The sequence below is a fragment of the Ipomoea nil genome, unplaced genomic scaffold (assembly GCF_001879475.1).
Source record: "Ipomoea nil cultivar Tokyo-kokei standard unplaced genomic scaffold, Asagao_1.1 scaffold1043, whole genome shotgun sequence".
In the NCBI taxonomy this organism is placed as follows: domain Eukaryota; kingdom Viridiplantae; phylum Streptophyta; class Magnoliopsida; order Solanales; family Convolvulaceae; genus Ipomoea; species Ipomoea nil.
The window spans coordinates 4,932,606-5,076,784 of NW_017617471.1; the positions used below are offsets into that span (position 1 = coordinate 4,932,606).

Consider the following 144,179-nt stretch of genomic DNA (forward strand, 5'->3'; position numbering starts at 1 on the left):
AAAGAGTATGAATTATGTCACTGTGATACAAATTAATAGTTGTGTCTTAGGTTATGAATTTATGTGTCTTTGTGTTGTGAAAATTAATGTGCCTATGAACACAAGTTTTGTACCTAAATAAGATTTGAAAAATAAGTAAATGTATAGCATGCAGTGGCGGACCCAAAAAAAATTTCAATGGGGCAAAACACATTAAAACAAAAGAGATAGTTTGATTAAAAAAAAACACTTAAAAGTATAGTGATAAATATTGTTGGATGTGAGCGAAAAATAAAACACATCAAAATTTTATAAAAAATATGAAACATAATTAATTTGATAAAATAATTCGAATAAAAAATACATTATAAACACATCTCATCTCAAAAAAGTTATATATATGTAAATCTCACAATTAATTAATACGATGTTTAAAAGTCATAGAAAAAAGAAAAAAAAAAAGATTAAATGGTTTGCTGCCAAAGTAATAAGGAATAAACCTGCACAGCAGCTAAAGCACTCGAACCCTGGCATCTCGCAAAGAAAACGCAGCCTTACCACCTGATCTAACCATCTTCTGTTATTTTTTATCTATTTTATTATATTTATACTAAAACCTGTATTGTGTATGTAATGTGTCTTGTGTTGTGATTATTGGGTCCTGATTATTGTGTCTTTGTGTTAGTAAAATTCGTACCTTACGATTATTGTTTCTTCCAGCAGGTTTACATTTCCCTTGCAAGCATCTTCAAAAAAAAAAAAAAAACCTCATTTCCCTTGCAAACATAATGTCAATATAATCTTGTTATCCAAAATTAGAAACGGTACATTGCCTAAAGACTCATCTGACAAGAGAGCATCCAGCTCTTTATTTTCTTTGACTCCGATCCGCATGCAAATCTTTCTTTATTGTAGGCATCCACATCCAGGGGCGGACCCAGCATGGGGGCAGTGGGGTCAGATGCCACCCCCCCCCCCAACCCCCCCACCCTCACTACATATATAACCCTTGTATGTATATGAGTATATATAGTACAGATTTTAGTATAAGTATAATAAAATAGATTAAAATTAGCAAAAGAGGATTAGATCAGGTAGTAAGGCATGCATTTTCTTCGCGAGATGCCAGGGTTCGAATCCTTCAGTTGCTTTGTAGATTTTATTTTTTATCAAACTATCTCTTTTGTTTTAATGTGTTTCGCCCCTCCACTGAAAAAAATTCCTGGGTCCAACACTGTCCACAACTCCACATCCACCTTAGCATGTGAAACTGTAATGGTGCAAGTACTTTAAATTAATTGTGAAACTGTAATGGTGGCACATACTTTACGTTAATTAAAATGGTTATAATGCATTCCCTTTACTTTGATGGAGAAGACAACCATCCACCTGTTGAATCGCAGCCAAATACACACGCAATGCACATAACACAAATACACAATCAACAATGAGCTGAGGCTTGCAATTCTGTTGCCATGGCGGCAATGATGATCAGCACGTTAAGTTAAAGATATTTTTTTGAGATAATAAACAATGCAATTCTCAGAAATTTGAATTTGTTTATGAGAAGTGTCGAGAGTGTGAGCGGGAAGAGATTGTAGAGTAGTACTTAAGTTGGGGTCAAATCCCCACTCATGAACTAACTTTAGAATTGGAGTCAAGATCTTGGCCAAAATATAGTATTACAATGTAACATGGACTAATTTTGAAAAGGTTAGACAAATCTGAGATCAATTTCATCCCTATTCTAGATACATTGTAAAAGCTTTAAACAAATGTACTATAAACATAAGCAAACAATATAAGAAATAATAAACAAATGTACTATTACCACATAAATACATACAAGTGTTACACAAATAATAATATAAGAAATATTAACTATACTAACACTATAAACATAAGCAAATGTTCTGTAAAAATTTAGGCGTTTATTGTAATTTGATTTTCTAAATGCCTAATTTTTTTTCAAATGATGTCTCGTGGGTCTGTGCTGTGTAACTTAGAGAGTCGTGTTGGATCGAGTATATTAGGAGATACAAGGCAGGTGGCTCTTTGTCGCAAGACGAGGATGAGGCCAAGTTAACAAAGCTATGGGCACCTAACTATGTCATCTTGGACAATAATAAGCTGTACAAGTGTTCCTACAATGGTACACTGTTGAAATGTGTGTATCCGGATGAAGCTGAGCTGATGATGAAAGAAGTTCATGAGTGGGTGTGCTCCGCGCAATAGGGGGCGTACACTATCGCATGACACATGCATCATGTTGCAGGGGTTCTTTTGGCCCAAAATGTAGAAGGATTGCACAGAATATGCGAGGTGGTGCCCTAAGTGCCAAGAATTCCAAACGTTACTGGGTCGGCCTGCAACCAACTACACCTGAGTACTGCAATTCTTTTTTCAAAGCGTTAGGGATTAACAAGACCTTAGATATACTCCAAATCTTGAAAATCTAATTGAGGCCATATGGATGAGATAAGAGAACGGTCAAAAGGGGAGTGTGAGGCCCCGCGCCTCTTCCTTTTTGGACGAGTTCTAGGCACTGAAGAATTAGAAGATGAGGGATCGAGAGTATAAGGTATTTGAGGAAATTATCATAGAAGGAAGAATGATCGTCATCAAGAACGTATTCCTCATCATCGGAAGAGAGGTCATTGTCATCAATTGAGTACATGACATCCATTAAAAATAAAAAAACTAACATAGTCAACAAGAAAGCCAAAATACTCAAATACAGACTGTCTTGTCAAAAAAAATTATTATTATTACAAAAAAAAAAATTGTCATACTGGTCATGGTCGAGGCCCCGACTTGGCTAAACTGGCCAAGACCTGCCTCAGCCGAGCAGGCCAAACTGGCCTCTTTAGCCACTGGACGAGGCGACCAAATTTGCCAGGACCTGCCTCGGCCGATGACGCATCCATGTCTAAAAAAATTAATTAAATAAATAATTAAAAAATGAAGAAGACAAAAAACTTACTAGACACAGGTGACAGAGAAAACTGGTAGAGGATTGGTAGAATTACTGTGTGCGTGTGTTGAAGGTTTGTATTGAGGGAAGGCATAAACAACAAAAGAAAGGAAATATTTGGAAATAAAAAGAAGGATGTGATTTTTTATTTTATTTTTTTAAAAGAAGGATGTGAGATATTTGGAAAATAATAATATATATTTTAGATTCCAAAAGTATTAAATTCCAAAGTTACTTAGCAATCTTTCATAAGGATTTTTTGATACAGTTTTACTCCCAAATCAGTTCAAACACATTTGCAAACTCGAGAGTAGGGGTTGGTGACAAAGTAATGGGACAAGCACCCGACCCGGGACTGGTTTAGGACTTTACTAACAATCGGTTAACAAAAAAGTTATTAAAAATCAGATGTTACCTAAAGTTCTAAACCAATATAACCAGTTGAAATCGGAAAAATAACAAAAGAAAAAATATAAAAAGACAAAAATACCCTTACTAAAAATAGAAAAAGTCATGAAAATGACTAAAAGTGTCCAAAATACAATAGTTTGGGATGTTAAAAACGATAGTCTGGGACTAAATTTAAAATTGCCACCAAAGACAAGGGACCTCTAGTGGAATTAACTCCTTTATAAAACTAGGCATTAGTCCCTAAAGATACTGAGTCATAGTCTTGTTTTCTTAATTAGAGATGGAGCAAGTTGAGCACGGTTCATCACTTCATTGCATTGTCTTGCTAGTTTAATAACGGTGCCGTTAGTGTCATCGTTTTCTCAACTAATTATATATCTTTTTGTGAATATAATATAGCTAGATTCAAAAATTGTGTTATATGGTTGAATATAGAATTCTGTAATTATGAATACAGAGTTCTTTAATTGTGAATATTAGTTATGAAATTGTGAATATAGAGTTCTGTAATTGTGAATATAGAGTTCAAAAATTGTGAATATATAGTTTGCAATTGTGAATATTGAGTTATGCAATTTTGTGTATTGAGATCTAAAATTGTGAATATAGAGTTCAAAAATTATGAATATAGAGGAACAAATTCTGAAAACAAATAACAAGTTAATTAATGGTATGGAAAGAAGCAACTTTTTTTTTTTTAATTTTTAGACAGCGTTGTTATGATGATGCAAAACGGTGCCGTTTTGGATCTTGATCCACCTTGCAAGGTAGACTTCAAAACGATGTCGTTTTAGACCTGGATCCAGCTTGCAAAGTGGACCCGGGTCCATGGTGTACCAATTGGTTAAATTACTAATAGGGCTTTAGAATTATAAGTTGAAAAAAATCTCTCCCGCCTTCAAAAAAAAATAATAATAATCTCTCCAATTAGCTCAGCAATTTGATATTTTGTTAATAAAGATAATTTAGTAATGTAATTAATTATTTTGTATGATAAGGAAAATAATTTCTATTATTAATAATTGTATTTACGGAGTATTTGCCTTTTCCCTCCTCTCTCTCTATCCTATAAGAATGGAAAAAAATCCAAATGAATCTTTATTTGCTTTGTTCTCATGCTTGCCTAATAAAGTAATAATATATATATATATATATATATATATATATATATATATATATATATATACCTAATGCTGATACTTTTTTGAAATTATAATTCCAACATAAATACCTAATAATTGCCTTAAAGGAATTGAATAAGATTAGATAAAGTAATATATTTTTGAACATTTTTAATATGATGTAATTCAAAAATATTACGAGGTGGTTTTCATTTCAATTTGTTAAATTATTTAAATATTAGAAAATCCTCCAAGTAATTAATATAATTAACTTCAAATTATTTTTTATTTTTATTTTTTCATGATATTTATAAAATATTGGGTAAATAAATATATAACATTATTTGTATTATAATTTTGATATAATGGACAATGTATTGAATGACAAAAGACATAGCAACTCCATTCACTCTCTTTGCCAAGAATGGAAAAAAAAATCCAAAAGAATCCTAGCCTGATAGACTTGTTCTCATGGTGGCCTATAATAAATATTTACTTCATTGAGTCTTGACCACTTCCTCAAAGGCCGCCATGTACGCTCTCCATTTAGCCTCTTCCCCCAATCTCGGTTGCAAGGCCCCGTCGCTGGGCGCTGGCAATAATCACACCACCATGAAGGCCGGCGGCGATGTACATGTAAGAAGAGTGAGTAGCGGAACTTTAGTTCGCGCTGCGCTCTCTAAGCCGGAGAAGCAGTTGCCGGTAGTGTCTCCGGGGTCGTTGACTAGTGAGGCTGGACGCCTTATTCCCAATCTGGCTTGCCGCCATGGAAATGAGTCCTATAACTACAGAGCCATGGAGTATTTAACCGCCATATTGTCGTCCAATAAAGTGTACGATGTAGCAATTGAGACGCCGTTGCAGCTCTCCTCCATGCTCACCGCCAGGCTGGGGAACAATATCTGGCTCAAGAGGGAAGATCTTCAACCTGTATGCCCCTTAGCTTCATTTTCCTTTCCCTTGCCTTTAGTTTATTATTAATGGGTTTTAATTTGCTGACTTGGTTGATTGGGTGCGGGCAGGTCTTCGCGTTCAAACTTCGAGGAGCTTATAATATGATGTCTAAACTCCCAAGGGAGGCATTGGATAAAGGAGTTATTTGTTCCTCTTCCGGTAACCATGCGATTGGCGTTGCATTATCAGCACAAAAACTTGGGTGTAATGCAGTAGTAGTAATGCCTGTTACTACACCTGATATCAAGGTTAGTCCATCTCATCTGTATGGTTACTATACATTGGATCAATATAATATAATTGTGTAATTGATTTGCAGTGGAGATCAGTTGAGAGGTTTGGGGCAACTGTTGCTCTTGTGGGGGATTTATACGATGAAGCCCAAGCATATGCAAAAAGGAGGGGTGAAGAAGAAGGGCGCACGTTTATCCCTGGTTTTGATCACCCTGATGTGATTGCTGGGCAGGGTACCATAGGAAAAGAAATTTTTAACCAATCTAACTTTCCAATCCATGCCATATTTGTTCCTATTGGCGGAGGTGGACTTATTGCAGGTGTTGCTGCCTATATTAAAATGGTTAACCCCCAAGTAAAGATAATCGGGGTTGAGCCCAGTGATGCAAATGCTTTAGCATTGTCGTTGCATCATGGGAAGAGAGTAATGCTGGAGCAAGTAGGAGGTTTTGCAGAAGGTGTGGCTGTTAAAGCGGTAGGCGAAGAAACCTTCCGTATATGTAAAGAATATGTAGATGGAGTGGTTTTTGTTGGGCGTAATGCTATGTGTGCATCAATACAGGTTAGTCATCCCATCCCTATCCCTTTTAAATTGGCTTCCAAATTCATAAAGCTACCTAATTGATTAGATTCAATTGGTTTGTCTCATGTGGATTATAGTTGATCTTGATCTAATCTTATTGAATAGTACGTTTTTATAAGTACTCAAATTTAAAAGTTACACTGCTCACTTGTATGTAGGATATGTTTGAAGAGAAAAGGAGCATTTTAGAGCCGGCAGGTGCTCTTTCCCTTGCGGGAGCTGAAGCATACTCCAAGTATTACAACCTCAAGGACCAAAACATAGTAGCAATAACCTCAGGAGCAAACATAAATTTTGATAAACTGAGATTGGTAGCAGATGTTGGTAGAGAACTTGAAGTGTAAGAGACATGGAATTTGGTGGCTACTTCTATTATGAAAAAGTTGAATTAGCTTTAAATGTCTTTTTTTTTTTTTAAACACAAAATGTTATTAGTGTTTCCCACAGCAAATTATGCCGTGCAACCATGTGCACCATACATGGCACACACGGTTGCAAAAACGACGTCGTTTTACTTTTAAAAAAAATAATAATTTTCGATTGCCGTTAGTTACATAAACATATGTTCATAATTTTATAATTTCACATTCTGAATGTATAGTTATAAAGTTATGGATGTGTAGCTATGCAATTCTGAATGTATAGTTATGAAGTTATGGATGTGTAGTTATGCAATTCTGAATTTATAGTTATGAAGTTACAGATGTATAGTTCAAATTATGCACAACATAACACCGTTAATGACAATCGAAACTATTTTTTTTTTTTTTTAAGTTGGATGTCAAAACGACTGTTCCCTGTTCCCTAAATATTATGAAGACTGCCACAGTGCCAGTGGTAGAAAACTGAAAAAAGTTGGTGTTTCACACTTACACTATCAGAATACTTTAGGTTGTGGACTACCATCAGCAAGCTATACTCGCTCTAGTAATAGTGCTTGAGGTTTAGCTTTTTAGTTCAGCATCAATAGCTAGGATTAGGTTTAGTGGCAAGGATGCTAGCATTTTTTTTTTTTTAATTATTCATAGTTTCTTGCTATAACTTATTATGTCTTGTAATTCCACATAAGATTTGCTGCATACCCCAACTTGCTCATGTATTTTTACTACAAAGTCTGTCAATAATGTGCTCATCTATTATCTTACTCTTAAAAGAATGGCAATTTATGCAGCTGCTAACATGAAGTAGTTATACTATCTCTCACATTATATATCCACATGCCAATGGTTCTTGTTTATTTGGTATTTAATTACATATTTATTCAAGTAGCTAGTAATCATACGATATCATAAAATTGAAATGAGTACAAACCAACAGCACATAATCCGTGGAATGTCAGAGTGACATTCAGGATAGTCAAAAGTAAATGTTACATTAATAAGATCACTATATTTATTTGAGTAAATGCTCAAAATAGTCCCTCGACTATAGCTAAATTCACAAATTGGTCATCGACTTTCAATTTCAACCAATTAAGTCCTTAACTTTGTAATTTTAACACAATTTGGTCCTCTGTCTATTTGACCGTTTGTTGACTGTAATTTTTGAAGATATATATGTAATTTCATGGTCCATCGTTGGTTTTTTAAGGTTCTGGTTGCATTTCCAGACCGCACTATTACATTTGAAAACACTTCCGAAAGCAATCTACCAAATCCGGTCGCATTTCTTCATCCTCCCTTTGGATTCAATGTAGTTGAGTTCGTACCAGAGCGAAGAAGACGACGTGTTTCCGAACCAATGCAACGTCATCCTGGAGGCCTCCACGTGCTCCGACGAGAGCTGAAGGTTCTTCTGGAGATCGTCGATCACGGTCAACAAACGGTCAAATAGATGGAGGACAAAATCATGTCAAAATTACAAAGTTAAGGACTTAATTGGTTGAAATTGAAAGTTGAGGACCAATTTGTGAATTTAACTATAGTCGAGGGACCATTTTGGGTATTTACTCTATTTATTTATTTATTTCTAATGAGAAAAATGCGAAATTATTATCAGACTTTATTTAATTGGTAATATAATTGCTGGCATTTTGATGGGGCCTCAATTGATTTTCCTGCAATTCTTTCTAATTTGACCATTTGAGCCCGTGAGAGGGCTGAGAGTACTCATTTTTACCATAGCATTTGCAAAATCTGAAGCAAAGGTCGAAGGGTTTGAACTATAAGTGTTGACTAAAAAATCTGTAAAACCTCCATTGAAGAGCTCCTGGTCTGAATGCAAAAGTCCTTTTTGACTCATCAAATTATTAAAGTAAACATTGTCAAACGAGGTTGAACTACTATCAAGTGGAGCAAGATTGTTGTCGCCCCCACTTGGAGGACAAATTGCTTGCAATGATCTAGCAAATGGCGCATTTATATTGATGTCATTATAAATTCGATTTCGGAAGTATGTACACCTAGCTTTTCCAATTGTATGAGCTCCTGCATGCACAAAATTAAGTGAGAAACATTTAACAATTAGGAATTAAATGACAAAAATAATATTTAGGATTAATAACCAATAAATATGAAATACAGTAGTGTTTAAAGCCTTTGTTTGAGAGGACCATCTACCTGCGAGAGCAACCATTTCCTTAACACTAAAGCCTTTGTTTGAGAAAGCAGAAATGAGTTGACTGAGATTGGAAGCTGGCCCAGGAATATCCCTGTTAGCATCACTCGAACTTGCAGTTGTTGAGTCCCTTCTGCCTAACAAAACTTTCCAACTAGGACCATCTAACTGTAATTTTGTGACACATCCTTTAATGAGTTAGTAATTTTGTGACAGGTTCAACTGATCGAAAAAGTGTTGGTAAGAATAAACGAGTGATCATCTAGGTATGAAAATCATGCTCTACTAACTCAGTCATTACTTTTGGTTCATCCGGATTCCGGAACTAATTTGAGTAGTTCTGGATTAATTAGTTGTGACTCCTAACATGACTTATACTTACAGTGTGTTATGTGTTAGACTTTAATTTGGTAAGAATTCTCCACTATGTTATGGACTACTTTGATTTATAAAATGTAATTCAAAATTAGTATGATTTGCAAAAATGGAAAGGAGATGTAAATAAATTAAATGGAATATGAGAATCTTCATTACCATAACAACCGAGTCTCGAGCAACAACACTTAGAATATCTGCACAAGATACAACATCAGGACAAGAATTCTCAAGTTGAGCTTTAATGTTATCAATCACGTCGAACCCTCTAGCTGATCCTCTAATCGGCTCCGCAGACTTCTCCCCTGTAAAGTTTACAGTGTCATCCAGCAAAATTGATCCATCACAACCCTATTTCAATTTTATTTATTTTTTTTGGAAGAAACAAAAACAAAAACAAAAAATATTGTCAATATTAGATACATCACTTCAATAAATTACTTTATTTTACTAAAGGGTATTTTTACTAAAGCTAGCAGTCTTTCAAGAAGTATGGATGGAGGACTTGCATTGATGAAGCAATCAAAGAAATGGAGACGAAGCAAGGATGCACCCATACGAAGCTCTGCCTGCACGGCGGAATGAACACCTAATTTGATTATGGAAAGGGCTTCAGGACATGACGTTTCGTTAAATTTTCAGACAATTGAGCGGAACTTATCCCCAATATAAAGAAGAGTAGAAACGAGAGTATTAATGCATCAATATGCATTGAAGAAAGAATTGGATTCGCCATGAAGAAAGAGAGAGTCAGAGTGTCTCAAATTTCAATAGCAGAAAGAATGAGATGGCCTGGCTTGTGGTCTAGTTCTACCTCTCTTCATCTATTTATAGCTGAGATAGGAAAGTGAGATTAAGAAACGTGATGAAAACTAGTAATCTAACCATCCTTATATCACGGACCATGGTAAAAAATAATGTCGTTTCATAACCTACATATATGGTACTTTTTTTTTTTTTTTGTGCAATAAAAAACAACGTTGATACTACTGGTAATAATTTGTTAACTACATATATGTCAATTGTAGGTACATAATATATTAATTACATATTTATAAAATTAATATTAAGTCCATAATAAAAACTTGTTAATTTTCAAGTAAATATCCCTTAAAACTATATCATAATCATAACATATCAAATACTCAATTTATGAACCTTTAGTTTTTTGTTTATTTACCTACAGTTTTGTAACTTACATATATAAACAGTGTATTTAGTAACGTCATTTTTACCAGACAATAAAAAACAACATTAGTACTACAGGTACATAATCTTATAACTGTAAGTACATAATATGTTAACTTCATGCCATTTGCATAACATGTTAACTACATATTTATAAAATCAATACTTTATGTCCATAATAAAAAACTTGTTAATTTTCAACCAAATATCTTTTAGAACTATATCATAATTATGATTGAATGTCAAACACTCAATTTATAAATATTTAGCATTAAGTTTATTTACCTACGGTTCACATATTATGAACTTAAAACAATATTAGAATTACTTAACATGATACATTTATAGTCTACAAATTATGTGTGTGTGTGTATGCGCGTGCGCGTGTGTAGTTAACAAATTATGTACCTATAGTTAACATATTATGTATCTACTACAAAGGTGAATGTTGACCAAACGAAAAATAAATAAATAAATAAAAGGGGATGGTGCTAATTTAAACAAAATGATGTTATTTTGAACTAAGATTTATAATGTATAGTGAATTCTGATTCACGATATAATTTGTCGTACTTTAAGAGGGACTAGTATGGCGGGCCTAGAAAATGCTAGTCCATCGCTAATTCGTCGCGCCAAGAGCGGTGGATCATGTCAAGTCGACTCATTGATTTTTTTTTTTTTTAATTTTTAATTTAATTAAAATTTACTCAAAAAGTTAGGTATCTTTCCTAGTTCTCAACTCTGATCTTCTAGTGTTTCACAGCAAAAATCATGGTTGCCTTTGGTCTCGGGCTCTCAGCTAGCTTTTCGATCTAGTTTTTAATTAGCTCTCGATATTGTCCTTTATAACTTTATTGGTATCACATAACTCAATTAATTTTCTCATAACTTAACTGGACCAATTGACTTTAAAGACAAATAAATTTTCTCGATCAATTGATTTAAAACAACTTATTCACTTGTCTAACCAATAATTTTAATCTAAACTTAGCGAAAATTTAAAATGATATTTACAAATCCTAAATGCCATAAATAATACTATTCAAGTTTTTTGTAGCATGCCAAAAACTTCAAGCATACTTTTTATTACATAAATTTCTAACACTGTCTCAACAATAAAAATCAGGTGCGCGCTGCATTATAACTAATTAACTGTTAGGTCACATAACTTTTAATTAAACTGGTTAATTAAACGACCAATCATATTACACAAAATTTTTACCCTTAAAATACTTGTAATATTACTCTACTTCTCAACAAATAATAAACTATTTCACAAATTTTGAAACGTCGCGCTAGAACTTTTTATAAATACATGACATAGCTTAGCCTTCACGTCGAGGTTTTGTTGGGTTGGCAAAACCTTGATGCTAGTGTCAATGAAAAATAAAATTGTAACGGGATTGGACGGGGTGTCCGTCGCGTCAATTCATTGTGCGCCCTGATGCACGATATAATTTACCCTTAAAGGTGTCTCCTATAGTTAAGGCATGCTTAGGACACCTCATAGTATAATTTTTTTTTTTAAAAAAAAAAAAAGACTAAGCTAACAGTTTTGCTTTTTATATTCTAATTCCTCAAATTTGTATAAACCAAATAATGGATTAATATTTTTACTTTATTCATTTTATATTCCATTTTCTATATTTTTCTTATAAAAGATTATGTATTTTAATGTCTTATGCAAATATTTTCTAAAATATAATATTTATTCTTTAAATAAAAAAAATTAATTACATATAAAGGTCTGTGTTCAAAAACATATTTTATTCCACAAATGATCACATCTATGTACGTATTAAAATTAATTAAATAAAGAAGATAAATAAGTGGAGAAGCATCTACTAATTAGGATTGTGCCTAACCTAATAATAACCTCCTATAGTTAGCGGCTTAGCGCTATAAGATAACACATGCAACCTAATTACCTAGTGACTAGTGTTAAGACTTAGGAGGTGTATTAGTAGAATCTACTGACTAATCCTATTTAGATTAGGGCCGGGGAATCAATAGCAAAATAAATATATTTAATTTCCATTAGTCTTACTTTCCGGCCATGTTTTTCTTGCTCTTCTAATTGTGGCAAATTAATTATGTTGTGTGTCATGGTCTATTAAAAGATTCATTTTTAATTTACTGATTTTTTTTTTTAGATATTATACTAAAAATGAACATTCAAAAAAGTAAATATATAATAATACATTAAAAATGAACATTTAATAAACTAAAACTAAACATATATTTTAAGATAAATTTAACTGTGGAGTATGTATCATTTTAATTACACTTTAGTTTCATTTGACAATATTGCTATGTTTTTTAGTTTCATTTTCTCTCCACACAAATTTCATTATATTATAGCAATACTAAAATATCATTTAATTCCACTAGAGTTTCAATATTTGATAATATACATTATGAGTTAATTACATTTTTAGTCCTAGATTTATATGTGACAATCCTATTTTAAGTTTTTTTTTTTTTATATTAGAACATCCTTATTTGGTCCTAGTATTATTGTGGCATGATCATCATTTTTAGTCTTTCATCAACAAAATCGTTGAAATGTCGTTAAATAGAAAGACATTTCAGTTTTTTTTTTTTAATACAAAATATGTTGAACTGTTATATTTTTTATGTTTATTTTTTTGAAAAAAAAAATCCATAATTGAAGACCAAAATACTATTGTATTTAACAATATTTAAACTATTTTATTGATAAATAAAATTTATGAAATTACTTTTTTGTCTTTAAATTTAACAGCTTATGGATGGAATTTTAACAGAGGACCAAAATGGTTAATATTTTCAAAGTCAGATGACTTAATTAGGTAAAAGAAATTGTCGAGGACCAAATTGGTAATTTCACAATAGTCGGGGGACCATTTCAGTAATTAACTCTTCCAATATTATCTTGTCAGACCGGGGTGATAGATAAAGAAATTTCGTTTTTTGTTGACAAAAATAGCAGCCGTATTTAACGTGGATAGTTAAACTAGAGAGGTTAAAAAAGTAAAAACAATTAAATTGTCCATTTAATTAATAGGTAAAAAAAAAATGAAGAATAAGGTTGTACTCCTAATTCCTATCGTTTACACGAATTAATTGAACCTGACACTCATCTGTCCATAGCTGATGCCTAGGAAGTTTTGGTGGAAAGTTTGTATCCCCAACTCTATTTAATAATATTCTAACTTATAAATATCAAACTATCAGTCATATCGAAAATAACTCATTATTTATTTAAATTTTTTAAATAAAATATTTTATTGCTAACTGCCATGACACTTCACCCAAAGCTCCATCAAATTGATGGGGAAGCCATGGCGATCACTAGAGAAGCTTGGCCTAACGTATTGTAGGTAGATTTGCGAGTTGTGTGAAGCTTTGAAGTGTGTACGCGGTGGATAAGATCCGGTCCACGTAAGCAGCAGATTCATTAATTATTTATGTACTCTCTAAATTTTACTTCTGATGTAACAAATTGTAATAAGTTCTTTTTTTCATGTGGGTCCCAATACAAGTGTCTACATCAAGGTTTAATGTGTGGGAGTACAAGTTGAAAGACCATGGGTGATTAAATTTTGAAAGTTTAAAGACTATGGGTGGTTAACTCGGACTACGAATGGTAACAATTTGAAAGTCGAAGTACCATGACCGATAATTTGAAAATTTGCTGACTTGGTTCATTTGGTGCGGGCAGGTCTTCGCGTTCAAACTTCGCGTTCAATCCATGCCATATTTGTTCCTATTGGCGGAGGTGGACTTATTGCAGTTGTTGCTGCCTATATTAAAATGGTTAACCCCCAAGTAAAGATAATCGGGGTTGAGCCCAGTGATGCAAATGCTTTAGCATTGTCGTTGCATCATGGGAAGAGAGTAATGCTGGAGCAAGTAGGAGGTTTTGCAGAAGGCGTGACTGTTAAAGCGGTAGGCGAAGAAACCTTCCGTATATGTAAAGAATATGTAGATGGAGTGGTTTTTGTTGGGCGTAATGCTATGTGTGCATCAATACAGGTTAGTCATCCCATCCCTTATCCCTTTTAAATTCATAAATATGCCTGCCAGCCTGCCTTTAGTTCCATATAATTGTATGGATTAAGTGTGTCAAACAGTCTCATATTGAAGAAAAAAAAATAGAATATATGAATTTATAAAGCTTGCTAATTGATTAGATTCAATTGGTTTGTCTCATGTGTATTATAGTTGATCTTATAGTTGATAGATCTTGATCTAATCTTATTGAATATATAGTACTCAAATTTAAAAGTTGCACTGCTCACTTGTATGTAGGATATGTTTGAAGAGAAAAGGAGCATTTTAGAGCCGGCAGGTGCTCTTTCCCTTGCGGGAGCTGAAGCATACTCCAACTATTACAATCTCAAGGACCAAAACATAGTAGCAATAACCACCGGAGCAAACATAAATTTTGATAAACTGAGATTGGTAGCAGATGTTGGTAGAGAACTTAAGTCTAAGAGAAATGGAATTTGGTGGCTACTTATTTTATTGTTGATGATATATTGCATTATACGAACTAAAGATTTTTACCTATCTCTCTCTCTCTTTCTCTCTCACTATCTCTCTCTCTCTCCCACCCCCACGCTCGAATTTTGGGCTGTACAAGCTGGGCTACCGCACTGGGCCCCAAATTTTAGAAGCTCAATATTTTATTTTTACCTAGTTAATTTAGAAATAAAAATTAAAAGTTTTTAATTAAACATAAAAGGCTTTATAAAGAAATGGTAGGAACATGTATTTATTGTATTTTATGTCGCCTATGTTTTTTTATGTAATTCTTGCTTGAATTCGAGCAAATAATTGCCCAATTATTCGTGCGATGTGCGTGCAGTGTGCGTGCGATGCACTGATAATTTTTTTTTTGTTATATATTTAGATAATAAAATTACGGTATTAGTTTTATAGATTTTAATTTTGGTATGGCCTTATTTATTTATCCGAACAGGGCCACAAAAATCTAAAAAACGGTCCTGGTTGCCGTACCTTATCCTTTGCCTGGACGCTCTTGTGGGAGTCCTCACTTTGGCAATCTTCATGATTTTGTGCAGTGACAGATGTTTCTACAGGAGTGCTAGGGCCGTGCGGGACTTTGATGACGGAGACGGTGGCCATGGAAACGACGAGCCGGCGGCGCCACCGGTGCTTTAGGAGGTACAACTTTTTGGTCATTCTCGCTGGCCAAGAAAATTCGACTTAATATGTAATTAATATGTTACTAATATTAGTGTTGTTATGTTTTTAGGATCTGTTTGGAATAAACTCTGCGGGTGATGGATATTTTTAAAGCAGTCTAGGGGCACTATTAGAGAACCTGTGAAAGAGGTGGAGGAGTTTGCAGAGGTTGGAGTGGCTAAAAGATGGTCATCTAAATTAAGGTAAACGTGCAGCTGACTGCATTATATTGTAGGAACATTTATTTATTGTATTTTAACTTTGAGGTCTAAGGTTCAAAACTCGTGCACACTATTATTATTCTATAATATGTCTATTTTTACATGTGCGTTGCACGGAAAAGATTTGTTATAATCTTAAAATATTATATAGTGCAATTGATGAAATGAGTTGTATCGATTATGTTTTTTTATGTTATTCTTGCTTGAATTCGAGCAAATAATTGCCCAATTATCTGTGCGATGTGCGTGCAGAGTGCGTGCGATGCACTGATAATTTTTTTTTTTTTTGGTTATATATTTAGATAATAAAATTACGGTATTAGTTTTATAGATTTTAATTTTGATAGGGCCTTATTTATTTATCCGAACAGGGCCACAAAAATCTAAAAATCGACCCTGGTTGCCGTACCTTTTCCTTTGCTGGGCGCTCTTGTGGGAGTCCTCACTTTGTGCATCCTGGCCTGATAGACTTGCTCTCATGGTGGCCTATAATAAATATTTACTTCGTTCAATCTGTTTCATTGAGTCTTGAGTCTTGACCACTTCCTCACAGGCCGCCATGTACGCTCTCCATTTAGCCTCTCCCCCCAATCTCCATTTGGTCATCTAAATTAAGGTAAACTTGCAGCTGACTGCATTATATTGGTAGTAGAAAATTATGTTGGTTAATAATAATTAAAAAAAAATAGAGTTAATACCACAAATGGTCCTATGACTATTATGTAATAAAGGTATTTGCCATAACATAGATGAACTACAAAATATTATCACTTCAAATATGTAATTAAATACTTGGTTTTCAAAAAAAAAATGTAATTAAATACTCAATATGTGAAGTCCCAACTCCCAAGCTACCAATAGAAAGAAGTAAAAAGAATATTAAAAAAAAAAACTGAAATATAATGAATACTATATATGATTTCTCAATAATACACATTTTTGAAAACCAATTTTACACTTAGCTTGCATCCTTTGAAAAAAAAAAAAAAAAACTTCACACAAACATTATCCTGCTAAGCTGCTTTTGTGCCATGCATTGAGGATTTCTCAACCTTTCACACTCATTTGCAAATGTAACTTAATTCATTCCTACAATTCACCCGAATCTGACCATTATTACCCTCCAATGGCTTAATATTACCAATCTTAATCATAGACCCAGCAAAATCATTAGCAAAAACACGAATGTTTCCGCTGTAAGTGATGACAAGATTATCAGTTTGACCACCATTGAACAATACTTGATCCGAGTGCAAAAGTCCTTTGTTCATCACCAAGTTACTGAACTATCTTGTGTCAAAAAAGGCAGGAGAAGGGTCGAGTGGAGCAAGGGTAGAGTTGCCTCCAACGCGTGGACATGAAGCTTGGCGTTGTGCTGCAAAACCTTGTGCTGCGAAGCTAGTGGACACACTCTTTGATAATAGAATGGGGAAAGAGAGTCGGAAAATGCCATATAAATATTTCAATATTTATTATTATAAAAAACAATCCGTTGGTTACAACTCGACCCCACCAATCCTCACACAAGTTTTTGCCTTTATCCTTTTTTTTTTTGTTGGAAAAACAAAATGTATTAAAGCATAATCAAATGATTATACAATTACGTAGAGTAACATCCCAAAATGTTTGACTAGACCAAGGGCCAATTAATGATACAACCAACGTAGGATAGCTCTGAGAGATTCTTGGTGAAGGAATTGACGACATTGAAGCAATCCAAGTATGATACAAGCAGACCGTTGGTGGCAGCCAGATAGACCAAAAGATGATATACAAACAATGCTCATAGTATATATCCACAGTATTAGAAGAAAAAAAAAAAAAACTACTCAAACCAGTCCCCGAAACCCGTGGCACCCATCACCAAACCCGCATGAGATGGGTATGGCAACAACTTGTTTGAGACAAGTCGGATCAAGATGAAAATGTAATACGTATACACACAAATGTAATACTAATTAAGAATAAAGTGTTTATTATTACTTGTATGAAAATTGTAATTGTAATACTTTTAAGGAAAAAAATGTAATACTTTTATATTTTGATTTAAAAGTATTACATTTTTTTCCTCCAAAGTATTATATTTTCTTTCTAAGTAACAAATACTTGTCAATATTACTTATTAGGGAAAATGTAATACTTTTGATGGAAAATTTAATACTTTTACATCAAAATATACAAATATTAAATTCTTCTTCAAAAATATTACATTTTACATTATAAGTAATTAATTAACAAACATTTTATTGTTGATTAGTATTACATTTGCGCATATAATAAGTATGACATTTGAGAGCATGCATATAAGTATGACATTTGCATGTTGATTTGATCTGACTTGACTCGACCTATCTCAAAAATAAGAATTCGTGAGAACATCTCATACAAGTGTGTCCCCGTGAGTATATATATTGGCAAACTCGACGTGAAAAGTGAGTATTACGGACTTTAGGAGGGGTGTTGAATCTGACCATGATACCAATAAAAAGAAGTAAAAAGAAGAACAAAAAACATTGAAATATAACGTACAGATACTATATATGATTTCTCAATAATACACATTGTTGAATAACAATTTTACACTTGAATAATTAATCCATTGGAAACAAAAGAAAAAACTGAACACAAAGAATTTCACACAAACATTACCCCCAAGCCTGCTTTGGTTCCATTGAGGAACTGCAAATGTAAATCAATTCACATTCCTACAATTCACCCGAATCTGACCATTATTACCGGTCAAAGGCTTAATATTACCCATCTTGATCATAGACTGAGCAAAATCATTAGCAAAAACACGAATGTTTTGGCTGTACGTATTGACAAGATTATCAGTCTGACCACCATTGAACAATACTTGATCGGAGTGCAAAAGACCTTTGTTCATCACCAAATTACCGAAATATCTAGTGTCAAAGTAGGCAGGAGAAGGGTCGAGTGGAGCAAGGGTAGAGTTGCCTCCAACTTGTGGACATGTAGCTTGGCGTTGTGCTGCGAAACCTTGATCGATGTTGGTTTCCTTATAGATGCGATCTCTGAAGGTTCGGCATTGGGCAAGCCCCAATGTGTGGCCGCCGGAAAGTGCAACGAGGTCTTTAACATCAAGGCCTTGCTTTGAGAAATTGTCAATCAGAGCTCTCAAGTCCATGAATGGTGATGGAAGGTTGTTGTCGGCGTCAGTTCTGCTGGCGGTTGTGGAGTCCCTTCTTCCAAGTTGCACTGTCCATGATGGACCTCCTAACTGTGAAACATATATATAAAGCCAAAGTATAAATTGAAAATATTCACATATATAATTAAGTAGTTTGGAGTGTTGGTTTTATTTTTGCTTAGCTTGAGGAGTCATGAATTTAAACTGCTTACCGCGAATACCGAGTCACGAGCAGCAACAGCCAAAATGTCAGCACAAGAGACTACAGGACCATTACAGACATTATCAACTGCAGACTTGATTCTGTCAATAACTTCAAAACCACGGGCAGAATTATCATTAGCTAGAGAGTTCTTTTCACTGTCAATGGTGGAAGTAGAATCCAGTAGAATTGATGCATCACAACCCTGTATTATTTCAAATCACGCCAAAGAATAAGATTCCACTCAAAATCATATGTGATAAAAAGTATGGGTGAAGATAAGAATTAGACTATTACGTTAACGAAACAGTCATGAAAATGCAGACGCAATAAAGAGGCACCCATGCGACACTCTTGTCTAACGGCATTGAAAACAATGCGTCGAATGGTTGGCAAAGCTTGAGGACACACTCTTTGATAGTAGAATGGGGAAAGAGAGTCAGAAAATGCCATTGTGACAAAAGAGAACAACAGTATTGTACTGAAGAAGTAGCTACCGGAAGCCATTTGAGCTAGCTAGGTTAGTATAATGGGTTATTGCAGCTTCAATTACTACAACGTAACGTAGTGTAAAACAAATATGCAATTGAGTTTTGTGTTGTGTTGTGTTGTTTGGTGATCTTTGATACTATGAAGCATAAACCTTTTATAGGATAACCCAGAGCACAAGTTAGCACACTTTAAGACTTGGCCTTGTTGCAGCCCTAATTAATAATTGACAGTTTCAACGCGGCAACGAATACCTATTCTCAAATTAATTAATTTGAAAAGGTCCTAATCAAGACAAGGCCAGTTTGCCCTACACAAGCAGATTATAGTTGACATCTTTGTAGAATTGCAGTGTAATTATTCAATTATTGTTTTTATATTGCTATTGTTTAATTGGCTGTGCATTTAATCCAAATTAGTAGTTGTCGACTTTCGTAACAACTTGCTTGCGATGCAAACTAACTTAGAGTCCGTTTGGAAAGCAGGAAAATGACTTCTGGAAAATAACTTCAGAAAAATGAGTTATTTTCTGAAAAATATTTTCCTTTCTTGTGTTTGGCAGCACGGCAGAAAACAGTCTTTGTGTGTTTGGTTCATTTTCGGAAAATGAGATAGAATTGTATAATTAACCATTTTATATAATTAATTATTTTATTTAAAATAAAAAAATTATAATAAAATTTATTTTTTAAAATCAAATAATATTATTTATTAAAAAGTTAATAAAAAAAAAAGAATACGGAAGAAACCAGAGAGAACTTCTCTCTGGTTTCTTCCGGCGAGGGAAACCAGAGAGAAGTTCTCTCTGATTTCCATCTTCACGTTTTTTTTTTTTTTTCTAAATAATGTTTGCGGCAGAGGTTTCCGCCAGAAACATTGTTGGTGGAGACATGGAGTTGTTTCTGCGTTGAAGGAGGAGGCGGAATTGAAGGTAAGCAAATGTGTGGAGAAGATGGAAAATGACTTCCTCCCAAAAAAAAGGGAAGTCAATTTCCAGAAATTTGGGCTCATTTTCCATTGACTTCTCTTTATTTTCCTTTGACCATTCATTTTTCAGCCTAGTCAAACACCCAAAACCCGGAAGAAATCATTTTCCGAGTTTTCAAACAGACCCTTACTAATTTCGCTCATTTTAGGTCCTTAACCTTTAGTTGGGTTTCACTCAAATAAACATTAATTATCAACCTTAAAAAAGTTACAATTCGTTGTATCTTCGATCCTAAAAAGTAATATTCTTCTTGTCATTTTTATTTCTCAAATTCTTTCTCAATCCAGACAAACAAATATTTAGCAAGGGTTTTGTGATGAGAGTAGCATATATATGAAGCAATATGTCCTTTAATAATTTGAAAATTCAAAATAAATTGTTAATGTTAATAAAATATAAGAAATTTAATAATTTATGCCCCTCCATAATATGCTAATTATCAATGTTACTTTTGAATTATTAGTGTTGTAAATGTTGACTTCAATTTTCAAAATGGTACATATATTGTCCTCACGTACCATAGGGAAGAAAATTGAGGGGCAATATTTACACTACGGTATAATTTATGGACTAAATCTATAATTTAAGTATAATTAATGGACCAAAACTTTCGTTTTCAATAATTGAAAAAATCAATCAATACCCAAAAAAAATGAGTGAATTCCATTTTTGGTCCTACTCTTATTGGGGTCTTTCCAGATTTAGTCCACTATAATTTTTTTTGCCAAATTACACCCACAGTTATTAACATCGTTCCAGTTTTAGTCCACGTTAGACTTTCCGTTCATTTGGCCGTGATTTGGAGGGGCATTTCCGTCATTTTTTTTTTGTTTCTCTTCTACAGTATCCACTTCTGCGTCCAGCATTTTTTTCAAATCAACTTGTTCGAGAGTTAAATTAGTAATTATCACTTTACTTTTGCTTGATTCATCTGAGGCAATTTCAAGCTGTTTCTGAAGCTGTTGGAGTTTCTGTTGCTGTTCGTTCAAGAGCGTAGCATCTGAAGCTGCCTTCTTTCAACAATCAGAGAATTCAACTGCACTTCCAGACCATCTATAGTGATATTTGTTGAATTCAGTCTGTTAAGTAGCGCTTGTCGCTCTTCATTGGCCTCCTTTTCCTACTTATTCTGCTTTTCCTTTTCTTTCAGCAGCTCAGATTCGAATTTCTTCCTCATTGAAACAATGGTGGTTTCTTTTTCCTCCAGTTTAGCACTCATCTATTATGCAAATAATAGCAGATACGAGTACACACTTAACATATAAAGCAATGCTAAGAAACTTATAAACTTCACTTTTCGAGATTTAATTGATCCAACCTCTGATATTGCTTACTCCAGAGGGAAGAAAGAAAAGAATTCAAGAATTCATGATGAATATATATATATATATATATATATATATATATATATATATATATATATATATATATATATATATATATATATATAAAGCTTACAGATTCTAGAGCTTCATCAGAAATGGCTTTTTCCTTCCTGGCCAGTGCATAGAGTGCGCCTAGCACCCCTGTGCCATAAAAGCCAAATCCATTTAGAAGAGAGAGGAAGGGGTTCTGAGATTGCGACTCTCCGCCTTGAATTTTTCGCTGGCTACAAGAAAACATTCGCTTCAGAGCAGATCAAACTTGAAGACTATATACAAAGCAACAAGCGCAGAATCCATCTCTCCTAAATTCTGCAGACTATATTTGACAAAGAGTCAGACCTCAACTTCTTGTTTCTGGTCGGTGGCCTTCAATTCAGAAATGTCTGTAATAGAATCCTCTCAATGTCGACCATTGATTTGAAAAGTATATAAAGAAATAGAAAAACAATCTTAAAACATGTTCATATTACTTGGAAACAAACTATTTAATGAGGTCTATTACATACCATCGTCTGATTTGGAAAGAAATAGTAAAGTAGAATACAAACACAAGAAAATGACGGAAATGCCCCTTCAAGTCACGGCCAATTGACGGAAAGTCTAACGTGGACTAAAACTGGAACGATGTTAATAACTGTGGGTGTAATTTTGCAAAAAAAATTATAGTCTGGAAAGACCCCAATAACAGTAGGACCAAAAATGGAATTCACCCCAAAAAAAATTGTCAAAATGTACACACTGCTATTCTATTCGAAAGTGTTCACATTCATTTTGAACAAATCCCTATCTACTACTCCGTAATTTATTACATTCAAACAAAACCTCTAATCAATTCATGTAGTCAGTTTAATGCTCTAAGCTTATCCATTTATAAATTGCATTTTAACTTGATATGGATTGTATCAGCGTAAGGATGGAGTGGCGAGTGTCCTATAGTTTTTTTTTTTAATATATTTATAATTATTTACAAAATAGCATCTATTTTATATTTTTTTAAACATTTTTAGTCCAAAGAATTTGATACTTCACTAACGATGTTCGAACCTAAGACCATCCCATTTAAAATGAATGAGATGTTATTACAATATATGGTAGTACCGGTGGCATATAGTTAGTGTCCTTTTCGTGTTGTTAATCTTAATTATTGATTTTGTCAAGTTTTCGACATTTGTTAATGATTTGACCTAGCAATGTCGTCTACGAAAGGTTAAACATTTTCACGGGTTTTCCGTTTAGTCGTTTACTAATTTCTATCCTTCTTCCAAAGAGGTCTCAGTCTACGCCAATAATGGAAAGTCAAATATTACATGATGATATCTAATTTTTAAATGGATTCGAATTTAAAGTGGTTATTGGATCATGAATATAAATAAATAAATAAATAAATAAATAAATAAATAAATAAATATATATATATATATATATATATATATATATATATATATATATATATATATATATATATGGACGGAGCCAGAAATTTAGTTGATGGGGACGAAGAAGTAGGGACGAATTCAAAAAAAAATTCTAGTAAAGGCGAAACATTAAAACAAAAGAAATAATTTAAAAAATAAATAAATAAATTACCTAAGAAATATGGTTGTAAATATTGTTGGATATGGGCGAATAATCAAACACGAAACTTTATAAAAATATTCATAGCAAAATATAAAACATAATTAATTTGATAAAATAATTTGAATAGAAAACACATTATTAATATAAAAGAATGTTATGTGTGTGTGTGTGTGCGTGCGTGTGTGTGTGTTAAATATTAAAAAAACTGTGATTCTGTTGAAGCCATAGGGAAGGAGTAAAAGAAACTGTAAAACTATTTTGGTGCCAAGGATTCATACTTATAACCTTTACTATTACCAAACATATGTTCTGCTAACTAATTCAACTCATTTCTTGTTAATATTAATAGTTTTGTATACTAATACTAAATCCTATGTTATATTTATACATATACACATACAAAGATTATATATGGGGTGAGGATGGGGGTAGGGTGGGGTGAGAGGGGCAGTTGCCCCCTGCCCCTCATTTGGCTCCCTTGTATATATAAAAATATAAATATAAATAAATAAATAAATATATATATATATATATATATATATATATATATATATATATATATATATATATATATATATATATATATATATATATATATATATATAGGAAAGGGATCAGGTGCGGGTGGGGCTTCCCGTGCAGTTGTGCGGGTGGACCACATTAAGCATTAATTTTTAATAAATTTTACCCCTGCCACGTAAGCAGGTAATCTGCTGCTCAGGTAGTTGTGCGGGTGGACCACATTAAGCATTAATTTTTAATAAATTTTACCCCTGCCACGTAAGCAGGTAATCTGCTGCTCAGGTTGAATTCCCAACCCTAAGTCACGGTGCGCACAAGGAATCTGCCCACTTTGGACATAATTCCCACACTGCCACCGCCGAAATTCGAACATTGGTCTCTTCTCCCAAATACTGCCCACTAAATCATTGAGCTAAGCCCATGCGGGTAATAGCTAATCCACGATATAAGTAATGATAGAGCTCCCCATAAAAATCTACAAGTTTTTGTTTAACCCAATAAGGATATTTGCCATAACATTAACATAGATGAACTAAAAAAATATTATCACTTCAAATATGTAATTAAATACTTGGTTTAAAAAAAATGTAATTAAATACTCAATATGTGAAGTCCCAATTCCCAAGGTACCAATAGAAAGAAGTAAAAAGAATATTTAGAAAAAAAAAAAAAAAAAAAAAAACTGAAATATAACGAATACTATATATGATTTCTCAATAATACACATTTTTGAATACCAATTTTACACTTAGCTTGCATCCTTTGAAAACAAAAGAAAAAAAAAAAAAAAAAATACCCCAACACAAAGAACTTCACACAAACATAATCCTCCCAATCTGCTTTGTGCCATGCATTGAGGATTTCTCAACCTTTCACACTCAACTGCAAATGTAACTCAATTCACATTCCTACAATTCACCCGAATCTGACCATTATTACCGGTCAAAGGCTTAATATTACCCATCTTAATCATAGACTGAGCAAAATCATTAGCAAAGATGCGAATATTTTGACGGTACGTATTGACAAGATTATCAGTCTGACCACCATTGAACAATACTTGATCGGAGTGCAAAAGTCCTTTGTTCATCACCAAATTACCGAAATATCTAGTGTCAAAGTAGGCAGGAGAAGGGTCGAGTGGAGCAAGTGTAGAGTTGCCTCCAACTTGTGGACATGTAGCTTGGCGTTGTGCTGCGAAACCTTGATCGATGTTGGTTTCCTTATAGATGCGATCTCTGAAGGTCCGGCATTGGGCAAGCCCCAATGTGTGGCCGCCGGAAAGTGCAACGAGGTCTTTAACATCAAGGCCTTGCTTTGAGAAATTGTCAATCAGAGCTCTCAAGTCCATGAATGGCGATGGAAGGTTGTTGTCGGCGTCAGTTCTGCTGGCGGTTGTGGAGTCCCTTCTTCCAAGTTGCACTGTCCAGGATGGACCTCCTAACTGTGAAACATATATAAAGCCAAAGTATAAATTAAAACTATTCACATATATAATTTATAAGTAGTTTAATTGGAGTGTTGGTTTTATTTTTGTGTGAGAGTCATGAATTTAAACTGCTTACCGCGAATACAGAATCACGAGCAGCAACAGCCAAAATGTCAGCACAAGAGACTACAGGACCATTGCAGACATTATCAACTGCAGACTTGATTTTGTCAATAACTTCAAAACCACGGGCAGAATTATCATTAGCTAGAGAGTTCTTTTCACTGTCAATGGAGGAAGTAGAATCCAGTAGAATTGATGCATCGCAACCCTGTATTATTTCAAATCACACCAAAGAATAAGATTCCACTCAAAATCATATATGATAAAAAAAAAAAAAAAATGGGTGTATAGATCAGAGTATTACGTTAACGAAACAGTCATGAAAATGCAGACGCAATAAAGAGGCACCCATGCGGCGCTCTTGTCTAACGGCATTGAAAACGATGCGTCGAATGGTTGGCAGAGCTTGAGGACACACTCTTTGATAGTAGAATGGGGAAAGAGAGTCGGAAAATGCCATTGTGACAAAAGAGAACAACAGTATTGTGCTGAGGAAGTAGCTACCGGAAGCCATTTGAGCTAACTAGGTTAGTATATGGGTTATTGCAGCTTTAATTACTACAACGTAACGTAGTACGAAACAAATATGCAATTGAGTTTTGTGTTGTGTTGTGTTGTTTGGTGATCTATGATACTATGAAGCATAAACCTTTTATAGGATAACCAAGAGCACAAGTTAGCACACTTTATGACTTGGCCTGGTTGCAGCCCTAATTAATAATTGACAGTTTCAACGCGGCAACGAATACCTATTCTCAAATTAATTTGAAAAGGTCCTAATCAAGACAAGTCCAGTTTGCCTTACACAAGCAGATTATAGTTGACATCTTTTGTAGAATTGCAGTGTAATTATTCAATTATTGTTTTTATATTTTTATTGTTTAATTGGCTGTGCATTTAATCCAAATTAGTAGTTGTCGACTTTCGTAACAACTTGCTTGCGGTGCAAACTAACTTACTGATTTCGCTCATTTTAGGTCCTTAACCTTTAGTTGGGGTTTCATCACTAAAATAAACATTAATTATCAACCTTTAAAAAGTTACAATTCGATTGTATCTTCGATCCTAAAAAGTAATCTCTCATTTTTGTTTCTCAAATTCTTCCTCAATCCATAAAAACAAGTATTTAGCAAAGATTTTGCGATAAGAGTAGTGTATATATGAAGATTTATAGAGGGAGTTTGGAAAAAATTTACAAAATGTTCACTATGTCCTTTAATAATTTGAAAATTCAAAATAAACGGTTAATGTTAATAAAATATGAAAAAAAAATTGTAATTTATGTCCCTTCATAATATGTAAATTATCAATGTCAATCTTGAATTATTAGTGTTGTAAATGTTGTCCTTCAATTTTCAAAACGGTACGTATATTGCCCCTTAAATACCGTACGAGATGAAAATTGAGAGACAAGATTTAAACTACTAATAATTCAAAAGTGACATTGATGGAAGGGTATAAATTATAATTTTCTTTAGAATATATAAGTAATGGATTTAAAACGACACTTTTAACATAATTAAAAGGGAAATATTTGTATACGATAATAATTTATGGTCTAAATTTACAATTTAAATATAATTAATGTACTAAAACTTTCGTTTTCAATAATTGATAAATTGATAAATCAATCAATACCCAAAAAAGCTGTCAAAATGTACCCACTGCTATTCTATTCGAAAGTGTTCACATTCATTTTGAAAAAATCCCTAACTACTACACCGTAATTTATTACATTCAAACAAAACCTCTAACGAATTCATGGGAGAAGAATTAATGCTCGATCTAAGCTTATCCATTTAACTTGATATGGATTGTGTCAGCGTAACTGCGTAAGGATGGAGTGGCGGCGCGCGGTGGCATATAGTCTTTTTTTTTTTTTTTTTAAATACTTATAATTATTTACAAGATAGTATTTGTTTTATATTTTCTTAAATATTTTCATCCCAAGAAATCTGAGCTCTCCCTACCCGTGTTCGAACATATGACTATTTATTTAAAATGATAAACAAGATGTCATTACACTAGTTGACCGGTGGCATATAGTTAGTGTCCTTTTTCGTGTTGTTAATCTTAATTATTGATTTTGTCAAGTTTTCGGCATTTGTTAATGATTTGACCTAGCAATGTCGTCTATGAAAGGTTAAACCTTTTCACGGGTTTTCCGTTAAGGCGTTTACTAATTTCTATCATTCATGCATTAAGAGGTCTCAGTCTACGCCAATAATGGAAAGTCAAATATTACATGATGATATCTCATTTTTAAAATGTTTCGAATTTAAAGTGGTTATTGAATCATAAATATATATATATATATATATATATATATATATATATATATATAGAGAGAGAGAGAGAGAGTAAATATTTTGGTTCTTCATATTCCGCTAATATGAACTCAATGTATTACGTTTATGAATCAAATTTGTCCATTTCAACAACAAACCAATTTTTATATTATTACACTTAAATTTAATGTTTACTAAATAGATATTTATAACCGACCAAATTTGGAACAAAAATAATAGTCAATGGACTATTTTATGGTCAAATTGAAAGTCGAGGAAGAAAATTGATAAATGTAAAAAGTTAAGAGACCATTTATGATTCAATTGAAAGTCGATTATGAAAATTGATTAATGTCAATATTCAAAGGACTATTCCTGAAATTAACTCTTTAATTTTATATTCACATTTAATTAACATGTTCATTTTTAGTGGGTTCAATTAATTATATTTTTCTACAATTTCATTTTTCGTGTAGTACAAGTCAAAAAGAACATATAATACACTAAAAATAAAATTATAGTAATATACTAAAAATGAACATTCATCAGTCTATCATATTTAATAAAGTAAAAGTGGACCTATAGATCGAATGAGGCCGGCTGTCGAAGCTCACCCCACACTTAATTGCAAGATGAGGTGGATTAACCTAATGGATTTATTTTCAAAAAAAAAAAAAAAAAAAAAAAAAAAAAAAAAAAAAACCTAATGGATTTAAACTGTTTTGACTGCTCTAATCTTATTATAGCTAATCTACGATATAAGTATTGATAGAGCTCCCCATAAAAATCTACAAGTTTTTGTTTAACCCAATAAGGGTATTTGCCATAACATAGATGAACTAAAAAAATATTATCACTTCAAATACGTAATTAAATACTTGGTTAAAAAATAAAAAAAAAACACATGTAATTAAATACTCAATATGTGAAGTCCCAACTCCCAAGGTACCAATAGAAAGAAGTAAAAAGAATATTAAAAAAAAAAACTGAAATATAACGAATACTATATATGATTTCTCAATAATACACATTTTTGAATACCAATTTTACACTTAGCTTGCATCCTTTGAAAAAAAAAAAAAAAAAAAAAAAAAAAAAAAAAAAAAAAAACCAATACAAAGAACTTCACACAAACATTATCCTCCGATCCCAAGCTGCTTTAATTTTGTGCCATTGAGTATTTCTCAACCGTTCACACTCAACTGCAAATGTAAATCAATTCACATTCTTACAATTCACCCGAATCTGACCATTATTACCGGTCAAAGGCTTAATATTACCCATCTTAATCATAGACTGAGCAAAATCATTAGCAAAAACACGAATGTTTCCGCTATAAGTGTTGACAAGATTATCAGTCTGACCACCATTGAACAATACTTGATCGGAGTGCAAAAGCCCTTTCTTCATCACCAAGTTACTGAAATATCTAGTGTCAAAGAAGGCAGGAGAAGGGTCGAGTGGAGCAAGTGTAGAGTTGCCTCCAACGCGTGGACATGAAGCTTGGCGTTGTACTGCGAAGCCTTGATCAATGTTGGTTTCATTATAGATGCGATCTCTGAAGGTTCGGCACTGGGCAAGCCCCAATGTGTGGCCGCCGGAAAGTGCAACCAGATCTTTAACATCAAGGCCTTGCTTTGAGAAATTATCAATTAGAGCAGTCAAGTCCATGAAAGGTGATGGAAGGTTGTTGTCGGCGTCAGTTCTGCTGGCGGTTGTGGAGTCCCTTCTCCCAAGTTGCACTGTCCATGATGGACCTCCTAACTGTAAAACATATATAAACCCAAACAATAAATTGAAAATATTCGATCACATATATAATTATTAAGTAATGAATTTAAATAGTATAGGTAATGAGGTAGTTACCGCAAATACAGAGTCACGAGCAGCAACAGCTAAAATGTCAGCACAAGAGACTACCGGACCATTACAGACTTTATCAACAGCAGACTTGATTCGATCAATAACTTCAAAACCTCGCGCAGAATTAGCATTTGCTAGAGAGTTCTTTTCACTGTCAATGGTGGAAGTAGAATCCAGTAGAAGTGATGCATCACAACCCTGTATTATTTCAAATCACGCCAAATAATAAGATTTCACTCAAAAGTAATGTATATATAATAATTCATAAAAGAAAAAGGGTGAAGAGTATTACATTAACAAAACAATCATGAAAATGGAGACGTAATAAAGAGGCACCCATGCGACGCTCTTGTCTAACGGCGTCGAAGACAATGCGCCGAATGGTTGGCAAAGCTAGAGGGCACACTTTTTGATAGTAGAATGGGGAAAGAGAGTCGGAAAATGCCATTGTGGCAAAAGAGAACAACAGTATTGTGCCGAGGAAGTAGCTACCAGAAGCCATTTTGAGCTAGCTAGTAATTAAGTACTACTACAACGTAGTGCAAAACAAATATGCTTGAGTTTTGTGTTGTGTTGTTTGGTGATTTTTGATACTATGAAGCATAAACCTTTTATAGGATAAGCAAGAGTACAAGTTAGCACACTTTAAGACTTGGCCTGGTAGCAGCAGCCTTAATTAATAATCCACAGTTTCAACGCGGCAACGAATACCTATTCTCAAATTAATTTCAAAAAGGTCCTAATCAAGACAAGGCCAGTTTGCCCTACATAAGCAGATTATCGTTGACATCTTTGTAGAATTGCAGTGTAATGCAATTATTGATATTATATATTTTTTTCATTTAATCCAAATTAGCACTTGTCCACTTTCGTAACAACTTGCTTTGCTGTGCTAACTTATTGATTTCAATCCATTTAAAGTCCTTAACCTTTAGTTGGGATTTCACTAAAATAGACATTAAGCATCTGCCCATGACCTTGTGGTCTAGTGGCATAAAGTGACTCTGACTCTTTGCAGGGCCGGTTTTTAGATTTTTGTGACCCTGTTCGGATAAATAAATAAGACCCTACTAAAATTAAAATCTTTAAAACTAATACCGTAATTTTATTATCTAAATATATAACAAAAAAAAAAATTATTCGTGCATCGCACGATACAACCCATTTCATCAATTGCACTATATAATATTCGTTGTTATAATTTAAAGATTATAACAAATCTTTTCCGTGCAACGCACATGTAAAAATAGACATATTATGGAATAATAATAATAGGTAAAATTAGTAATCATTGGAAATTAGTATAAGACTCAGCTCGAAAATATCAACGCTGGAATGGGCACCTAATCCTCAAGCTGAAATGGTCTTCCTCTATTAAGAAACAAAATTAAAGAACTTCATGGACATATGTATAGTCAAATGCCAATTATTATTTATATTATTTTAAAATTGGAATAGAATTAGCCGTGATTTTCGAAACAACTTGCATCCAACGTAGCCAACTAATCAATTTCACTTTCCCTAAGTTTATGTTACACCAAATATACTTGAAAATTAAACTGTGTTTCTCTGTCAAACAGTCTCAAGATGGAATTCCTTATAAGAAAGGGTTTTGAATGTATCATTATATTGCTCGCTAGCTGGAAAAATATATATCTTTGATGAATTTGAAAATTAAATTAACCTTAAACAATAATTACTAAGATGCTCTATACCGTATCTATAAGGCAGTGCCGCAGTCACTACTGGAAATTCTGAAATTTCCGACCACCTGAAAGTGATCATAAATCAAGTTGAAAGTCTTGTTCCGACCACTTTTGGTATCCGGAAAAACCTTTGTTGCTATTTCCGACCACTTTTTGGACTTTTTGGTATCAACTTAATTTAAGATCATTTTCAGGTGGTCGGAAATTTTAAAATTTCCAGTAGTGAGTGTTTACACATAAATGTCAATGATTATAACGCCTTACCTTTAAATTTAAATTAAAAGTTTAAATTTAAATGGATGAGTTAATTTTATAAATATTGTAAACTTAAAAATATACAATAATTATAACATTGATTCCATAATTTTTTTTACAATAATTATAACATGACGGTTTCAATCCACATGTTTAATTACAATCAATTTTCATTATGCATGATTATTATTTTTGTGTCAAAATTGATCATGTCGGATCACAAGTCATCCCTCCAACTAAAACATGCCGGATTGTATAATTTATAAGGGTATTTTCGTCCATTCATGTTTAATATGCCAATTCCATTAATGTATGAACTTCCATCCAAATATTGAAATTGCTACAATAATAGAGCATATTTTGGATGGGAGTTCATATATTAATGAAATTGGCATATTAAATATGAATGGACAAAAAACACTTACAAATTACACATCTTGCATGTTTTAGTCGGAGGGATTATCGGCGTGATTAATTTTGACACAAAAACAATATTAAAATTGGTAATAATTAAACATGTGAACCAAAACTATCATTTTGTTAATACTCGTGGAATCAAAATTGGTATTTGCTCTTTTAACATTATATTATGTTCTTAACTATTCTTATTACATGAAAAAAAAAAAAAAAAAAAAAAAAAGATAAATAATTTTCCTTACTTGCCTATGTATATTCGACCTTTGAAACATTCTACACTTTTTATTCCTATGCCAAGCACTTGTTTTCAGATGACATGTAGTGACTTTCCCATATGGGAGGTCATGGATCGAGCCTTAGTGGAGGCGGTGTTGACTCTTTGCCTTTCAACAGATTGAAAATCTATAGATGAATAGATACTACAATGTTAAGCTTTCAAAAAAAAAAAAAAACTTTTTATTCCAATGATCAGCCATAGAGATTTGTATGTGTGTGTGTGTGTATATATATATATATATATATATGTATATATATATATATATATATATATATATATATATATATATATATATATATATATATATATATATATATATATATATATATATATATATATATATATATATATATATATATAGAGGAGTGATCACATGTGGCCATGTTGTTAGGTGTGGTCATATGGTTAATTATAGACCATTAGATTAGATAGATCTAATGGATCATATTAATCAAGATTTTTTCAGTATTTTCGCGCACATTCTTCTACCCAGCGAACTGTAAGGGTAAACTTGTCATAAAACACCGGAATAAGGAAAATCACATTGTTGTGTGTTTTATTACACTATTGGTGCATGTTGTCAACACTGTTGGTGTATTCTGGAACTCGACGGCTATAAATGGCCACTGTAATTACCATAACACGGGAATACACCATTGGTGTGTTTCACTGTGGTGTGTTTTATTACACTATTGGTGCATGTTGTCAACATTGTTGGTGTATTCTGGAACCCGCCCGCTATAAATGGTCACTGTAATTACCATAACACCCCCACTTACTAAAACGCGCGAAAATCCTCAGAATTACCACAGCCTTTAGATTAAACTGATTCAACGACACAGATACAACCACACGACCACACCTAATGACATGACCACATATGAGCGTTTTTCTATATATATATATATATATATATATATATATATATATATATATATATATATATATATATATATATATATATATATATATATATATATATCAGATAAATTAAAACAGTTCAAGTGTTCATCAATATAACGTAGACAAATAATCTAGTAGACTTGTTTAAGTAGTAATAAGGTTCATATTTATTCAAGTAGCTAGTATAATCATACGATATCTTAGTTAAAATTGAAATGAGCACAAACCAACGGCACATAATCCGTAGAATGTTGAGTGACATTCAGGATATTCAAAAGTAAAAGTTACATTAATAAGACTCTATTTAATTTCTTTTTTTTTTTTTTCTGATGAGGAAAATGCGAAACCATTGCGAAGCTTTATTTAATTGGTAATATAATTGTTGGGTGGCATTTTGATTGGGTCTCGATCAATTGATTTTCCTGCAGTTCTTTCTAATTTGACCATTTGAGCCCGTGAGAGGGCTGAGAGTACTCATTTTTACTATAGCTTTTGTAAAATCTGAAGCAAAGGTCGAAGGGTTTGCACTATAAGTGTTGACTATAGAATCTGTAAAACTTCCATTGAAGAGCGCTTGATCTGAATGCAAAAGTCCTTTTTGGCTAAGCAAGTTCTTAAAGTAACCATTGTCAAATGTCTTTGGGGTGCTATCAAGTGGAGCAAGGTTATTGTCATCCTTGCTTCGAGGACAGATTGCTTGCAATGATCTTGCGAATGAGGCATTTATATTCGTGTCATTATAAATTCGATCTCGAAAACTCACACACCTAGCTAGCCCTATTGTGTGAGCTCCTGCACAAAATTAAAATAAGTGAAACATAGTTAACAATTAGAAATTGAATGGCATAACAATTAGGATCAATAACCAATATATATAATATATATATATATATATATATATATATATATATATATATATATATATATTATTAGAACAAACCTGAGAGAGCAACCATTTCCCTGACACTAAAGCCTTTGTTTGAGAAAGAAGAAATGAGTTGACTGAGATTGAAAGCTGGTGCAGGAAGGTCCCTGTTAGCATCACTGAAACTTGCAGTAGTTGAGTCTCTTCTGCCTAGTAAAACCTTCCAACTCGGACCACCTAGCTGCAATATAATTTTGTCACACCTTAGCTTGTTTAATGAATTATAATTCAAATTTTGATATAATTTTAGTAGTTTGTTAATAATTAGTGTTGTTATTCCTAACATGACTTATACTTGCAGTGTGCTATGACTCCAATGAGTATGACTTTGGCAAGAATTATCCATTGTGTTATATATGGACTACTTTGATCCATAATATGTAATCTAAAACTAGTATAATTCAAAAAAAAAACAAAAAAAAAAAACAAAAAAACAAAAAACAAAAAAAACAAAGGCTTAAGAGATGTAAATAAATGGAATATGATGAGAATATTTAATTTATTACCAAAATAACCGAGTCTCGACTTGCAATGGTTAAAATATCTGCACAAGATACGACACCAGGACAAGATTTCTCAACTTGAGTTTTAATTTTATCAATCACGTCAAATCCTCTAATTGATCCCTTATTTGGGGCAGCAGACTTCTCCCCGATAAAGTTTACCGTGTCATCCAGCAATATTGATGCATCACAACCCTATTTCAATTATTTTGTTAGAAACAAAACAAAACAAAAACATTTAAAATTGAAATTGTTAATAATATCATCTCAACATACTTGGTTTAACTGATTTTTTTTTTTTTTTTTGTGTATATTTGACAAAGATTATAAAATATGAATTGCACTGCACATTATATTTAAATAAAATATAATTAATCCATGAATAATTCATAATTATAAGCAAAGAGGGACATAGATAATGTAGGGTTGTACGTAAAACTTGCATTAACGAAGCAGTCATGGAAAAGGAGACGAAGCAATGATGCTCCCATCCGAGGCTCGGCCAACACAGCATAGCGAACGCCAGATTTGATTATGGAAAGCACTTTAGGACATGACTTTTTGTAAAAATTTTCGGACAACTTAGCAGAGCTCATCCCCAAGAGGAAGGAGAAGAGTAGTATTAATGCAACATTATACATTGAAGAAGGAATGGGATTCATCATGACAAAGGGAGGAGAGAATAAAGAGAGATTGTCTCAACTTTCAATAGAAGATGGCTTGGCTTGTGGTTTATTGCTTCCTCTCTTCATTTATTTATAGCAGATCAGAGATCAAGAGAACATTATTTGCATGTGTACGTTACATGGCATTGCACATTTGATTTTCACAAAAATGAAAAGTTAATTACTCTATTAACGAGTAATAGAGTAATGTGATCAAAAGTCAAAAGCCATTTTAATTTCAAGCATGTACAAAGTACTTTCTTATTAATTAGTGTTTAATTAACCTAACTTAAGCTATCAGAGAAATCCAGGTTAACACGTATGATATACAAGAAGATGTACAGAATACATCATATATATTGATTGTTTTCAACATGTTTCATTTAAGGATGTAATTTAGGACCTTAGGGGGTGTATCCAATCAAGATTCATATATATTAACTTTGAGTTAATTCCAGCAATGGTCCTTCGACTATATTGATTTTCCAAAATTAATCCTCGACTTTTAATTTGGACACTTTACGTCTCTTGACTTTCAATTTCTTTTCAATTGAGGTCCTTTCGTTAAATTACGGTAAATTGAACTCTAAATGAAAGGGTAAAATAGTCATTTCATCTGCCTAATGTATAATTCTTCGTATATCTCCCTTGTATGCGCGACGTCGGACATCAGATTCACTTAATTGCTTAATCTTTGAATCCACTCGAAGAACAAAATTCCATAGGGATTAAGCAATTAAGTGAATCTGATGCCCGAAGTCGCGTATACAAGGAAGAAATATGAAGAATTATACATTAGGCAGAAGAATTATACATTAGGCAGATGAAGAATTATACTTTACTCTTTCATTTAAAGTCCATTTTATCGTAATCTGATGAAAGGACCTCAATTGAAAAGAAATTGAAATTCAAGGGATGTAAAGTGTTCAAATTAAAAATTGGGGACTAATTTTGGAAAATCAATATAGTCGGAGGACGATTGCTGGAATTAACTCTATTAACTTTTGTGGATGGACTTTTGAAATGGTAGACTTTTATTTATAGATTTTATAATAAATTTTAAATGACTCTTAGAATCTCTTTAGATTTTGGTAGACATGGTCCACTGTTACAAATTTTAATTTATTTCTATTAATATTTATTATTTATATTATCATTTTCTTTCAAAACTTTTATGAAATGCTGTATATTTTTATAGATCGTATATAAATTTATGTTGTGTAATTAAAAAAAAAAATCAAATTTGATTGTTACAAAAATAGTGCATTATAAATTTAAAGACAATTTCATTTTTCTTTAAATGATGTAATATTAATTACACAACACTAAAAAAAAAAAGAATATATATTCAAATTTGTTTTTAGTGGTTAACTCAAAGGAAAGGGATTTCCGTATTCGTATCTTTTGGCGGAAAGATTAAAACTATAATGAAGAAAAAAAAAATCGGTAAAATTTAGGGGAAAAGTTTAGTGAAGGCAAAGAGAAAAAGTTTGATATTTTGAGATTCTACAAAATTCTGAATCAAATATTATATTACCTAAATTTAATTTTAAGAACTCCTTAAAATTTTGAACTAAATACTTTCAATTTTAAAATTTTATAAAATTTTTCCAGCAACTTATCTGGTCAAGACCAGTTTACTCTTAAGACCAATACACTTTCTTAACTAGCTAGTTTAAAGAGTAATAATACACATATTTTCAATTTTTACTCTATTTTTTTACTTCTTGTTAGGCGGAGACTTGAAATGTCAAGTCTATCATCTTGTCATCGAAACGTGACGCGAACATAAGGAAATAAAGTTATATATTCGCTACAAATTATAATTTTTTGCGTAATACGTGATAAACCGCATTTAAGTCTAGTATGCATGTTAACCAATTCAATCCCGGCCCATTGATGAGGCTAGCAGGTACTAGGAGCGGAGGGTCGTTCAAACCCAATTGAATGAATGTTGTGTAGTTGAGGGCCTGAGGCTGACAAGTGCTAAGGAGGGAGAATGCATATTACTATGCAAGTATAAGGAAATTAAATTAAAATAAAGTGTGTCTTAGCTATAAGTTATATCTTTTGACGTAGTGGTAAGCACTTGATCCTAACACTCCTTACTTACCTAGTGTGTTTTGATTACTTTTTTTTTTTTTTTTTTGTCAATAAAATTACGACACGTACTTGGTGGAACTTTTACACTATAAGTCCACATATATGGAGAGACCCTTTATTATGGGATGCTAGATAATAAATGTGACATATATTTAGACTTTAAATTGCAATATATATCACATTGTTCAAACTTGTCATATCAAAACTTATGTGGAGAGACCTTTTTTAATGACAAGAGAAACACGTTGCCACTATTCTAGCTGATAGAATTTTGTGACTCTAGCTGATAAAAAATTTATGTAAACCAACCTAAGTAATTATGAATTTAGAATTAACTGACTCAAACAAAAAATATACATTATTAACGGCTCCCAAATATGGTGTAACTCAAATTCGTTGGTACCTTTCACCCTACATTAATATGTATGTGCTCGTCAACTATCCCTACATAGTACATAACTACATATCAACGACTTTTGCATTTTCTCCACGTGATAACCGTACGTCGTACCATTGTGAGTATTAATTAAACTCTATCTGGTAAACCAATTCTTTTTTTTTTTTTTTTGTATTATAGTTAATTCTCACCATCCGATTTTTATATGAGCAAGTTCTTTTCTTTTGTGTTAATTCTAGAAGGTAAAACAATGAGAGAAGAACACCAGGGATCGAGTCTCACCAGCGGCAGTGTGAGAGCAACCTCTCAAAGTGAGGGGGGCTTCTTGTGAGCAGTGAGCACCGGTCTAACCTCTATGGTTCATGTTCAGTTGAGTCACCATGATTTACATCCTCCCAAAGACCCTGTCGGGCCGGGGTGTGGGGGCCCTTAGGGTTGGGCTTCAGCCTTTGGAATAATGAGAGAAGAACAAAATGAAGATAAAGCAAAACTGGTTTTTTTTTTCTTGATTTTTGAAGACAGCATCTTCCACCAGTTTTTTTTCGTTTAGGTATATGATATCTCCACTATTGTAAGATAAATTCAAATTAGGTACGAATCATATTTTCACAAAATTTAAATTTTATCCAAAAAAAATAGTCTAAAATCTTTGACAAGTTGATTATCTTATTTTTCTCTGGATTATTGGAAATCCATCTATTCCAGGGAATAGATATTAGGTTCTATCTAGCGGGGAACATGTGCTTGTAAAGGGAACACCCAAGAATTAATTAACATAATGCGTCCGTGATGGCACTCAATGTTGGAAAGTTGACATTAATTAATTAACATGTGAGTTGTACGTACGTTATTTTAATTGTGTTCAATACTTCAATAGTAAACTGAATTATGAATTGGTTCTCAAATGAGGAGATAATATTTTTTTTTGTACTGACACTGTTAGAATGCAGTATCGGTTCATAACTACTTTTTTAAAATACTAAAGCACAAAGAGTCAATACTGACTCCACTGAAACTTGAACTCGCAACTTCATATATGAGAAAGCAACTTGGTGCTACTAGACCACAAGACCCTTGGCATGAGGAGATAAATTTAATATATTTATATATTCAAAATGATTAATGATAAATTAATTTTTATGGTGTATCCATGAAGTTAGAGAAAAGACGTTTGGAAAAGTTTATCCTACATTGAAAGAAAATAGAATGACAATCTTAAGTCTTGAGCTTGTGTTTTCAAAAAAAAAAAAAAAAAAGAAATTAAAATAAAAAAATAAAAAAATCGTGAGCTTGTAATTAACGAACACGGATGTGTAATATTGACGAATTAAACCTTCCTCCATCCCTATCATTATTATATATGTAAATTATTCAAACATTTCCATGCAGCTCCTTCAATTCATTTGGTCCAAAAAAACTGTTTTAGATTGCCTAATTAAGCAAAGCATGTAAAGTCAAATAAGAAAAGCTTTTTTTTTTTTTTGCTAATATGTTTGGTCGTCCTTGCTCCATAGCTGCGGGATAGAGCCAAGAAAAATTTATTATGTAAGGATCATATTATAAGGACTAAATTTTTTCATCAAACTCTTTCATTATCTAATGTAACAATATTAGCATATTCTTTTTCAAACGTAAGGCTGGATTATTCAATTCATGGTAATTTATTTTATTATTATGTCAAATGGTGAGTTGCATGTATTTCTCAATTAACTTTCTACCAAACTAAAATAATATTCATAATTTCACAATTTCAAATATTATTTAGGCTTTCATGGTAGTATATCTGAAACATTAATCGTCATTGCTATATAAACTTTCAACAGATTGATTACTAACTTTAAAGTGTGCTTCTGTTGACAATCTTGACATACCATTATATTAATGTTTTATTTTGTTAAATAAAATTGAGAAACCCACTCTTTCTAATTATGCAATAAAATATAGTTTTAAATTTAATTATTTTCCAAAACAATGTACTTTTTACCTAGTGTCATCACCACATTATAAACTAATAAGTATTCAAAAATATTAGTAACAAGAAGTCAAGAATTGAACCTGATACTGTACAGAAATTGGGCACACTACTCAATCCTAAAGAACAATAATTTCACCCATACTACTCATCTCTATATATATAATTTGAGTATTTGAATCTTTATATTAATTATTCTCAATAATTTCTCTCTTGCCATTAAAATTTAAAATCTGCAGCCTTTATTCTATTGCATGAAATTTAAATTCTATTCCTAACAGTTTTTTGCATAACCTAATATAATAATCAAAATATTCAATTAAGCACAAATACATAGCAACCATTGCTAAATAGCCCAATACTTTTGTTTCCATTATTTTGTTGCTCAAATAATGGAAGAATTGAAGTTTTATATTGCACTGGAAAGCATAATTAACGTTGCTTAAGTAACACATGTATTCATACAATTAACTGCCAATGGATAAAAGAAAAACATTATCTTCTAACATCAATCCGACTTGTTTGCTCCACCCCCATACAAAACACTGAAATACGATTACATTACTATTGCAAAACTTTATTTGACAATTGTAATATTTGATTATTAAAACTAAAAATATACGCATTGGCATTTTGAATGCAACTCAATTGGTTTTCCTGCAATTCTTCCTAATTTGGCCATTTGAACCCGTCAGAGGGCTGAGATTACCCATTTTCACCATAGCGTTTGCAAAATCTGAAGCAAAGGTAGAAGGATTTGAGCTATAAGTGTTGACTATAGAATCTGCAGAACCTCCATTGAAGAGCTCCTGGTCGGAGTGCAGAAGTCCTTTTTGACTCTGCAAGTTCTTAAAGTAATTATTGTCAAATGATGTTGGAGTAGTGAAATCAAGTGGAGCAAGATTGCTGTCACCACCACTTTGGGGACAGTTTCCTTTCAATGATGTGGCAAATGTGCTATTTATATTGGCGTCGTTATAGATTCGGTTTCTGAAAGTCGTGCATCTAGCCTGCCCAATTGTGTGACTACCTGCACAACAATACGTGTAACATGTTTTAGTATTAGAAAGGACAACTTAAATTGTTATCTTAATAATTAGGGTTAAATATACTAAAACAAACCTGAGAGGGCAACCATTTCCCTAGTGCTAAAGCCTTTGTTTGAGAAAGAAGAGATGAGTTGACTGAGACTGGAACTTGGTCCAGGAATATTGCTGTTAGCACCACTCAAACTTGCTGTGGTTGAGTCTCTTCTGCCTACTACAACACTCCAACTAGGTCCACCTAGCTGTAATAATAAAATATTGTAACACTTTTAATGAACTAATAATTTCAAAATTTTCACATAATTTAGTTTGTCCTCATTCGTGGTTTATGATTGGTATTTTTTATTCCTAACTTTGACTTGGTCATGCATGCTGTGAGTCTTTGACTTAGACAATAATTATCCATTATAGTTTAAATATAGTTTAATTTGCAAACTATAGACACAAGAGGAGTAAATAATTTGTATATGATGAGAATATTTTTTTTTACCGCAACAACTGAATCACGAGCAGCAACAGAAACAATATCAGCACAAGATACAACACCAGCACAAGAACTCTCAAGTTGAGTTTTAATATTGTCAATCACGTTAAATCCTCTCAACGAATTGTTGTTTGGACCAGCAGTCTTCTCCCCCGTGAAGTTTGCTGTGTCATCCAACAGAACCGATGCATCACAACCCTGTTTCAAATTAAACAAAAACAGAAAAACTATGTTAACATTATTATATATGTCATAAGAAAGCCATCATATATATATATGTATGTATGTAGGGAATTGAAGGAAGACTTGCATTGACGAAGCAGTCATGGAAATGGAGACGAAGCAAGGAAGCTCCCATCCGAGCCTCGGACTTCACGGCAGAGGTTACGGCCGATTTGATAATGGAGAGGGCATTAGGGCAAGAGGTTGAGTAAAAATTTGCAGACAACTGAGCAGAGCTGATGGTGAAGAGAAGGGAGAAGAGTATGAGGCCTGCAACATTATGCAGTGAAGAAGGCATTATTGTAGTCTTCATGACAAAGCTAGCTAGGGAGAAGAGAAGAAGAAAGAGAGAGTGTTTAGCAAGTTAAGCTTCAGCTTCTCTCTGGGCTTGTGGCGTAGTATTGCCTCCCTTAATGGATTTTTATAGTGGCGATAGAGATGGTGTGGCACTGTGGCTGGGTCAAATCAGTGTAGACAAGTATACGCCAGCCGTGTACCATTGTAATGTTCTACAAACTCCTTTAAATTTTGTATACTCAAATATTCGTTTTTGGTATGCTTAACAAGATCATCAATATAATTCTTATACTATGGACCAGGTCCACCTTTAATATTCAAATTATGTACCTAGAATTAACATGTATTTTCAGTTAATAAATTATATATTTCTTACCATTAACATATTATGTACCTATATTTAATAAATTATGTATATGTAACAATTAACATATTATGTAAATGTCGTTAATATTATTATGTATATTCACTTAATAAATTATGTAAATATATATAATAATTAATATATTATGTCTATTCAGTTTATTTACAAGTACATAATGGATTAAGTAAAAATACATAATAAGTTAACTATCGTCGTCACATTATGGATGTTATCTTCAAATAGGGTCCACAACAAGCGAACTTTCTATTGATTAACGTAAACCCTCGTATTGTTATTTTTATCCATTTCTGAAGAAAAAAAATATGAACTCAATATCTTATTTTCAACTTCGATTAGACACACAACATGTCATAACATCTGCTAGTTGGTTAATTGTCTCAAGGATAACTTAACTAAATGACAAATTTGTAAGCAATTAAGACACATTTCACAATTTACTTTAATTATTCACTAAAATAACTTATTTTTTACATTTTAAAAAGAGTCATTGCAATAGAAGATATTTGAAAAAAATTCTTAACTATATTATAATATTCGTTTATTATTTAATTTTACACTTATATTCATCCATTCAATAAAAACAAAGCTATAAATAAATATGCCTAAGCAACATGATTACATGAGTAAGTATTTTCTTTTATATACATTATTCATTTTCGAATTGGTGTTTGATCAAATCAAGAGATGAGCTTTTCTAACACTTTTGTGTGTGAAAAGAAAACACCGCGGAATCTGCATTTGTCAATCATCGGAACGCTGCCGCCGGGAAGGTCATTAATTATTTTTGTTTTTTTTTTAAAGAGATAATACCATCTGTGGTCCTCTGATTATAATGATTTTGTTACGTTTAGTTTTAAATTTTTAAAATGACCACATGTGGTCCTTCAACTTTTAAATTGTTACCATCTGTGATTCAAGTTAACCATCAATAGTCCTTCAAATATCAAATTTTAACCAACCGTGGTCCTTCTAAGAAGACCACGACTAGTCACATTTTGAAAGTTGAGAGATCATGAATGGTTAACTTGGATTATGGATGATAACAATTTGAAAGATGATGAACCATGACTGATCAATTTTAAAGTTTAGAACTAAACATTACAAAATCATATACTCGAATGACCCAGATTAGCTTTTTTTTTTTTTTTTTTTTTTTAATGATACTCCGTTGCATGCTGAAACGCGTAATCTGTCTTTGCATGGATATCATGTGATTTCGACATCAATTGACTTTTTTTTTTCCCCGAAATAAATAAATAAATAAAAACTCCCATTGACAAATCACCATTACTGCCAAATGCCAATCATAGAAAACTCTAAACTTAGACCTTGACGAGTCAAAAAAGATGTTTACCCCGGTCCCACTTAACATATTTGGTTTATTATTCAATATTTACCTATTTAAAAAAATAAAAATAAAAATAAAACTAGTTATACTTGATACTATGTAGAAAAGTGTCCTCACAATATTTGATTGGTGTAACTTTAGAAGTTTAAGGAGCTTTTGTCCCACATTGAAAAAGTGATGTGAGTTTGCACGTACTAGTAAAAATATAATTCCTTTTTTATGAGAGTTTGAATTGTAGCATAGAGACTCTTTCTTACGCGCGCCTAAAAACTCTCACCTTTCATTTGCCCTTTTCGTATAAAATATCCAACAACCCCTCCGGGTAGGGTTGAACCCTAAAATGAACCACGTTCTTAAAAATGTTCAATAATTATAAAATTTACTCCATATTTTTTTACTAAAACTAGCAACCATTAATCAACCCTTTTGGACGGCTGAGATTAATCGTCACTTTTTACCAAATAATCATGTTCTCATTTGATCATGCCCCTCTCTATATATAGACACACAGACGCCGCCAACAACAACCACTACCAATAAAAATTTAGCAATAGCTTAAAGAAGGAGCATGATGAGTCAATAAAAGAGTTGAGTATTTGGAGTGGAGCAACCAATAAGAATCAAGTATCTTGCATGAAAGAATCATATCGAGCAATAAAATTTAAGAGTTAAAATTAATAGTCGCCCGGCCATGCGCCGGATATAGCCAAGATGATTTTATTTAGAACAAAATTATAGTCAAAGAATACAACGTAACATTCATCATTAATTTTATATTCATCTTTACATACATATTTCTTCGGAGTAGTTGTTGACAAACTATATCCATCGATCTATTGGGGTTTATTATCTTAAGAGACCAACATAATCACCAGAGATTTTTAGATGAGCGTTTATAATTAACATAATGAAAATAAATTCAAGACATAGTAAAAACTCAACAGGAGAAAATTTGTCATCTTTTTAAATAAAGCCAAACTAAAGATTCCACTATATTTTATGTAAACAGTGTTAAGCACAATATAATAAATATGCATCCCATTATGAATTTATAATTTAACGCATAGCTCAATTTTGCATGTTTGCCAATAGACTAATTTGGTTGCTAAAGTTCTGGTTATAAATTTTGGATTATCTATTGACTTACCCCATTACTTTAGATACAACACAACACTGGTGCAATGTTGTATTATATCATACTTAATACAACTGTGTATGTGTGTGTATATTCAATATATACATACAGACACTCAAATTTTACTTTTAGTGATATGATGCTCTGTTTGATTAGGGGCAGATCCAGAAATCATCGCTAGTGGGGGCGAAGGATTAAAAACCAATAAGATATTAAAAAAACAAACAAAATATTTAGAGCCGAGCCATCAATATTGTTGAGTAGGGATAAAAGATTAAAATATATCAAAATGGGGTAAAAAGAAATATTCAAAACAAAATATGAAATATAATTAATTAGATAAAATAGTTCGAATAGACAACATATTATAAATCATTGATATCATTATTAATATTAATTAAGAAACAAGGAAAAAAAACAATGTTATAAATTGGATTAAAGAAATGCCAAGAACAAAATTTTATGCTATAGGATTCAAACTCCTAATATTTAGAAAGAAGTCATATACCTTACCATCTAAGTTAACTCATCCTTTTGTTACTACTTCGTACAAATTAAAAAATTGTCTTAGACAGCCCATGAAGACCGGCCACTTCCTCCTTATTATTCCTAATTAAGACTTCATGATTCCTTGATTAGTTCTATTTCAATCTTGCTAGTGACGGTCAATTTGTTTTATAAATCCCTTCTCATGAATTATATATCTCAAAGTTTGAATTTTCTCATATATTGAATAAAGTGTTGTTTGCAAGGACCTTGTGGTCCAATGGTACCAAGTTGTTTCTTCATATGGGAGGTTGGGCCTTAGTGAAGGCGATATTGATTCTTCGTGTTTGAATAGGTTGAGAAAGTAGTTTATAAACAGATACTACATTGTAATACAGTCACTAGTTTGTTAGTTGACAGTTCACTTTTAGTCTATTTTTTATCAGAACATCTCATTTGGTCCTAGTATTATTGTGACATGACCATTTTTTGTCCTACATTAACAAAATTGTTGAAATGTCATTAAATACAAAGATTTTTTTTATCTTTTTCATAAAAGTATATTGACCCATTATATTTTTTATGTTTATTTTTTTGAAAAAATTCATAATCGAAAACCAAAATGTTCTTACATTTAACGGCACTTAAACTGTTTTGAAAATGGTCGTGCCAGAATAATAGTAACACCAAAGGATGATGTTTTGAAAAAAATAAAAAAAATAAAAATAATAAAAAAGAGACTAAAAGTATACTGTCTCACCTATTCAGATTAAACCTCACACCCGCACCTGAGGCGCCCACTCGCACCAAAACTGACTTCATAACATGTAGTCTAATTATTAATTTAAATTTTTAATTGGTATAATGGTATTAGAGTTAGACAAGAATATACATTTAGGTAGTGAATCATTGATCTTGCTTAGATCAAGGTCCAAGATTACCAAAATTTTATAATAAAAAAAATACGGTGCAATTTAGTAATTTTTGCATCTAAGTCAAATTTAAGGTGCGTAAGTTTTGTACTTAAGGTGCGTGAGTTTTGTGCTTAATCTGAGTAGTTGTTAAAACTTAAAGTGCGTGAGCTTTGTGCTTAAAGTGCGTGAGATTTGTGCTTAAGGTGCGTGAGTTTTGTGCTTAATGTGCGAAAGAGTTTGTGCTTAATGTGAGTATAGTTGGTAAAACTTAAAGTGTGTGGATTTTGTGCTTAAGGTGTGTGAAAATTGTGTTTAATGTGCGTGGGTTTTATGCTTAATGTGCATGAATTTGTGCTTAATGTGAGCCATTTTAAAATCTTAAGTGCGTAGGTTTTGCGCCTAATGTGCTTTATTCTGTACTTAAGGTGCGTGGTTTATGTACTTAATGTGAGTGATTCGTGTTCTTAAGGTGCGTGATAATTTGTATACTTAAGGTGCGGCATGTTAATGTTTAAAGTGCGTCCAACCGCACAACCGCACGAGAAGCATCACCTGCACCTGAACCCTTCCCATATGTCTATTATTTATATATTACATGTTCAACAACTAGGTTATGTAATGGATATTAAAATGTAAATTTAGTATGCAAAAATAAAACCATTTAAAAAGAATGAATCTTTTACCGTCACCTCTGTCATCATATATTTTTTGTTTTGTTTCGGGTAAACAACTAAACATTCTTTTTTTTCTGGGTATTTTGTAATGAATACAATAAAACCTTTGCTTTTATTTTCAAACAAGGAAAATAGAAAATATATGGATTTAAAAAATAAAAATATAAATAATGAAGTTATTTTTTTGTTAGATCACAAAGTGTCTAGATTAAGCCTTGATTATAAGGAGTTACTCATATCAATCAAGCTGATTATAATAAATCTATTTTTTTTAATGCTACTGACTCTATTACAATGTAATATCTGTTCATGAGCCAATAACGCCTCTATTGCAATGTAGTATCTGTTCATAACTACTTTCTCAACATACTGAAGCATAATCTCTTCATGATCGAGCTAATAACACCTCTATTGCAATGTAGTATCATTTCATAACTACTTTTTCAACATACTAAAACATAAGGAGCCAATAACGTCTCGACCGAGGCTCGAATTCACAACCAATCATATGGGAGTCCAATCCGAATATCCTTAGACCGCAAAGTCTTGACACAATAAACCTATTTGATTAGTCTCAAGTGGAAGAATAGATAAAATCAACGTCAAAAAGCAAGTGGAAAATGATGATAGATTCAACATCGCGCCACGCGACTAAGAAGATTAGTTTTATTTAACTGTCGTTTTCGAGTCGGTCGGTTATCCTTATGATTGATTTTGTCAAAATTTGGGCAATCTTTTGACATTTATCCTAAGGCTGCCTAGAGCCTAGAGGAACTATAAAAGTCAACTTTCACACTGTTTTTCCATTTTCCGACCCCACTTGTTTTCTATAGTGCTTGGAGAAATCAAGAATTATGAAATTTCCTTCCTTCGGACGCGTTTATTTATTAATAATAACTTAATTATAATCAATTCAATCACAATCATCATGTCACGTCAATATAATTTACTGTATAATATATAGAAGCAAACCAATCCGTTATTTGATAAAGATTTTCAAAACTAATACTTTCCCTATTCAATTTTACTTATCATATTTATTATTTATAGGTCAAATCAATTAAATCTTCTTTACAAATTTTTTAGTATTTTAATTATTTTTAAATTTATTTTTGAGTTAATACCCAAAATAGTCCTTCGACTATGTCGTAATTACCAATTTGGTCCTCGACTATCATTTTTACCCAATTAAGTCCCCAATTATACAATTTTTACCCAATTTAGTCCTTTGTCAATTTGACTGTTTGTTGACTGTCAAAAGTGGAAATAAAGTTGTAATTTTACAAGTTTTCTCCTTCCTCCGCATTTAGCAGCGCTAAACCATGTAGCAATAAGCGCCGGTTGGGTTCTAAACCTGTCAGTATCGAAGTAGTGGTTGTGCATCGGATAGCCCATGAATTTGATTTTCAACGATTTTTTGACGATCGAAATCTGATCGGAGTGTATTGCTGCATGGTTTGGCGCTGCTAAATGGAGAGGAAGGAGAAATCTTGTAAAATTATAATTTTATCTCGACTTTTGACAGTCAACAAATAGTCAAATTAATACAAAGGACTAAATTGGGTAAGAATTGTATAGTTGAGGACTAAATTGGGTAAGAATTGTATAGTTGAGGACTTAATTGAGTAAAAGTTAAATAGTTGAGGACTTAATTGGGTAAGAATGGTAGTTGAGGACCAAATTGGTAATTATGGCATAGTCGAGGGACCATTTTAGGTATTAACTCTTTATTTTTCTATTTAATAATACTTTTAATATAAATTTTAAATGTATAAATTGTATGTACTAATATTAAACCTAACATTATGAAAATTTAAATTAAAAATGATCTAAGTGAAATCCCGTTAATGAAACTAGATATATAAAATGGTACGAAAGGAGTACAAAATTTGTTTCTCTATATAAATATATGAGATAACATCGTCGGATCATGTTTAAAAGTTGTATAATGGCATTTTATATTTTTGAGTACTTAGTAATAGTATAGTCAAATATTATGAATCATGCTAGAGAACTCTACAATTATCTTCCTATTAACCATTATTTGACATGTTATTTTTTATTGGATCGTAGATTTTTTTTTATTTCAGAGACGATGTCTGAAACTTACAATCACTATTTGAGGGTGTACTCTAGGTAAATATGCCCAGTGTAATAGTTTGCAAATCCAAAAAAAAAAAAAAAAAAATGATAAATCGCACTAGGAATACCTTGCATGATGGGCTCTATTAAGAGGGTATTGACAAGAATTAAACTTTTGACTTTTTGGTACAAGAATTATACTCTACAAACTCGCCCACCTATTTTTGGGCACTTATGTTCTTTTTATTAACTCAGAGTGTGATTGGCTAATTCACCCGCAACCTAAAATAAATAGTTTTTCTTTTTTAATTTAGAAGTATCTAATAGGGAATAGTAATGCTAAGATTAGTCGAGTAGTGGGAAGCATTTTTCAAATCTTAAAGAGTCGTCTTTCTAAAAATTAATATTTTATGATCTAGTCTAGCTTGTATATATGACAATAATGATTGAAAGTTAACGTAAATTACGTAGTTAAACCTCTTACAAATCAGCAATCAGGACCAAATTTTCTAATACCTAAATCATTAAAATGTGATAATCATGTTGCATAATTGCAGACATTATCCATTGAATTAGCAAAGCAGCGGCTGTTTAGAAATAAAGTTGACTAAATCAAATTGTATACCAAGTTACCTGCTTTGATCAAACTTTTTACTTAATAGTCTATATTTGCACCACAAAAAGACAATTAATATATATTGCACGAAAGTATGTTATTGAATTATTAATATAATTTTCTACTTAAAATTTTATTTACATTTTTAATTTCTCAAATGTAATAATATTTTTTTTTATTATACCACAATTTTCAAAAGATCGAAATTAAAGTAAAATTCCATTTCTCATATTAAGTCGGGTAGATTGCAAAGTAAATGCAAGTTAAGAATGGCATGGATTATCATGGTAAGCATGAGTTGTGTACGTGTTGACATTTCTAATATTGTCCCTATCATCTTTAATCATATACATATTACGTAGAGAGAGTCAAAAAGGTTACTTTAGCCACAGCGATTTTTCTTGGGAACTATTTTTATTTTTATTTTATTTTATTGAAAGAAGGAACTATAAATTATTAAACATGATAAAATCATAAAATCACAAAATCTTCTATAAGACCATCTTATAGAATATAGATTATTGTTTGTCTTTGTGAGATTGGTCAAATTTTTTATAAGTATTGTATTTTTTCATATAAATTTTATATTTTTCTGATAAATAACTCTTCAACATTTATATATTTTTATTTAAAAGTATTACATTTTTAATCAAAATGTATTCTATTTTTTCTCATTGATATAATAATCAATCAACTTATCCTTTAATTAGTATTATATTTTTCTCCTAAATAATTATTCCATCCCAAAATATTATATTTTGATTTAGAAATATTACGTTGACCCGTATCACAGGAAACACACCCATTAAACATATATTCCTCCAAAGACAACAATGTACGTACGCTACGTGACAAACGTTGTTGCCTCCTTATTTATTAACACTGACCTTCATGCATGTCCTCCACATACTAAAAGTCGCAGATTCCGTCTACATCTTTTTTTTCTTTTCTTTCAGACGACTTCGTGATGTTTTACAACTCAAAAGCATCTCGTTTGTGTTAATATTTGAAAAAACGAAACTCGAAACGAAAAGTACACGTCAAATTATAATTGGGTGCAATAAGGATAATGTGGCGACAATCTTTTTATTTTTTAAACATGATTTGTTGCAATATAGTATCTGTTTTATACTCTTTCAATTTTTTTCAGCTCAAAGAATCAAAGTCTTCACATCATCGATGTTCAATCCTGTAAACACCCCCCCCCCCCCCCCCCCCATTTAGAAGGGTATAGTAATAGATGTGTTATCACATCACATAGTAGTTGACTCTTTTAAAATCATTAAAAAAAAAACAAACAAACAAACAAACAAATGTTTGTTTCTAGCAGGAGAGGAAGAGTTCTTTTTTAATTTATTTTAAATTATTAAAATATATTAAATAATTAATTTTTTAATGGTTACCACCAGATTAATGTTGAGAGGGCTCAATTACAATTTCATGTATAGTTCGATGACCTATTCAACTCTTATTTTAAAATAAAAAAAATAAAAAAAAAATTGTGCCAAATTCTCTTCTACTTTTCACTATATTTTCTTTACCAGCAACTTATAAAATATCAAACCACGCTTTCTAGCAAGAAAAATGTGTCGCTTATTTAACCTTTTTCATTTAGTGAACCATTTAACTTAGCAACATCATAGAGGAATGTTGACAGTGAAAATGCAGGGAAAGAAGTATTTTTCAAAAAGGAATGGAATAATAGAAAAATGCATTGTGGTAATTGGTGGATTGGACAGAAATATAATATACGTGAATCTAGAAGTGGATGGGTTGCCATGCATGCAAGATTGAAAATTGGTAGACAGAGGTTTTGGAAGCATGCGACAATTCCGATAATCAGTACCTAACAACCGACAATCGGGACTGGCGGGCGGCGGCGACTCTCCTTTTACTCTTAGTAGAATTTAGATTGTATATTCATCGTTACTGAATTTGTTAAGAGTATCGTTGCAAATATTTCTATACATACATTGTACGAATCACGGATAACTCTTTTTTATAAATAAACTTTTTTTTGAAAGCACTCTTTTTATAAATATGAAATCTCATATATACTCTCATTTATTCAATTAGAATGTTGAGATTAGGGATATGATGTCAATTGTATCATACCTGACGAAAACTCGACTTCCCGTCCCAACGGGAAGAATGGGAACAAAAATAAAAGATCGGAGATGGAGATGGAGTAATTTTTAATTCCCCACCCCGTCCTCGAATATATATATATATATATATATATATATATATATATATATATATATATATATATATATATATATATATATATATATATATATATTTATTTATTTATTTATTTATTTATTTTTTGTAATTAATGCATATATGGATTAATTAGTTGATAATTATAAATACATCATTATAATTAATGGATATATTTACCATCTTTATTTGATAAAGTGTCTCATTATACATTTGTACCATAAAATTTTGAATTGAAACAAATTTTGGTAAAAGTTGTGTATCTATTTCGTATAAAAATTGGAGTCCAAGTGAATAATAATATTTAAATTTTAGTCACAATTTCCAACTCCGGTCATTCAACTTGCACCTCCAATCCTCCACCTACTTCAACTTTGATTAGGTGATTACTTGAGATATTTATAATATAGATTTGCAACACTCTCTTTAGTATTATTCAATGATGATGCAAATAATTATCCCAAAAGAGATAACCGAGCAAGTAAAGTATATATGATTCTTGTATTTATATGTTACGAATTCAATGCATACTATACTATTATATAGGAGCGAGATTTAATTTATTTAGTACACAATTTCTATCATCACCCCAGAAAAATTGGATAAAGAGTATTTTTCCTTTAACTTGTTTAATTAAACTAAAATTGCACACTTAAATAAGACTAAGGATGTGTTTGGTTGATGGGCTTTGCCCATAGGAATGGGTATGAAAGTGATTGTTATTGTTTGGTTGATAGGTTTTTAGAACACTACTACGGGTTTCGAATACCCCATGAATTGAAAAACCTATACCCAAATGAATAAGGGTTTCATTCCCTTATTCATTCTCAAGCACTACTATTAATAATCATTCTCATTTCATCCTACTACCAAACATGTTAAATACTTTCACCAAAACTCATTACCATTACCAAGTATTTGATACCCATTCCGATTCTGATTTTCATGTGCGAACCAAACACACTCTAAGTGTGTGTTTGGTTTGAACATGGGAATCGGAATTGGAATGAGAATCAAATACTTGGTAATTGAAATGAGTTTTGGTAAAATTATTTTGTATATTTGGTACTAAGGTGGAATTAGAATTATTATCAATATTAATGTTTTATTATGTATAACTTTATAATCGGGATAAAGGTTTTAAAAATACATAAAAATGATGATGAAGTAAATAAGGCAATGGAGTGTGATGGACTTGGTCCATTAAAAACCATCATTAGTCAATTGATAATATTCTGGTGGACCTTTAGTATCGTTTTAATAAATCTACACTGATCTATCTAAATTCGTAACGAACATGTAATATTATTTTGATAAACTTGGGTCCATATTATAACATGGTCGAAGTCCAAGCTATGCAATCTTTATACTATAGACCAGGGTTCACATTGTAATATGAATACTCATTCATGTGTATGTATTTTGTGTTATGATATGTTGTATTTTACATTATGAAATTTTGTACATTAAAGGTATAAATTCTATATCTGGAACGAATTAGTAATTGTGTCTTATGTTATGAATTTATGTATTTTGTGTTGTGAAATTTTGTATCTATGAACACAAATTATATACCTAAATTATATTTGAAAAATAAGTAAATATACAACATGTGTATGTGTCTTGTATTATGATTTTTTGTGTTGTGTTATGAAATTCTGTACCTTACGAGTATGTGTTTTGTACTTCATCGTTTCAATCCAAGGTCCATAATGTTATGTGTCTTGTGTTGTAATTTTTTCTGTTTTATGTTATGAAATTTTATACCTTACGAGTTTAAATTTTGTACTTCGTCGTTTCAATCTAGGGTCCATAATGTTATATGAACTCTGGTCCATTATATAAATTGCCCAAGCTATGGTATATCAAGTTGGGTCAAGAGGATAGCAATCCTTTTACCATGGAGCAAGGTTCACGGTGCACTGTTGACTTTGGTGCATGTATATGCGTTTTATGTTGTGAGTTTTTGTGTCTTGTGTTATGAAATTTTGTACCTGAGGCAAATTAATAATTGTGTCTTATGTTATGAATTTATGTGTCTTGTGTTGTGAAACTCTGTGCCTATTAATACAAATTATACACTTAAATTAGATTTAAAAAATAAGTAAATATATAACATGTGTATATGTCTTGTGTTGTGATTTTTTGTATCTTATGTTATGAAATTATGTACCTTACGAATATGAATTCTGTACAACGTTGTTTCAATCCATGGTCTATAATACTATGTGAACCCTAGTCCATGATATAAATTGTTGGAGAATAGTTATCCGGGCCAAAGGTTTTACCAGTAGTTTCTGGGCCAAAACACGATTCAAATATGGGCCAAACATAGGCTAGCAGTTGAGCTGAACAGAGAATCGGATCGTCCTTCTAAGTTCTTACCGGAAAATTTCCCGGATGTCGGAAAGGTGAAATTGTTCAATGGGAGGTAATCAAGGTATTGATGTAATGGGCAACGGAATATCATAGGTACTGGCGGATAATTCTCGGAAGCCCTAGCTGGAGCATAAGCACATCGATAATTGAAAGGTAAAAGTTTAAAACGTTAAAGTATAAACATAGGCAAAATCGTTTTTCTGTTTTAATTTTAACTATATTATATGTCAAATTTGGTTTAATTCCATAATCAGTGGCCTTGGATGGTGTTGAACTGCGTAGTTCGGAATTAAGCGAGGCTGATATGCTAGTTTTCATAGTTTGGAGGCATTTAATGGTAGTTAGAATGGCAATGGCCATCCATCTTTGTGTATACGAAGGCGATGAATCTGAAAGTTGGAAAATTCAGTCATTCAACAGAAGAGGATGAATGAGCTGGGTCTTTTTGAAGATACAAAAGCTACAACTTAAGAATCTATTGTGAAAATTAAATAAATGAATAAATAGACATATAAATTCTGCTTCAGCTGTGTACTTGTGTCTGTGGAACAAATCAATATGTAAAAAAGAATTGAAACTAAAAAGATGGCGATAAACAAATTGGGTAAGAGACCAAAATCATTACTTAAGTTAAAAGAAAGAATGAAGAACTAATTGCTGTCAGGGGTAGCTTTTACTCCTTTTATAGTGTCTGATTTGAATCTGTGAGGAGAAATGCTTCCCTCCAGCCATCTCAGGTGAACTTTGAGGAAACAGTCAGGTGGTCCTTCAGTTTGGCATCAGCTCATCAGGTATATCTTCTCTTCTTTTCAATGCTTTAAGGCTTGAAATTTTGCACTTGTAAGTGTAACCCTGTTGCGTTCTTGTTGAGGTCCTCTGTGTGTCTATTTTGTTATTGTGTGCAAAAAGTTAGTCAGAATAGAACTTTAAAGGGTAATCCCACTAATCACACACACAAAAGGGGGGGAAGCACCTTCATACCTGGTTCATCTTGATTTTGTCTTTACATCTATGCCTTTTGTTGTATATCATTCAGTTGCAAATGTGGCTTCCACTTTTTCTAGATGAGCTTTTGTATGATTGAGGTGATTTTCTGCCAAATGCTTGGCTATCTGCACAAGTGTCATAAGGTTTTGCTTGAAATAGAAACATGAATTCACACCATTTTCTAGCGACTGTCCAAGACCCAGATGTCTGGTGGGCTATGCACCTATTCTACCACTTCACCCTGATTTTGAGTTAATTCCCACATTGTAAAGTAAGCCTTCAAGCATTGAACAGTTTATTTGTATTGTTAAGTTGGATCTTGAAACTCTTGAAGAAAAATTCCAAGTGAATGAGGTTAGTTTGTGTCTTCTGTACTCTGTGTGCTCGTTTTCCTCTTTTGAACTACATAGTACCCAATCCCTCCCAAAACAACTAAAATAACAAATCCATCGACTACTCCTACCACAACGGAGACCCATTTCTTTAGACCTGAATGTTTACCATGGCCCTGATCAACTTCCTTTGGCACCTTAACCATATAGCTCCATTTGCTTCCTCTTTCAATTTGTTTAACTCCTCTTACTAACCCATAAAGATAACATTCTCCCAGGCTTGCATCATCACCAATTGGTGAATATAATGCTGCAACACATGTACAGTTATCTAAACACAAATTTGCACACACTTCTTTCTTAACATTGACCTTTTTAGAATTGCTACTGAGCACACTCGTAACTCCTCGTAACTCGAGCATTTCTACCCTACTTGTATTACAGATCCCACCAGTTATTTCTTCACTGCAATCAGAAAGTAATCCATCTCCTCTTTTTATTAGCCTTATACATGAGCAGTCACTGGAGAAGGTGCAAATACCATATGGTTTACACACCAAAGGAAGATCACAAGTACTGTTGATTGCCTTGTATGAAGCTTCAAACACTCCCTTGTCAGCTGAGTAGTAATAAAGTCCCAAGTTACCTGAATTGTTCCCTAGTGCTAAAAATTTTGGAGGTTCCCGTATTTTTGACCTTAATTGAGCAATTCTCCATTGCATACCATTATATATCTCTAATCCTTCTGAAGTCAATTCAACATATGTAATAGTTCGGTTATTAGAGGGCCTAAATTCCCAGTAAGAATACTTCCACTTACCAGAGTTCAGATACAATGCAAGCTTGTCATCGTGGATCTCCAGTGAATAAAATAAACTAGAGTTACTTGGGAAAGCAGTCAGCTGAGTTTTTGAACTTAGTCTCTGGCCCCAGAGCATTATATTTGTTGGGAAATTGAAACTTTGCCATTTTATCATGTTCAGGGAATCAACCAAAACTAGATTGCCTGTCCGTAGCAAGTGTAATCTCTGCATCAATACATCATATCAGATATTAGCCTTTAGTTGTCAATACAAGTGTGACATTGAACAAGTAGTTATAATTCTATCTTACCTTAACGCCTTGTCCAGAAGTTCCTGTTCGCCATCCAACACTTCCTCTCTGGCCCTTCAATCTTAGGTCTCCATTTTGTGTTAACTCAAGAATGCACTTCTCCGTTGTGTAAAACTGTGACAAATGACCAGAGCTCCATACCTTGACATCTCCAAGAAACACATCAAGCGAACACGTATACTTCTCATCAACTGCTTCAACGCTAATTGCAGCCTTAAAGTTGAGCACTGTTTGGTTCGTCTCCATCAGAAAAGCCCTCCCCACAAACCCTCTGCTGTATTCTATCGGTATAGCAACAGTTACTTGGTAACCAACATGAACATCAGAAGTGCAGCAACCACATGCCAGCCACTGAACGAGAAAAACAAGTATGTAGATATTCATGTGTGAATATTTCTCTGTCTTTTCTTCTCACATATGGTACTCTCTTTATGTTTTGTTGCAAGTGGGCAGTGGCTTCCGCGGTGATGAGCTGAACTGGTGGGAACAATATACACTACAGAAAGTATAAAGTTGGTACAGGTATAATATGGTAGCATTAGTAGTGTCACCCCACTCCCTAAAAGTATCATAACTCTGGTTTTGAATATGTTTAATGCAGTGGGTTTGTGGTTAACAATGTGCCAGCTGATAATAATGCTATTAGTATATAGTGCTAAGTTGGTATATTGGAGCTGTCTGATTAAAAGATTGTTACAGGAGGACTTCTAGAGAGAAATCAATTGATTGAGGTTGTCAAAAAGGTAATCCAATTTTATAATTGATTTAACAGTGATTTATGTCCCTAGTAACCAGGGCCATTAGATCTTCTGGGCAGGTAGTGATGGATGATGATAAGGACTTATTGTCCAGATTTTCGTGGAGGGGTCAATGTGGCTTGCCTTTTGGGTTGTGGCATGCTGACCCCTTTTGAGTGGATTTCTGAATAAGTTATGTTTTTGGATGCCACATGGGAGCCATTAAAGCAATTTTCTCCATTGCTGACTCCCATCTGGCATGCGAATGACGTTCACTATCTTGAAGCTACACAAATTATTACATAGAGATTCCTTTAGTAACGTTATAAGGTGGTCAATTTTATCATGATTATATGTTTCATTTGATTTATTTTATTCATCTGAACTTAACATAGTTTTTGGAGTAATTCTCAAGCTCACAGGTAGCTTTGTTTTTCACTTGTTTCTCCCTGACGTGAGTTGAACGTTTGCGAAATGAGGCAAATTTTCTTTTTGGTACATCAAAATGCCAAACTAAAAGAGCAAACTAGAAACGGAACTAAACAAAAGGGATGGCTAAAACTTAGCTTTGTGTTGGTTTGGCTCGGTCTATATTACAACTCCTTCAAAACTCAAAAGGCTGTCTGTGAGTTTTATTCTTACAATATAAGTTTCGTCACCCAAATTACCTTCGAGAATTATGAACCACTCCTCCTTGGGCAAAATTAGAAAAGCAAAATGATTGCTAATTGATGCTTGGCCAACTACTGACAATGAAATTGTCCTTAGCTTCTTTTCTAAGTATGCTGTCGTCAAAAAAAAAAAAAAAAAAAAAAAAAAAAAAAAAAAAAAATCCATAAACCAAAATATGCCACTTGGCTTCATAATTTTTTATATATATTCATTATCCATTAATTGATTTACTAAATTTATCAAATAAATCTAAAATTATCCATTCATATATATAAGAGGATTTCAAGTTTCAACAAATAATATCATAGGTTCTGAAAGTCATCATGCAAGGTGAGAACCCTGATACATAGGGTCGGATGAGCGGATCTAGAGATGACAAGGCGGGCAGTTGCCCCCACTTCACCTAAGGAATGATCATGGTTCGTTTCCTGTTCTGGAAAATGGGGAACCGGAACCTTTCAAGATGTTTCCAGTTTGAATTGAATTTTTTTTAATTATGTTTTTTATTTTTAAAATAGTTCAAATTTAACAATTAAATTTTTTTGGAAATATTTTTTGTACCCCACAAGCAATTATTCTATACTACATATATGTCGTATTATTTTTCATTTGTATTCTCAGCATGTAATAAGGTAAAAAAAAAAAAAAGGATAAGTAAAAACAAATAAAACAATAATAAATATTGTATTGTATTAAAGCTACTTCAATTTAGTTAAATTATTTGGTCAAGCTAAGTCTTTGATAATATTATCTTCCTAACCCATGTTGCAAACAATTTAGTATAGCCGTCGGATTAAATATACCGAGTTGTCATTCTGAACAGAAATAAAGAAAATATTTTATTCATGAATGAATGAAATTGATTGATGAAAAGATTGCAAGATGCCAAAACATGTTAAAATATATTTTTCCAGTTTAGAACCAGAAACGTCTAGTTCCGAATTGGAACCAATGACTCCGGTTCCATAAGTTCGAACCAAACCGGGGGATTTCGGGCTGGACCATGATCCATGGGCTATACATAACTGAGAAAACCATGGAAGATAAAAAGCAAAAGAACCGTTTGGGCTTGCTAGTGACAAGATTGGGAAAATGGGCTTTTGGCTTTGCTGAGAGCTCAATCGTCTTCATCAATGGAGCACGTGCACTTTTCCGAGATAGTTTAGCGCGAGCTACTCAGTACTCACTACAGTACTTAACATGATGGTAGTGGCCGGGCGACTCTTCGCGGGCAGATACTCACGAGCGTTTTCCGGTTATCGGAAAATTAAAAAGAAAATGAAACCGAGCACCGACGATAGTTCTGAAACCTCCCGTGCCGCTGTGAGTTCTTTTCTTCCTTTCTTGGTTTCACATTTTTCTCTTTCGCTAGATGTCAAATTAATCAATGTCTCTTTTATTTGTAAGGCCTCAGAGTGATTGAATCTTTAATTTAAATTTTATTATCTTTCGTAATTCATACTGTTAGGAAAGGTTGAATTATTATGTGCAGGGACTTTTGTGGGATTGATATGAGTATTGATCTAAAGCTTCATTGTTGGCTTGTTAGGATCAGAGGCCCCAAAGAAAGATATCAGATGATTTAGGGAAAAGAAGTCGGTTACATATTGATAAAAATTCTGGAGATGAACAAGAACGTGATTCACATTTAGGTAGTGTTATTAGTTCTAGTCATAAGAGTAAAAGGAGAACTAGAATTGACTTGGGAGCTCGGTTTCAGCTACCATTAAACCAGACAGTAGAGGGCATTGGTTCGCAGGAAATTCAAGGTTCGAGGATATTGAATTCTGTAGACCATAAGAGAGACTCTTTGCTGCCTATTAGTTTTGGGAAGAGGAGTGTGAGTTTCGGTGATAATAAGTTGAGGCTTCAGAACGCATATTCTCCTTCAAGATTTGGTGGTACGAAGCGTAGTTTAGTTGAAGCTTTCAATATGAATGAGCCATTCGATATTTGCCTGTCTGAGAGTAGAGAAGCTGTCACTCTTGAAGCTCCTTTACAAAGAAACGAGATAGAGAAACAAAGTGATGTGGATCAGTGGATTGAAGAGGGGAATGGAACGGTATTGAGACCCGGAATGGTTCTGCTTAAGAATTACATCCCTCTCAGCAAACAGGTAATGCTTTGGGGCTCCACTTCTCTTTGCATATGTATGAGTTTCTTGGAATTATATACCCATCAGTAAGTAACTATGTGCATTGGATATGGTTTAGATTTATATCGTAAAGACATGTCAAGAACTAGGTCTCGGGCAAGGTGGATTTTACCGACCTGGTTACAAAGATGGAGCAAAGCTACGTCTGTATATGATGTGTCTTGGTCTTGATTGGGATCCGCAAACAAGAAGATATAGTAAGACAAGGCAACATGACAATGCTGAACCACCTTGTATTCCGCATGAATTCACTAGTTTAGTTTCCAGCGCCCTTCGTGATTCTCACGCTTTGATCCAAAGAGACTTCAAATCGAGCAGTCCAGTTGAAATACTTCCTTTGATCACTCCAGACGTCTGCATTGTTAACTTCTATACAGTCGAGGGGCGACTTGGTCTCCATCAGGTTCCTTATGCTTCCATATTATAGTCAAACATGTCTTTTAACTGCATCTAGTTAATGTATTAATGTAATCCTCCAAAAATAGATCATATTGTTTTTTAAACACAAGATCATGATATCAATAATTCAATACATATGATGAAAGATTTCATTTTTTTGAAAACTGATGAAATTCGTGGTTAGAGGACTCATTTCATTATTTTTATCCACAGGATCGTGATGAAAGCCCAGAGAGTCTTCACAGTGGATTGCCTGTTGTCTCTTTTTCCATTGGCGACTCTGCTGAGTTTTTGTATGGAGATGAGAGGGATGTCCAGAAGGCTGAGAAAGTTTCACTGGAATCAGGAGATGTGCTGATATTTGGCGGCAAATCAAGACATATTTTTCACGGGGTGACATCAATCATCCCAAACACAGCTCCTCCTGCCTTGTCTGAAATCACAAAGCTCCGTCCTGGGCGTCTAAACCTCACCTTCAGACAATACTAATGAAACTACATTCACGTAAGCATTCATACTTTGGTTTTAACTTGCGTTTCCAGTATTTCCCAGAAAGGAAGCAAGCAAAAAGGTAAGATTTTAGATTCTAGTGGAAAGCCTGAAGTCTGCAGTTGTAAACAAGATTTAATAACTTCTAGCTCCTGAAACTCTTCAATGTTGTTTCCCTAAGAAGTAGGTTATATCACTTGTATGGTTAGCACATATGTAATATGTTGGGGCAAAATTCTGTAGAAAGTAACTGTCTACTGCAGATTTTTCATTTTTGTCTCCCTTTGAAAGCTGATCATCAAATCCCTATTCCCTAATGGATGGAATTTTTCATCTCTTTCAGCTTCATTTGGAATTTTATGTGTCATCATCATCCAAAAAAATCATCCACATTCTCTGAACACTTTAGTATCTTATTAATTACGGAGTAACTCATTAAAGGGTTGATCTAATCTCGAGACTTTCGATATGGTAACAACATATTATGTCTTCAGTTAGCATATTGCAATTAACAGGTTATGTGTTTGTAGTTACCATTTTATGTGTTGTAGTTAACATACAGAATATGTCAATTGCAAACACGTATTTTGGATCAGGGTACAATGCAAAGTAGACCATGATTCGTGGTATAATTTGTCATAAATTTTCTCCTTGTCTTTTTGACCCATTTTCAAATGCAAGATTGACATTGTGTCCCAAAATTCAAAGAGAGCAATATAATAAGAAAAAGGGTAACATGAAAAAGGTGTCTGGTTATTTTAATTGTAGCAACATTTTTTTACACATACCTTGATTTTTGAGGTAATCATTGTGTCACACCAGTACCTTCTTTTTTTTTTTTTGACAAAATTAAATGTGTTAACTATTTGGACAAGTCTTTTTGCAACGGTAAAAGACAGTTTGATGACATAAAAGTGAAGCAAATATAAACTGGGAAACAGGCATTTTAGAGGGCATAATTTGGTTTTGAGCTTTGCGGCTGCCTAAGCATCAGAGATTCAGAGTCCATTCACTGCTTCAAATACATTCATACCATTTTTACTGCTAACATTTTTAAAAATTGAAAATGAATTTCACAAATTTGAGAGAAAAGATACAATATAAATTTCTATATCGCTCTTATATATCTTTATTATGTAAGGTATTTGAGTCTTTATACATATAATTTCCAACAATTTATTTCTTTTAGACAAATATTAACATTTCAAGTAATATCTTTTCTATGAAATTTAAATTTAAATTCTTCTCAATTCTTTTCTACGAACCAAACAGCAAATATTAAATAAATTTTGAAGGGTGTCTTGTGAAGAACATGGGCAACCAGTAGTAGTAGTGAAGCTAAGGGACTATCATACAATAACACAACAACCTTGTGGACAGCTTTTTCTAGGCATGCGCTACACTGCAAAAATGTACCAACATTTACTTAAGGTTGCATGTGGAAAAAATCATATTACAGAAGTCACCTAATATAAGAAATTAAAAATTTATTTAAAAAAAAAAATTTAACAGCGTTTAGATTACTCTTCTTTTTTAATACATCAACGATAATGAATGTTGGGATGTCAATTAGGCCAACCCGACTAGTTCAATCGAGCAAACCCAATTAGGTTGATTTTTTATCGGGTTATTTTTTCAACCCTAATTGATCTTATCGGGTCAACACATCAGTTTTGGACTACAATTGACATCCGTAAACACGTGCAACCTAATTCTTAATAAAAACTCTACACTTGTAATATTTGGTTTTAAATAGGTATGAAATGAAATAACATTTTCAAGTATAATAGTTAGTTCCTATCTAACTTGTCTTTTGGGGGTGTTTGGTAAATGGTTGTTAGCTGATTTGGTTAGTGGGCTTAACTATTTGATTGTATAAAAGTGTTTGGTAAATTAGATGTTAGCTGATTACATACAAAATGACTTCCTCAAAAAACTAATTGAAAAAGCTATTTTGAGTAGCTTTTTAAATTTTAGCATTTTGGAACAATAAATTGTTAGAAAAAGTTAATTAATCAAACACTCATATTAATTGTTTAACCAAATCAAACAGCTAATAGTGATCAAATAAGTCAAAATTGGCTGATAAGCTAACTATTTTACCAAACAGGGCCTTTATTTATTTTGTTATGTATTATAAATATATTTCATAATAATAAATATTATTACTAGTATTGTGTATGTATATTAGTGTGAATGATATTTTTGTCTTTTGAATGTGTATTCCATTCTTAGTCCTTCAAACAATAGAATACAATTTCTAAAGTTAATTTCTTTTCTAACCAAACAATATAATGGAAGTGTTATTTTATTTTGTATTTATTCCATTCCCTATGAATAGCAATTTAGCATTCCCCAAAAGCCATCTCGCGAACCAAACATGTTATAAGAACTTTTTGATTTTAAAAACTCATGACTTTATAAATTTATGTTCAAGTTAACATATAGTATTATTAAAATTATAATAAACTATTTGAACCAAATTGTATATCTATCTTGTGATAGATATTATTTTTAGGGAAAACAATACTTTTAGCTTCTTGATTATTTCACTTTTGAAAATTTAGTCACTGTTAATTGATTTAAGTAGATTTAGTTTTTTAATTGTCTATTATATTACACTTTTAGTCCTTTGTAGTATATAATTACCAAGCTTTATTAGCAAATTCTTTTTTATGAGATTATTTTTGTAATTTAGAATCAACATTCATAGTTAAAGTCTCATGTTCTCCATGTGAATGCCATATTTAACCATGAAAATTGATTATAAATGGCAAAATTAAACTCATATCTTAATTGAGTTTAACAATTATATAACAATATGGACTAAAAGTGTAGCATTATAAACAGTTAAGGGGGCTAAATTTGTTCAAATTAACCTACATGGATCAAATTTTCAAAAGTGAAATAATTTAGGGTCCAAAAGTGTCGTTTTCCCTTATTTATTTGTTTTTAAAACTATAATTTTTTTTATGAAAGCACTGATGCAGTTATTGAATATTTTGCATTTAGGAAAACATAGAGTTGTTTTCACTATTATTATTGTGTATGCACAATTGTTAAAAACTTGTAAATCTTATTTCAAATTAGTTGACATTAGTATTTTTTTATTTATTTAATTTAAATTTTAGTTATGAAAGTATATATTAATTTCATGTATGGACTATTTTTGTTGCATGCCCCGAGTGTATAGAATGATTGGACTAGGGCCTGACAGTTTGTATAAAGATGTTTGCAAAATTAGCTTATTAATATTAGTTGGTAATAAGTAAAATGACTTGTAAAAATTATATTTATTCTTAATTACAAAAATTTTCAATAGGTTAAGAAAGTAATTATGAACATATATTTCATTCTAGTAGAGTCATACTCAAAAAAATTAGAAAGTTTTTCTTGTCATCAATAGTAAATGAGAAAGTCAACCGTCAAAATATGAGTGCCACTTCACCTGGCGCATAGATCGGAGTTTTGAAATCTTGCGTTCCTGAATGAATGGTTGTGACTTGTGACGTGTTAACTGTTAAGTGGAATTTTGCCTTTTTTAACCTTTAAGCACGTGCATACGTAACATATTACAGCTACCAATTTGTAGTGCACTGCAGGGTTATTGCGCGTGTCCTTTTTAATACTTAAATTAATTAAATTTAGTACAATAATTTTTTAAAATATTCTGTTCATAATTATTTTTATAAAAGACCATTTTTCTCATGTTAAAAAACTTTAGGTGTTATTAACTCAACAAAGTTTTAGATATTATATTATAAAAATGCAAATAGGCCATGAAAAGACCGATGCTATTCTAACCAATCACAAAGTTGTTTAGGTGTAATTTTTATATTTGAAAAAAGTCATTAATAAATATATTTTATGGGAAGAGTTCAGGTGTGGGTATAGCTTCCCGTGCGATTGTGTGGTTAAATCTGAGCAGTTGATCAAATTTAGATCAACGACTCAAATCAATGGAAAAAAAAAAAAAAAAAAACGCTTGCCAAAGTCCAGTGTGCGAATACCAGGAAGGCGAGGAGGAGACTCATTCAACTCATCAACTCTATACTTTGAATTTGGATTTCTCCTTTTATCTTGCTTAGGAGTAGCGCAGCTTTGCTGGAGGGTTTTGCCAAAGCCCATGGCAAGTCGGAGGCTTTGTGCACCTTAAGTGTTAGATCTTAATCACAAACTCACGCACTTTAAGTACAAAACCTACACACATTAAGCACAACCTCACGCACATTAAGTACAAAACCCACGCACTTTAAATATTAACTCACGGACTTTAAGTTTCAACAACCAAGTACAAAACTCACGCACATTAAGTACAAAACCCACGCACATTAAGCACAAACATCACGCACATTAAGCACAAAACTCACGCACTTTAAGTATTCACTCACAGACTTTAACTTTTAACAACTATTCACGTTAAGCACATCCCCACGCACATTAAGCACAAACCTCACGAACATTAAGCACAAAACACACGCACATTAAGCACAAAACTCACGCACATTAATCACAGATCCGCTCACCTTAATTTTGACCTAGATGCAAAAATTACAAAATTGCCACCGCGTTTTTTTTTTAAAACTTTGATAATCCTGGACGTTGATTAAAGCGAGATGGATGGCTCAGATTAAACCGCACAACTGCACCTAAAGCTAGGGGTGTTCATTCGGTTAACCGTTCGGTTAACCGAACCGTTTTAACCGAACCGAATTAACCGAATTTTTTTTTGCTTTAACCGTTAACCGAACCGAAATTTACTTTACCGAATTGACCGAACCGAACTTTTTTTCGGTTAATCGGTCGGTTAACCGATTAACCGAAATTTTTAACCCTAAACTTTAAAATCCATAAAATAATTCCTAAAATAATAATTCCAATTAAAATAAAATACATATCATAATAAATTCATATAATTATTTATTCTATTTGACATTTTGACTATTTATGATTTTAGTAATTATATATTTAATATTTAATATTTAATATATTATATATTATATATATATTCTAAAATTCGGTTAACCAATCGGTTAATTCGGTTAACCGACACTTTCGAACCGAATTAACCGTTAACCGAATTTTGGGAAAACCTTTAACCATTAACCGAACCGAAATATTTCGGTTCGAAAACGGTTAACCGAATTTCGTCGGTTCGGTCGGTTAACCGAAATTTCTCCAAAATTTGCACACCCCTACCTAAAGCCCTCACCCGCACGAGAACCTAAATCTATATTTTATTATATATCATATGCAATATAATTGGAGCATTCATTCAATTAAAATAGTAATAAATAACTAAAGTATTATCAATATTTAACACACTAATTTCAAATGCATACTTGTACCACTTAGGATGATATATTTATTGATATTTATAATTTGGTAGTTGCTAACATTAATATATAGGGTTGTTCCCTCATACGTAATGGTGGAACCACAATTTGAAGATAGAATATTCTATTTTACAATATATCTAAATTGTTTTTGTTCTTATAATTGTTAGAATGGTTGAATATTTAATAATTTATGAGTAAAAGATAAATATTAAAAATAAGGGAAAACAATACTTTTAGATCCTAAATTATTTTACATTTGAAAATTTGATCCTGTAGGTTAATTTGAACAAATTTAGTACTTTAATTGTCTATAATGCTGCACTTTTAGTCCATATTGTTATACTAGTATTTTTTATGCGCGATGCGCAAAAAATAGGTGCCCAATATTAATATATTATATTAAAATTATAAATTTATTTAGATTTTAGATATTTAAATTATTCTAAATAATAATAATAATAATAATGTAAATCATTTTTATAAATTTGATATTTATATTATGTAATAATTAACATATAACTCAAATACTTAAAGTGTATATATTATTATTAATGAAGAAGATAAGAAAATATATGGTGAATGCATATGCATGGTAACAATAGTGGAAAGGATAACGGAAGTTATAACGGTAGGGGTATGTTTGTCCAAAATATTTTAATGTACAACCTTTATAGCATAATGTACAAAAAAACTTAACGAAAAAAAAGGACATAAATTAGGGGTATAACTTTCATTCACACTTATTATGTTTTTAGATAATTGTCAGACTCAATTAACATATGAGTTTAATTTTATCATTTAGAATCACTTTTCATGGTTAAAAATGGCATTCGCATGGAGAACATTAGACTTTAACTATGAATGTATTAGATGAACTTTTTTGGCCTTCTAGTTGATTATCCCACATTTTGATTGCATGATTTATGAGAGTAAAAACTTAATTTGAAGAAATATGTCCGCAGACTGCTGAAAAGAATCACATATTGCTTTAAATTGGAGTACAAAATCTAAAATTCCAGTTTTACCCTTCGTTTTAACACCAAATTAACGTCAAAGTTAACGGAGGACCATTTTGACTTAAAATTCAAAAGTTGGAGGACCACTTTGAAAAAATTAAAAGTCAATTAACCAATTTGAAAAAATGTCATAGTCGGAGGACCATTTTGGGAATTAACTCTTTTATCTAGTATCTCATGATGGACAATACTTTATTGGATGTCCATCCAAAAGAGGTGCCTACAGTGGGTACAACAACAACAAAAGATTTTATTGGATGTATTGATGATATTTATATAATTACATGCATTCACGAGGTTGATCATATACGTTATACATGAAGAAAAATGAATCTCTACCTTTAATGCCATAGCAACATGTGATTTTGATATGTGTTTAACGTTTTTATCAGTTGTGTGGGAATGGTCAACACACGATACACACATTTTATTCCGTGCAATTAATATACCATTAATGAACTTCCCCGAACCACTACAAGGTATCATATTCCCAGTGGCGGGCCACCTTATGGTAAGAGGAGGCCTTGCCCCCCCCCCCCCCCCCCCCCTCCCCCAAATAAAAGTTTTTTTGTGTTAGTATAGAGCATCACAGGCTGCACATCATGGCCATTGGGGCTTGCCCCCCCTCCAAAAAAATAAAATAAAATTATTAATATTTTAATAGGCTAATAGGCGGCTTAATGGCTATTGTGTCATTGTTTGGCCCCATCACCATCACCAAATATTTCTCCCCCTAAAAGAAAGTTTCCAGAGTAAGTACAATACACAAACCATCCAAATTCCTAATTGCGGTGAATGGAGATGGATTCATCTTTTATGAATTATTGTTTATTGGAGATGGATTCATCATCTTCACAAGTCACAACAATCGCGGTGAACTCGGACTAAATCTTCTCTTTCGTTTTCTCAATTGACGACTCACGACAGCAACCGCAATGAACTCGGACTACTGGCTACGAGCAGTGGCGGTTGGATTTTATCGGGAGTGGCGCCCTCCGCACCAACAAATCCTGGCTCCGCCCCTGCATATTCCTAATCCGTTTAAGTAAAATAAAACCATATCACATTTAATTTTAAAAAATTATTGTTTTTATTTTTTAATAGGAAGATATTAGTTGGTGGATAATAAGTATATCTAGATAGATCAAGATATTTGGTGTCTTGCTCAAAAATAAAGTATCATTAATATCAAATTAAACAAGAACCACCAACTAATGCTCAACATGCATTCAATCATGCACATTCCACTCTTTGTAGTAGTAATGAAAGATCATTGAAGTATTAAAGAAGAGATGATAGATACTTAGTAAAATGCCACAATTGAGTGTAGACAACCAAATTGAAGTTATTATGGCAACGTTGCATTGCATAATTACATTCGAAATAACTCACAAGATAACATGAAATTTAATATGTTATAGTAACATCCAGATTGCATATGCTTGATGAACTTCAAGATTGTAGGGGTATTATCACCAACAATGAAAATTTAAGTAAGACAACTAATGAGATGAATAAGATTTGCAACAATATATATATATATATATATATATATATATATATATATATATATATATATATAGTTGTGGTTTTCTTTTTCATTTTTATTTACATATGGTTGATTTGGTAATTTTCATTTGTGTTATGAAGGTTGGAATGATTATACGTTGATGTTATGTTTGATTTTAGGAGTTGAATTTATGGTAAATTGTGATTTTCTTAGCTTGTTGTTTCCTTGTGTGGGGTTCTTTTTCCATATTGCTTTGAGTTTTTCTTCTTATGTGTTTTTTTTTTTTTTTTTTTTTTTTTCAGCGTTGGACTCAAGTTGATTTTTGTATTTCTAATTATATTTTGTTTGAGTATAATATTGTTTATATTTGTGATTAATAGTTTTCGCGAGCAATATACTGTTGTGCATTGTGGTCTTTGTAGGTTTACATTTGCACTGTCGGTTCCTCGCGGCTGGGTTTTCGTCGTATGTGTGCACCTCGTTGTGACCTAGTGTGCACTTTGTCTTCATGTGATGTGTGTATGCATTGTAAACTTAACGTGTGTGCACTGTAGTACATATGCGTATGCATTCACTTGTAGTATGGTTTGTATTTAACTAATGATGTGAGGGTGCACTTGTAAACTAGTAAAGTATGTAGATCAATTGGGGTTTTTTTTTTTATTTTTGTTTTCAATGTGAATGTGTGCACATTGTACTTTTAGAGTGTGCACAATGCAATGTATAAGTGTGGCGTGTGTGCACTATTGTACATATGTTTGTTGTGTGATTTGCATTTAATGATGTGTGTGTACACTAGTCATGTATGTGAATCAATTGGATTTGTAACTACTTATTTTGCTTGGTGGTGTATGATGTGTATGTGTGCATTCCAATCTAAACGTGAGGGCAATGCAATATTAGAGTGTGCACAATGCAATGTATAAGTGTGCATTATGTAATATAGAAGTGTGCACACGATTTCGACGATATTCAACGGTGCACACAATGTTGTGCATGAGTAAATACAGTCGCTTAGACCATATCACAGTCCACGTATTTAACTTGCAAAATTAAAGAAACGGACATTAACAAAAATGAAAACATTCACAACATAGTAAACAAAACGGATGACAAAAATAAAAGACCATGAGTTAATATACAACCACCAAAGATGGCAAGTGCATGAAAAATGGAGTAAAGAGTACACGGCCAACTAGTGTTGTAGTGCAAAATACGTGACAAAACAATAACGAAATATATCATCAATATAGTAAATAAAATGGATGAAAAAAACTAAACATCGTGAGTTAATATACAAATATCAAATATGACAAGTAGTACAAAAAACAGATCAATGAGTACAAGGCCAATGCAAAATAACATGGCAATTTAATAAGGAAACATGATCAACATAGTGAATTGAGTAAACGAAAAAAGGCTAAACACCGTGTGTTAATATACAAACAACAAAGGTGACAAGTAGTCTGATAGAGCAATGATTAGGGTAGTGCAAAAGAACGTGACAAAACAGTAAAGAAAATATTGACAACATATTGAACAAAACCAATGAAAAAAGCCAAACACCGTGAGTTAATATACAAACACCAAAGATGACAAGTAACGTGATTGAGCAATGAGTACAAGACTAATGCAAAATAACGTGTACAATAAGGAACACGTTAACAACATAGTGAATAGAACATATGAAAAAAAAAAAAAAAAAGCTAAACATCGTGAGTAAAATGCAAACATTAAAGATGACAAGTTGCGTGATGGAGCAATGATTATGCCAGTGCAAAAGAACTAACATGACAAAACAATAAAGAAAACATTAACGACATATTGAACAAAACTGATGGAAAAGCTAAATACCCGTGAATCAATATACAAACAACAACGTACACCTGCATAATAACATGAAATTAAGATCACTATGTGAAAAATGGTCACGGACTCCCTTCCACACTTAATAATACATATACGAATAAAAAGAGAAAAATACAACTTTATTAAGAACATAATACACTCACAACATCAATTAGGTACAAATTTTAAAATGTTCTTTCATATCATATAAGTAGAGAGTTTGTACACCGTTTATTATAATTTTCGTTTTTATTAAAATAGAAAAGATTAAATACCCAAAATGGTCTCTCGACTATAGCTAAATTCACAAATTGGTCATCGACTTTCAATTTTAACCAATTAAGTTCTTAACTTTGCAATTTTAACACAATTTGGTCCTCTGTCTATTTGACCGTTTGTTGATTGTGATTTTTGAGGATATATATGTAATTTTATGGTCCATCGTCGGGTTTTTAAGGTTCCGGTTGCATTTCCAGACCGCACTGTTACATTTTAATCCACTGCCGAAAGCAATCTACCAAATTCGGTCGCCTTTCTTCATCCTCCCTTTGGATTCAATGTAGTTGAGTTCGTACTATAGCGAAGAAGACGACGTGTTTCCGAACCGGTGCAACGTCATCCTGGAGGCCTCCGCGTGCTCCGACGAGAGCTGAAGGTTATTCTGGAGATCATCGATCACTGTTAACTAATGGTCAAATAGATGGAGGACCAAATCGTGTTAAAATTGCAAAGTTAAAGACTTAATTGGTTGAAATTGAAAGTCGATGACCAATTTGTGAATTTAGCTATAATCGAGGGACATTTTAAATATTTACTCAATAGAAAATAAGAGGGATATTCATTGATTATGGTATTGGCAATTCAAATTTACAAAAAGAAAGTGTTAAATATTGGATATGCATTTTTCAATATTAATTTAAAATATAGTAACGAATATTGTCGAGGGCAAAGTAAGTGAAAGTAATTAATGGAAGGGATTGTTTGGTTTGAATTAACCCGAAAATGTACAGCTAGAGTGTGTAATACAGAAAACCAAGTTTTGTGTGGTCAAACTACAGCCTCCTCTGCATCAGCTGACTTCAGCCCTTAAAAGGCGTGCAAATACGAAAAATTATTACTTAATACTTTCAAATTTTACTCTTAATTTTTTACTTCCTCTCACAAATATAGAATATAAATAACTTTTTTAGAAATTTCATATCTATATTTATCACACCAGCGAATATAATTAATAGAACTCAAAATTTATACGGTGCGGAAATTCGGGGTAGAAGCCGTTACAGTGTAAACGGAACAACGGAGTAGGGAAAAAAAAAAAGAAAAAAGAAAAAAGAAAAAAAAAACCGTGCGAATTTGTTTCTCTCTCTTTGATTTCGCTATATTTCACAAAATCCTCCATTTCTCTCTCTCTTTGGCTTCAGCAGCCGCACTGCGCTTCAACTCTCTCTCTCTTCTCTTCTCCTTCATCTTTCACTACCACCACCACCACCGTCTTCTAGGGATTCTTCTTCTCGGCTTCTCCAGAAGCTTCCCTGGTGGTTCTCGAACTGGATTCCTCTCTCGTCTTCCTCTCCGTCTCCCAGCGCCGCTGGTTCTCCGGCTTCGTTGATTAATCCCAAAACCTCCCCGCACACATCTCACTCTCTGTATAACTTCGCGCCCCGACCGGGGAATCAATCGCCGATCTTTTCCGTATTCATTTCCGCCGGGCCAACAGGGGTTGGGGGTTAGGGTTATGAGTTGCAGACCAAAATTTGTGAGATTAGGGCAAGGTTAATTGCTGCCTGGAGTTGTTGGATTTCGCTGGTTTGTTTTTGGATGGCATTGGGGGATTTGATGGCTTCCAGGTTCTCGCAGTCGTCGGCCACCGTTGTTTCCAGCCACTTGGAGGACTATGCCAATCACGAGGAGGATGGGGAGACGGAGAGTAGCAATCCCAATAGGATTAGGGACTCTTTGGAGACTGCTCGCAGTAGCTATGCCGGCAGTGGCAGTGGTAGTGCTAGTGGTGACAATGCCACCACTTCGATGACGACGACAACAACAAGTATGGCCTATCTGCCGCAGACTATAGTCTTTTGTGAGCTTCGGCATGATGGCTTTGAAGAATGTGTGCCGTCTGGACCCTTGGAAAGTGGGCTGGTTTCCAAATGGCGTCCGAGGGACCGAGTAAGATGTGCCCCTATTGCCCTATATTCCTTTGCTTCACCTTTGTGCTGCTGCATTTATTTCACTTATTACTATTGCACATTCTGTTTTCATTTGCTGCTTTCTTAGATTCTATGTTCAACTCGAATATAATTTCTTCTGACTTGTGTTATGTGTGTAGATTAGGCAAACATGTATATGTTTATTCTTATTGATTGCATTTTGTGAATGAATTTTTGTCTGGGGCATTAAAGTGTTAACAAAGCAGTAAAACTAAGTAAAAGAGATAATAGGCTGAAGTGCTCATGTGGCTGAGTGGCTGACTACTTGAACTATGGATTAAGCATATTAAATCTCAATTAAGCATTATCATTGTAGGTGCCAAAAGTAAATGACACACTTCTCCCTTTTCCTCCAGTGATTTACAGCAAAATGTCTCAAATCGGATTCTGTCTTTGTGTTATAAGCTCTGATTATCTGCTTTATTGAGAGTGCCTTGTGAGCTGGGAGGAAATTAATATTGTTTTGCATTTGTCTGTAATATAGTTGATAAAACTACTGAGGAGATAAAATTTGTTGGAAAAATTGGGATAGTGATCATTCCCATGTATCACTGTTTGGAGGCTAGGATGTACTTTTGTGGGTTGAATTTTCAAATATTGATCTTTTCAAAACTTATGATCCCTTTTTAATTTTATGCACCTTTTCTCCACGAAGGCCCTAATTGGAAATAGATAGAGATAGAGAGAGAGAAAGAGTGAGTGGTGGCTGCCATTAAGGGTGCCTTCCACCCTTTTGAGAGGTATTTTTTTTGATGTGGATATGGTATATTTTACAAGGAATTTTCAGTGTTCCATCTGCACTCTATAAGTAACACTAGAATATCTCAATGAAGTGATAGTTCAAGTTATGGAAAATACTTTAAATAGCAAGACACTCACTGGCTACCATTAAGTATGTCTGAATTATAAAAAAAAGTTTTAGATTGGTTGAAAATAATCCTTGGTAGTTATTCTTCCTTTCATTTGACACTTAGGCTTATAATTTTAGATTAAATTAATATTATATTATTATGCTTAATAAATTTGACTTGATTTGAATTCTCATAACCAAAATTTAATTTGTGGCCAATCTTTTACCAAACACCACCTCCCCCCTTTCCCCTGACACACTTTCTGGCCTACCTACAGCATCTGCTATAGTTAGTATTAGATATCGTGAGCATGGTGCTTGATTGGGTGGCAAAGAGCCACCACTCTCCAATAAGGTGTATGTGATAATATAATAAGATAATAAATTAAGATTAAAAGACAGATAATATACTTTATGTCTTTCAGTATGTTTTAATGTATACTAAACTGTTGGACAGGTGATGAGGAATTAGGAATCTTACCATCCCTAGGATTCCTAAACTACAAGGAACCCAATACTTGAATGATTCCTAAACTTAATTTAGGAGTATTCTAACTATTTAACAGACAGAATGTGGATTTATGTACTAGAAATGGTCTTTGTCTTGTAATTTGTGCCCAATTGTTTGCTCTATGATTTTTCATGCCTAACACTTCGAATAACATATTTGGTACTAAGTTTCATGCTTTCTCACCCTGTTTCTATGAATATTAGTTGAAAATGGAAGATCTTTAGCTTGCAACCTGTGATGGTAAGTATTGAAGTATAAGTTTTGGAACGAACTAGATATAATTATTGCATCTGGTTGGGTGGATATTTTCTAGACTTCTATCTAACCTAAATGATTTTTGTTTTTGTTTTTGTTTTTGTTTTGTTTGCTTGTTTGTTTTTTTGGCTTGATGCTTGATTCTGGAAGAGGAAAGTTTAAAGATGATGAGTATATCAATTAAAATAAAGATATTCTATTGGGTCAAAGACTCAAAGATAGTCTTTGCTTGTGAATGCACATAGTGTATACTGCATTGTATTGATAGGTGGACAACATTGTTAGCTTGCTCGTAAAGCAATTCTTTAATTTCTAATATGATATTTTTAGCTTGTATTTTGTATGATAGCTTTTACTCTCTGTATTCTTCTTCTTCTTCCGGTCCATTTTAGATGCAAAAAGATGTCAATTTTTTCTATGTCGTCTTGTCTTAACTCAGTTTTTATTGTAGATGAAAACGGGATGTGTTGCTCTTGTTTTATGCTTAAACATTAGCGTTGATCCTCCTGATGTAATCAAGATATCTCCTTGTGCCCGGATGGAGTGCTGGATTGGTAAAATGATCTCTCTAGTTTCTATTGCTCATTTTACTTGGTTCTGTCTGCTTGCTGACAGTTCCCAGCTTTGACCAATATCTATGATTTTCCAATTTTTGTACGTAGCTAATTCTTGATCCTGAACTTTCTGGGAATGAACTTTTTTATTTTTTTGATAAGAAAGAATATTAGTAATAATAATAATAATAATGTTGTTAACTATCTGAGACAGTCATGTCTCTTCATTTTTTCCTTTCCTTTGCAAAATGTTTTTTGTTTTTGTTTTTTTTTTTATTATTATTTTTTATTTGTTTATTTTTAAAATTTTCCTTTTACTAGAAGAATTGCAACTCATGACCCCTCAAATTCAAAGTCAGAAATTGGATTTTTCTATCAATGTTGTTTTGTTTTAGTGGGAACAATTTGAGATGTCTTCTATAGTTCTATATCATGAAAAAAGGGTTATATTGTTAAAGAGGAAGAGTGAAATTTTGATGCTTATTATCTATTACGTTTGTTCTTCAAAGCTGGCATGACTAATTTTCTGCCAAATGTGGTCTATTTTTCTGACTTTTGGCAGATCCATTTTCAATGGCCCCACAAAAAGCACTTGAAACAATTGGGAGGACTTTGAACCAGCAATACGAGAGATGGCAACCTAGGGTAAGAATTATGCAATTTGCATCATAAGTACTGCTTGAGATGTCTTAGTTCTGTTTTATGGTTGTTATGTAACTTGTGAATTAATAAAAAATGTCTATTTGCAGGCCCGCTATAAGATTTCCTTAGACCCCACTGTTGATGAAGTAAAAAAACTGTGCACAACATGTCGTAAATATGCTAAGTCAGAAAGAGTGCTTTTTCACTATAATGGACATGGTGTACCAAAGCCAACGCCAAATGGTGAAATATGGCTATTCAATAAGGTTTGTTTCTTTGCATGAACTTTCCAGGCTCTGTTAAATGTTCTTTTAATTCTTATTGGTATGGATTGTTTAGAGTTATACACAGTATATCCCTTTGCCGATCAATGACTTGGATTCTTGGTTGAGGACCCCATCCATATATGTCTTTGACTGCTCTGCTGCTGGAATGATTGTTAATGCGTTCATAGAGGCAAGTGACTAATTTTTGTTCATGAAGTGCAAACTAGTGGTTTCCTGATCTTGAATTGACAACCAGCATTTCTATGTTTATAAAACAGCTTCAGGACTGGAATGCTTCTAATTCTTCTGGGCCTTCTACGAGGGATTGCATTTTGCTTGCTGCATGTGAAGCACATGAAACCCTTCCTCAAAGTGCTGAATTTCCTGCTGATGTTTTTACTTCCTGCCTCACTACGCCCATTAAAATGGCATTGAGATGGTGACTAATTCTCAACTACATTTGTCTTTTTCTTCTTCTTCTTCTTCTTCTTCTACTTGTCTTTTATTATCCTTTGTGTATCACATATCTGTATTCAGAGAGGCCTGACAATAGGTGCTGTTTTGATTTTGATTCTTAATACCTATCTCAATTACAGAATTGTTACCTTTGATTTTCATGCCGCATAAAGTTTTCACTTTTCACTGCCCTTCTGTTTGGGCTGCTATCATATAGAAGGAACCTATTGAAGCTTTTTCCCTCATCGTTGAAGTGGTCCCTTTTACACCTACTTCTTGTGTCACATGCAGAGCCATATATAGTATGGTTGGTTCCACACCCCTTCCTTGTGTATGGCTGCCTGGATGCATATCTATTAGGACTAACAAAAGAGCTGGCATCCAAGTAGTTTCTGTTAATCAACAATTTTGTCAATAACTGAATCTATTGGCAGATGCATAAATGACTAAAATTTGTTTGTTTGATTTTTTTTTTTTTTTTTAAATTTTTATTTTCAATTGAAACTGGTCTGTGTTGAACCTTTGGCTGATTCAGCGAGTGGTCTCACAGCTTCAAAATAAAGGAGTAAACTGATTAATGTAACCTTGAGTTCTCTATTAGGAGTTGGATTTGGATAAACAAGTCCAACACTTGGATTGCAAATATTGGACTTTGATCTCAACAAACACAGAATGAACAGATTGTTCCTCCCTTAATGATATTAAACAAATAATATTTCCTTTAAACCTAGAAGCAGTGTTGAATACTTGAATTGGCAAAAAGGCATAAGGCCTTTGAGTATGTGTTGTCTTAAATTTATGATACTACTGCGCTGGTTGTTATTGAAGATTCTTCTGGATGATGAGCTTAGTTGTTTTTTATTTTTTCTTGTTTCCTCCAGTTCATTTCTGTCCTGTTTTCTCAATTTCTCGCTTGAATTCTATATTTGTCTCTCCATTTATTAAATTGAACTGCTTATTTAAAAAATCAAATGTAACTTGTTTGGGAATGCTTCTGTTTATTTATTTAATTTAATATTTTATTTTCATTCTTTGTTATGGAGTATCTTGTAGTCTCACAATTGTCATTGTTTGGTTATTAGGTTCTGCACTCGATCTTTGTTGCGGGAGTCACTTGATTATTCTCTCATAGATAGAATTCCTGGCCGGCAAACTGATCGGAAAACACTTCTTGGGGAATTGAACTGGATATTTACAGCAGTTACAGACACAATTGCTTGGAATGTTCTTCCGCATGGTAAAGGGAAAGATTAATAACAGGGTCAGCATGGCCTTCATCTAGTTTTATTGCATGTTGATCTTTGTCTTAACCTTAAATGATTGTTGAATGTGTAGATCTGTTTCAAAGATTGTTCAGGCAAGATCTACTAGTTGCCAGTTTGTTTCGAAATTTCTTACTTGCTGAAAGAATTATGCGCTCAGCAAATTGTTCACCAGTTTCGTACCCGATGTTGCCACCTACTCATCAGCATCATATGTGGTAACTACATGTAGTTTTTTATATCGTATGTTCTTCTTCAACTTTGCATCCTGCTCATTCAGTCATTTGTGTTAAACACATGCTCTATAGGGATGCATGGGACATGGCTGCTGAAATATGCCTCTCTCAGCTTCCAACTTTAGTTGAGGATCCAAATGCTGAGTTTCAAGTGAGAATTATCAGTTTGTTCTTCTGTTGTAAACTTGCATCCAATTTTTTCCACATTTATTAAATTTATTCAATTCATTAAGTTTTAAATGTTTTGGAAGTAATGACTAGCAACACTTCTCTCCCAACATTGACTTTATACCTTTTTCAATTTTCAGCCTAGTTCCTTTTTCACTGAGCAGTTGACAGCTTTTGAGGTATGGCTTGATCATGGATCAGAGCACAAGAAACCTCCAGAACAGTTGCCTATTGTGCTTCAGGTAGAGTTTTTCTTGGTAATAATCAATGAGGCCCATAATTTGGTTGTCTTGAGTAATTATGAATTTTGGTAAATTTTTTGGTATTTAAATTTGATGCTTCTGCCTCTCCTGTCCACTCCAGTTTCTTTAATGTTATTTTGATGACAAGTTTAATATTTTCATTATTTTATAACTAGTGCATATTTTGCTTATGTGTGTGGTCATTTTAATCACACTTAATTGTTTTTCAGGGGGCTTGTATGTGTAGTTTCTATTTCTTGGGGCAGTTAGTTTTTTATGCTGTTATGATCTTATTTTGGGAAAATTGCTTTTTTGATCCCCAAGTTATTGGCCACTAGTCAAATCAATCTATGGTTGACAGGTAAATGCAAATATGATCCACCCTTGTTCCCAATCATTGCAGTTTGAGTCCTCAAATGACACCCTTTGAATCTATTGCATATCAAAATCTAAATTTAGAGGGGTAGTTTGGTAAAAGTGATCCTCATTTATCAACTATCCCTTCATGAGCTATCTTTCCCAATTCATCATTGTTAAACTATGCCATGACTGGAAAACTCGTCGCAATGTATCAGCCATGCAGCTTTCACCCTCTATTGCAACTTGTAACACCATGGCCCTACAGCAAAACATTGGTTGAAGGGCTGCTGGACAACCATGAACGGAGGGACGGATAATGCTCAAAGTCTTCACTAGGAACTTTATTAGTGGTTACTGTTAAGGCTATTGTCCAAGTAAACAGACCTGCTGGCCCAAAACTGCCTCTATCAATGACAGACCTGTACTTCTTGATTTTCCCTCACTGAACACCAGATGTGAACAGCCACAAGTCACAGCACCTGGCAGCTCATAACCATAAACTTGGCTGCAAGCCCAAGTTTATGTTTTCTTCTTTTCTTGAGAAGAAGATGAAGAATATATGCATTTACACAAAGGATGGCTGAAATGTGATATTTAATGACGCAAATGCCCCCATCAGATTAAGTTTTGCAAACTTGTGGTTAACCCATATATCCATTTGTCGGTAGAGATACATCACAATGATTGGGAATGATGGAGGATGACATTTATGTTGGTCTGTGAACCAGAGATTGATTTGACTAGATGGCAGTAACTAACCAAGATGCAAATTTTCCTTAAATATATCAGAAAAAGAAGAAACTGAATGATTTGAATTTGATTGAAGTTTAAAATGGTACATGCTTCACCGCTGTTCCATCACTGAATTGAATATTGCAACTGTTAGCTTTCTTTATAATTCTATGTTGTATAGTCATTCTTAAAAACTCAATTTGTGGCTGTGTGCTATATGTGCAATTGTGATAAATTTCTGAGTATTAAGGGGCAAATAGCCAGAATAGAGAAAGCTCTAGTACTGAATAACGTAATGCTGGTGACTGGAGTGTCACTGTAATACGGTGTAGTAGTTAAGCATGTATCTCTTGGCTTTTTGTTCAAATATAACAGTATTTATTCCTTATTGAGTTTGGCTATTATCGTTTTCCTTTTTCCTTCTAAAGATTGAATGTCAAAACATGATCCTTAATGTCATTTTTGATTATTCTATTTCTTAATATGGGTTCTGTGTTACCTTTAGCTTGGTAATGTATTGATTGATTTGCAATGTATGTATCTGGTTCTACTTTTTCATTTATAGGTGTTACTTAGTCAGTGCCATCGGTTTCGTGCTCTGGTACTTCTTGGAAGATTTTTGGACATGGGCCCTTGGGCTGTTGATCTGGTACATCATTATGGTTTATGGTTTTAGTTTTCTCTAGCTTCTTATTTCAATACTTTGACTAACTGTCTGCTCTTCTAGGCATTATCTGTGGGTATATTTCCATATGTTTTAAAGCTCTTGCAAACCACCACTCCAGAACTTAGGCAAATTCTTGTCTTCATATGGACAAAGATCCTTGCACTTGATAAGGTAGACATTGAAATTTCCTCTGTTGTCTATAGTCACTGTCAAATTTGTTCTTATTTTCCACATACTTAACTATATCACTCTTATACCCATATTTTTTAATGGTGCTTTATGTCCAACATTTCTTTTTTGTTTTCCATGATGAGTGGGGTAAAAGAGAAAAATGAGAATATTATTTACATACTGAAATATCATTATATTTGTGTTATCAGTCTTGTCAGGTTGATCTTGTGAAGGATGGTGGGCATACATATTTTACTAGATTTCTTGATAGTATTGAAGCCTATCCAGAGCAGCGTGCAATGGCTGCATTCGTTTTGGCAGTCATTGTGGATGGTCACAGACGGGGTCAGGAAGCCTGTATTGAAGCTGGTCTTATACATGTCTGCTTAAAACATCTTCAGGGGTCAGCTCCGAATGATGCACAAACAGAACCTCTATTCCTTCAGTGGTTGTGTCTATGTCTAGGCAAACTCTGGGAGGATTTCACTGAGGCACAAATGATAGGTCTACAGTCTGATGCACCTGCGATATTTGCACCTCTACTTGCTGCACCCCAACCCGAGGTTTGTACCAAATCATATTATTTCCCACTTTGATTTTTTGCTTCCGTGTTAGGAGTCTAATCAACAAGTCTTTTGGTATCAGGTCCGAGCTGCTGCTGTGTTTGCACTAGGCACTTTGCTAGACATTGGGTTTGACACCTCTAAGGATGGAGTTGGTGGCGATGAAGATTGTGATGATGATGAAAAGGTCAGGGCTGAAGTTAATATTGTTAAGAGCCTTTTGAGTGCTGTGCCTGATGGAAGCCCATTGGTTAGGGCTGAGGTTGCAGTAGGTATGCAGTATATTGACTTTTGACCCTGTTTTCATATGGTAGAATTGTTTACTTTGTTCAAAGGCCCTGTAGCTTTGTGTTTAAAGATTTCTAGTGTTTAGTTAGTATTCTTTGATTGTGTTTTGTTAGATTTTTGGCATAAAAAAACAAAGTGTTAAATGTTTAATGTGTTTTGATCCTTGAAAGGTTCACTTTTACTGTTGCCTAAAGTAGAAATTCTCTAGGGAATTGCAAAGTTTAGGCTGACATTTGCTTGGAAGAGTCCATGTACACTGGATCTGGTCCCCACATACATGCAATTAACTTTTGTTATTGTTTTATCTCATCATTGCAGCTCTGGCACGCTTTGCATTTGGGCATAATAAGCACCTGAAGTCTGTTGCAGCCACTTATTTGAAGCCTCAAAATAGCTCTGTGCTTACTTCCTTGCCTTCTTTTGCTGTCAAGAGTTCAGGCAGTGGCTATACTACTCCAACCCATTATGTCCCTCATGGAAGTATCATTCCGTCTCCAATTGCTCCTTTATTGAGAATTGGAGGTGAAAACCAGTCTACAGCTCGGGATGGAAGAGTGTCCACTAGCAGCCCCCTTGCTGCACCAAGTATTATGCATGGATCACCCTTGTCTGATGATTCATCACAACATTCTGATTCTGGTTTATTAAATGATCCCATTAGCAATGGAGTTTTGAACCATACTAGGCCATTAGATAATGCATTGTATTCACAGTGTGTATTAGCAATGTGTACCCTGGCGAAGGATCCATCACCACGCATTTCGGGCCTTGGTCGTCGTGTTCTGTCCATTATTGGTATTGAACAAGTGGTTGCCAAATCTGTTAAGTCTAGTGAATTTGCAGCAGGTCCAAGCACTAGTGTAGCTGGATTGGCTCGATCGTCCTCTTGGTTTGACATGAATGGAGGTATCAAACTTGGTCATTATTGCTAATTTAGCCATTTCTAATAGTTTCAGATTAATGCGCCTTCTTTTGGTCAATGTTTTGACACTTTGCCTGCCACTACATTCTTTTTGAGATTTTTTCAATTGCTGCAGCAGGACATCTGTCTTTGACATTCAGAACTCCTCCTGTTAGTCCCCCTCGGGCCAGTTATATGACAGGCCTCAGGAGAGTTTGTTCGCTTGAGTTCCGACCACACTTAATGAATTCTCCAGACTCTGGGTTGGCTGACCCGCTTTTGGGCGCAGCTGGATCTTCCGGAACTTCTGAGCGTAGTTTTCTTCCACAATCTACCATATACAATTGGAGTTGTGGTCACTTCTCCAAGCCACTTCTTACTGCAGCTGATGATAGTGAAGAGATAATCAGTAGAAGAGAAGAGAGGGAAAAGGTGGCCCTCGACTTGATTGCAAAATGCCAACATTCTAGTAGGTCTTCTTAATAGTTGTGTTTTCCCATCTCCCATTTCCTTCTTCTGTTCGCTGTAAAAGCATGTTATCCTAGACTCCTAGTGCACATTAGTGTTTCTAAAGCTTATCTTCCTTTGTCAGCTGTGAGCAAGCTACATAATCAAATTGCAAGTTGGGATACAAAATTTGAAAATGGTACCAAAACTGCCTTGTTGCAGCCATTCTCACCTTTTGTGATTGCTTCAGACGACAGTGAAAGGATCAGGTAGGAACCTCATTGACCTCTCTTTTCTTGAGGCTGTAACTGTTACTATTACAATTGGACTTCTGAAACATAACGTTTTCTACTATGTAGGAACCTCTATGATTATTAATTAGTTAATATCGTATGAATTGGATTGGCAGTAGCAGTTTACAATTTTATGGGACTTGAACTAAATCAGTCCAATGGCCTCAAGTCTTTAACCGTGTTTTACTGTTAGCAATAGGTTCCATTGCCTAGAATGTGTATTGTCTTGAACCCTGTTTTGGTTATGCCAAGTTAATTTGATTTGTGAAATGATGCAAGTTATGAGTAGTTATGGATAAGGGTTTTTATTTTTTATTTTTTATTATTATTATTATTTTTTTTCCTGTGAATTTTTTCATATATTTACAAGCTCTAGCTCTATAAATATAATTTTTTGTATGGTTTGTCAGGGTATGGAATTATGAGGAGGCAACCCTGCTTAACAGCTTTGATAATCACAGTTACCCTGATAAAGGAATCTCAAAGCTGTGCCTTGTGAATGAGCTTGATGATAGTTTGCTTCTTGTTGCTTCAAGTATTAACTTTTATTGCTTCATTTTACATTCAAGACTCTTTGTTGATGCAGTAATGATTAATGGTGCTGCCTCTTGCAGGTGATGGCAACATCCGCATTTGGAAGGATTATGCTTCAAGAGGTCAGCAAAAGTTGGTTACTGCATTCTCTTCAATCCATGGTCACAGAGTGGGTATGCGAAGTGTGAATGCTGTGGTGGATTGGCAGCAGCAATCTGGTTGCCTGGTACATCCTGGCTCTCGAATAATAGAAAATATAGAAGTTTATGTTGTTTGTGTATATAAAGCCTAGTAAATATATATGCATTTTTTTTTTTGCTTATTTTATAACATTTACTGGAATGTCACTAGTAGATCAATGCATCCGTGTATGCATATACATTCTGATCTCACTTAAGTACACCTGTCATTTCTATTTCTATGTAATCTATTATTTCTTCCATCAGTTTGCATCGGGTGAAAATTCTTCAATCATGGCCTGGGACCTGGACAAAGAGCAGCTTGTAAATACTATTCCATCATCTTCAGACTGCAGCATTTCAGCATTGGTAGGTATTTCATAGGTCCCCCTGAATTAATTTTAAACATTTATATCGTTAGTTGTATAATTAATCTTTTTTTTTTTTAATGTATAATTAATCTTTTAATTTATATGTTTTTTGTGCCTTGTGTAGTCTGCTTCTCAGGTTCATGGAAGTCAATTCGCAGCTGGTTTTGTGGATGGATCTGTTAAGCTTTTTGATGTTCGAATGCCTGAAATGTAAGGCCAATTTTATTTTTTTTTTGCTCCTATATAAGTTCATCCAACTTATATATAATTCCATATTAAGATATTAAGATTAAGATGTGAAATCTACTTTTGACTATTTCAATGTCTTGGCTGGAAAGTGCTCCTTTCTAGTAAATACCTATATTTTGCCTCCTATCTTAAGAGCTTGTATATGGACTACTGTTGTATGAATTTCATTGTTCTAATCTACTTATCTAGAGCTGCTATCTGCTCTATATAGATATATAATATGCAATGTAAAGTGTAAACATATACATACAATTGTTTGTGTATGTAAGAATAATTGCACAGTTGACTTGTTTGTAACTGGATCTGCTTTTATGTAGGATTGTTGGTTCAACAAGACCACACACCCAAAGAGTAGAAAAAGTTGTGGGGATTGGATTTCAACCTGGACTCAGTCCAGCTAAGGTGAAAAAGTTTCATTGGTATTTTGCTATAAATGGCTTTCCACTGAGCCTGTTGTGTCTGTTGTTGTCTTATGGCAAATTTTATAAACATATCTACTGTTTCATTTCAGATTGTCAGTGCATCTCAGGCGGGTGATATTCAATTCCTTGATGTGAGAAATCTGCGGGATGCATACCTCACAATCGATGCGCATAGGGGATCACTTACAGCTCTAGCTGTTCATCGGCATGCACCGCTTATAGCTAGTGGGTCAGCAAAGCAACTTATCAAGGTGTTTAACCTGGAGGGCGAGCAATTAGGCACCATACGATATTTATCAACATTCATGGCACAGAAGATTGGATCCGTTAGGTGTCTCACATTCCATCCATATCAAGTGCTGCTTGCAGCTGGTGCTGCAGATTCCTGTGTGTCTCTTTATGCTGATGAGATATCTCCACCAAGATGAAAGCTTTGAGTCTGGAAATTAAATTGAAACACCATTGTGGGGGATGGATGGGAGTAGCAGCAAAATTAAATTGGGTTGTTGATGAATCTGCCACTCAGCATTGAATCTCTGAAGATCAGGTCGGCCATTGTATGTTATCATATTCATTGGGCCTCCAGGACAGAGTATAACGTGAAGTTGGATGAATCTCACACTGATTGGAGGCTTATCTAATAATTTGATACATAGGTAAAGAAAGATGTAAATATGTTTTTGTCTATTTTTCCCCCTCTTTTTTTTTTTTTGTTTGTTCTTATTAATTCCTTTCGGCGTAGTGTGCTTTTTTTTTTTTTTTTCTTTTCTTTTCCTTTTTTTTTTTTTTGGTCAGCCCCTTCAATCTGTATAGATCACCTGCACTTATTAACATAATTTAATTTTATTTTGCAAAGCAGCTTCAGTTAAAAAAATCTCATTTGCGTTAATTTCAGGTGCAATTTGCGGACTAGATGATGTCTGCTATTTTGCGTTAGTCATAAACAACTGTCCTGTGTAATCTATCTGTATTCAAAGCATTTGATCGAAAATTATTTGTGATTAACAATGTCAACGAAATTGGTTTACAAACATGACCTGAGAAACATATGCAATAGGAAGCCAAATCCCTAAGCCCCGAGATATCTAGTACCATTAACGGTAGCCATAAAAAGCCTATAAACCCCTGGCACAAAATAAGCACTAAATATGGAATGGCCACAACTCAATCAATCTTATGTTATTCCCCCTGCATACAAACCAAAAGAAAAAAAAAAAAGAGATTCCACCCCCATTTACATAAATTTATGGCTAGTATGTGATATATGAATGTATGTATATCACTTGTGCCCTGAAAGCCAACTTTGGTTGTTTTCCCCAGACATGCCAGCAGATGAGTTGCTTGTTGCCTTGAATCTTTGGTCCTCATTACCAAAAACATTAAGATCTTCAAACAGCCTATAAGATGGTATAAACGTTTTTTGTGAAGCAGCGGCTGGGGGATTTGTTGCATTGTTGACACCAATCCTTGCAGCTCCATTAATTGCTGTAGTATTGCTTCCTCCGACTGGGAATGAGTTGAGTTGTTTTACAGGTGTGGGCATGCTTGTAGTGGCTGGTAGAGTTGAGTGCATGTAAGGTGTTCTAGATGACGGGTTTGGGTTGCTGAAATAACCAGGAGTTGCAGCCCAAGGCGGAGGAGGGTAAGCAGAGTACTGAGGGAAATGAGGTTGAGGTTGAGGTTGCGGGCGTAACTGATATTGGAATTGACCATTATGTTGAGGTTGTCCTTGGTATTGAAGATGACCATTAGGTCGAGGTTGTCTTGGTTCACTAACAGATTGAGGCATCTGCGGCTGTTGGAATTGGGGTTGAGAATGAGTTTGCATTTGGGGTTGAGGCTGAGGCTGGGGCTGGGGCTGGGACCGAGCCCAGGGCGCTACATAACTGTTGAATGTCTGGCCCTGATATCCAGGGAAAGACTCGGAGGAGGTACGCATGTTCTCTTGATTGGTAGGAGAAACTGACCCCTGATTTACGTTTTGTGCAGGTGCCTGTGGAGACACAGTCGACGACAAGGTTATGCTCAAGAGCTCGATTATATCTTGCTCGTTTGTGGTCTTGGCAGGTGCAGGCGGGTCACGAAGAATCAACGCACTACTCATGGCTGGATCCGAAGATGCTCCTTGGGATATTACAGTGCTGGTACTACTAACACCTTCATTTGTTCGAGGAGTTTTTGAATGCCTGCATTTGCATGCTACCATCTTAGAACGAAAAGAAAATAAAAGATAAAATACAGCTCAGCAGAATCTCCATACTGTGCAGATCAAGAATTACCTTCGAGCCAACTGAGCAAAGTCGTCTTCTTCATCTTCCTCTTCATCTAAACAATTTGGTATTGCAACAACAGGAGCAGCAGCGGGTTTAGTATCTGGTGGTGGTGTACTAGATCCTTCAGCTATTTTTAGGTCAGGCTTGTGCATCTCGACTGATGGCTGATTGACAGGAGAGACGGGATTTGGCAATACGGTGCCAGAAGCTATAGCATCATGTTTTGCAAGCAAGCTTTGTAGACTATCGTTTAATTCAAGACCCTGTGCTAGAAGATTTTCATCCCTGAAACAATAGAAATAAATTTAGATACACTATAGATCCTAGTTACTAAACCAGAACCCAACTGCAAAATGGCATTTTTTTGATAAAAATAAACACGGGAAAGAGAATTTACCCAGTTGTGGCTAACATCTGCATTAGTTTCTTTTGATTGGACCGACAACGGTCAACAAGATCAACTATAACTTCATCTTTTACAGCCTAGAAAATAAAAACGGAAAAGAAACTAAGGACCTTTAAGTGGAATTAAACATCAGATTAGAGAGAAAAGGTCAGTGCACTTACTGCAGAATCCCCAGGATTCACGGCTTGCAGCATGTCAGCTAAAAGATCCAGAACATCCCGCATTGAACTTATAGTTGATAAACTGTATTCATGAGAAAATTAGAGTAAATACACGACAATATTGGATCACAATATGCACATAGAATTCAAATTAGTTTTTACCTTAAATTTTCCACGTCAGCTGCCATGGCTTCATCGAGTCTAGTTGAGGAGTTGCTTGGCATTCCATAACCCGGTTGAGGCAGCCTAGGTCCCGCGTGTGTTGCAGGTGGAGTAAAAATCGGAGGTGTATCACGAGAACGCTGGGGAAATTGCACACCAGAACGCTGCAACAAGTTTCAAACAGTCCTTAGCCACAGATTTAAACACATTATTACCTGTAAAGCTTTGCAATCTTGATTATTGAATGGCTTTATCATTCATAAAAGAAAACAAATCGTTTTAATAATTCACTGGACCCTGTCTCCCAAATGTTTCTGAATGATCTCTTTCACATACACACATAATGTCTTGTTTTGAATAGTCAATCACCTAAAATCACAAATTTCTAACCCGAGAAATCAAGAATCGAAAACTCACCCTCAGTTCTTCGTAAGCCCAATAATACTGCGAATATTTTCCTCCAGGACCACCAAATGCCTCTTGCCAAGAGTCGAGCAGTACTAGGATTTTATCCCTCACATTCATATCAGTCTGCAAATCCATCAAATTTTTAAGAATGATCTCAAAGCAAATGGTAAAATGCAGAACTAAAGCAACAGAGTACAACCCATAAAAAAAGCACAAAAACCCAAAATTTGCTGTTTGATTCTAACATAAAAAAACACACAAGATATTCTTAAACCAGACCTCAAAGCTAAGAATATAAAAGCGAAACATAAATTATGGAAAAAGAGTCACATGTATACTCAAACTATGATCCCACAGAATATCAAAAGTTGAAACTTGCCTTCTTCTTCACAATTTTCACCATATCTTGCAGGATATTTCTCTCTGCAATTTGAAAGTGCACATTATCCCCGCAGTTCTTCACCATTGTCTCCAGCAGCTAAAGAGAAGCCATAGAGAACAGTTAACAAGGTATGAACAGTGGAAGCAACTGCTTTATACTTGAAGTTCATCAATAGATTTCAATGGTACACAGCACAATAATACCCAAATATTTGTTTGACAAGAAATATTTTTACCGTCAAAGAAAGTAACTGCACTTTAGGATTCTTGTGCTGCAACCTTTTCTTCAAGGTTTTTACCACATCTTTGCCCAACCTGAAAATTGGAGCAACAGATTTTGTCAAAGAAATTTGCTAAGAGAAACATAAAACAAGGATAAATAGAAAACATATTTTGGTCAACAAGGGCAACAGAAACTCCAAACTAATAGAAACTATGGCAATCATAATTATATAAATAAATAGATACCCTTTTTTCTCCATCAACTTCAGAAAACAAAAGTCCATGCAAAATCAGCTATGAAATTCAAGATTTAGTGATTATATATGCACACATGCACAAACAATTTCCAGTTAATTACCCTTACTAGAGCCCCAAGGGAAAAAGAAAGGGAAACAAAAAAGTCAACTTTTTTTTCCAGAAGAAGAAAAGGGGGGAAATTTTAGAGCTTGGGGACATGAAAAGAAAAGAGGAAACAGAAAATACCAATGGTTGGAATTGATGGTATCGCAAATTTCAATATTGAGAGTCCAATCCGGGCCGATCAGGAACTCGCTTGTGGCCTTCTCCACTCGAACCACAACTGAAGACGACGCCGAAGACGAAGACGAAGACGACGGTGACGCAAAGGATGATATCATCTTTTTCTTTCTTTCTCCCACAAGCACACAAAAAAAAAATTAAAAAAAATTAAAAATTATCTGCACAAAAGCTCTGTTCTATCTCTGGGCCTTCTGATTCTTCTTGTTCTTGTTCTGGGTTGTTGTTATTTTCTCGGGAAAATTTGCAGAATCATTTTCTTTCCCCGAGAAAGGTTTCTCCTATTCTTGTTTGGCTATGGGAGCTGGAGCTTTCTTTGTACCTTCTTTTCTTCCCTTCTCTATAGGCCAACTTTGCCTTTTCCACTTTTATTTTTCTTATTTCTTCTTTTTCCGGAATTTTCGTAATCTTTTCTCTCTCTTTTTTTTTTTTTTTTTTTTTTTTTTTTATTAAAAAAAATTAATAATTCCACCCAAATTCCTTTCTCTGTCTTGTTTTCTATTTATTTAATCTGCCTAAATTAAATTAAACTATTTTTATCAATAAAATTACAATAATATAAATTTGGATAACACTTGTGTGAGATCGTAGATCTCAATCCTTGAGACGAGTCAGATATGAGTCAAGTCTTTTTTTTTTTTTTTTTTTTGGTAAGGAAAGAGAGGCGAACCTCAAAATTAACCAATTCTACGAGTGACTGTGCCCCCTCTATCCCGTGCAAGAAGAGTCGTTAAGCCTTCCAGTGGATCAAGTCTTTGATTAATGGATTGAATTTTTAACTTCATTAATCAAATACCCAACCTGTCTCACGAACAAGTTTTTACATACTTGATACAAATAATAACCCAACAACCTTAGCAGCGGCAGTGTGAATAATAACCCAACAACTTTAGCAGCAGCAATGTGGGGATTATGCCCAAAGTAGGCAAATCCCTTACTGATATTTGGTTCTTTCTACTATGTCACGAGTCACCGTTATATTTACATCATTCTAAATGCTTTGTTGGACTGGAGTGTGGGGGCCTTTGCGATTGAGAATTCAACTTTTAAGAGAAGAAATAATAACCCAACAATTTAGAGCGATTGATAAACAAGATATTAATACAATAGTAAAGTTATACTCCTTTTTTTTTTTTGAAATATATATAAATGATTACCAGTCGGACTACTTCAATACCCATCGACCCAACTTGTACCTGATTTATTAATACATTTTCATCTCCTAATCTTTATTATCATAGTGTAACTTTATAGCTTTAGTCCGTCTAATCTACGATTTATATTTGAAATTGAAGCATGAGAATAGAAAAGATGGGTGAAAAGGCAAATGATGGGAAGGAAAAAGAAAAGTATGCTAAAAATGTCTTTTTCTTACCGGCCAATGCCATTGATTTGTCAAATGTGGATCCTCCTTCCTCCCTACAAAATTACAAAACTTTTTCTTTCTCTTTCTCCGTAATAAATAAGCTCAGAGTGCCACGCCTATGGAGGTGATAACCAAGGACATCGCAATAACTGCCCCAACAAAGACAAGGTGCAAAATTTTACCACACACCAACACTAAAAATGTCGAATTTTATTTTTGAATAAAAATATTATATATTTTGTATTAATTAATAATTATATTATTATTATTATTACCAGGACTATGTGGTCCAATGGTACCCGGGTTGGACTTCCACTTGGAAGATTGTGAGTTCGAGCCTCCGTGGAGGCGTTATTAGCTCTTTGTGTTTCAGTAGGTTAAGAAAGTATATGAACAGATACTACAATGTAATAGAGCTAGTAGCATTCAAAAAAAAAAAATATTATTATTATTATTATTATTATTATTATTATTATTATTGAGTGAATTATATGTGAAGAATATGGTTAATTTAAAACAAGTGGATTAGTAAAGCGAGGGTATAGCTTCCCAGTCAACTCACGGGAATTGAAAAGTCGTAAATACCAACTTAAAAGGTAATGGTCTATTCAGTATTCACTCTATTGGTCTACAAAGGAATACTCAACATTGACTGGTCTGCTTAGTTTTGTTTCTTTGCCTAATTTTGCAGCATCTCACCATAGCCCATAGGGTGCAAATTTTTATGAAAATTACTTCATTCATCCCACTCACAAAATACAATTATTAATTGTTTCTTATAACATTCACCTGGTTTTTTCTCTTTCTTCCCCGTCCCCTCCAACTCATCTCTTCCTTCTTCTATATATACAAAATATCTCTCCAAAAACTATTGATGAGAATGCTCTTAGTTAAAGTATTTTAGTTTGATTAATGGTGTGATGAGTTATAAGATAGACCAGTTAGCCCTATAACTCGATCGACTAGTTAGAGCATTTTGCATCACTAGACTATCAAGTAGTTGTGGACTATGATGGGTAGCTAGATGCTATGACTGATTGACGATGGATGAGCCATTTTAAAAGACAACCGAGTAAACCCACTTGTTCTAGGTCACTATACCTCTAACCACCTTATTTTAAGAGCATCTATAATAGTGGGTTTTTTTTTGTGTGTGTGTTCTTTGAGGAGTTTTTGTAAGTGTAATTAAGAAAGAGAATATGGGGGAGGGAAAAAAGAAAAAAAAAAAAGGTAAAACTGAATTTTAAAAAAATAATAATAAAATAAACACTATCAAGCGCGCCCGCTGGCCGTCCTTGTGACACTCACACGGTGATGGTGAGTTTGGAGGCTGTCTTTCGTGTGTCACATACTTCTGCAAATATCTCCAACCTTGTAGATGGATCCCATTCTTCTCTCTCTTATACTCTCTCTCCGCCACATCCTTCAACACTGTTCCAAGAACCTCATATAATGCACTGATAATGGTGCTCTAATATAAATAGGTTAAACATTCTCGTTCATCGGATCATCTAGTACTCACTTAGTCACCTACTTATATTAGTATACCTCTTTATACAAAGCGTCATTTAAACTGCTCTAACTCTGGTTTGGCCAACTAAACTGAGCTCTTCAAAAATCATCAATATATTCATCTCTGATCAATCATATGATTTATCTCAAATACAGTTTAATATAATTCACACAACTATACTTCTTAAGAATTCTAATTATCGACCATTTTAAATTAGAATTGGTTGAAGTAAAGGTTGAGGAAATAAATAGAAAGAAGACACGTAAATAAATAGTGTAAGGACAGGGAAGGGATTGTGTGGTTTAGGAAGCAAGATGGGGTTATCTTTAATGACAAAGTTGGACCAACCGGGTTGGATTACTTTACCATATGATGATATGAAAATGACACAATAATTTCTTCCCACCATGGCTTTCCTCTTCTGTTTAAAATAAAGCTAATCTGTGGGGGAACCTGCTTTTATCATTAATAATCATCATTATACTTAATTAATGAACTGGAATCGTATTAGAGGTTGGGACTCAAATTATTATTATTATTATATGCACCCCAATCAATCACAAACCTTTGACCTTGTTTTTTAGACAAGATAAACATACGGAGTATAATTTATTATATTACTTATGGAATATATATTAAGGACTTGTAATAATTAAATAAATATACATACGGAGTATTATCAATGAAGATTTTATCAAATACACAAGATTATATGGCATTATGTAAGAACATCCATAATAGTGGGGATCTTTTGTGAGTTTTGAGGAGTTTTTGTAAGTGTGATTAGGAAAGATAATATGAGAGGGGGAGAAAAAAAATAAAAAAAATATTGATTAGGAGTTTTTGTAAGTGTGATTATGAGTTCTTGTTTCTCTCTCTCATAACATGGACCTCACAAATATGCACTTCTTGCAGGGAGAAGAAAAGTGAAAAAACCAGCCCTCCATATCTGTTTAGAACCCAACATCAATTATTTCTTCTGCAAAAGTCGCCCAAATAACCACAGATATTGATGCTCTAAGGTCAAATGATACTTAGTGTCGGTTTAATTCAATAAGAATGTTTAATTTATTTAATTTGATTAGGTAGTTAAAGTTTGTTGGGTCAAAATAACAGGTTGGAGGGCATGGTCTTTTATAGTAAGAGATGAATAATGAGTAGTAACTTTTGATTTTCTAATATCGACCAGAGTCTACATTGATATTGCACTGTAAACTATTAACATAAATGTTCATTTTTAATATATATATATATATATATATATATATATATTTTGAATATTTATTTTTTGAAAGTTCATTTAATCATTTTTAACAGATTGTAGACTTATTTTTTGTATACTATTTAAGAATGAATATTTTTAATATATATATAAAAAATGAACATTTAGTATATTAAAAATAAACATTTATCAATGGTTCACTTTCCAATGTAGACCATGGTCCATAGTCTAATTTGTCTAGATTTCCTGAAAGTATATTTTATATCATAAAATGAAAAATATTGAATTAAATATTCTCTAAAAATTCACTTCCTTATTAAACATATTTCATTTTAAAACCGTAGTGGAATTAGCTAATTTATGAGTAGAAAATAAATATAAAGAGTATTATTATATTTGGTTAAGAGGTAAAGATTACGAGCTATATCTAGAAGCTAGGAAAGAATTATTATTTTCTTTTAAACAAAAGAGTATAAGACATACATACAAAAAACAAGGACGGAGTAAAGAATGTTTAAAGTTAAAAATTAGTAAGCTAGTTATATACTTATATAATGATGCTTGAAATGGTGTGTGTATATTGACAATTCAAACCCCTATTTTTAATTGATTTTGTACACATAAACCACAATGTTACATAACAAAATATTATAACTATAATTTATTAGCCTTCTTAGTTTAAACTAGTCAGTTATAATATATGAAAAGATTGATTTATTTCTTTATGAATTCTTTGTCGCCTAAAAAAAAATAAAATTCACTCAGTATACACCTTTGAATAATGATAATTATACTTGATATTATACTTTGAATAATGATAATTATACTTGATATTATTGGAATTGGTACATATGATAGAAAATGATATGGGAGTATGGGTTGATATAGGGCTAATTCCGCAGTCCAATAAAACAAGAATGTACAACTGTATAGTGTAGATGGTTATCGAAGTGTGATACAACAAGCACTAGCTTATAAAGGTTGACAACCAAGATTGTCAGTGGGCATATCATAGCCCTCCATTCTCTACATAAATGCTCAAAACATGCTGCCAATTTAAACATCTTGTGACTACCCCCAGAAAAACATACAAATCTAAGACCTACCTAATTAGCTAGCTTCTTGTGAGTTGTGACGACCACTCCCAGGTTTTTCTTCGGTGTTGAATGTGATGTTTGAGAATATATAATTTATTTTTTTCTGACATTCAATTTAATCTGTTGTTGTTCTTTGCAGGACTGAGCCATAACGGTTATAATGATAACGACAATTATCGCCGAACAAGACACAAGTTGAAGCTTTGTGTGGTTTGGGATAACGAAAATCTGAAAAATATCATTAGATTCAAATTGGGCCATACCGTTAGAATTGGAGTCGTGGATAGTTTTATGGAGTTTCGGTTCAAGTTCCACTTGAGAATGTGATCAAGGTGTAATCGGAACTATTCAACTATTTCAATTATGTGTTACTCTTATCGGATACTTATTTTTCTTGTTAATATTGTTACAATTGCTCCAATAACAATTCATCCAAATGAGGCAATTTATATCCTACACCATGGTGCGCATTGCACTGTGCGCCCAGATGCAAAACGACGTCGTTTTAATTTTTTTTTTTTTTTTTGAAATTTCCTGCACTAGTGAATGACAGTTATTTTTTCTTTAAAAAAACCCCTGTTCAAAAATGTACATAATGTTATACTAAAATACACATACTTATATACATGAATGTACATAATTATATAACAAAATATACATACTCTTTTTAAAAGATAATACACATAATCTAACATAATACATAATAAACATAAACTTTTAATATAATACACATCAACTCTTAACATAATACACACAAATTTTCTGATTCGGATGTACATAATTGTATAAAAAAATATACATAATTGTATAAAAAATGCACATAACTGTATGAACAAATATACATAATTGTATGAACAAATATACATAATTGTGTGAACAAATACACATAATCACAGTAACTTTCTACAGCGCCTCCCAAAACGACCCCAAAACGACGTCGTTTTGGGAGGCGCGCAGCGCACAGTGCTACGTGCGCCGTGATGTAGGGTATAACAATTGTCCAAATCACTTTCAATGAAAAGTGGTTGTAGTAGTGGACCGCCCCACAAAAAAAAAGTAAACAAGTAAAGATATATAATAATTTAACCCTCAAAATTATAAGCATATCATGGACTAGGCAAACCAAAAAAAAAAAAAAAAAAAAAAAATATATATATATATATATATATATATATATATATCTGATTACCCCGAAAGTGGTGATCGAATGTATGAATCATGATTCTCATATCAGAATGTCACAAGTTTAATTATTGTCAACACCTTTTGGACTTTTGGCTGAACTCGTCGTACATAGTCTTTATACTGCAGTTTATGTCTCCTATATAATTTGTAAATTATTACATATGAGTAAGATTTACTCATTACACACCATCAGATCTAAAAAAAAAAAAATCTCAACTGTAAAATCTTCAATTTGGATTCCAAATAAGGATTCGTGGCCAACACCATTAAAAGGCGCAAATTATGCCATGGAATCGTGTTCACCGAGAATGGTGAACACATGGCAAAACGACGTCGTTTTTAGGCAAAAAAAAAAAAAAAAAAATCGCGAATGTGGAGTTAACGGCGCGCGTTTGATCAAATTATGAATTTTCTGTTATGAGATTATGAATTTTATGAAAATTCATAATCTCATAACAGAAAATTCATAATCGCATAACAGAAAATTCATAATCTCCCAACTGAAAATTCATAATCTCATAACAGAAAATTCATAATCTTATAACAGAAAATTCATAATCTCATGGTTCCAAAGTGAATGTGTAGGCATGGTTCCAAAGTGAATGTGCAGGCATGGATTCATAATTTATGAATGTCCGTGATTTCGGACGGGAATATGTAGGCATGGTTCCAAAGTGAATGTGCAGGCATGAATTCATAATTTATGAATGTCCGAAATTATGAATGTAATGAAAATTCATAATCTCATAACAGAAAATTCATAATCGCATAACAGAAAATTCATAATCTCATAACTGAAAATTCATAATCTCATAACAGAAAATTCATAATCTTATAACAGAAAATTCATAATCTCATGGTTCCAAAGTGAATGTGTAGGCATGGTTCCAAAGTGAATGTGCAGGCATGGATTCATAATTTATGAATGTCCGTGATTTCGGACGGGAATGTGTAGGCATGGTTCCAAAGTGAATGTGCAGGCATGAATTCATAATTTATGAATGTCCGAAATCTTTGTTCACCTCAAATTAAAGTGAAACCGCAAAATGTGAAAATAAAGAAAAAAAGTCACGCAATTAATTAAGAAAAAAAAAAAAAAGATAACGGTGTACTAACACCGTTGGAACCGTGTTCACCATGAACCGTGTTCACCATGAATGGTGAACACGGTTCCATGGCATAACGTCCCATTAAAAGGCTTCAAGTTATATTGTTTAAGTCCTCAAAAGTGGGCCTCCGAATATCTTCTATATCCATTAGGAAGTAGATTGAAGCTCTTAAATATCCATAATGGGCAAGCAACAACTAGCTTCTAATCCGCAAATTATATCATAAACCAGAGTATATGTTATTATATTATTATTAAAAAAAATAATAGTACAATATTTGTAAAATAATGTATAATTATATCATTATAGAAATACATAAAAAAAAATATTAATACCGTAATGACCTAAATCATTCCCAATAATGCAAAAGCATACTTAAAATATTGAGACTTGTTTTAAATAATCAAAAGAAAATTAATTAAACTAAAAAAAAAAAGAATAAAAACTTAATCTAGATTTGTTTTTAAAAAAATTCAAGAAAATAATTTTCAAGGTTCCTTGTTTGTAACATTTGATTCTCAACTTTAAATGCTATGTATATATTCTGGTTAATTAATTGACCAAAGTTCATGTTAAACTTTATATTCTATTTTTTTTAATACACTCTAACATATTCATTCATAGTATATGTTCAACAATTATGTCAACTCTGATTGGGATGGGGTTCGAGCTTAAGACCTTCCTTATAGAAATCAATGAGTAAGTTAAAAATAATAAATAGTTAACGGAATATTTCGTTACTAAAGTTTACACTGATTGACTGACGGAATGTGTGTGGATATTTAGAAAAAGTAAATGATATAATAGAGGACAAAGTATGAAAAATAATTAAAAAAATACTAAAAACAAAATAATATGAACCATCCATTCCAATTCAAACAATTGGACCAACATTTTTTAGTTCCTGGCCTAACTTTATCGGCTTTTATTAGATTATTATTATTATTAGCTATTCGCTCTTATTAGATTTGTATGTAGATTTCAATATATCATTTTAATAATTTGCGAGATGCGTTTGAGGTATTTCAGAAAAAAAAAAAAAAAAAAAAAAAAAGAGAACACTACAAAAACATTTGGATGATGCGTTTGAAGTCTAGTCAAAGGCATAAACGCATCAGTCTCCCAAACACATTTTTTCTAAGTTTTAAAAGTTGTTTATTTTTTTCTACTCGTTTATAAAATTACTGACACATTTTTTCTAAGTTTTAGAAGTTGTTTATTTTTTTCTACTCATTTATAAAATTACTCATTTCAGTAAAAAAATCCTAACTAGTTATGAGTGCGTCATGAACTCATGACCATTTTAGACTCTAATATAAGATTCTCAAGTTTGGGTTAGTCGGTAAAAATTGACTAAAAACTAGCGGTAAACGCTATTTAAAATGAAGTTTTAAAGTCGTGAAAGTTAAACGCATTGTTGGAAAAGGTATAGATTACTTAATTAATATAGTATTGGATAGTGGCCGGTTAAGAGGTTTACTTTAATCTTCCATTTGAGATTATGAAGAGAAAGTATACATACATTAATATAGTATTGGATAGTGGCCGGTTAAGAGGTTTACTTTAATCTTCCATTTGAGATTATGAAGAGAAAGTATACATACATGGCAATTGAAGTCGGATATGGCAAGTAGATGTTTTGTGCTCTCTCCTTTGTAAGCTGTACACTAAAAAAAAAAGAAGTGAAAATAACGAATTACGAAAGATTTTAATCGTTAAAAAGAAAAAAATCTATAATAAATAGTAACGGATTAGCGAGGGATACCCCTTAAAATTTTATACAATGATCTTTATTTCCATCCACTTAGAGAAAGTTAGTATTGAAACTTACGTGATTGTTTAGAGAAACTGATTATATGTTTCTATATCTCATCTTTATATAGACGAAGGGGAAAACCAATGCATACAATAATCAATGCAATCTAGCAGAATGAGATTTGGGGATGCATGCATGCATGCAAATGTGGGGGAAATTATATTGCAGGAAATGATGATCAGATCAATTAAAATTAGGGAAATAATAGTATGAATATGGGGAGATGAAGAAAGACCAAAACACGGCGATCTTGCATGAATGCTCTGCAATATTTTGCCTCTAACCTTGAACCATTGGTCGCCATTGATATGATGTCCTTCAAGCTCAACATCTCTCTCCTCATGTTCAGCTCTATCACTGGTTCCAGTGAACCCTTTTCTTGAGTGACAAGAAAAAACCCCGGCCACTACCCAAGGTTGTTCACAAACCTTTGGCAAAAGACTCATGACCACAAGTAACTATAGTTGACGGGTTCAAACTAAGAAGACCAATAGGTCATTTCCGCTGGGAGTCAAACTTGTAAGCAAGTTAATAGCCTGATCAATTTAACTGGAATTATCCGGTCCAAACACAAACATTCATCAAACCCTTTTAACCATTAAAATAAAGGATTATTGAATATAAGAAAAAAAAAAAAATCAAACACAAACACACACATGCATGTTGCAACCTATGCAGTTTAGCCCAAGGGTCATACAAATGGCTGGGATCTATAAAGAATTGAAACTCAACATTCAAAATCATTGAAGTGGACATATTACAAGTGATAACCATAAACCATAGTTCAAAGTTTCTGTGAGAAAGCAAAACATTCATCTCCACAGGGCAAAAGTAAATCGCAAAAAAGATGCAGAGATGGAGAAGATTGCAACTTACTAATAGATGAGAAGTAGCTAGCTAGCTAGCTTCCAACCAAACATCAACCTTGGATTCTGAAACATTCAATTCGGCTTCCGAGTGCTCTCTGTAATGGTGGATAACATGAAAATTGTTACAACTACATAACACAACTGTGTACTGATGATTGTGGCCACTCACTCAATCAACAGTGGCAGAAAACGAAGCTACTAAGATTAGATCCGGGGAAAAAAGTGCCCCATTTCCTCCCTTCTTGCTTGTAGACATATCAATACTTCTACATGATATGTTTATCCTTTTTAATTTAGGCATTTTATCCACTGCAACTGGCTGGGAATTTTCTACATCGTTCTCTTCACAATCATCCAAATTATTGAATTGTAATTCTCAGCAGATGAACAATCAAAAAGAAGTGTAAACTCAACTGTTTAAAGTTTCTTGAATTTATATATTCCCAGTTTCGACAAGAATTACCTGCAAGGCTGCGACAGAGATCTGCTGAGACTAGTGTTGTAGAGGGTTTCGGGCAGCAATCCATCCTGTGAATCCATTAGTATAAGGTCGAGTGATCACGATGGGGAAGGCAGGCACATGAAGTACTAACTCATTGAGCCAGTTGAAGCTAAGCACACAATGCACCATATCTATGGATTACATGTGGCAACCATATGATGCCTAGCTAACATTAAGCTAGCTTCGGGTTAAAGTGCATGAGTTAGTAATGCACGTGCCCTGCTTCTCCATCTTGCTCAACTAGCCTTCGTCGTTCCACAACCCAAACCACCTTCTCCAAGTCTCCAAGACCTGTATACAAGGCTAAAATGTTCGGTTATTAGGGAAGGATAAATTGAGAGAGATGTGGGAAAGAGGAATATTTGGAATTCGGAAACCACATGTGGTACACTCTCACCTAGCTCACATTTATAACCATATGGTCCAACACAAACAGAGGTCTTATGTTCAAAGGCATGGCTGTGTGGGCTTTTTAGGCGTAAAAGAAGAACTAAAATATTCCATTGTATGTGGGACCCTCAACAAATTGCAAACTTAGAAAGTTATGTGAATGAAGAGACCACCCCACCATACCTTACCATACCCCAGTGTGGGGGATTTGACTCTTTCTGTTTCAATAGGTTGATAAAGTATGTATGAACAGATACTACACTGTAATAGAGTCAGTAGCCTCAAAAAAATGTTATACAAATGCCTTCCATTTTTCTCCAAAGCATGTACTTTTATGGCACTGCAACGTTGCTAAATGGTCTGTGTTGCTAGCACCTGAACTGTACAATAGATGCAATAACAGATAGCCATGTTACTTAAAATACTTTTAAGTAATGCATTATTTTGGGTTAGTTCAGAAAGGATATAGCGAGAAAATTTAAGTCCTTAATTACCAGTTACAAGAAGATGGGGATCAATAAACAAGATTTAACCCTTCATGACAATCCCACTTTCTCATTGGACCCATGGTGAAAAAGATGTGAAAAACAAAAGTGAAACTAAGGATCAAGACGAGTCCTAATCAATTATGATAAATGAACTTCTGCTGCTCACCACTGAACATGCTCACTAATAGTCGTATAGTTGCTGTCCTACATTAAGCAACCGGATCTGGAAATAATCACCACGAAACGTAATTTCCATATAAGCTGGAAAATGTGCTTTTTCAGTAAATAAATTTCAATGAAAAACACAGATGAAATTACCTATATACACAACACCTCTGGATTGGTGTACAGAAATAGATGTTTCGAAATGAAAAATCCATATATTATGAAAAGCAGACATCATAATCTTGAAAATAATAACTGCCTCAGCGGGGACCTGTTTGAAAGTGAAAAGACCCTTTCTAGGATACATTGCCACTACTTGCAAGTTGCAAAGTAGTACTCAAGATTGTGATAAGTGATTCTATACGCAATATCTTATGACAATCGCGTTAGTGGTGAAAATATGCTTTCAGTAAAGACTAAAAAGATCTGATCTGAATTTACTCCTGATCTAATTAACTGATAATAGTAGGAAAATCTCTATAAACACATGAACTGATTCCCCAAGAATTCAAGTACAGAGTATTAATTTTCTATTCTTCAGGTTATCCTAGAATGCTAGGCACTCTTCCTAGTGTTTAGTGGATACAAAGTGGATAACTTTCGCAAGAAAACATCAATCCTTAAATTTAACAATCAAGTATCTGCATATTGCTATACTGCGAATTGTTGGTTTCCTAGTGCACGGCCTGCACAATTCTGCACATGTGCACCTACGAGAGAGATAGAACACTGTGCTGTGAGCCTGTGAGTAGACATTCCACATTCTCCAAGAAGGATTACGAGAATCTTGCAGCACTTTAGAAAACAAGCACTACTATCTCATTTGCCACAATTTTATTTTTTTCCCTGGTCCAGGCAAGACAAAGGTAGAGGCGAAAAGGTGGATGGTGGGAATAAACAAGCACTTCTTTTTGTTCTCACTAGCCTGTCCTAACATGTGTCCTAATGGCTAATACATCTCTCGAACTTTTTTGAATGCCTATACGTATGTGGAAAATGGAAACCAGTGAACCCTATTTGTGTGCTTAACACGTGTGGAAAGCATACATGTTTTATGTCGTAGGCACTAAACCGTTATTGTATTGGAGAAGAATGCCTGGAAATTTTGGCACTATGCCTGGTTCGATCTTCTTCGGTATGGCTCTGAAGAAATTTACGGTTTAAATAATGAAAGATTCTATGAGTGCTAGGCCCACTCACCAGTCAGAAGGAGAACATTATAAACTCTCTAGCTTGTTATTTTGAGTAACATCTGAATATAAATGCATTAAGCTATATAGTGGAAGACACCTTTATTGTTACCTGCCATAATATAAAATATACCACATGGTGAAGGAATATTTAGCTCATGAACTTTACTGCTCTTCTATTCTTTTAAATTCCTAACCTGATCAAAGCACTAAGATTAAGTGGATATAATACAGAAAACATTTAAATCAAGTGGCTATTTTTCTCTAATTAATAAAAGGCAATGGAGATTAATATTTTTCTTTAAATAGCTCTTATATCCATGAAATTGGGATTAATTACGTAAACAAATGGCCCGCCCATATGTGAGCAAAGCTAAATGGGAAAACGATTGATCACATTCTAGTTGAACTTTCCACTTACCTCCAGTGATGGGAAAACATTATGACTTAGCCGTGGATGGAAAGAATTCAGAGTTTATTACTGGGGACCCAACCAGATAGTGCATTCCAGAATATGTCTTAAGGTAATCTATCTGTCTTACAATTCCAGAGGTGCTCAAATTGTTTAAAACTCTGAAATATAAAGCTGTCACAAATCACATTTAGATAAATAATAGGATTAGAGCATAGAGGAAAGAAACTTTTTCCGAATATATTGAAACTCACCACCAAGCCTACCTAGGGTCCTTATTCTTTCTTTTGCTTTCAAAATTGACATATTACCTAAAAAAATGTACTGTGAGGTGATTGGTGCCAATGGTAATGCCAAAAGTTCCCCAGTTGTACAGCTTGAAAGGGATAGTCTGGTCCAAGTGATGGGGACCATAAAATTCAATTGAAGTGGTTATGGTTGGTGGCAAAAGAAGGAGAAACAATGACAAAAACACATAGAATTCTATGAGTTTCAAAATCAGCTTTCCATTAAATATTCATCTCAGATTGCAAGTTAGGTAACTACACAAGAACTAAACCCCTTGCCAATGGGTAATCTTAGAAGCCATGATGTTATAGTCTGTCAAAATCATAACTTTTTAAGGTATGTGTGTGTGTGTTCTGCTTAGTAAGTTGTAAAATTCCAGTAAAACACTACCACCTATCAGTTCAATAAAGTTGCAAAACAACTTGCCTAATTCTTCAAATGGCAGGTTCAAGGATCTTAGAGCCCAAAGAAATGCACTTTGCTTCAGTCCACTTTATAATCAAATCAATATCGTAGGCCGGGGCAACCCTAACCAAGTTGGTCAGGCGGTTAGCTTGGTAATCACAAAGATCCAAAACCTTCGACTTCCAAGGGATCTGCCTATTGACCTTATTGGTTTGAGCTGTTCAGCTATGGACAGCCTAGGCTAGTTTATCTCATTGTGATCCTTTGCCGACTAAAGTCACAAGTCAAGATTTACCCAGTGGAAATCCTTAGACAGTGACTACAGTTTTCCTCGTAATCCAAAAAAAAATTAAAAAAAATCAAAGGCTAAGTCATAATATCCCAACATCTAATAATCACATTAAGTGCTGACTAATTTAGAATCTCTTCTAGCACTTGTTCCATTCAACAGGCTTGAAGCACCTAGTCTATGAATCACTTTCTTGTGAGTCATATAAGCAGAGTCAAAGACAAGAAGATTGGTGAAAAGAATGAAGTTGGTCTTTTAAGTCTTTTGTTTTGTTTTTACTGTTCTAGAAGAGACATGTTGATATATATGCATGCAAAATTGGAAAGGGGACTCAAACGGATAAAGATTCAACCTTTGCACTGGTCATCATGTTTCATTTATTTATTTATTTATTTACACAAGTTACATCATTTAGCAGCCATGAAAGTTTTACTTTTTTTAATTGAGAAAGTATGATTTTCTCCCACTTGTGCATGCTTTAACTCAGTCAAATGTTTGAATTGTAGGTAGCAAACAAGATTAATCTTACCAGGATTCAAGATTTTACCTGACTGGCTCTTCTGCACAGCTCCATTATTTGAACTCTTAAGGGATAATCCATTGAACCCAAATCTTTGGAAGAACTGTTAAGGTTGTCCAATAATCCGTGGCTTAACGATTGATAAAATGCTGCAAATCTCTGCACTGGGGCCTATCGTGGGCTGTCGAGAAATCATCATTCCAGTATGCATGGTTCTGGGTTGGATCTTCACAGCTCAGACATGGCCCAACACTAATCAAATTTAGACTTTACTTTCCGGGCTTGTACATCTTTGCCGGTGCCGTGATTCAAGATTCCCGTCTAGAATGGAGGAATGCTCTTAAATAATATGTGGTGCATTTCATTTTCTTTAAAAAAAAAAAAAAATTATATGACATTTGGTTCACGAAATGTCATTATCTTAACAATGTTATGCAATATAAAGAAAAATACTAGACTCCTATGTTGTTCTACCTCCTATTTTTACTTGGAAAAATTAAACTTTCCGTTCATAAATTATAGAGTAATTGTAAAATTTATTTCCGTTCATAAATTATAGAGTAATTGTGGAATTTATTCCTGCTAGTTATTGATCGTGTTCACTTTCCGTCCCTAAACTATTACTGGCGTTACACTTTTCCTCAATCTGACGAAGGAGCCGACGGCTTTCTCCGTCAAGTTTCTTCGTCCATAGCAGCTGCCATAGACAAAGAAGTCATGGCAGATTGTTGCCTATGTTTTTATAATTAATATAATTGTTTTAATTTTATAAAAATATAATTTTACAAAATATTAATGTACGTGATACGATCCCACATCGGCTCCACAAGAGATTGTGAAGTGATACTTAAGTTGGGCCCAAACCTCCACTCATGAGCTAGCTTTCGTGGTGGAGTTAGGGTCTTGACTTGAGTACCGTATCATTTGGTGCGAGGACTACTCGGTGCTTGATAATAAAGTTTAAAGAGAAGAGTCCGGGGTGAAAGTTATCCAGAGTGGCAACATTATAGGTTAATTGCACAATTTTAACAAGTTTAAGGGTGTCAAGCACCTTATAGAGCCAGTAGCATTAAAAAAAAAAAAAAAGTTTAAGAGTAATATAAGAGTTTTTAATTCGATGATCTAATTACACAAGTTATCCAGAGTGGCAACATTATAGGTTAATTGCACAATTTTAACAAGTTTAAGGGTGTCAAGCACCTTATAGAGCCAGTAGCATTAAAAAAAAAAAAAAAGTTTAAGAGTAATATAAGAGTTTTTAATTCGATGATCTAATTACACTTTTGGTATATAGTTGAGAATCTATTTGACTCTTATCACAATCTTATTATATTCTTAAGCAAATATAATATTGGTTATCTTATATATCTTATATTCTCTCTCGATTTCACACTAGGTGGGTCAACTAAGTCATAGACTCATAGTAGTGAATAATTTTTTTTTTATTATCTATATGAATATTAATTATTAAGATGTCAAATTATGAGAAATAAGTAGCATTATTCGAATAATAATTTTGGGTTTGAATTCATTGTTAGCATATATACCTTGTGGTGAAGAAAATCATCATAGAAACTAATCTTCAAAAAAAAAAAAAAAAATCATCATCATCATAGAAACAGATGCAAAGGAAATTGTGGAATGCTTGAAGGGTAGAAACCCGATCCTTGGAAATGGCCAGAACCTCATCAATGCGGCCCTAAACGAGTTGAAATAAATTATTCACTAGAGAAACTATATGAATAGGAAACATGCTAAGTTGATCCGTTAATCGATACAGAATCACACAATATATTTCATACTTGTTAATTTACAAATTTATAGTCCATATATAATATAGGAATAAGGTTTAAATTGGCCACGCTGAACGTAACCTGAAAATGTAATTAGACCACTGAACGAAAAAAAAAAACAAAAAACAAAAATGCAATTAGGCTACTTAACATTCCAAAAACGTGCAATTAGACCACTGAACACTTCAAATGTATGCAATTTCACTGAATAACAGGTTACCTGCTTACGTGACAGCTGACTTAGCATTTTTAATAATTTTTAATATAATATGTAGTCCGATTTGCACTTATATATTTTTTAGCTTTATAATTACATTTTAAGAATCAATTTCTTATTAATCTATTAATCATTTTGATCGGAACATTTAAAATATTTTTTTATTTAAGAAAATCCAAATTGTTAATAAATCCTTTCAAAATAAATTATTTTTCAACGATGACCCCTCGCCAACCACTACTTCCAAATGTTGGGAAAGCATTTCACTGTCCTGTTGATGGACAACTGGACAAAACAAGCATGCCATATATTATTTATCATAAATTATTTGAGTACTAAAAATTAATAATAAATAGTATACAACAGATGCCATTGACACAATTGGCCGCTCGACAAACCTTGATAGCTTTCGATACATATACCGATAACGAAAACGAAACACACAAATTATGTTCTCATATTCTAATTATTAAGATTTTTAGCATAATAATAAAACTTTCATTCGTTAATTACTTTTCATACATCATAAAAAAGTTAATTCTATTTTTTATCATAGATATATAAGTGACAGTCCATTTTTAGTCTTTTTTTTTTTTTTTTTTTTTTTTTTTTTTTTCAAAACAACCTCCTTTGATCTTAATATTATTATGGCATGATCATTTTTGGTTCTCTATCAACAAAACAGTTTAAATACCATTAAATACAAGGACATTTCGATATTGAATTATGAATTTTTTCAAAAAAAAAAAAACATAACAAATATAACGGGTCAACGCACTTTGTATTAAAAAGATCGAAATATCCTTGTATTTAACGAAATTTTAACGATTTTGAATTGGTCATGTCACAATAATACTAGACAAAAAGGGAATGTTCCGATAAAAGATGACTAAAAGTGATGTGCCACCCATAAATCTAAGGATAAAAAATGGAATTACCTCCATCATAAAATAAGGAAAAGGATTTCACTCTGTAATGCAATTTACTTCTTTTAAGTAGTTTGTGAATTATTACATAAAAGTAGAGTTGGTTTACATAATTCAGACCATCCGATAATAGTTCGAATTTCTCTTGTCACTAAATAAAAGAAAAGCTAAGAGATTTGGTATACTTTTGAACAACAAGCTAAGTGTAATTTATTAATAAAAATTACACTTTAAATTTACAGTTTCATGGTTGCTCATACAAATGAAGCTTTTTGCATCTTATTATTGTTTTTTAAAACATTTTTCTGGGATTTTTTTAATTATTTAATTTAACTGAAAGTAGGAATTATTAATTAATTACCACCCTAGCCTCACTCAGATGGACACCGTTAAATGGTGAGCATAAGCCCCGGGAGTGAGCGTTTGGCCAGGTCCCGGGGGTGGCTCCACCAGACCGTGGAGGAGCTCAGGCGGCCGACCCGTCGGAGCTCCGTGACGGTGAGCCAGGTGTTGAAGTACTCCCGGAACTGAGTTATCAAGCCGTGTTGATCAATGGTCCACACGTGCACCCAGTAGGCCTGCGCCCCTTCCCACCCCTCCACGATCACCCGGTCCTCGATCACGTCCACGCTCCGCGGCTCGAACCGGAACGCCGACGACTTCCCGGTCAGCATGTTCATCATGTGGTGGCACTTCTGGGGGCCGTGGAACCACCACTCTAGATCGCCGGCCACGATTCCGGCCACCTTGCTGCTGTCGCCGGCCGCCAGGGCTGCGTAGAGGGTCCTCACAATGGCGGCCTTGTCGTCGTCGTCCTGGGTTTGTGTTATTTCTGAAGAGAATGGAGGATCAACGGTTTCGATTTCCATTGAGAGAGCCATTAATGGAAGACAAAAATTCTATATATTCTTAAAACTGGATTTGTGGGTTTTGGATAGATGTTTAGTTTATGGCTTTATGCATGGGATGGGTTGTTTATATAGGAGTGAGGGAGGGAGGCCCACACTACAATCAATCCAAAGGGGGTTATTAACAGCTGAGGGACCATCAAGGATTTTGATTAATTGGGACCAAAGCCATTTTTCCTATATATTAATTAATAATAGATAGATTATAAATTTTACTCCGTAATTAATTAGAGTTGTATCTAACCTGGCTTTGGCCAGTTGATTAATTAGTTTTTTTTAATAACTTATTGCTTCAAAATGTTAAAATTCAAAAAGTTGTTCAAAGCAGTATTTTCGATCAATTTTTTGAGAAAGTCATTTTGCATATAATTAGCTATCATCCAACAACTAATTTACCAAACACTATTCTACAATAAACTAATATTATCAACTAGTCAAATTCTAACTCAATCAGCTAACTATTTATCAAAGACTTCCTTTATGACACAATTAAAGCTTTGCTTAGTGAGAAATAAACATAAACACACATAAAAAGTTCCTTTTTGGTTGAAAACTAGCTAGAAATTTATTATTATTATTATTATTATTATTATTATTATTATTATTATTATTTTTGGGCGGCGGGGGGCACACCACCTATAATCAAAACATAAGGGTTCGTGATAGTCAAATTATGTAACCATTGAAAAAGTGATTGGAAGTTATAGGCGTGTTTAGTAAAATAGTTAGTTTATAGGTTAATTTTGGCTTATTTGATCATTATTAGTTGTTTGATTTGGTTTAAAAATCAATATGGTCCTGTTTGGTAAAATGGCTGTTAGTTGATTGTGTTAATTAAGAGGTATAAATAGTTGATAACATTAGATGATTGTAGAAAAGTGTTTGGTAAATTAGCTGTTAGCTGATAGCTATTTGATATAATTTCTTTTCTCAAAAAGCTAATTGAAAAAGTTGTTTGGAGTAGTTTTTTGAATTTTAGGCTTTTGGAGTTGCAAAAAGCTAATTAACCAAACATTTCTATTGATATTTTAACTAAATCAAACAATTAATAGTGGTCAAATAAGCCAAAATTGGCCTATAGACCAATTTTTTTTACCAAACAGGGTCTATATGTTTTGGTTAATTAGCTTTTTATATTTCAAAATGTTAAAATTCAAAGAGCTACATACTCAAAACAATTTTTTTCAATTAGCTTTTCGATAAAATAAATTATATCAAACAGTTATTAGCAAGTAGTTAATTTACCAAATACATTTCGATCTACAATTAGCTAATGTTATCAACTAATTATACCTTTTAATTAACACAATCAGCTAACAGCTAACAATTATCAGTCATTTATCAAACAGGGCCATAATCACTTTGACTGGTCGACTGAATTACTAGCTGGAAATAATTTTATGAAATTAAAAAGAAACAATAGTTTTTTTTTTTTTTTTTTTTTTTTTCAACTAAGAAAATCTGCAGCTAGAATTTCAGCAAGAAATTGAGTAACTAATAGACTAAAAATATTTTGTTAAACTATATTTTAGCCAAATTAAGAATAGCAATATTAAATAGTATGAAGTTACCATAATAATAATAATAATAATAATAATAATAATAATAATAATAATAATAATAATAATAATAATAATAATAATAATAATAACAATAACAACAACAACAACAACAACAACAACAATAATAATAATAATAATAATAATAATAATAATAATAATAATAATAATAATAATAATAATAATAATAATAATAATAATAACAACAACAAACCCTTTCGAAATTTAAACGAAAAATAATAATTTTTCTGACAATAGTTGGTTGAAAATACCCTTTTAATTAGAACATATTATTTTCTCATTGAAATTCTGGCAATAGTTGGCCGAAAAATTGGACGAATGTGATACAAATTACATAATCATGCACCTAATTTAAAAATATTAATAGTCAAGGACCAAATATGATACAAATTACATAGTCATACATTTAATTTGAAAATATTAATAGTAAAGAATCAAATTTGATATATGTGCGATATTCAATGAATCAAAAAAGTTAATTTGTTTTTTTTTTTTTACACACAATATATGCTCTTCAATTATCCATCATACATACTTTGGTCTTCAATATTAATGGTAATTACATTAATACTCCATTTACCAACAGTTATTATTATTATTATTTTTTTTGAAAGGACCAACAGTTTTTATATGAATAAACTTTTCTCTTGGAGTTCAACCTTTTGAAAGAATGAATAAATTTTTATCTTTTTAATCTCAATATGTGGTTCTAATTAATTGGCGGCTGATATTTATGATATGGTAGACCCCAAAAGAAAAGTACAATATTTATTTTAATTTGGTATACCAATATGGCTGCTGCGAAGCAGGAATCAATTCTATTGTCAAAATCATTAAATTTATGGGAGGACAAATTAAAGTACATATCTTGTTTTAAAATTATTTTCACTTCAAATGATCAAACATTCTAATATTATTTTTTTTTTTAAAATACTATTGATTTTATTACAAATAACATTTTAATATTATTTAAAAGCATATTTATTTCATAAAATAAGTTAGAATAGAATAACATTCTCAATAATAAATATATTCCGTTATTTAATAAATCATTTTATTCTAAAAAATAATTGGAATAAAGGACTCTAATAATAAGCTATTCATGAGCTCTCACTAATAGCTTATTTTAGTAATATACCTAATTTATCATATATTATTATTATTATTATTATTACTATTACTATTATTATTATTATTATTATTATTATTTGAAAAACAAAGCATAACGATATTATTAAATCAAGTGTTCAATACAAGAAGAAATATATAAAAACCAAATATTGAGACCAGTTTGTGAACGCATAGCTCTAACCATGACATGAGCTAATCAGTTCACTGATCTAGGCATACGTAATGCACTAATGTATATTAGTGATTATATTTGACTTTTCAATGAGTTATGTTGATATGACCAATGCAGTAACAATAAGGTAATCCTAATTACGGAAATGTTTTTCATTCATAAACTAACCATTATATGATATGGTAAAATACTAGATATCAGTGATGCCTAATATTTTACCCTATCATAAAGTTGTTGATTTGTAAATAGTCAAAAATTAGAAGTGTGCAGTGTGATCATGTAACAATAATAACGGCTATAATAAATCCGAGTCCGAAATGTATGGAATTATTGACAAATTTTTTTTTTTAAATAGAAATTAAAGAGGTGTTAGTACAGTGGTACCTGAGCTACGTGCAATGTTAATTGTTGTGTGGATGAGATTAGTTAACTTGAACTATTAGGGCATCCACAATTATGTGCTCAATTCTTCCATATCAACTTATATATAATCTCCTCTTTTTATTTTTTATTCAATTCTTATCCTCTTATCTCTTTTTTGTGGGTCCTATTTTTTCACACCTATGCACATAATATATTATTTTATCCACTTATTCATAATTAATGATTATACTTTATAATTATAATTTTTAATTACAATTTTAAATAAAAATAAATTTAAGTAACAATACTATTATTTAAAAAAACATTAAAAATTAAAAAAAAAAAAAAAGGCTGAGACAAATAAAAAAATCAAAAAATAAAAACAGAAGGAAATAAAAAAGGAAACAATTTTTTTTTTTTTTTTATCATAAGGAAGAGAGAAATTAGAAATTACAATTTACAAAGTTACATGCCTGATTGGCGCCACACTGGGACACCAAACTGATCATTCTCTAATATTTGATAAAAGGTTTTATAAACAAATAAAAAAACCTTTGAAAAAATAAAAAATAAAAACAAACAATTGGAACGGCTCCATTGCAAACAAAATTAAAGGATTTTCTAATCTAAAAACATAATAAGTTTCAATCTAGGTTATATTCATAGTTTATGTCATTTTTTTCTGTTAATTTCTTTTGTACCTTATGCTATAAAAGTTGTACTACATATTTTTTTTGGACAAAATTATCTTTATCGTTATAACTTCTATTATCTTTTCAAATTATTATTATTACCACGCACATGCATACACAATATTTTTTCTTACATTCTTCAATGGTAAGTTTGAATTCATTTATATTTTAATTAAATGTTACCATATTTATATTTAGTAATTTATCATTTCTATAATTCGTACTTCAATAATATTAAAATGAATTCTACAATTATAAATAAATAAATATACACACACACACTATTATTTAAAAGAATATTTTAATATAACCAAGATTTTAACATTAAGTATTAATATTAGGCATATATTTTTACGCATGACACATATAAAATACTAGTTTTTTTAATAAAAAAAAAAAAGTATAACATAGCAGTGACTCCGCGTAAGATTAATCTTTATACCCCCCCTCCCCTCCACCCCCTCCAGTCATTTTCTCTATTTTTCTTCCATTTCTTCTCCTCTTATCTCCATGGTTGGACTTGGAGATGTACTTACTTTTTGAGTAATATGGAGTATTACATTTATTCCTATTATATTTATTTATTTTTAATCTCTGTTGAGGTATCATGATTGATTTAAGAATAAAAAGAGAGAAAAAAGTGGACACATATTTTTATTTATTTACTTTTTTATCTAATAAAATTTGTACATGTGGCAGAAGTTATACTCTATAGGAGTACATTTATAATTTTTTCTTATAGTTTTAATACAAGAGAAAAAATTATAATTTATGCCCCTCACAAATATGTCAATTATCAATGTCACCATTGAATTATTAGCGGTGTAAATGTTGCCCCTTAATTTTCAAAATATCACATATATTGTCCATCCTCTGAATTATTAGTGGTGTAAATGTGGTGACTCGCTGTTTTCCCTATTCGAAAAACACATTTTGTTTTCTCCAATTTTTTTTTCGTTTATTTTCCTTCTGCCGACAACAATGTTTCTATTTTTTCATATTAAGGGATGGACAATATATGTCATGTTTTGAAATTTGAGGGGTAATATTTACACTACTAATAATTTAGGGGTTACATTGATAATTGACATATTTGTGAGAGACATAAATTACAATTTTTCTTTAATACAATATTGTATAAAGTACAAATAAATAATATTATTGTTGCTTATATGATAGTCTATGGTGTTAAATAGCAAAAATGATACCAAGGACCTTGTGGTCCACTGGTATTTGGTTGCTTCTCTATAGCTTATAACTTTTCAACTTTCAATTACTTTTCAGCTAGGTTTGCCAAACAGAGCTTAAATGTTTTCTCTCTATCTAAATTAACTTTCTATATATTTTTTTTCTCTCGATCTATTTGAACTCTATAAATCTTGTACCTAAATTCAATATATTATTTTTGTTTTCATTATCATACATTTTCTTCGTGCATAAACCACAATTATACAATTACTTTCATCACAATTATACAATTAATCTGTGCATATTCTTATTGTTGCTCTTAGAAAGAGGCAGTACTAACTAGTACGGAATATATATATATGAGTGAATTTCATTTTTGGTACTACTGTTATAGGGGCGTTTCCAATTTTAGTCCACCTTAATTTTTTTTGCCACTTTATAACCACTATTATTGAATGTGTTTCACTTTTAGTCCCACCGTTAGTATTTTCATCAAGAGGCTGTGTAATCTAGAGGTATTTTGACATTTTTTCTCATCCAAGACTATGTTTGACTAAAGAAATGAGAACATTAAACCTAAAACCTAAGAAACCTCGCCGGCCCATGTTGGAACGAACGAACGATGTAGCTTTGACTTCTCATTCTCGTTGTTCGAAGAGCCATCTCCGAATATCGGAGGAGGAGGACGATGTGCCTGGATTAAAAGAGAAGAGACAAACATAAAAAGACCAAAATATCTCTAGATTACACGGCCTCTTGATGAAAATACTAACGGTGAGACTAAAAGTGAAACTCATTCAATAACAGTGGTTGTAAAGTGTCAAAAAAAATTAAAGAGGACTGAAATTGGAAACGTCCCTATAACAGTAGGATCAAAAATAGAATTCACTCTATATATATTTTTTGAAACCACTAATTTATTATTGGTCCATTTACCTTAATTAATGGGTTACTTACTAATAAATTTTCTGAACCAGCTGCGTCATCTCTCCTTCATTATATTTTGTTTGAATAATTCTAGAATGTCTGGAAAGCAAGCTAAGGAATTATTGTAGCTTAGTAAACAAAGAATGAAAATGACTAGGGATATCCCAAATAAAAAAATCTCTGAAAAATCTTAATTAGTTGCCACTATAAAAAATCTTATAGAACCAACAATATTGTAATAGCTGCTAATGCATTTATAAACAAATATGTTAACGGATCAACTTATATGTCACGTTGAGTTGAGAATTTGCTTGTTTTTATGTTCATTTCTTTTTCTCTTGATAAGTATTAGTCAATTTGTTGATTTTTTGGTAATAAATAAACACAATTAACCAATGACCTTGTGGTTTAGTGACACAAAATAATTTTCTAATATGATCATGAACTCCATTAATGGAGGTATTATTAATTCTTGATATTTCAGTAGATTTTTTTTTTTTAAAGTGTATTTCAGTAAGTTGAGAAAATAGTTATGGACAATACTCTATTGTAACAGAGTCAGTATTACTAACAAAAAAAATAAACACAATCAAATACAAAGATTTGACAAATTAAAACGGGATGAGATGGAAAGTTACTAGTATGTGAGGATCATATTTTATTCTAAGAGGTAATATTTGATATAATAGCCCCGTCTTGGGATCGATGGTTGTGTACATAGAGCATAACTCATGTTGAACCAATTACACATGATTTTATTCCAATCAAAAATAAATTTTACTCAAAAAAATGATTTATAAAATATTAATATTTATTATATTTCTATAAAATATTTTGGAATTTAGCAAGTATATTTATTTTGTTCAATACTTTAACATGATAATCTACGACACACATGAAATATGTAAGGGAAAAACTATCACGGTCAAATATCAAAAGGCGCTTGCAAGATAAAGAGTTCACAGTACAACTAAGATCCCAGTCATATACATAACAAGACAAATCTAAAACATCCTACACCATAGTCTCATTGCATGACATTGCCCTGTATGCTACCACCAGTAACACAATTGCACATGACACACTACCAATAATAATAAAAAAAAAAATGACAAGTACTGAAAATGAAGACAATAACAATGCTACCCACCAGAGAATTAAGAAGACTTCGAGAAATTTAAACCAAAAGTATTTATTTAGATTATCGTTTTTAGATTAAGTATTTAGACTAACGTTATTACAAACTTGCAAACATTTATTTTGTGACAATTATAATTAATCTCTCATATATTATATTGCATTTATATGCTTTGAATTATTGATTTAAATAAACAAATTCAACATTCAATTACCTATATGAATGAACATCTCCTATATAATATTACATTGATATACTTTAAAATATTTATTTAAAAATAACCATTAGATATTATCTTATTTGCACTATGCGCTTGAAAAATTAATCAAAATAAAATGAATAATTAATTTCAACAAAAAATTGGCCAACATTTTTTAATTTGTGTTAATGCCTAACTTTATTGCATTAAATATATGAATTATGGCGCGTCGTGCCGTCGTTATCTAAAAATAAAAGAAATAAATAATAGAAACCTAAAAAAAGTGACGGCTGAGTTGAAGAATAGATGCCAGTCTGGACAAGTTTGACTGGTTGACTAATTCCACCGTGGACCCTAATTCCTTTCGTTTTCTACGTGCGCACGCTTTAATTTGCATGCATCCATCAGCCAGTTTGGTCCTTCCAGGCATAGAAAATTATTTCTTTAAATTGATTTTTTATTTTTAATATTAAGGGAAGAAAACTTATCACCAATTACAAATATTATGATCAAATCACTCTAAAAGCATATGTAAAGAGAAGCTTGTGAATCTCATTAGGAGAGTAAGAAAAAATGGGAAGTCAAGGAAGTAAGATGTCAATATATATATATATATATATTGTGCTCAAAATTTAATTTCTATGTGAAAATGTTGAATATTGCAACCTCTATGATTGCACAATTCCTTAACAACCTCGAGCATATGAAAATTAATGTAAATACAATTCTCAATTTAACTTTTCAGATAGTTTATAACTATTTATGTTGGTACCGTTGGTAGAAAATAAATAATAATCAAATAAAAAATTAACTATTATTTTCTGGAAAGAAGGGAAGAAAATTTGAAGAAAATTGGCTAGTGTTTGGTGTTGGGTTTTTGCAAGAGTCAAGTGTGCACTCTTTCCTTAAAACCTTATTTGCCACCTCCCGTAGATGCTAGGAGCGTTGTGGCCTAGGCTTCCCAGGATAAAACTTGCTATGATCCAATGTTTGAGCATTCAAACAAAGGATCCGGCGAGCAAGACAATGGCTATGAACACAGTATAGCTAAAGAAAGAGTAGAAGCAGAGATTTTTGAAGTTGGAAAAGTATACTTTCGTGCTGTGTAAAGCTGTGTCTTCAACTAGGGCTGTTAACGAACCGAACATAAACGAACGGAGCTTGTTCGTGTTCGTTTGTTAAGGAATTTGGAGTGTTTGTGTTCGTGTTCGTTTGTTAAGGTTTTTGAAAATCCTGTTCGTGTTCGTTTGTTAAGCGTTCGTTAGTGTTTGTTAACGTTCGCGAACATGTTCACGAACGTGTTTGTTAACGTTAACGAACATGTTCGCGAACGTGTTTGTTAACGTTCGTGAACACGTTCGCAAACGTGTTCGTTAACGTTAACAAACACGTTCACAAACATGTTCATTAACAAGCACGTTCACGAACATATTCATTTACGTTCATGAATACTTAATAAACAAACACCTGCACATGTTCATGATCATAATTTGTTCGTGAACAATAAATAATATACGTTCACGAACAATAATCAAACAAACAACACAACTACAAAACTATTATAATATAATATAATATATGTTTGTGAACATGTTCGCGAACATTATTAAACGAACACAAACGAGCTTGTTCACGAACATTATTAAACGAATATAAACGAGCTTGTTCACGAACATTAGTAAACGAACACAAACGAGCTTGTTCACGATCTCTTAGCAAACGAGCTTACAACTGTTCAAGCTCTGTTCGTTTATTAACCGAGCTCTAAATTTTGTTTGTTAATGTTCGTTTACCTTAACAAACGAACATAAACGAACGCTTACCGAACACGAACACGAGTAGTTTGCCGAAAGCTCTGTTCGCTAACACCCCTATCTTCAACTCTACTGCCTCTACCCTCTCTTATATAGGGTTGAAGGAGCCAATAACCTTTATTATGGCAATTAAAAAATGACATTAAAGCTGTCTTCCAACAGCTATAACAGCAGGCCACTACCTGGGAATTGAATTCAGAATTCAAAATTGGAATTAATAGACAATTAATTCCGTAACAAATGAATTCAATCCCCTCAACAGTCAGAACTTTCGGGTTCCAGACCATTAGGGTTCGGTCTCAACTTTCGACCTCATCCAATTTCGGCCCTTGCACCTCTCGTGGACTCTGTTGCAGGAGAGTTGTGCTCTCGGTGCACCACTTGCCAGTTGGAAAATGATACCGAAGTTTGACATAACTTATTTCCGGACGACATTAGGGTTCGGTCTCAACTTTCGACCTCATCCAGTTTCGGCCCTTGCACCTCTCGTGGACTCTGTTGCACGAGAGTTGTGCTCTCGGTGCACCACTTGCCAGTTGGAAAATGATACCGAAGTCTCGGTGCACCACTTGCCAGTTGGAAAATGATACCGAAGTTTGACATAACTTATTTTCGGACGACATTCGTGCCCCCAGGTGCCGGCGCACACGAGCTCGGGCTTGAGTCAAGCCTTTTTCAATCTCTGCTAGTTGGAATTTGATTTGCACCCCCCCCCCCCCCCCCCCTCGCGCGAGAAAGTCTCTATGCTATACAATTCTACAAGCTTCAAAAGAGCTCTTGTATATAAGGGGGGAAAATCTTCATTCCAAAGCAATGTGGGACAAAAGCACACTTTTTCCCTTCATTTTCCAACTCAAATGGGTCTACTTTGAGAATCAATATCTCATTCACCCATTATCCGTTTTGAGCGTACAATATATCGATCTCTTCGTCTCACTACGAAGAATCCGAATCCACTTTAACCCGACCCAAATCGGAAGTGGACCCCACTGATAATTGTACCACAAAATAGCCACTTAACATGCCATTTTAAGCTATTTTTTCTAACAATTTATAGACCACACTCGATCCACCCAACACATAACTAAGCTAATTAGTAACTATAAAAAGCAACCTTGTATTACTCCTCGTTCTACCCAACACATAAGCCAACATAAATAGCCCATAGCTCTATGGTAATACTCCAAACAATGCCCGGCCACCCGGTACTTACAACCCCGAGCCATTTGCATTCCTAATTAACTAAACACCAAGGGTTCAATCCTTGATTTTTGGGTATGAAGCAATCTTAAATCTCCAAACCAGTTGTCGCAACCATTAGATCGAGGTACCTACAATTCAGCGAGAAAATTAGTCACTGTCTTTGATGGCTTAGGTATAGAGCAACCAGTTGTCCCACCTACTTATAGTGAGGGGATTAGTTCGACAGTGAAAACCCTGTGTAAACCAAAAAAACAAAAAACCAACATTAATCTTTAAATTAATTCTCAGCGGCGGACCAAATATAAGGTTGCCGACAGAGTTAAGATGCAACATGAAGAAACTAAACTAAAATTGCATGGTTTTCATTGTATGTTACGTTGTTGTTTTCCAATAATTGAGAAGTGGATCCCGGTCTCTCTGCTTGCTAGCTGGGCACATCTTCATCTTCTTCTTCATCATCATCTTCATATGACACCTAACCTACCAAGGAAAGGTCGTCAAGATTGAGACAAGGACATGCATACATACATTCATCCCCCCACTGCACTTTTGTAAGACTCGGTCGTATATACCATTGGCTAAACATGTGGTCAGTGTATATTATACGTACATCAACTATGAACTGCCCATCACTGATTCATCAACAGCTCTGACAAGCAGTAGGTACTAGGTAGTAGGTCCATGGAGGACAAATATTTTGACAATAATGCATTATTATAATTTGGATGGTTCCTACTTTGATTTACAGGAAAATTCACACTCACTATCTGAATATGGTCTTGTCTGAAGTTGATCATAACTGATCGATTCAAACCAAGAAAGTCAATAATAGACGACTCTCGCTCTCTCGAGAGTCGCTATTAGTACTTAGTGTATATTGATGATAGCAGTAAAGATGCAGTTATTATTGTATGGGAGGTACAGTTGGATCCAGGCAGGCAGATCCCCTCGTGTGCATGGATGCGACACTTTCAAAACCTAATCACATAATTGGTTTAAAGGTTCAAATTATTTTGCAGGCCGGGCAAGGGTCCACGCACCGGTGCACATGTCATGCTCGTGGCATCGTTAGCTAACACTATTTATTATTTTTGTGGACATTTTAATGATTATATTGTTATAAGTAGTGGCGGACTACTCGGGGTTAGTTCATTTCGTGTGTTATAATTATTTTGGATTTAGAATATTAGATGTTAATAAACTATTTCCGTTGCAATACCATCATTCAGACGACTCATTTGGTGTATTTATAGTTATCTGAACTTAATTGTGTTTCCGTATTCATTAAAAAATAATTTAAGCTGTTATTTTCAATTTCAAAACAATTTGTTACAATTTTTTTGGGTTCCCATCCACCCCAAGACCACTGCCCCTAACTAGTGTATTCCATGTGCTTAGATGTCAATGGCTTCTTATAACTATAAATTCTCTTCCATATATGTATAAATCATTGTTCTTTGTACTAAAAGATGCATGGTTCCAAATTCATTAATACAAGGATATTCATTATGTTCTTAATTAGGTAATCCCTACTATTTGAGAACCTTCACAATCTTCATCCCAATTTCATTCTAACACGGAATCCAAGCTACAAATCAAATCCAAATCACTTGTAGATTTATGCTAGTATCTCCAAACATAATGATACTAACCATGTATCTCATCATGACATATTATATTTATATAAGGAATAAGGTTCAAATTGGCCACTGAACGTAACTTGAAAATGCAATTAGGCCACTGAATGAAAAAAGTGCAATTAGGCCACTGAACACTCCAAAAATGTGCAATTTCACCTGATAGCAGGTTACCCTCAATTTTAGCAGGTTATCTGCTTACGTGGCAGCTGAGTTGGCATTTTTAATAAATTTTAAATCATTTTTAATAAATTTTAATAATAAATTTTTATTTAAAAAAATTTTAAAAAAAAATAAAAACGACATTATTTTATTTTTTATTTAATTTTTTTTTCAATTTTTTATAAAATTTATTATTAAAATTAATTATTAAAAATTATATAAAAATTATTAAAAATGCCACCTCAGCTGCCACGTAAGCAGGTAACCTGCTAAAATTGATGGTAACCTGCTATCCGGTGAAATTACATACGTTTGGAGAGTTCAGTGGCCTAATTGCACGTTTTTGAAGTGTTCAGTGGCCTAATTACACTTTTTGTTCGTTCAGTGGCCTAATTGCATTTTCAGGTTACGTTCAGTGGCCAATTTGAACCTTATTCCTTTATATAAACATGTCTACAAGCTAAGTAGCAAATATATGCAATACATTGCGCACAATTATTATATCATTATATTTATTTATTTGATTCACATATTTTAACTTTTACGTTACATCATTCATCGCTCTAGTTCTTTTTTGAAAGCCAAAGAACTTTGGCATATTTTAATTAATGAAAGGAGCCAAACAATCAGGGGACATAGTCCCAGTACATAGAGTGATCATGATCAAAAGCTAACATAGTTAAAGTATGAGCACTAACATTAACTAATCTAGAAATAATATTTGAAGAGCAATAAGATAAAAGGATTATAGCTGCCCGGCATCGCTCTTTAATTTAGTTCTATAATACCTCAATTTCAACAAATAAATATGCAATTCAATGGTTATTGGTATTCATCACATCCCATGTTATACAATTAATTCCACATTCCTAACCTCAAAGTTAACTAGTTAAGTGGCTAAATTTATCCAAACCGTTATTATTATCTTCTTTTTGGTGATGAAAGAAACCTGTCACCACTATTCGAAAGTGTGCACCACTTAAATCTAGTCTTTGTAATTTTATCACACAAAGAATCATAAAGAGGAAAATTAATCTAAATTGTGCATAATTAATCAGTTCAGTTCAAAATGACCAATAACCTAGTCTTACAAAAAGTCGAATTTGGAACCTTTACTATTTCGAGCCTATAAGAATGTAAACTTTAACTGAAGCCAAACTGTTTGTAGGATTCAAAGAGCATCCCCCTTAAGGGGATTGTTCACGGTTTTTAATGAAAAATGCCAACATTTAAGAAAGAGAAGCAAGTGAGAGATATGAAAATTGCTCCTGCAAAATGGGGTTTTTCGCAGAAAGTGAGGCCCGCCACAAATTAATGCCAGCTACTTGTATCTCGCGTGGGGTTTTTTAAAAACCGTTGTCGTTGTTGTGTTGTCTTTTTCTCAAATTGCACAAAAACAACACACTTATGACAACCGTTAAGTGAAAATCGTTGTCTTAGAAAAAAGTACGTGTTGCATCAAAGACAACGGTTTTACACCAAACTGTTGTCTTTTATACAAAAGACAACACTTTTATTAAAAATTATTGTCTTTCTAGTGTTGTCTATGTGTATTTTTTTTTTTGTAGTGTGCGTCCAACGTGTGCGTTTTTGGCACTATTTACGACATTTTTTTTTTTGAAATCAGATTTTTTATGTTTTAGATTTTTTTTTTTCTCTTCCCTCTCATCTTCTTTTTCTTAATCACACTTACAAAAATTTCTCAAAAATCAAAAACAAAAACTCTACTATTGAGGATGCCCTAGTTCCAATCCTATTGTTGTCAAAAAAAAAAAAAGAAAAAAAAAAAAAAGGAAGTTCCAATCCGATTCTTACCATAATTAGTTGGGTGCCAAATTAGGCCTGCAAAGCCCGTTTCGCTTAAAATGGGTCAATGGGACAGCCAAGAAGAGTTGGGTACCAATTTTATCATTAAATGAATAAAGATATCTGAATCCAAGCAAGATATGATAACGATATCTGAATCCTAATAATAAGATTGGAGCAAAACTGTGGATCATGGTACAAAAATAAAGTCATATCTTTACTTAAAAGAAACGGCCACTGTTATATTTAACAAAAATTTTATATTTATGATGTGTATAAAATAAAATGAAACTGAATACTATATCTCACATATTGAGTATATATTATTAAATGAAATTGTAATTAAATTGAAATTATTTTAATTGAATTAAAATGAAACCTAATATATATACCAACTGCAAAAGTGTATCGTATCTGGCCTACTTACCTAAGCCTCTTCAAGAGGCAGGCTAATTTCATTAATTTTCATTGGTATTTTGAGTCTTTTGGCCCAAGAGATTTTAAAGCAATCGTTATTCATTAGAATCGTGTCCACCTTGCAGGGTGAACACGTTTCTATGTTCATAATTATTGAAGTATATGTTTATAATTATAAATATTCATACTTTTTGAATTTCATATTCATAATTCTTGAACTCTATATTCACAATTACAGAACTCTATGTTCATAATTACTAAACTATATGTTCATAATTATAAAATTATATATTCATAATTTTTGAACTTTATATTCACAATTATTGAATCTCTATATTCATAATTACAGAACTATATGTGCATAATTATAAAACTATATGTTTATAATTTTTGAACTAATTATATATTCATAATTATGAACAGTTTTGGAACTGCAAGATGAACACGATTCCACAGTATAATTTGCCATTTCAAAGCATTTAATTTGGTCGGTCGAAATTTGGCGAGTATGGTCATATGTTTTGCGTCAAACCAGCTACTAGTATAGAAATCCAGATTAGACCACAAGAAATATGAAATGGTAGGCAATCTAAATTTGGTTCAAAAAAGGTATTCAAACCTTTGAAAAGGCAGCAGTCCATCGAGCATTCAAACGCACGAGTTGACTATATATGGTACACCCGTGTTAACATAGTGTATCACGCAAAAAGGACAAGTTATTAGTGACTATATGATTTATCTAATTAGATGTTGTTGAATTGAAGATCAACGGAGAGCACAGAGTTAATCTGTGCTCTGTTGATCTTCATCATGAATATGATTATAAACATCCGTTTTGGATATATCCAGGATTTTCACTGTCGGACACAGTGACTAATCCTCTCATTGAATTGTAGGCACCTCTTTTGGGTGAGACAACTGATCTAGAAATTTAAAATTGCTCAATTCTCAAAGTCAAGAATCGAATCTTTGACCTTTGGTTAAAGATGGATGAATCCCTTCCACTCAACTATACCCTCAAGGTTGATTATGAACATCCTATATGCATATATGCTAAGTTGATTTCTACAATTTTATTGGATTATTGCACAAAAAGTTTGTAGCTTAGAGATCGCGCAATTGTCTCGGTCAACAACGTAACCTAAACAAAAGAGGTTGTGGTGCGGGTTAGTTGTACATTCAACATATCCTTTAAGTACGTGTACCAATCACTTGGCCAATTAACTGGTTTCTCGACCAACTATGGTCATCAAGGTATTATTATATTTTTTCACACTTTCTATTTTCCAGATTGATTAGTTAAAAGAGAAAGAAAATAAGACAAATGTCTAACTATTCTAAAAAATATATAATCAGTCAACACACCATCTGATAGGATAGGGTGACTTTTAAAAAAGTTCATCGATTACGGGTTGGAGGTGAGAGTAGATTAAGAAAATATATGGACGGATTGAGTGGTGAATGTAGTTACTCATGACCCGCCTCAGCTCGTTACTATATCTATTAGAGATTAGAGATAATAGTATGAATAAAATTTAAATTATTAAAGAGCTTATTAATCTTGACAAAATGAATGCACCTTATATATATATTAGGGTTTTTTTTTTTTTTTTTTTGAAAGCATATATATATATATATATTAGGGTATAGTTTGATGGGATTGGTCTTGCATATACATTTTTACTTTATATGGTGTGTACACATTACATAATTTAGGGTGTATAGAGAATCAGAAACTGAATGGTTATCAAATATTTGGTAATGATAATAGATTTTGGTGAAAGTATTTTGCATGTTTGGTAGTATGGTGGAATTATAATGATTACTAATATTGATGTTTGGTTATGTATGACCCTATAATGAGAATATATACATGTTTTGTTTTTTTTTTTTTTTTGAAGATAAATGTTTTTTTTTGAAAATATAAAAACAAAAAACAAGGCAATTGATCATAATATATAATGATTCCACATCACTAATATGAAAAAAAAAAATCAAAACAAAAATAACAAAAGTACTAATCTAACTTAAAATTCATATTACCAATAAGATGAAATGATACTCGTTTTTAATTAGATAATAAGGTTTTTAATTGATGGATAATTAGATCTCATAGTTATATTTTAAAAAGTTATCAACTAAACACTAACAATGATTTTGATTTATATTTCTAATGTGTAAACCTATGAACCAAATATTACCCTATCAACAAAACAGTTTTTTTAAAAGCGGGATAACTAAACTGATTAAAAACTTATACATTTCGTATTATATAGATTCATGGTTTAATTATTATTTAGATGTGAAGTAATTAAGTACTCCGTAATATTTAGTAGAGTCAACTACCATATAGTGTAATGACATCTCGGTTACTAATCCAAATGATGATTATAAGTTCAAACTCCAATAGTGAATCATGAGTATTTTAAAAATATAAAAGAAGTTATATTTAGCTTATTCAGTAAATTCATTTTGCATTGTATATCTTAATCTAAAACATTAAGAATAATCCATGAACCACCAAAATTCACTTATGTACATGTAATTAATATTTTATGTGTATGTAATTAAGATATAATTTTTGGACCATAATATAACAATTCTTAAATTAATTAACCGCAAGCAACCTCGAAGCGTGTTTACATTGGAACTCTACCAACTCAAAAAGGGATTCAAATATTCAACCCTTTTTTAAAAAAACTAATAAGCCAGTTCAACAACGACCTTTTTGTCGACCACCTTCTCCAAAGACTTGAAATCAAACCCCTCTACAAAAGTTGTCAAACACCAACATTTTGACTATGTCACATGATGCATGCTGACATTGCTGCGTTTACACGAAATCGATCTCTATTCACTAAAATTCCTTTTTTATTATCTTTTTATAATAAAGAAAGAAATTTGGGCATTTATTACGAGATCAGTTGATTTTTAGAAGTTTCATTAGCAGTAAGTCCACTTATAAACTGTTCAAAATAATAAGTGATAAGAAATACGGAGTTTATATTATTCTTGATTTCTATCCAAATCTAATTGCATAAATTGGACTAATGAGTTGTTATGCCTGTAATAAGCTTAGTCCCGAACATCGGGCATCGTTTGGAAGTCCCATTTTTTGGGAATAAGAGAATATGAAGATTGTTACTCATTCCGAACGCGACTGGACAATAGTTACCGAGCATGGGCAGATCATGTCAAGTTGCCAACACATCCCATCAGGCAAAGACACTTAACTCACTCTATCTTACAGCTAACAAATCACTACAAGACAGTTAAGTGCATGAAAGACATTTAAAAAAAAATACATGAAAGACATGTCGCATGGTCAACATGTGTCTTTTCAACTATCATCCTACTATGCTCGCACTCCCCACTTGTACTTAATCCGTTAGACATTGTAATTAATCAGTATCCACCCGTTTGTGAGCACTATTGTTAAGTTAATAAAGGATGATATCAATATTGTTCCACTAGAGAGATTCGATGCTGGATCTTTACAATTGATTTAATAAAAAAATAAGAATTAAAAAAAAAAAGTCATGTGAGTTTGGGGCCGGGTTACAATCCTACACAATTTCTGGAGGTAGTAACCCCACCATCCACAACAAGATTGTGCCCACTCACATATCTAGATTCATCACTTGCCAAGTAAAGAGCTGCTTCTGCAATGTCTCGAGCTTTTAGAGTCGCGCCTTTCAAGTTCCCCAGCCCTCTCACGAACTCCTCCATCTTCTCCACTTCGTTCTCCAATGGCGGCATCCCAAAGCTGATCTCGTTCTCTTCCTCTTCTTCGGGGGAATGGCGCCATGCGTTGATTAGCATGGAGGTGGCCACCCCGAAGGGGGATATGCAGTTCACCCTTATCCCGTACCGGCCGAGCTCGCAGGCGGCGTTCTTGGTTAGCCCGACGATGGCGTGCTTGGAGGCGGTGTAGGCGTGTGGGCCCATCCCGCCCATGACCCCCGCCACGCTGGAGGTGGAGATGATGCAGCCGCCGCCGCGGGGGATCATGGCCCGCGCCGCGTGCTTCATGCCCAGGGCCACGCCCCGGACGTTGATGCTCATTACTCTGTCGAACTCCGCCGCGTCGAAATCAAGAATGCTCTTCCGCTTCGACTGGTTTCCCAGCACGCCGGCGTTGCTGAACAGGATGTCCAGGCCGCCGTGCCTCGACACCGTGGATTCGATTAGGCGCTCCACGTCTTCCTCGGAGCTGACGTCGCACCGGACGTAGGTGACCGACGGTGACAGCGCCTCCGCCAGCGCCTTGCCCAGCACGTCCTCCACGTCGGCTATCACCACTTTGGCGCCGTGCATGGCGAACAGCCTCACCGTCGCCTCCCCAATCCCTCTAGCTCCACCCGTTATAATTGCAACCTTCCCTTCTAATCTGTACCAAAAAAAATAGCACCAAACGTTAATCACCTAATGTTAGGTCAATCCCGTCCAAATTTGTCACACTATTGACTGGATAAAGTGATATATTGACCTTCTGAGTTTGAGCTAATTAGCTGATTAGCAGTTTTGATTCAAACAGGGTTTAATTACATACTCTCAAATAGGGACTGTGGGCTTTCTCGTGACTAAAGAAATGCATTAATGATTAAAAACAAAAAGGAAGAAGCACTACTATACATACCTTTTAGTGAAGGCGGGCGAAGTGATTTCTTTGGGTAAGGGACAAACCCCGGCAGCAAATACATTCTCAGACATCACTTGAGCAGCCGGCATTTTGTCTGAGAACAGGTATGAAATAATTATACTGAGAGAGAGAGAGAGAGAGAGAGAGAGATCAGATAACGTTTCTTGTGTATGTATAGATAGAGGGAGAAAGCAGAGAGAGAGAGAGAGAGAGAGATGGGTAGAATGAAGAGAGGAAGATGAGAGAAATATATATAGTATTTGCAGTGGAAGGCAAATGGTGTTTGGTGAGGTAAATAATATAATGGTTCCTATGAGAATCTTTATTTGAATTGAAGGAAGGCAACTTCCTCAGCAATTTCCCTTCACATTTCACCCAGGCCAAACACAACACAATTCTGCTGGATTTCCCTTTTCTCCTTCGCTCCTAAAACTCTAACTACCGTTATATATGGTGAAATATAATCAAAGATAATAATTATAAACATACCAAAAACAAGATCAGGAAAAACACATCATTATTTACAATATTGATAGTAGTATGTATGTGTGTGTGTGAAAGAATAAGCTTACAAGTAAAAAGTCACTACTAATCTGATCCATCCTTTTAGGTATATCGTCAGTTGAAGGTGATTGAAAAATAAGGGGAAAATGGGTATATTAATTTTAATGAGCGGTTGTGATTCGTCCTCACCAATATGGTGGTAGTCCTATAAAGGGTGAGGGTTGATCTTATTAATATTTTAGTAATAAAAATTAAGGTGGTTAAAGAACACCATCATTTTTCCCCTTATTTTTCAGAAACCATCAATTAACTTGAAACTTTGTGATTACTAAGTCAACAAATTAACCAACTTGGTTGAGGTTGCCCTATATGTTTCTATGATATGATGGGTCACACTTGTGTGTGACCGTCTCACTGATCCTTATCCGTGAGACGACGGACCGGGTCAATATGCGAATGTAGTAATACTAATGAGGAATAAAGTGTTTTTTAGAAAACGTAATACTCTTGAGTACAAATGTAATAGGAAAAACATAATAATTTGGATGAAAAAAGTAATATTTTACATCAAAATGTAAAATATAATTCTCATATAATTTCATCTTCACCCGACCTGTCTCACGAACAAATTTTTTACCTTATATAATTTTTCACATATAAGTTGTATACGTAATTTATCCATCATATTCAATTTTATACTGCACGAATGTGTATATATACACATATATACTACGGAGTAAAAGTGAATAACTGTAACCACGCACCCTCCAGCTTTTGTGGAATCATGCGTCCCGAGTGTTTGATATATATGCCCAAATTCTGTGATTTCAAACCACCAGTCCCAGACATCATTATTAATGAATCGTCCGATTTAGGTAACATCATATCGCAGGTTGTTGACTAGTTGCACAGCTGACAGGTTTAAGATGGCTGAATCAACCAAAAGAAGACATTGTCAAAAGTCTATTAATGGATGCTCCTATTATTAATTCACCGTCCTAAACAACCAAAAGTACCATCACATCAATGTTGAACATAATGTATAACAAATAATTAATGCACACTGCACAGTCTTATTATGAGAAATGTATACTTTGTATTGGTATAAGAGTTAGAGCATACGAAATAACATTTGACTATGTCCACATAAAAGTCATAAAGAGATGAATATAAATAGCAACACTCATGAGAGAGTAATATATGTATTAATTGACAAGGAATCTACACACTGTGGCTGCCAAGGTTTGAACCTTGGTCTCCTCTCCCAAATCTCTCAAATACTACCCACTAAAATCATTGAGTTAAGCCCATACGGGCATTAACAATATTTTCTACATATATAGGTAATTAAGTTATTGAATATATAACCACCGCCCCCACCACTATATATATATATATGATCCATATAGTTAGCCTGGTGCGGCCGAGACACCGCCACTGCCTCACGAACAGCCTGGTGCAGCCGAGACACCGCCACCGCCTCACAGACAACCGGCTGCACTTGTTGTTACGGACGCCCTACTGCCACGGAGAATTTTCCGCGTCGACGCCGGATTCCTCCACGAGACGGGCAAAGCTACGGTAGGAGCAGTCCTTCTCGATATGAATGGGGGATATGTTGCAGCATTCCGCGCACCTCTCCCAGATTGTTTCTCACCACTTATGGCCGAGGTGTTTGCATGCAAGGAAGCCATATCATGGTTAAAAGATCGGGGTGAGCGGTCTATAGAGCTATACATGGATTGCCTGACATTTCATCGGTATCTTACTTCACCACCATCTACAGTACGTTCGATCCTACATCGGCTATGCTACTGATAGCTGCAGAGCAATTATATCTTGGTTTGATTTCTGTTCATTTCAATTTATTTCTAGATCGGACAATTATTTAGCACATATTTTTGCATTTACAGCTTTCCAGCATCCAACTGCTATGTATTGGGGTCTATTCCCACCTGATATTATTGCAGCTTTCTTCTAATGAAATTACCACTTATTATTTTCAAAAAAAAAAAAGTTATTGAATATATGGATCATAATTAGATATATGTAGTGGTGTGTATACGGGTGTCCCCCTCCCATTCTGATCTAAAAAAAAAAAAAAAAAAGATATGTGGTTGTAGACCAAATTAACAAAAAGAAATAAGTAAATTTGTGTTAGTCATTTCAAAAAGATTTTTTTCTTTTTCAAATAGATATGTGGTTGGAATAAGGAGAGAAATCTACTCTTATATAATAGCTCACAAATCACACAAGAGAACTGAACTATACTAATATATAAGGTCCTGTGGACGAGCTCGACCAGAAAAGTATTGACAAGAATCAAATTTGAGGCATTTTAATATGTGAATTATGCTTCACCCACTCGACTACCCCTTTGATACAAATCAAAACGAATTTACTTTATAGTAAATATGGTCAATTTATTATTCGCTATCTAAAGAAATCTTAAAAAATAGGCGGATGCATTTGAATTCTTATTAAAGTCATAATATATGTATTAATCGATGTAAAAGTTGTGTTATATTTATTGAGCCAGGCCATAACTTTATTGAAGTTGGAAGCTTCTTAAAGTCAAATAAGGTTTGTAAAGTCCACCTAAGATCCGCAGGAAGGCAATCTGGACAGACAAGCATGGAAACCCAAAAAAGTAGCTTGCAGCCTTAATTGCAAGCTGGGATTCCTTAAACACTGTTTTACTATACTATACTATACAATATTTAACCTATCTGTAATCCAGGTACTGTTTATGTGGATGCATGGGATGTGATGACATTTTTTTTTTGGTTGATCTAATCAGATCCATGCTTTCCTTTTGAATTTCTGCTGTCACTCAGCAACTTGGCCAAGTTTTTGTTTAAATTATTCATTGTATCTGCTACTTGGCTGGATATATATATATATATATATATATATATATATATATATATATATATATATATATATATATATATATATATATATATATATATATATATATATATATACACACACACCTAATGGTTATTTTAGGGAATCGCAATTCATTCTCACCAAACAAAGGAATTTGCTTGCCTTCGAAATTAAGTGAAAGTGAAATTCTAATTTCTTCTGATCAAACGGGTTGTGAGTGTTTAATTTTGAATAAAATGACTAAGTAATTTGTTTTATGAAAATTTTATTGGATTTCACACACACTCATATTAGCCTCACACACACTTGGATAGCTATAAATAATCTAAATTTATTTTTCTTCTTATAATTCTTTGTTAATTATGATTACAAAGTGAGCTCATCTAAAATACACCTTTCAAATTGAAAATTTTCTAGTAAATCAAAGATACAGACATTTGATTATTGGTTGGCTGTTGGCAATAGGAATAGTCAAATAAAGCTTGGAATGGGGCGGAAAAACTAGATTGGACTGCGCGAGACAAAATGCATTAATTATACAGCCTGTACAACTGTATTGTTGACACTCAAACCAAGAGATTTATACCATTCTTGGGTATATAAGTATATTCAATAGCTAAACTCATATTCTTAATTTGGTAATTTACTAGCTAAAATAATTCAGTAGTCATGCATTACCAGTGTAATTATATACTTCTTAAATATGTAATAATTATAATAATAAAATAATTGCATGTAAATATTATTCTCCTCATCCACCATGAATCATGTGGTGCCCAATCCAAGCTGGATTTGTATAAAATATAGTAATGATCCACGCCCATGAAAGTGGGAGTCCATGAGTCAAAACTTTACTCGTTTTCTGCTCAGATTTTATTTCATCAATATAATGTTTACGATTTTATAATAATAAATAATTACACTATTAAAGTCTACAAATAATACTCGTATTTTTTTTTTTTTTGAAACCAAACTGAACGACTTTCATTAAACAGCTAACGAGCCTGCAATACAAGTAGGTGGGATAACAGCCCACGACTTAGAGCCAGACGAAGAATCAGTTGTCCGAGCAAGTTCATGAGCCACATGGTTCGCTAATCTCCTGACATGAAGGACTCTAACGTCTCCTATGTCCCTAGCAATTGACAAACATTGCTTAAAGATCATACCCTCATAAGAAAAATCTAATGTACATGAATTGAAAGCATTACAAAAAGATAAACAATCGGATTCTAAGATAATACGACTATGATGCATCCCCGCTAACCACTTGAGAGCTTCATACACCGCAAGGACTTCGGCCATAAGCGGTTCCCGAGTGCAAGTAATTCGTCCGCTACGAGCCGCAACAAAGCTGCCGAGATGGTCCCGAATCACCGCTCCATATCCCGCGCCATTAACGAAAACGGCATCATCAACATTGCACTTAAGAACGTTATGAGGAGGGGGTGACCAATGAGTGATGCTAGACCGCCCGTTCGCCAGATTGGTCGAATACTCGTATTTACTACGTCATGAACGAGCAAATACCAATTTTAGTCCCACGAGTATTAACAAAATGATAGTTTTGATCCACATGTTTAATTTCTACCAATTTGTATCCATAACTATTGTTTTAGTACCAATTTTCATCCACGACTATTATTTTAGTACCAAAATTCATCACATCGATCACTCATTCGTTTAAGACATACCGAAATTTAAAAATTTTATAGGTATTTTTGTCCTTTTCGACTTAAGATCTCAATTTGAGCATGATTAAAGAGATTTAAGAGCTAAGATCGATCCAAATTCGCAACTCTCATCCTCATACTACATTAATTTGAGGAAGAGAACTGCGAATTGAGATCGATCTTAGGGCTTAAATCCTTTTATCTATGCTCAAATTGAGATCTTAATTTGAAAATGACAAAATTACCTTTAAAATTTTCAAATTTTAGCATGTTTTAAACAAATTGGTGACCAACGTGATGAATTTTGGTACTAAAATAATAGTCATGGATGAAAATTGGTACTAAAAGAATAGTTGTGGATGAAAATTGGTAGGAATTAAACATGTGGACTAAAACTGTCATTTTGCTAATACTGGTGAGATCAAAATTGGTATTTAATTTGCTCGTCATGAACTATTAGATATTGCCTCTAATCTATTTTTTACGGATCAGTCCTACTGAGGAGGAAAATTCATTGTTACTATTTAAGGGTATGCACTACGTCAACTCTATTCTTGTTTAATAATCTACAAAGGGCACGTGAGAGGTGAATTATAGTAAAAAAAATTATGTATAATAGATTCGATCAAGAGAGGATTGGCAAGTATAAAAGGAAATGTTTTTGATAAATGGTGATGTCGTCATGATGATAAAGGAAAAAGTTGACGTGTGGCCAGCAGAACTCTACATTGGTATGTAATATGCCTTGGAATATTGGATGATAAACAATAAGATTGCATCTGATATTCTCAATCTCTAATTGATTATATTCCATCTGGCACATATATAAAACTTGGAAGCAAAAGTTATTGTACAAATCAGTAAAGTTAATAATAAATAAAATTCCAACTTACCAAAATATATCCCAAAAAATCGTTTCTAGGTAGAAAATATCTTCTTCTTTTTGTTTACGATGTATTTTGGAACATTAAAAAACATTATGTTGGTAATTAAGATTTTTGAGGTCAAACAATGAAAAGTATCAAATCTTATAACTTCTGTATTTTGTAGATCAAAGTTGAATTTAGTACACTTGCATTTTAAAAATTAAAACCATATACACATGTATATATTTTTAATTAATGAAATTTATTAATTAAAGAGTTGTCAAATTAAATTAAATTATTAAATTTGATTAAAGTGTATTTTACTTAGATTCCCATCTCGCATGCTTAAGAAACTAAGATTACCCTATATATGAATGAGGGCACATAGTTGTTGAAAAGCAAAAGTTATTTTGCGTTGGACAACTTAGTAAATAAAGAAGTCAATAGAATATATAGTTAGATGTAAAACCGAAGAAGATCCATAAAATAAAATATTAGTGAATTTGATTACTAATTTTTTGCTTGATATTTTGTTTTGTTTTATCAACTAAATCAAAGTTGACGCACCACCAACAACAACCCATTTGCCTAGACGTTCTCACCATGCTTAACTCGTTATATATTTAATTATTTGCCTGTCTTTTTCTTTATTCTTTAAAAAAATTGTAGGATTTTTTGTTTCTTGTTTTGTTTTGAATTGAAAATATATTCGTTGCTAATATTAGAAGCCGGCTTATTTGTTGGTTGGGTATTCACTTATTAATATAAATATAGCAACTACATGTGTGTGCATTCACACAAAGAAAGGCTTAAGTGAAATAAGATTACACGTAAAATGTGAGAGCTGATCTGGTCTATTTAATTATTTGGATAGGTCAATGGTTAAGAATTGTTAGACCTACCATCTCATTTGTCTTGCAACAAAACCTAGGTGGCAAATACAATGGTCATAACCTGATTGGTTATGGTGAAGCAAGTTGCATAAATTAAGACGGATGATATCTTAAAAATTTCTTGAATACTGCACTAATAATCAAATATAATCAGGCCAATAATCTAGGTTAACTAAACAGTTAGCATTGATGCAAATATAAAATTGCAAGTTGCATATATAGAGTTAATAAATGAGCAGAGTATATGACTTGGAACCAAAAACAACATTCCATTGGCCCAAATTTATAGATTAATGCTCAAAAGGGTGGCTAAGTGAGTAAGTGAGTACAACATGATTTTTGTACTTAAATACCACGAATTTCTTTTAACACTTTTTTAATTGTACTGGGTCTTTTTAATATGGCTAATCTCTTTTATATAGTTTACAGGTATGTTTGATAAACCTAGTTGAAAAGGTAACTGAAAGCTTAAAAAAAAAAAAGCTGAAAGCTGAAAAGTTATAAGCTAAGAGCTGAAAATTGAAGAGTTGTTAAGCTAGCTGTAATGCTTTAAAGTGTTTGGTAAAATTAGTTTTCTGATAAGCTGATAAATGTAAAAAGACAAAAAATGACATCTTCATAAAATTTAAATTAGTTTGTTTACATATTAAAATTTAACATTTTGTCTTCAAAAAAAAAAATTAACATTTTGAAATAAAATTATTAGCATAATCATGATCTAGCATCTCATAATAATAAAGTAGTTGTGAATCTCCTTCATCTAATAATAATAATAATAATAATAATAATAATAATAATAATAATAATAATAATATAATTGCAATGAAAGTTACAAATAAAAGAGAAATTAAAAGAAAAAAAATTTAATTAAGAAAGTATAAGCTATAAGCTCTGTCAAACATAGCCATAAATAAATTTTACTCCATATATATTATTGAGTAGTGGTGACGATTCCTGATCACCAAAGAAAAAGTTATAGATTAATGAGGGGAAGATATACACCTAATCAAGATGGATGCTATGTCTATATAAGTTAGCTAGAGGGACGAATTTTTATTATTATTATTTTTTTTTGGTTCACTATATTGATTGGGGATTTTCTTTTTATTTTTGTTACTAGTATTTGCGCCCGTGCGATGCACGGAATGAATTTGTTGTAATATACTAAGAATATTTGGATCGATATATAATTATTTAAATTAGAACATCAAAGATTATATAGTGCAATTGAAAGTATGGTTTGGATCATTTATGTGTTTTTATGTTATTAATTGCTCAAATTAATAGCTAATATGTAAATGTAAACATGCAGTGTTGTAACTTTGGAGATTCTATTTATCATTGTTCAGTACTTTTATAAATTAATCAAATGTGCTCGTTCTCTAGCAACTCAGTTATAAAAATGAATTGATATCCTAATTTATTTGTATGGAAAATATATTTTTTGTCTAGATATATAGCAATTTTGCCATTTAAAAAAACATAATATCACAGATTGTATTTACATACTATTGAAACCTCTTTGTAGACAACATTGATAGTAACAACACAATCTTGTCTATCTTCGTCTAGAGCTAACACCTTTAGTCCCAAAGGATGAGTGACTCGGGTAAAAATATATAATGGTAGAATTTCAGTCAATTAGTAATCCTTTTATATTTTCAGTCAATTAGTAATATCAAATTCATTTTCAGCCAATTATTCTTTTTTATTTTTAGTCAATTAGTCAATTAGAATATTAGATGTATTGATATTTTTACCTAATTTCTGTTCCAGTTTTAATTGATGATGTAGAATATTTTTATTGAAATATTTTCTTTGTATTTTCAATTTACTTTTACTATTGTTTAAAATATGTATTTACTATTGATGATGTAGAATATTATTATTGAAATATTTCCGTCAAATTTTTAATTTCTGTTTCATTTTTTAATTAAAATGCAATGATCTGTCAATTTATTTTTTCATTTCAATTATGGATCATTTTTGATTTGTAGTCAATTATTAATATTCATTTCCTTTTATAATTTCAGTCAATTAGTAATATCAGATTCATTTTCAGGCAATTATTCTTTTTATTCTCAGTCAATTGGTCAATTAGAATATCAGATGCAGTGATATTTTTACCTATCCGAACCATTTTTAATTGATGATGTAGAATATTTTTATTGAAATATTTCCGTTCCATTTTTAGTTTACCTTTACTATTGTTTAAAATATGTCTTTACTATTGATGGTGTAGAATATTATTATTGAAATATTTCCTTTTCATTTTTTATTTACTTTTACTTGATGATGTAGAATATTATTATTGAAATATTTTCGTTCCATTTTTAATTTCTGTTCCATTGCTTAAAATTGTGAAAGATTTATGATATAATTGTGTTTTGATTTATTCTACTATGTAATATTATTGTGAAAATTAAAATGCAATAATTTGACAATTTTCTTTTCAATTTTAGTCAATTATGGATCATTTTTAATTTTCAGTTAATTATTAATATTCATTTCTTTTCCACTTAACCTAATTTCTGTTTCTTTTTTTCATTTTTAATTTTCAGTCAATTATTAATATTCATTTATTTTCCAATTTACCTCATTTCTGTTCCATTTTTAATTGATGATGATGTAGAGAATTATTGTGAAATATTTCTGTTCGTTTTTTAATTTACCTTTACTATTTACTATTGTTTGAGCGGGAAATCAAGTAAATAGAATTTTGTTTTTAATTATATTATAGATTATAGATTTTCCAGCAATCCAAACACTATGGATAAAGAAAAGTCATTTCATTAAGAAAATTAAAACTAATTAAATTAAATCTAATCATGCTATATTTATTTGTAACTGTATATTAATTTCATTTTGAAATCATTGGTTCACATATTTGAATTATTTATTTTTTCGTTAATTATTATAAACAAAAATGATACTATACTAATTAATTTATGATATTTATCAAATTGTATTTTTAAAAAAATATAAGATTTACACATGTTATGAGGGGTTAAAACATATTTTAAAATTATTTTTTAATAGTAAGTATTTTTATTTTTAAAATATTTTCCAGCAGCCCACACACTCCCTTAGTCTACCATAAAAAATTGATAAAGAAAAGTCATTTCATTAAGAAAATTAAAACTAATTAAAGTACATCTAATAATGCTATATTTATTTGTAACTATATATTAATTTTATTTTGAAATCATTGGTTCACATATTTGAATTATTTATTTTTTCTTTAATTATTATAAACAGAAATGATATTGTACTAATTAATTTATGATATTTATCAAATTGTATTTTTAAAAATATAGTGTTTTACCGGCAATTTATATCATGCACCAGGGTGCGCATTGCATCGTGCGTCCTGATGCAATACATAACTGTATAAAAAAATACACATAATTGTATAAATAAATACACATAATGATATAAACAAATACACATAATAACGTCAACCCCCTTCCGCGCCTCCCAAAACAACGTCGTTTTGGGAGGCGCGAGATGCACAGTGCTGCGCGCGTCGTGGTGCAGGGTATAACGATTGTGTTTTACCCGTGCGTTGCACGGATTTTTTTTTTTTTTTTTATGAATTTAAAATTAAAAATAGAAAACAATGAAAATATATTATAATGTACAATATAATAATATAGTTGGATTTTTATATATTTGGTCAAGTATATATTTTCATAACATACAAAATTTAAATTTAAATTTTGTATGTTTAATATAATCTCTAATCATGTACATATTTAGATAAATTTATTGAAAAATTCACATAATTAAGTTTATTTATTCCTAATTGTATTTCATATATATTATAATTCTAAAAATATGAATACTAACTAAGAGAATTGTACTTCGAAATCAATAAAAAAATGTAAATTCTAAATTTTGTATGAATAAATTTAAACTCTAATCGGACGCATGTCCTTATATGATTGTATAATACATTGTATATACACATAATATTTATTAATATGTATATAGAAAAATTCTATAATATAATTTCAATAATTATAATTTATATTGATAGATTTATAATTAAAAAATTACATTTAGAAATTTAAAATGTAGCATTTAAATATTGTATGATTATTATAGTGTATAATTGTATGTAAAATTATAAATATTCATGTTTTGTTAATTTTATACTTTCATTTCTTTAATTATATTTCATATTTTATTAATTATAACTTAATGAAATTGTCACAAATATTTTTAGGGAAGAAATATTATATTTTTTAGTTTCAATAATTATATTAATTATAATTAATAAATATTGTGGCAATTACCAAAATAATTTCATTAATTATATTAATTCTAATATTTGTTCTCTTCCAATATTTAAACACATTACCATAAAATTATCATAATAATTACACGAAAGAAGGAAAGAAAATTATTAGAATAATTACCATTAATATTAAAAATTAATTATACATTAATGTAAGTATAATTTATTTTATGCCAATAATATTATACATTAAGTATATATATAATTATTGAAAAGAGGATATAATTTTAAAAAGTAAATTATTAATTAGATTACATAATATAACTGTCCTACTAATTGCTTTCATACTACTATGTATAATTAATATATTTGAATTTTTTTAAAGCTAAATACCTATTAATTACCTTAATAATTAAGATAATTTTTAGTCAATCAATATTCAATAGTACTAAATGTATTACTTCAAATTTTTATAAATAAGATATAATATTATTAAATCGAAATAATTAAAAATAATGTGTCCATATTACAAAAGATTTTATAATAGTAATTTTTATTGCCTAATAGAATTTGTCAATTGTTAAACATTATTTATGGTAATTATTGTATGACATTTAATACTAAGATTATCAGGTATAATTTTTATAATTAAGGTATAATATTATTAAACCAAAATTATTAAAAATAATGTGTCCACAATATAAAATAAATTATACTTGTCTTAAATAATTATTTATTAATATAAATTTATAATTATAAATTTGTATCCGAAAAAACATAGCAACTGAAATTTCTGATTAAAAAAAAAAAATCTCTCCATTTTTTGTCACCAATTTATAGGTAGAGAATGTGAGAATTATAAATTAATAATATAAGTTTCATTTTCCATTTCCTTTTCTATTCAGTCAATTAGGGATTTTTATAATTTTCAGTCCATTAGGGATTTTTATAATTTTCAGTCCATTAATAACATACGTTTCCTTTTTCAATTTGCATAATTTCACTTTCGTTTTCCAAATCCATGTTTCATCTGTTATTCCCATAAATAATATTCACGTTACTATAAATTGATTAGCAATTAATACATTTACAATACCATAATTATGCAATATTACCAATTAATACATTTTAATTAATTTACATTAAACATATGCTTGCCAAATAAGATTTATTAATTATTTGACTAAAAATAAAAAATATTTAATTAATTTAGTACACGAGTTTGGACGTGAAAATGATGTAGGATGATTTTACTTTATATATATATATATATATATATATATATATATATATATATATATATACACACACACACGTTCATATGAAATAATATTACCATACATACTTGTTAATATTTTGATTTATTAAATTGGTTACAATTCATATTATGGTATGAATAATTCTTATGCAATATACAATTTGGCAACTCAATTAATATTAAGATTTAGCACAATGAACATATTTCGTCTTGTGTACTCATTTGACCGGAAATATGAAGGTTGGTTCAATAAATCGTAAATATTACCAATTGTTTGGTTAGAAAATAATCTTTATCAAATAAAAAGTAATTAAATTGATAAATTATACTTAAAAGGTAAATATTATGGGTAATTTTCTTATATATAAACCTTTATTGAATTATTTTATTATAAGGAGCGAAAAATTTTATACATAAATTGTTTTATAATTTCTTTTGATCTTGAGGTCACACACACACACATATATATACACACTGTAAATATTACAAAATACTTGGTTATAGAATAAGCTTTATTAAGTTATATATAAATTAAAAATGATTAAATTGTTAAATTATACAAATTGGAAAACTCTTAACAAAAAATTAGCAAAAATGTAACCACATCCGTAAATTTGATTCTATTTCGTAAATGATTTATAAAAATTTGTGTGATTTTATTTCGAAAATTTCAAAGAATAGTGCAGAGTAGTAGTAAATTAAGGTAAATATTACCCAAAATTCTCAAAACCAAAAACATATTTGATCTTATTGAGAAGTGAGAAATGCCTGTTACATAACAATAACAAAATATAAAATTATAAGTGAAGTTGAATGTTGGAATAACTATACAATCTTTAGAGCTATTAACATATCCATCATTATTTGAATCACATTCTTTCAAAGAATATGCATATGTAGAAAAGTACCATGAATTTGTAGGAAAAAAAAAAACACCTCTTTATCATGGACTACACACTATATAGAGTTTATTGTTTCAAAACCTCTTGCCTCTGGAAGATGAACAACACGGAGCACTCCAACATTGATTCTATTCCAAATGAGTGTAGGATGAAGTTGACTACCAACAATTTCGTTGTGACTTCCTGCTACAACAATTAGACAATTATATTATTTTTAAAATAAATATATAAAAAAATAAAAGAGAAATAATTTTAAAAAATAAATGTAGTTTCAACTATTATATAATAATAATGCATATTACATGTAAATTTATAAATTCGTTGTAATTGCCAATGCTTAACATCATTGTAGTTTATCCAGTTATTGTGCGTACCTTCTACAACGTGGGCACACGTGGTGTTGGAAGTCATCAACTCTCCTTAATGCATGTAAATAGTTGTTCAGAACCATTTCAATTGTCTCTATATTTATATCCTGCAATATTTGCAAAAGATGCAGAAAAGAAATAAGAACATAAATTAAGAATTATGCCATTGGAAAATGAAAGACGCAATACATAACTCACCCCAGTACAAAAAGGAAGAGTTATAATTTTTCTAGTCACTAATCCATTGTATTTATAGGTAGAGATAGAGAATGTGAGAATTAATTTCTTTTTATATTTTCAATCAATTTGCCTAATTTCTGTTTCCTTTTTTCATTAGAATCCTTTTATATTTTCAATCAATTAATAATATCAGTTTCCTTTTTTCAATTTATATTGACTGGATTTCACAATGGTATATTGGTATTGCATAATATTACCAATTAATAGCTTTTATAACATTTCCATTTTACATTTGCTTACCAAATAAGTTTTATTAATTTGACCAATAAAATATTTCATTAATTTGACTATAAAAGTTTGAGCGGGAAAATTACATATGAGGATTTTACTTTTATATATATATAGATTATATTTATTAATATTATTTTGAAGATTATAGTTGTGCCTAGGGAGTATAGGAAAATAGTTTATCAATGTCATCCCTTAACATACTCTTTGTTTTTATTTATTTATTTTGTTGAGTTGGAGGTACTACCAAGTACAAAATATAATTATTATGAGTCACTTCTAAATATATTTTATTTTAGATGTCATTTTAGTACGTCACACATGATCTTTTGAATATGATTTGTATTATGTGTGATTTGTTGGCTATTATGTTGATACCAAATTTATAATATTTTTTTTTTGGGACTTTGCTTCCTTTATTTTAGAAGTATAAACCTTTTACATATTCGAAGAGGAATCTTATTGTACTAATTGTTTAATTATGTAATTTTCATGTGTTTCTTATCTTATGTATACTATAACTTTTAACACTCAAAATTTCAATGGTTGGGGTGTCTCTTTCTATTTGTGCATTAAATTTGGAATCTTAATATAATATGTTATTTACCAAGTGGTTTGTAGTCCACTGGTATTGGATTGCTCACCTAAGTGGGAGGTGTAAGGTTCGAACCTTAATTGAGACAATAGTGTGTATATGTAGGGTATCCCCCTTCCTTATAATATAAAAAAAAATATATAATATGTTATTTACTACTCTACTATCCATGCACGATACATAAATTAATATAGTAATTTATTTGTCCATCAAATTAAAATAAATGTTACCGCATATAAGATGGCAAAATAAGCGCTTCAACATCAGAGATGCCTAAAGTAGCTCAGTAAACCATTAGGAGCTATTTTAAGCATCCTTAGAGAAGAAGAGCTTGGTATTCTTGACCACAATAATAATGTTTAAAGGAGAATATAGTGTCCAGATTTATGAGTATTCTCCTTTTTTATTTGTATTAAAAAATTAATACAGTAATAATAATAATAATAATTTCTTCTATTTTTCTTTTCTAAAAGTAATATACTCTTCTTCCTTTTAGAAGTATTTGATTCACGTTATATAAAATTAATAAAAAAAAATATTGTATTGGTTCACACTATTTGACATTCTAAGAGAATGTCATATAGTAGTCACATCAATTTTTTTTTTGTTCTCTTATAAATATTATTCCCTCCCTTATCTCATATTATCTTATATTACCATGTACTAACACTTTTTATTTTTAATTATATTTTTATCATCCTTTAAATAAAAAATAAAAATAAAAATAAAAATGAAAACCATGGTGAAAGCTTTGTCTCCCAATCTCCTGGGGAGATGAAGACATTCTTCATTTGTTTATATATACATTTCTAATTTTTATTTTTGATTTTCAATTTAAAAAAAAATTTAAAAATCATATATAATGTTATTGTTAAAGTTATTAGGGATGATAACGGGATAGGGTGGGGCATGGAATAGGGTCCCCGTCCCTGTCCCCAAATTCAATTTCAATTCTCCGTTTTCTAAGGGATCCCTGTTCGCGTGGAGATTTTTTAGTAATCAGGATTCCCTATCTCGATTTTTTGGTAAAATTTAACGTAATACATAATTTTAATTATATAATTAGACTGTACATTCTTATATTTAAATATGCAATTAGCATATATAACATTCAAGATTCAACTAGTATTTCTAATAAAAGTCCTACAGTTTCCTTTAGACTTTATAATTCAACTTAATTACTACATATTGTTTCCGACCTAGAAAATGCATATCTTTTCTTCTTCTTCTTCTTCTTCTTTTTTTTTTTCAAATTTGGGCTAGATTTATTTTATTTTATTTAAAAAAAAAAAGGCTAGAAACTGTTACTTCGAATTTTAAATTTAACCGAATATGTGTTTCTGCATTCTTGATTAATTAAGAATCTAGTCTAACTTTTTTGAGAACTTTTAATTAAGGGTCCGTTTAGAAAGCAGGAAATGACTTGTGAATGAAATATATATATATATATATATATATATATATGCAACATAGCTCACATCACTTTTGAATGAAAAAAAAAAAAAAATCCAAAAAAGAAGCAGACCATATCACTACATTTAAATCTCAAAGCGATGTCAATGGGGCATTAATATAAACCTGGAAACATGGAACACGTGAAAAACGTGCCTGAGAATATTTGGATTTTTTTTGGGGGTGCAAATTATAGATAAGAGCTGCAATCTGCACATACTTACCTTCTTGTCAACATAACAAACTAAAACAAAGAGAGAAGGTATTGCCAATACTTATAAATTTATAATAACCAAACAAATATATCATGTAATGATTTGGGAATCAATGCTCCAATTGTTATATTGTGAGCCAAGTTGTACCATGAAAATGATTTATTTTATCCAAATTATGTATCTTTAGTTAATAAATTATGTAACTATTACAATTAACATATTGGCCCTGTTTGGTAAAATGGCTGTTAGCTGATAACTGTTAGCTGTTAGCTGATTGTGTTAATTAGAGGGTATAAATAGTTGATAACATTAGCCGATTGTAGAAAAGTGTTTGGTAAATTAACTGTTAGTTAATAGTTGTTTGGTATAATTCTTTTTTTCAAAAAGCTAATTGAAAAAGTTGTTTGGAGTAGCTTTTTGAATTTTAGCATTTTGGAGTTGCAAAAAGCTAATTAACCAAACATTTATATTGATATTTTAACTAAATCAAACAATTAATAGTAGTCAAATAGGCCAAAATTGGCCTATAGGCCAATTTTTTACCAAACAGGGTATGTACCTTCAAATTATTTACATCCATATAAAAGATTAATTGGGGGTACATAATATGTTTAATTGTATGTATACAATCTGCATGTTATTTTGAACCAAGGTTGTAAGGTGAGCCCTGATCTATGATGTAATTTGCATCAATGCTTCATATTTGAAATTGTTTTTGCATTGTGTAGAATAATTGAGGTATAAAGTTGCAGTACAGAAATGTGTTACGTTGAAATTGATGTTGTAACAACCCTAAGAACATACATGAGGTAGAAAGAAAATATTAGAAGAATAATATTGCATATGATAGTATGTCTTGTCTCTTTACAAAGCTTGTCTTAGATACTTTATATATGTGTCTAACGACCAGAAAAT

The 144,179-nt window shown here is 32.5% G+C and overlaps 13 protein-coding genes, 2 long non-coding RNA genes and 1 pseudogene across 22 annotated transcripts; 4 read left to right on the forward strand and 12 right to left on the reverse strand.

The window, feature by feature from the left end:
• Positions 1-5,016: 5,016 nt before the first annotated feature.
• LOC109181166 (threonine dehydratase biosynthetic, chloroplastic-like) lies at positions 5,017-6,604 on the forward strand. The gene is made up of 4 exons (XM_019330921.1): positions 5,017-5,415; positions 5,508-5,687; positions 5,759-6,235; positions 6,415-6,604. Exons 1-4 carry the CDS (start codon positions 5,017-5,019, stop codon positions 6,598-6,600), a joined length of 1,242 nt encoding a protein of 413 aa, XP_019186466.1. The 3' UTR covers positions 6,601-6,604.
• A 1,695-nt stretch (positions 6,605-8,299) lies between these two features.
• On the reverse strand, positions 8,300-9,956 carry LOC109182248 (annotated as a pseudogene).
• An 8,331-nt stretch (positions 9,957-18,287) lies between these two features.
• LOC109182247 (peroxidase 2-like) lies at positions 18,288-26,279 on the reverse strand. The gene is made up of 4 exons (XM_019332366.1): positions 25,961-26,279; positions 25,670-25,864; positions 24,954-25,548; positions 18,288-18,446 (listed from the first exon to the last, which is right to left on the reverse strand). The coding sequence occupies exons 1-3, from the start codon at positions 26,168-26,170 to the stop codon at positions 25,000-25,002; spliced, it is 954 nt and encodes a 317-aa protein (XP_019187911.1). The 5' UTR covers positions 26,171-26,279; the 3' UTR covers positions 18,288-18,446; positions 24,954-24,999.
• On the reverse strand, positions 18,303-19,759 carry LOC109182244 (peroxidase 2-like). The gene is made up of 3 exons (XM_019332362.1): positions 19,440-19,759; positions 19,153-19,347; positions 18,303-19,030 (listed from the first exon to the last, which is right to left on the reverse strand). Exons 1-3 carry the CDS (start codon positions 19,647-19,649, stop codon positions 18,482-18,484), a joined length of 954 nt encoding a protein of 317 aa, XP_019187907.1. The 5' UTR covers positions 19,650-19,759; the 3' UTR covers positions 18,303-18,481.
• On the reverse strand, positions 21,740-22,334 carry LOC109181167 (MAR-binding filament-like protein 1-1). Its single transcript, XM_019330922.1, has 2 exons — positions 22,078-22,334; positions 21,740-21,838 (listed from the first exon to the last, which is right to left on the reverse strand). Exons 1-2 carry the CDS (start codon positions 22,240-22,242, stop codon positions 21,740-21,742), a joined length of 264 nt encoding a protein of 87 aa, XP_019186467.1. The 5' UTR covers positions 22,243-22,334.
• A 2,649-nt stretch (positions 26,280-28,928) lies between the features above and the next one.
• LOC109182246 (peroxidase 2-like) lies at positions 28,929-30,424 on the reverse strand. The gene is made up of 3 exons (XM_019332365.1): positions 30,100-30,424; positions 29,811-30,005; positions 28,929-29,708 (listed from the first exon to the last, which is right to left on the reverse strand). Exons 1-3 carry the CDS (start codon positions 30,307-30,309, stop codon positions 29,160-29,162), a joined length of 954 nt encoding a protein of 317 aa, XP_019187910.1. The 5' UTR covers positions 30,310-30,424; the 3' UTR covers positions 28,929-29,159.
• A 3,199-nt stretch (positions 30,425-33,623) lies between these two features.
• On the reverse strand, positions 33,624-35,507 carry LOC109181359 (peroxidase P7-like). Its single transcript, XM_019331109.1, has 4 exons — positions 35,237-35,507; positions 34,797-34,988; positions 34,306-34,471; positions 33,624-34,157 (listed from the first exon to the last, which is right to left on the reverse strand). The coding sequence occupies exons 1-4, from the start codon at positions 35,456-35,458 to the stop codon at positions 33,775-33,777; spliced, it is 963 nt and encodes a 320-aa protein (XP_019186654.1). The 5' UTR covers positions 35,459-35,507; the 3' UTR covers positions 33,624-33,774.
• A 4,816-nt stretch (positions 35,508-40,323) lies between these two features.
• LOC109180929 (cationic peroxidase 1-like) lies at positions 40,324-42,091 on the reverse strand. Its single transcript, XM_019330650.1, has 4 exons — positions 41,771-42,091; positions 41,467-41,658; positions 41,053-41,218; positions 40,324-40,960 (listed from the first exon to the last, which is right to left on the reverse strand). The coding sequence occupies exons 1-4, from the start codon at positions 41,993-41,995 to the stop codon at positions 40,575-40,577; spliced, it is 969 nt and encodes a 322-aa protein (XP_019186195.1). The 5' UTR covers positions 41,996-42,091; the 3' UTR covers positions 40,324-40,574.
• A 12,526-nt stretch (positions 42,092-54,617) lies between these two features.
• LOC109182397 (G-type lectin S-receptor-like serine/threonine-protein kinase SD2-5) lies at positions 54,618-57,149 on the reverse strand. 4 transcript variants are annotated; one of them, XR_002054373.1, is made up of 3 exons: positions 56,654-57,149; positions 55,203-56,568; positions 54,618-55,095 (listed from the first exon to the last, which is right to left on the reverse strand). XR_002054373.1 is itself a non-coding variant. In XM_019332577.1 (2 exons), exons 1-2 carry the CDS (start codon positions 57,035-57,037, stop codon positions 55,564-55,566), a joined length of 1,389 nt encoding a protein of 462 aa, XP_019188122.1. In that variant the 5' UTR covers positions 57,038-57,149; the 3' UTR covers positions 54,618-55,563. The 4 variants fall into 4 exon arrangements, 1 of the variants encoding a protein (XP_019188122.1); XR_002054371.1 differs by having other exon boundaries at positions 54,618-55,105; XR_002054372.1 differs by having other exon boundaries at positions 54,618-55,105; positions 55,195-56,568.
• LOC109182398 lies at positions 56,932-57,836 on the forward strand. Its single transcript, XR_002054374.1, has 2 exons — positions 56,932-57,021; positions 57,100-57,836. It is a non-coding gene; the product is annotated as an uncharacterized LOC109182398 (long non-coding RNA).
• A 1,224-nt stretch (positions 57,837-59,060) lies between these two features.
• Positions 59,061-61,481, forward strand: LOC109180953. Of its 3 annotated transcripts, none has more exons than XM_019330679.1 (4): positions 59,061-59,385; positions 59,612-60,181; positions 60,279-60,620; positions 60,830-61,481. In XM_019330679.1, the coding sequence occupies exons 1-4, from the start codon at positions 59,263-59,265 to the stop codon at positions 61,103-61,105; spliced, it is 1,311 nt and encodes a 436-aa protein (XP_019186224.1). In that variant the 5' UTR covers positions 59,061-59,262; the 3' UTR covers positions 61,106-61,481. The 3 variants fall into 3 exon arrangements, with proteins under 3 accessions (XP_019186224.1, XP_019186225.1, XP_019186223.1); XM_019330680.1 differs by having other exon boundaries at positions 59,067-59,385; positions 59,618-60,178; positions 60,276-60,620; XM_019330678.1 differs by having other exon boundaries at positions 59,068-59,385; positions 59,612-60,178; positions 60,276-60,620.
• Positions 61,482-72,191: 10,710 nt separating this feature from the next.
• Positions 72,192-85,368, forward strand: LOC109181636 (regulatory-associated protein of TOR 1-like). 2 transcript variants are annotated; one of them, XM_019331498.1, is made up of 23 exons: positions 72,192-72,987; positions 75,096-75,198; positions 75,761-75,843; positions 75,948-76,106; positions 76,180-76,296; positions 76,385-76,545; positions 77,645-77,799; positions 77,898-78,042; positions 78,133-78,211; positions 78,369-78,470; positions 80,128-80,211; positions 80,290-80,400; positions 80,610-80,963; positions 81,046-81,235; positions 81,570-82,157; positions 82,292-82,621; positions 82,745-82,868; positions 83,303-83,427; positions 83,507-83,652; positions 83,873-83,974; positions 84,101-84,186; positions 84,543-84,627; positions 84,737-85,368. In XM_019331498.1, the coding sequence occupies exons 1-23, from the start codon at positions 72,637-72,639 to the stop codon at positions 85,073-85,075; spliced, it is 4,119 nt and encodes a 1,372-aa protein (XP_019187043.1). In that variant the 5' UTR covers positions 72,192-72,636; the 3' UTR covers positions 85,076-85,368. The 2 variants fall into 2 exon arrangements, with proteins under 2 accessions (XP_019187043.1, XP_019187041.1); XM_019331496.1 differs by having other exon boundaries at positions 72,194-72,987; positions 82,289-82,621.
• Positions 85,369-85,626: 258 nt separating this feature from the next.
• On the reverse strand, positions 85,627-89,549 carry LOC109181637 (TOM1-like protein 2). Of its 2 annotated transcripts, XM_019331500.1 has the most exons (10): positions 89,144-89,549; positions 88,675-88,753; positions 88,437-88,535; positions 88,067-88,180; positions 87,650-87,813; positions 87,488-87,569; positions 87,318-87,403; positions 86,927-87,205; positions 86,444-86,833; positions 85,627-86,410 (listed from the first exon to the last, which is right to left on the reverse strand). In XM_019331500.1, the coding sequence occupies exons 1-10, from the start codon at positions 89,296-89,298 to the stop codon at positions 85,927-85,929; spliced, it is 1,932 nt and encodes a 643-aa protein (XP_019187045.1). In that variant the 5' UTR covers positions 89,299-89,549; the 3' UTR covers positions 85,627-85,926. The 2 variants fall into 2 exon arrangements, with proteins under 2 accessions (XP_019187045.1, XP_019187044.1); XM_019331499.1 differs by having other exon boundaries at positions 85,627-86,833.
• A 9,884-nt stretch (positions 89,550-99,433) lies between these two features.
• Positions 99,434-100,240, reverse strand: LOC109181638. Its single transcript, XR_002054240.1, has 2 exons — positions 99,838-100,240; positions 99,434-99,640 (listed from the first exon to the last, which is right to left on the reverse strand). It is a non-coding gene; the product is annotated as an uncharacterized LOC109181638 (long non-coding RNA).
• A 6,766-nt stretch (positions 100,241-107,006) lies between these two features.
• Positions 107,007-107,892, reverse strand: LOC109181343. The gene has a single exon (XM_019331093.1). It carries the CDS (start codon positions 107,838-107,840, stop codon positions 107,349-107,351), a length of 492 nt encoding a protein of 163 aa, XP_019186638.1. The 5' UTR covers positions 107,841-107,892; the 3' UTR covers positions 107,007-107,348.
• A 17,844-nt stretch (positions 107,893-125,736) lies between these two features.
• Positions 125,737-127,144, reverse strand: LOC109181318 (short-chain dehydrogenase reductase 2a). The gene is made up of 2 exons (XM_019331071.1): positions 126,936-127,144; positions 125,737-126,686 (listed from the first exon to the last, which is right to left on the reverse strand). Exons 1-2 carry the CDS (start codon positions 127,025-127,027, stop codon positions 125,855-125,857), a joined length of 924 nt encoding a protein of 307 aa, XP_019186616.1. The 5' UTR covers positions 127,028-127,144; the 3' UTR covers positions 125,737-125,854.
• Positions 127,145-144,179: the final 17,035 nt, after the last annotated feature.

Bases quoted from the DNA above. Each gene is read 5' to 3' on its own strand.
- LOC109182246 (XM_019332365.1), bottom strand. From the start codon at position 30,309: ATGGCTTCTGGTAGCTACTTCCTCGGCACAATACTGTTGTTCTCTTTT. The intron at 30,006-30,099 runs GTAATACTCTTC...GAAATAATACAG, and splicing joins TTCATGATTGTTTTGTTAAT to GGTTGTGATGCATCACTTCT. The intron at 29,709-29,810 runs GTAACTACCTCA...TATGTTTTACAG, and splicing joins CTCGTGACTCTGTATTTGCG to TTAGGAGGTCCATCATGGAC.
- LOC109181166 (XM_019330921.1), top strand. From the start codon at position 5,017: ATGTACGCTCTCCATTTAGCCTCTTCCCCCAATCTCGGTTGCAAGGCC. The intron at 5,688-5,758 runs GTTAGTCCATCT...ATTGATTTGCAG, and splicing joins TTACTACACCTGATATCAAG to TGGAGATCAGTTGAGAGGTT. The intron at 6,236-6,414 runs GTTAGTCATCCC...ACTTGTATGTAG, and splicing joins CTATGTGTGCATCAATACAG to GATATGTTTGAAGAGAAAAG.
- LOC109180953 (XM_019330679.1), top strand. From the start codon at position 59,263: ATGATGGTAGTGGCCGGGCGACTCTTCGCGGGCAGATACTCACGAGCG. The intron at 59,386-59,611 runs GTGAGTTCTTTT...TTGGCTTGTTAG, and splicing joins CTGAAACCTCCCGTGCCGCT to GATCAGAGGCCCCAAAGAAA. The intron at 60,182-60,278 runs ATGCTTTGGGGC...ATGGTTTAGATT, and splicing joins TCCCTCTCAGCAAACAGGTA to TATATCGTAAAGACATGTCA.
- LOC109181318 (XM_019331071.1), bottom strand. From the start codon at position 127,027: ATGCCGGCTGCTCAAGTGATGTCTGAGAATGTATTTGCTGCCGGGGTT. The intron at 126,687-126,935 runs GTATGTATAGTA...TTTTTGGTACAG, and splicing joins TCGCCCGCCTTCACTAAAAG to ATTAGAAGGGAAGGTTGCAA.
- LOC109182397 (XM_019332577.1), bottom strand. From the start codon at position 57,037: ATGAATATCTACATACTTGTTTTTCTCGTTCAGTGGCTGGCATGTGGT. The intron at 56,569-56,653 runs GTAAGATAGAAT...GTATTGATGCAG, and splicing joins CTTCTGGACAAGGCGTTAAG to AGATTACACTTGCTACGGAC.
- LOC109182244 (XM_019332362.1), bottom strand. From the start codon at position 19,649: ATGGCTTCCGGTAGCTACTTCTTCAGTACAATACTGTTGTTCTCTTTT. The intron at 19,348-19,439 runs GTAATAGTCTAA...GAAATAATACAG, and splicing joins TTCATGACTGTTTCGTTAAC to GGTTGTGATGCATCAATTCT. The intron at 19,031-19,152 runs GTAAGCAGTTTA...TATGTTTCACAG, and splicing joins CTCGTGACTCGGTATTCGCG to TTAGGAGGTCCATCATGGAC.
- LOC109180929 (XM_019330650.1), bottom strand. From the start codon at position 41,995: ATGAAGACTACAATAATGCCTTCTTCACTGCATAATGTTGCAGGCCTC. The intron at 41,219-41,466 runs GTAAAAAAAAAT...TTATTATTACAG, and splicing joins CTCGTGATTCAGTTGTTGCG to CTAGGTGGACCTAGTTGGAG. The intron at 40,961-41,052 runs GTTTGTTTTAGT...ATTGTTGTGCAG, and splicing joins GGAAATGGTTGCCCTCTCAG to GTAGTCACACAATTGGGCAG.
- LOC109181637 (XM_019331499.1), bottom strand. From the start codon at position 89,298: ATGATATCATCCTTTGCGTCACCGTCGTCTTCGTCTTCGTCTTCGGCG. The intron at 88,754-89,143 runs GTATTTTCTGTT...TCCAATTTTCAG, and splicing joins ACCATCAATTCCAACCATTG to GTTGGGCAAAGATGTGGTAA. The intron at 86,834-86,926 runs GTAATTCTTGAT...ATGCAAATGCAG, and splicing joins TTTGCTCAGTTGGCTCGAAG to GCATTCAAAAACTCCTCGAA.
- LOC109182247 (XM_019332366.1), bottom strand. From the start codon at position 26,170: ATGGCTTCCGGTAGCTACTTCCTCAGCACAATACTGTTGTTCTCTTTT. The intron at 25,865-25,960 runs GTAATACTCTGA...GAAATAATACAG, and splicing joins TTCATGACTGTTTCGTTAAC to GGTTGCGATGCATCAATTCT. The intron at 25,549-25,669 runs GTAAGCAGTTTA...TATGTTTCACAG, and splicing joins CTCGTGATTCTGTATTCGCG to TTAGGAGGTCCATCCTGGAC.
- LOC109181343 (XM_019331093.1), bottom strand. From the start codon at position 107,840: ATGGCTCTCTCAATGGAAATCGAAACCGTTGATCCTCCATTCTCTTCA.
- LOC109181636 (XM_019331496.1), top strand. From the start codon at position 72,637: ATGGCATTGGGGGATTTGATGGCTTCCAGGTTCTCGCAGTCGTCGGCC. The intron at 78,471-80,127 runs GTAGAGTTTTTC...TTTCATTTATAG, and splicing joins AGTTGCCTATTGTGCTTCAG to GTGTTACTTAGTCAGTGCCA. The intron at 84,187-84,542 runs GTAAGGCCAATT...GCTTTTATGTAG, and splicing joins GATGTTCGAATGCCTGAAAT to GATTGTTGGTTCAACAAGAC.
- LOC109181167 (XM_019330922.1), bottom strand. From the start codon at position 22,242: ATGTTTTCTTGTAGCCAGCGAAAAATTCAAGGCGGAGAGTCGCAATCT. The intron at 21,839-22,077 runs GTAAGCTTTATA...TTTGCATAATAG, and splicing joins CTGATGAAGCTCTAGAATCT to ATGAGTGCTAAACTGGAGGA.
- LOC109181359 (XM_019331109.1), bottom strand. From the start codon at position 35,458: ATGATGAATCCCATTCCTTCTTCAATGTATAATGTTGCATTAATACTA. The intron at 34,989-35,236 runs GCAAGTTTTACG...TAATTGAAATAG, and splicing joins TCCATGACTGCTTCGTTAAT to GGTTGTGATGCATCAATATT. The intron at 34,472-34,796 runs GTAATAAATTAA...ATTATATTGCAG, and splicing joins GTCGAGACTCGGTTATTTTG to CTAGGTGGTCCGAGTTGGAA.